Source organism: Acomys minous (assembly GCF_964271855.1).
Source record: "Acomys minous genome assembly, chromosome: 9".
NCBI lineage: Eukaryota > Metazoa > Chordata > Mammalia > Rodentia > Muridae > Acomys > Acomys minous.
In genome coordinates, this window is record NC_140490.1 from 84,976,042 (window position 1) to 85,104,715 (window position 128,674).

Genomic DNA, 128,674 nt, shown 5'->3' on the forward strand with positions numbered 1-128,674 from the left:
GTTTTGTCATGGACTATTTTGTTTTCTCCCTCAATGGTTATTGATAGTTTTGCTGGGTAAAGTAGTCTGGCCTGGCATCTGTGGTCTCTTAGGGTTTGCAGGATCTCTGTCCAGGCCCTTCTGGCTTTGATGGTCTCTTCTGAGAAGTCGGGTGTAATTCTGATAGGTTTGCCATTAAATGTTATTTGGCCCTTTTCCCTTGCAGCTTTTAATATTTTTTCTTTGTTCTGTATGTTTTGTGTTTTGATTATTATGTGATGGGCAGTTTTTCTTTTCTGGTCAATTCTATTTGGTGTTCTGTAGGCCTCTTGTATGTTTATAGGCATCTCTTTCTTTAGATTGGGGTAATTTTCTTCTATGATTTTGCTGAGAAGTGTTTCTGGGCCTTGGAATCTGATATCTTCTCTTTCTTCAATGCCTATTATCCTCAGATTTCTTCTTTTCATGGTGTCCTTAATTTCTTGGATGTTTTGTGTCAGGAGTTTTCCAGATTTGGCATTTTCTTTAATGGTTGCTTCAAGATCTGTTATTGTATCTTCTAGACTTGAGATTCGTTCTTCCATCTCTTGGATTCTGTTAGAAAAGCTCAGCACTGTGTCATTCGCCTTCTTCTCTGAGGCCTCACTTTCTCGTTTTTCTTCTTTCTGTGTGTTTATCATTGAATCCATTTTCATCTTCATATCTTGAATGGTTTTTTTTGATTTCTTTCATCTGGTTGTTTATATTTTCCTGAAAATTTTCCAGTTCCACTCTATGTGCTTCTTTTATGTCTCGCACCTGCTTGGCTGCGTCTTCCTGCATCTGATTTCGAATTTTATTTATTTCCTCCGTTATCATTCTCATTACCAAGGATTTGAGGTCATTTTCTTGTGTTTCCGTTGTATTTGAGTTCTCCGGGTTGTTTTCTTTGGGATAGTTGGGAACTGGAGATGCCATGTTGTTTTGGGGGTTTTTGCGTTTGCTTTTACGCTGTCCCTTAGACATCTTGCTGCCTCTGGTTTTGTTGGGTAACACCCAGAGTTGGGTGGAGGGAGTCTGATGATAGATTCACTTGTTTTCTCACAATTTCCATAGGCTGGAAGCCCTGATACTTCATGGTGTGGATATCAGGAGGTTAGCCCTGTCATTTTGGGCTCTCACAGCCAGTGATCCTCAGCTCCCCTTTGCTGCGGGTCCTGCAATTGTTCTGGGTCCCTGAATGAGCATTGGATCAGGCCAAGGTATCCACAGCCTTTTGGTTTTCCTGCCAAGTCCAGCCAGGGATACTGGGCCCGAACCACGCGTCGAGCTCAACTAGTTTCTCAGGGCCTGAACCGTCTGCCACAGCAGGGAAATTGCCACTGCACTGAGCAAGCACCTAGGTTGGAAGTGAGCGCTCACCCAGCTTGCGTCACAGCAGGGATACTGCGACTGTGCTGAGCAAGCACCTAGGGTAGATGTGAGCTCTCTGCCCAGCTTGCATCACAGCAGGAAAACTGCAGTTGCGCTGAGCTGTAGCCTAGGGTGGAAGTGAGCACTCTGCCCAGCCTGTGTCACAGCAGGGGAGCTGTGCCTCGGGCAGAATTGCTTGCTGAGCTGAGCCAGCTTCTCCACAGCACAGCTCACTGAGCAAACCCAGGACTCTGGGGCTGGACTGTCTGCTGAGTCCAGCTTTGGTCTCAAGGCACCACACGACCCAAATCCTGTCCAGGGTTCTGTCTTCCGCAGCAACTCCCACCGTCCACCACACCAATCACCTCCACTAGAAGGCTCTGAGCTGCAAACCTCAGCCACCACCGCTGGTTCCGCTGGAGCCGCTGGAGCAGCTGGTGGCACTGCTGTCTATGCCACTGCTGCTCTGATCCAAGAAAGTCCACGCTCCTCCCATGTGCAGGGGCAAGCACGTCCTCCGCACCCTGGTCCCTCCGAACCGTGGAGCACTTCTGCTGCTGTGGTGTGGGGACCTTGGTGTTCCTAGCTTAGAAATTTGTGCAATTCCCTGAATTGTTCACTGGAGCTTTCAAACACGGTCCACACTGCTCGCCGCCATCTTGGATCCCTTCTACATTACCACGCTTAAACATGCATTACCACTCTTATACACACACAGACAGGGGCACAAACATGTAAGTGCCACACTCAGACACAAAAGTAATTAAAAATTTATAATACATATGAGAATATGTATCCTACTGAAGAATAATTTGAATAGTGTATGGCTATGTGAGTATGTGTGTTTATTCCATTCTTGTGCAAGCAGTTATACGTCCTAAGAGTTCATGACTGCAACAACACTTCACATTGAGATGCCCATCTGCTAATGTACACTCCAAGTCCTCTTCTGATTCATTTTTTCCTTTCCATTTTCTGTCATGTTTCCAAGGGTGCCGATGCCGCTCCCGTCCAGCAGGAAAGACACCAACACCGGGAACTCTTCTTGTAGCAGTTTTTATTCAGGATCCTTGACTATCAGAGTCACCCTAGGAAAAGCTCCCACAGAACCTTTTATAGTGTGCCTGTCCTATCAGAAACTGCCACGTCACCACTCCTGGTTGGTGCATTCGGATCACACCACCTCACGCCATGCCTTGTCAGAATCACGCCACCTTACCTCATGCACATAAGGGGCTTGCTCACTGCGCATGCGCAAAGGGTTTTCTCACTGCGCATGCACAGAAGGGGGCGCATTGCGCCGGTGAAGCAGCAGGGGACTCTGCTATCTATGGCTCTCCATACAAGGGCCCCAGAAGAGAGGGTTTATTTTGGCATCCTGTTGAGAATTAACAGTTGGCATTCATTTATTAACATTACTCTAACCATATGTGTTTTGCCTGGTTCCTGTGGCTGAAATTCATTTCTGTGACTAGGGAAGAAACTACACTCATCTATAGTATGAATGTAAATATTAAATATTTAATGTCTAATATCCAAAATATATAAAGAACTCAAGAAATTAAACATCACCAAACCAAATAACCCAGTTGAGAAATGGGTCTCAGAACTAAACAGATAATTCACAACAGAGGAATATTGAATGGCTGAGCAATACATAAAGAAATGCTAAAAGTCTTTAGTCATCAGGGAAATGCAAATCAAAATGACTCTGAGACCCATCTTACACCCATCAAAATGGCTAAGATCAAAAATTCAAGTGACACCACATGCTGATTAGGATATGGAGAAAGAGGAATACTCCTCCATTGCTAGTGGGAATGCAAACTTGTACAACCACTTTGGAAATCTATCTGGCACTATCTCAGAACACTGGGAATAGGGCTTCCTCAAGACCCAGCTATTCCACTCCTTGGAATATACCCAGAAGATGCTGCAGCACACAACATGGACATATGCTAAATCATGTTCCTAGCAGCCTTATTCATAATAGCCAGAACCTGGAAACAGCCTAAATGTCCCTCAGTAGAACAATGGGTAAAGAAACTGTGGTACATTTACACTATGAAATAGTACTCAGCTATTAAAAACAAGGAATTCCTGAAATTTGTGGACAAATGGATGGGGCTAGACAGGATCATAATGAGTGAGTTAACCCAGTAACAGAAAGATTTAAATGGTATATACTTACTTATAATTGGGCACGAGCCCAAGGGGCATGTCCCATGAAAGTCTTTACTTACCAGGAAATTGGGATAGATGTGAAGACATCCTATTGAGACTCTTGATGAGAGAAGTATGAGATAATGGGGAAATAGAAGGAACCAGAGGGTCCTAGAAATCTACAAGAAGAACACTGTGACAGACAGATCTGCCCAAACTATGGCACCAACCAAGGACAATACATGCCGTAACCATCGAACTCAAGTCTAGCCAATAGATAGGACGTTCTCCACAGCTGAGTGGAGAGTGGGGACTGACTTTCTCACAAACTCTGGTGCTCCATATTTTACCATGTCCCCTTGATGGGGAGGCCTGGTGTCACTCAGAGGAAGGATAACAGGCTATCAAGAAGAGACTTGATACCATATGATCATATAGAGTGGGAGAATGTCCTTCTCAGTCACAGGCATAAAAGAGTGGAATAGGGTGAAAGCGGGAAGGAGGGAGGAATGAGAGGATACAAGGCATAACAATAGAGATGTATTATGAATAAATTGATAAAAATTTAATTACATACATGTCTTATTTAGGATCCCTATTGATGCAATGAAATATGATGACCAAAAAGCAAGTTGGAGAGCAAAGTATTTTTTGGCTTACATTTCAATAGCACTATCCATCGTCACAGAAAATTAGGAAAGGAATGCAAACAGGACAGGAAGCTGGAAACTAGCCAATGAAGAGAGGTGCTCCTTATTGTCTTGCACTACATAAATGAACAGCTGTATTTCTTATAGCACCTAGAACCACCACTGACCCTTGGATGATGCCATCCACAAAGGTCAGGGCCCTGCACCACTAATCACTAATTAAGAAAATGGCTTTCTAGGCCTGCCTATAATATTTTGGTGGTATTTTGTTAGCTGAAGTTCCCTCCTCTCAGATTACTTACTCTTCTGTAAAGTTAACACAGAACTATCCAGCACAATCTACCCTATGTCTACTTGACACACAAACTCATAATTCTTAAGCCACAACAATTTGTTTTCATTCATCCCCAGGATCTCAAATTAACTTTTGAATTCCCATTCTTTACAAATTCAACTGCGTTCAAATCATAGTCCCTTAAATCAATCAATACCTTTTAAAGTATAAAATCTTTTAACATTCAAAGTCTCTAAACTGTAGCCTCATGGAAAAAAATTAAAAATTGAATAAGTTTTTACTTCGAGAGAAAATAACCAGAACACAGTAACAATTTGAACAGAGCAAAACCAAACTTGAGCAGTGTAAATAACTCAGTGTACATTGGTCTAAGATTCACTCAGAAATTCTTGGCTCCCGAAAGTAACTTGGATTACTTATCCAGATCTGCCTTCTTCAGCAACAAATAGTTTGTCTTCTAAGCTCTTGTTGGTTCCACTCCATTCTTGCTATTGTTCTTTTGGAGATCTTATGGTCTGGTATATGCAAAACTGCTAGGGCCCCTTGCTGCAACTGGCTCCACTTTTACCAACAGCCTCTCCTGTGTGCTTTTCAGGGACTCTAGTCCTACCACACAGTGACTAGCTTCAGTCATTCTTCATGACATCTTCATACTTTCATGACCAACACCACCTAGTAAATTCTTATATTCCCAAGTTTAGTTCATAAATAAATATTCAAACTTGGACAAGTATAAAATACATGTTTTGTGGGATCACTCTCATGGAACACTGTACTGAAATTTTTACCTCAAAGATGTACATTTTCAAATTACGACTCATTTCTTGTCTCCAACTGAGAAGCATTGAATATACCAGCAAAAGAAAGGTTTCACTTCTGTAGCTATGGCAGCTTATTAGTCAATGCTTATTTTTCAGTCCCAGAAAACAAGAACTATAGATTATTCACACACACACACACACACACACACACACACACACACACACACAAACCACAACAGTCTTTGTTTCCCTATGAAATGTCAAGCCAGGCCTCCATTGTCTACACTCTTTTAAACATTTTTATCTCCCAAGATCCTATCGAACAGCTCACTGAGCTCTTGGGAATCAATGACTTTACTAGTCCAAAGTTCAAAACATTTCCCACCACCCTCCTCAAAAAACATTGTCAGGTCTCTCATAGCAATACCATACCATAAGGGTACCAACTTGTCAATAGGTTTCTATTGATGTGGGGAAAGACCATGACCAAAATACAGTTTATAGATAAGGTCATTTATTTGCCTTATACTACAATATCAACTTTCATCATCAATGAAATCAGGAAAGGAACACAAACAGGGAGGTGACTGGAACCAGGAGCTGATTCAAGGATGCTGCTCACTGTCTTTCTCCTGATGGCTTGCTTAGCCTGACTTCTTATAGAACTGAGGTCCAGAGACCCTGGAATAGCACATTCCATAATTAGCTGGGACCTTCTTAATTAGTCATTAATTAATAAATTATCTTACAGGTGTCCATCCACTCCAATTATGGATGCACTTTCTTAATTGACATTAATTGACACTACCTTTGTCAGGTTAACAGAAAACTACCTAGCACAGTATCCATATAGAAAGACTCAGTTGTGCATTCCACCACTAGGGTCTATGACCTCTTTAGTCACAACGTTTTGACCAGGTCCATAGTATCAGCCATATTCATATTTAGTTGAGAAGTGGTTGGGGATGCTTAGAAGAGTTGTGTCATTACTACATTTTGAATCTGGTGATCAGGAAATGGGAAGCTGCACCTGTGAAATATAGGGAGATATTAGTGGGAATTATGCTGAAACTCACGTGGCTCCATAGACCCTGCATATATGAGATGACCTTCAGTATCTTGGACACTATGGGGGAACTGTGATCTATGTATGTAGAGAAACCATTCTTGTATGGGTCTTTTGGATGTACAGTTAATTTGGCACCTGCAGAATCTATCAAATGACATCATGTTAAATGTTGTTTTTAACCAATGGCTTATGTACACTTTTCTCTGTTTGAGTTAGTCCTGTGCGTTTACTGTTTTTTGGACTGGGATGATGACTCAAGAATACCAGGAACTTAAGAATATGATCTTCAGATATATGTGTTTTTCACTTGGACAGAAAACCTCAGGTGTAAACCCTGAGGGTAGAAAGTGATGAAGGTTTCTCCAGGGGACTAAGCAAGATGACCTGGAATGAATAGGGAGTAGAGTGGCCTCCACTGTATAAACCCACAGACAGGCAGAACCATTCACCTACTGTAGCTTGGCACCGGGCATCAGTGCAAGTTCCATTTGTGCTCAAAGGAACACGCACAATGCCCACTTCCATTTCATTCTTCTTGACTCTTAAGCTTACTATGCTCCTGTGCAATTTAGTTATGCCAAAGTGTTTCATCTCTTTGGAAGACAATGTATACCAGGATGGAGACATGGTGATAAGTGTGTTCCTACCACTTTACACCTATCAAACCTCCCCACACACGGAAGGGTCAGAGGACACACACCTTCTCCCACAGTAAGTGTCTCCCTCTCTCTTTCTAGCCAAAATTTCCAGGGTGAACCCTTACTCTATCTCATCTTTTCATTCTCAGCAGTGCTCTTCCCTAATACTGGCAAGAGCTTTTCAGCTTCATCTATTGTCTTCAATATTTATGAGTGAAGTTTGAGCAGAAAACTCTCCAGCCAGTTTTAACACATACACAGCTCTCTGACATCTGACGTGCAGGAGACAAATGATGTAACTTGGAAACATAACTTGAGGCATATGTACAGTTAGTTCACTACTGAAATATGATAACACAGTGTATCTTCTACAGAATAGGGTCCTGGGAATGCTTCTTTTGTGCACTTCCTAATGTCTGTGGTGACTGGGTGCTACTGATTGTGCCGCATTCCTGGGAAGACCACTTACAGTATTTAGTTACACAAACTCTTTGAAGATCACTTTTACTGTGAGGTGTGCCTCTTCCCTTTTGGGCCACAAACCAGGCCAGGGACTCTATCTAAGCAGACTGCTGTGATGTTTCCCTTCTGTCAGATAACATGATTGATTCAGGTGCAGGAACATCCTTTTGACTATAAAAATGTTACCACAGTAATAACAAAACTGATTAATAAAAGGATGAGACAGACTTGTACAGAGCTTGACTAAGTGGTTTTTTTTCTGTGAACAGAGATGGTGCCATTGAAAGCAGATATTGTACCTCCTGTTAGACACTGATGTTATAGGTGTCTGCTGTACACAATGGAGAAAGGAGATAGCAGGAAGAAATGGCATTGTTCCTGCTTAGAAGCTACTTCATTTTCCTACAGCACCTAACTGTTAACTTACCTCTTTATAGCCTCTTTTGCTTTCTCCTGTTTGTCTCCATTTCACTTTCTGTAAGTCTGTCAGTCACTCGTGTATGCTTCTGTCATGCATTACCCTGCTGCTTTGACTCCCAAGGCTTCTGGTCCTTGACTTAGGGAGATACAATTACATCAAATTTTCACGTTGATTTTTGGAATTTTTGACACAAATGCCCTTGGTATCTTAATACAACACTCATTATTGGCACATGCTGAATTTGGTAATAATTTATCTTTCCAGTATGGAGGGAAAACTGATTACACAAAATCTGACATGTAATGAACTCAGGTGTAAAGTTTTAATCATTTGCCTAATTTTCCTTATGGACCAATCAAAATTTTATATTTTCATGGAGTTCAATGTGAATAATAGATATGACACCAAACTGCATAAAATTTATGACCTTTAGCAATAAGCCTTTTGGCAAACTCTACAATTGAAAAGTATATCAGCCATGCTTTTTCTATCTCCATGGAATACCCTTAGTGTAAGCATTATTAACCATGTAAGGCATTCTCCATACATAGTGTGTCTACAATAATTTTCATGATTTAAAGTGAGGACATGCCATGCTGACTATGCCTACAATTTTTATTGATGCTTTGAGTGATTATATATGTACATACTGTATTTAGAATATATTCGTTCATGAATTTCTATCTTTTCTACCTCTTTATCTCTCATTTTTAAATGACATATTACACATTTGTTTACATCTGTAAAAGGACTGTTTGTTTATTATGTGTTTTACAGACTTTTGAGCATGGTGTGTTTAAGCATGAAAAAGCATATGTAGTTAAATATTTTTTTGTCTTCAGTAAAATGATGGTTGTAGGCTCTCCTCTAAAACACATGGCTTCATTAAGATTGGGGCATTGACTCAGGTTCTATATCAGGATTTGCGTGTCAGTTGTTGAAAAGGTACTAAGTCCAATTAGATCTCTACCTGCTTTTATACAGCTTACCCAGGTGGCTCTTTAGCAAAGGATTGTGTTTTAATTTTGTCATTCCATCATAAATTAATTAGAAATGCTTGTATTTATTTTATGTGGAATGTTAGTATATACACTGAGCTTTATAAAAAGAGGTCATTCATTTTTAGCCTTAAGTCAGTAATGTTTTATCTTCTTCACTGTATTTTTAATATGTATGTGAGCATATGTGTGTGTCTTTGTGTGTCTGTGTGCAGATGTGTATGTTTTCTGTTTGTCTTGGTATCTGTGTCAGTATGGACACACATATGAGCACAATCATATACATTTCCTTTACCTGCACCTTCTTTAAGACATGTTTATTTTATATTCTGCTGTGTATGCCAGGCAATCTAGACAATGATGTTCTCGTGTATCCACCACCAATGTACAGTTGCAATGGTGGATTTCACAAGCCAGCTTCAGTATACAGGTTTTTGTTGGTTTTAGGGATTCAAACTCAGATTCTCACAGTTGTGCTGCAAGGATTTTACTGAGTTATGTCACCTTCCTTCTATTAATTTTAATTCATAGCAGTGTCTAATAACTTATATATACTATTCCCATTAAAATTTTAACTGATTATATATTAAAATTTTATCTATCTTTCTATATGTATTATGTGTCTATAACTATCTGTGTCTATGCATTAAAAAACAACCCACTCAGGTTATATAAATTTCCTTTCATGTATGTTTTCAGAGGTGACCCTTACATAAACAACTGATGTCCTCTCTCTTGTGTAAAGATATTTCTCTCACTCTCATCATTCCTTAGTTGCCTGCAGTTTTTAGTCTACAGTTGAGGCTTCATTACCTTTCCTCCTTACATACCAGCATGTCTACTAGTGTCCTCCTTTTATGTATCATGTTTAGGCAGCCATGACAATGAATCAGGTCTTGAGAAAGATGTTACCAACTGAGCCACCTCCTGGCATAAACTTATCTTTTGAATTTGAGTCATAAACTTATGTGAGCCCCTTAAATGATAAATGATATTTTTCTTTGTATTTCACTTTCCTTTATTTATTAATTTTATTTTGACAATAATATACTTGCTATAATATAATATGACCACATTCATCCCATTACACTCTCATTCTCCTTCCCACTTTCCCTCATTTCATCTTTCAGTGTCTTTCTCCTACACTGCTAACAACAGTTTTTTATTAGTCTGAATAAATATACTTAACTTTTAGAAATCAGTTATCTGTAATTCCATTCATTTTGCTTGAAATTAGAGAACTGATTTATAAAGATACATGTACTATTCCTGTATATTTTCAATTTTTCATTTCATTTTGCACCTCAATAATTATATTGGTTTGTAATTTTTTCCACTGAAATCAAAGGTAGAAATTTAAATTTATCTCTGCATCAACATTCAATGTATCTTTTAAAAAATTTAATGACATTAAATATTGATTTCCTAAAATAGATATATTTCAACATTTTTCTCTGAATAATTTGTAGTTTAGTGTTCTTTACAATAAACTGGATTTATTGTCTTTAAATATAATTATTTTTCTGTCTTTTATTTACCACTATGTTTAAAAGTCTTTTCACATATGTGTATATTTGAGGGGGGAGGGAGAAAGGGAGAGTGAAAGAGAGAGAGAGAGAGAGAGAGAGAGAGAGAGAGAGAGAGAGAGAGAGAGAGAGAAAGAAGAGAAGAGAAGAGAAAAGCGAGAGTCCACCTATATACATGTGATTTTAGAGAAATTTGATCCTTTAATCCCTCTTGCTGGAATACAGACATACCTTTACTTTACTATACACCTTTAATCCTAAACAATGAAGGTAAAGTTAGTTTGATGGAGAAAACAGGCAAGTTTGAAAGATATGTCTAATTCAGAAGCAGACAAAGTGATGAATAAAAGAAAGATCTGAATGAATGAGTCAGTTGTAGGATACTCGCAACATTCATGAGAATAGACAATAAAATGATGGCTAAGGAGAAGTGCAGAAAGAAGGTGGGGGAGGAAGTAATTTTACCAGGAAAGTTTTATAGAAGCATGGAGGATAAGCTAGGCACAGATGGAGACAGAATTAGCCAGAGAATGAGAAGAAGCAAGAAGATTAGAACAAATTGCCAGAGTTTGTTTGAGGCTCAGCAGAGTAATTCAGTGAGAAGGTGAGAGAAACCACGTTGAATCCGTTAGCTTGGAGAGGAGTTTGACCAAGAACAGCTGAGTTGAACCAGCCGTCCAGACAGTAGAAAGGACTAAAAAGGTAAGCTTATTCAGCAGTAAGGCTCTGAGGTGACAATTATATTACGCAAATAAAAGTTACATTTGCATGTAAGTCTTTGTTTGTGATGTATGCAGAAGTCTGTATATGCATACAAGTGAAGGATTGAAATATGTGTGTGACTATGAACGCTTGTCCGTGTGTGCATGTGTATGAATGTGTGCATGTGTGATGTGAGTGTATCAATATGTGTTTGAGAATACATGTGAGTGTGACTGTGTGCATACATGAATAGGTGTGTGTTTGGGCACCTCAATTTATAAATGGAGATCCTAGAAGAATGGTGTTGTTCTTTTTTCTACATCATTTGATACAAAGCCTTTTTGTTGTTCATTTCTGGCACACCAGGCTGGCAGGACCATGACATTCTTGAATTTTCCTCTCTGTCTTTCCCATCTTGGAGTAGAACTACCAAGACAGGGAACATTCACTACAATGCCCTCGGTACAAATTGACAGGTACTCAAGCATGTTTGTGGCCAGTATTTGCCCTGTCACTCACTTCCTCAGCTCATATCCAGTGTCCGGCAGCTCTGGTTCTGATTACTTACACTCAGTTGCTTTTTAACTTGGAAGATATAATTCCAGGAACATATGATCTATGTAATTAACATTCAAAGACTTCAGTGCTAGCCTATGGACAAGACATTCCCCATATTTGAATGGAGAGTGGGGACTGACTTGGATGTGAACTCTGGTATCCCATATTTAACCACCTTCCCATGGTGGGGAAGCCTGCTGTCACTCAGTGAAAGAATAATCAGGCTACCAAGATGAAACTTGATAGCCTATGACCATATAGTAGGGGAGGAGGTCTCCCTTGGTCACAGACATAGGAAGGGGAATAGGGTGAAAAAGAGAAGGAAGGAGGAAGAGGAGGTAACAAGGGATAGGAGAACAATTTAAACGTAATCTGAATAAATTAATTAAATTTGAAAAAAATAATTTTCTCTCATGTAAAAATGTCCTTTCATTCACCACTTTGTTTTTTCCTATATTTATTCTGGAACTTACATTTGAACTATGATCTAATTTCTGTTTTATCACGTATTAATAATTAACTGCATGTTTATTAACGTTTTCATAGCTTGACTTACATAAGCCATTTTTCCAATTACTGAAAGGTGTTTCTGTGACCTCACCAATTGATCTTGAAATTTATCTGAACACCTGACTAGCTAATAATTCAGAGTATCTGTAACTGAGCATAGAAGAGCTCTCCCTTGGTAATGTTGTGAGTTCCTCATCATGTAGAAGTTTCTCAGTAGAAGATGACACATTTATGTTTATTCATATATGTTTGTTTGCTAATTCTTTCCTATGGTCTGTGTTTGTTTAGACTGTCCTCCCATGGCCCAGATACACAGTGATGGCTGCTCTGCTTTGGTTCTAGAAGTTGTTGAAAATATATAAAAATTAGTCAGCAATTTTGGGACATCCAGGGCACACCCATAAAAAGGAGGGGGACACCCTTAATTTTTTCTCTTTCACCTACCACTCATGAGGAAAAAAATCTAGGTAACTTTTCATATACCCATGAGTTCCAGTGCCTTCAAATACCTAACAGATAATAGAACACTGAGCCATGGACTGAGTTTGCAAACCTGAATGCTGAAAATTTATTTTATTTTTTTAGCTTTTCAAGATAATTATATGCTTTAACAATAATTAAAAGTTGTTAATGTGACAAAATCTCTATATTTAATAGTAAATTATTAAAGTCATTGCTCTAAATGGTTCCACTAGAAATCTGCTCTGTTCACAAACTTCAGACTTTGCTTATTGCTCTTACCATAGCTGAGTCTGGTCTTTTTAGGTATGTATTGCTAAAACCTTTATTTTACATATGACACTATATTAATGCTGTTTTAACTTCTTCATTTTAATTTTCTTAAATCATTTGGCTTGATTTTCCTCCTCAATTCCACAATGTTCCTAAAGTCTTGGAAGAAAGACAGGGGTGACATGCTGGGGAAGTGACACTCACTTTACTTTGGATGTGGATTTTGGCAGGTTGGCTAAAATCTATTGGATGACCCTGTGTCCATGCAGAAATGGGCAATACTAAGTGGACTTAATTTTTTAAGTAAGAGATCTTAAAATTGTCAGGGAGATACTGTGGGGAACCTAGAGCTAGTAGGAAGGCAATACAGAAAAAGCACATGATATATTTGTTTTTTAATTAATTCCAAACATTAAAGAAAACATTTTTGGCCCAAGACATACCTATCTGCATAATCAGAGGAATATTTCATACTTATTAATTATGCCTAATTTTGTGAATATTTATGCACTCAAAAAAATACCATCTGATGTTAAGTTGACATGTGTATCCATGATCAATATTGCTTCATAAAGATACTTACATTCAAGTATGTCATTTATTTGACCATATGTTGTCGTTAGTTTGATGCCCTTTTGACACAAAGCTAGAATCATATGGAAAGATGCAGCTTCTTCTGATAAAATGTCACTTCTACATTAGCCTGTGAGCAAGTCTTTCCTGCACTTTTTTAAAAATTAATTTATTCATATTACATCTCAGTTGTTAGCTCATCCCATGTATCCTCCCATTCCTCCTTTCCTCCCACTTCCCCCCTACTCCCCTCCCCTCCCCTATGTCTGTGTCTGAGGGGGACCTCCTCCCCCTGTATATGCTCATAGGGTAGCAAGTCTCTCCTTGGTGACCTATTATCTTTCCTCTGAGTGTCACCAGGCATCTCCATCCAAGGGACATGTTCAAATATGGGGCACCAGAGTTTGTGTGAAAGTTAGATCTCCTTCTCCACTCACCAGTGGAGAATGTCCTGTCCATCGGCTAGTCTGGGTAGGGGTTCAAGGTTTACTGCCTATTTTTTCCTTGGCTGTTGCCATAGTTTGTGGAGGACCCCAGGGCCGAGACTCGCCTGTAGTTTTCCAGGACCCGCTGGATCCTTCTATTTCCTCTTTCTCCCAGGCTCCTGCACTTTTTAAATTGATGAGTAATATGGGGGGCAGTATTCAGTATGTGGTGTCATTCTGTGGCTGACTTTCTGTGTGAAAACATAAGCAGGTAGAATGAGGTGTTGGTAACAAGCCAAAGAAGTAAGCAACATTGCCCCATGGCCTCTGTTTTAAAATCTACTTGGGATTTCCTCAGAAGTAGTGTGTGACATAATCATGTTAATAAGGAGTAAACCCTTTCATCCCCAAGTTTATTTTGGTCATTGTGTTCATCACAGCAGTAGAAAAGTAGCACAGATCCCACTCTCATCCATTTATACTCTGCTCTCTTCCCCTACACAAAGCTCCTGTTCTATCCTTCTACCAATATTCACTCTTATATCCATTTTACTTTTACAAGTAGATAACATTATAAACAGTGGTGAACACATACAATTTGCTTGTTTGAGAAAATGTCATATTTGGTTTTTTTGTGTTCTCTGTGTTGTTGGTATGCCAATTAAACTGCATTGGTAGACTGCATTTTCTCTCTTGTTTCTTCTTCTTCTTCTTCTTCTTCTTCTTCTTCTTCTTCTTCTTCTTCTTCTTCTTCTTCTTCCTCACCATCAATTTTTCTTGGTATGATTTGCACAGTGTTGCTAAAAGAAGTTGGCAGCTTACATAAAGTAAGCCATAAGCCATCATGATGCTGCTGAGACTACACCATGTCCTCTGCAAGACTTGTGAGTGTTTTTAACTGCTGAACCATATTGGCAATATGAATATGAACTTTTTCTTCCAGAGGATTTCGCAGGCTCTTCCCTCACTAAGGTAGTTTGTAGTCTAAAGACTTTGTATACCACAGAGTAAAACTCTATACATATTGTGCTAGAAGTTTCCAAATTTTATATTAACTTCATCAATGCCATTACTTTTCTGAGACAATGGATTTAAAGTTGGCCATGTATTACTGGAGCCATGGCCACATCTAGAAGGGGCAGAGTAACTGCGATGCCCACACCCTGACTTTCTGATTTTGTTGAGCCTGTTTCATGCCATCGCTAGTTCCTACCACTTACATTTATCACTTTACAGATGTTTAGATTCCACAGGTTTTTATACATTAATATCTTCAGAGTTGAACATTTGGCTTTATAAAACCAACTGGTGTGCCCCTTACTTGGGATGACTATTTCACCTGGTCTCAGCATTCCTCACTTACCTCCATTTCTTTGTATACTGCTGGTGCATCTTGGGATTTTCCTTGTCTATGTTAGCATGTTTATTGTTTGCCTTGACAATATGCCACACATACATCAAGTCCTTAAAAGATTGGTGTAGGAAAGGAAAGGGGAATTTTTTGTCTTCATATTAAAATTCAAAATTAAAATAAAAAATAAAAATATTCCAGTACATAAGAAGTGAATACTAATATCTAAAATCTAGTAGAAAGAAAAGTAGAGATCTACAACATTAAGACTAGGACAGAATAAAGTGAAGATAAATAAAAAGGGGAGAACGAGAAACTTAAAATGACATATGAGAAGAAATTTAAATAAATCTTTGAGGGTAGATAGCATTTAAACAACTGTTAATTGTGTAACAGATTCTGTCATTTGTTCAGAGTGGCAGTGTGGTCTCATGTGCATGCCACAGTGCAACAGAAGCTTCACTAAGAGGGGCTTAGGGGGCAGGCTCTGTTTCTAACACCCCTTTTCCAGCTTGGGCTTGAGTGCAGATCCTCAGCACCTATGTAAAAGCTTGTTGCAGCTGAATATGCACCTGCAACTTCAGTATTGTGACATGGAGACAGGAGAATGCTAGGCTTTCTAGTTGTCGGAAGAGTTACAGATTCAGCGAGAGACCCTGTGTCAGGATAGTAAGTTGTAGAGTGAGACAGCGGAACATCCAACATCTTCCCCCAGCCTCTTCATGAACATACACAGGTGCACATCCAGTATATGTGTGGGCATGTGTTATATTGACCATGCACACATATAATAATAATATTCAATATAAAATGTATACAACACCTCAAAGTGAAATCTGACTGATAAAATTAAACAAGTACTTTCAAAAATCACAATTAATATAAATAAATCCCTTGGCTACCTATAGTCTCTAGAACTTCCTTGGCGCAAGTAAGATGATATTGTATGGATTATATAGAATAATCAGATAATATGTGATTCAAACAAATGAAACACATGTGGGTAAAAGCATACATGAATTTATAATATAGAGGTTTATAATTTTGAAACAAATGATTCACATTTAAAGCAAAGTAGAAATCTAATCACTTCCATCTTAAATACTATGCCATAACATAAATTAAAAACAGAAAATTTGAGAGACAAGAAGAAGAAGAAGAAGAAGAAGAAGAAGAAGAAGAAGAAGAAGAAAAAGAAAAATTGTATTTCCCTTTATTTTTATTATGAAAGACTTGTGATTCAGAACTCACTAAAATGACACTAATTTTATTGTTAGTTCACCCTTAAAAAGAACCCTGTCTTTGGCTTGGGAAGAGGGATCCATGGGGAATAACATTCTGGTACAAACATGAGGTCCTGAGCTAGAACCTACAATACCTACACTAAAACAGGATATAGCTGCATGAACCTGTAGTCTCAGTGTTCTACAACACAGAAAGTTGCCAGGTAATTACTAGTCAGCTGAGCTGAAAGTACATGCTTAAATTTCATTAAAAGTCCTTGTATTAAGGACTAAAACACTGACAAAAGAAGACATGTGGCGTCTTTCTCTGTCCCCTGTTTCTGCACACATATAGTTACACCACATACACATACACACACCAAAACCATACACACACACACACACACACACACACGTGTGTGTGTGTGTGTGTGTGTGTGTGTGTGTGTGTGTGTGTGTAGTAAACCTGTAACATGTAAACCTGTACACACCACATATACACCCGTATAGCAAAGGTGTACCACACAGATACATGGATATATATGTGTCTAGCTGTGTCTTGGTTAAATCTGGCTCTGTCCAACATAAATACAAAATAAATATAATACATTTAAACACATAATAAAAATACGTGCAAATTCTCAAAGTAAAACATGATTCATAAAAATTTAGAGTACAATATATAATTTATGTATGTACTATATAGTATAAAAACATATTTTCTCAAATACACACATACACACATGACATATTGTCCTACACAGCAGGAATAATGGTTCCAAATGTCAAGATGTCAAATAGGAAAAGAATGAGGACTAAAGATGACAAAAGTATTGTCTGGGACCAGAAAGTCTGGAATAAACTTATGACTTTCACCAACCAAATTTGTGAAGTACAGCATCCTACACACTATCTGCAGTGGGAAAATGGTAAAGGCTGTCAGATAGCTACGTGTGATAATATTGGCAGGGAGAATACACCTGCCATAAGACAGATAACCAGAACCCAAGGAGAAGAGTCAGGTCAGAAACATCAGCTTTGACTCCTCTTTATACTGGCTCCAGGGCCTAGAAATGCCATGAAAAGTGAGCAAGTACAAATAATTAAATTTCCCTTTTGTCCTTTCACTGGGGCCTCTTAGAGAGACTCAGCTCATTCTTGCTATCCACAACATACATACTCACCTATCAAAACCACACAAAATATCTTTTTTATTTTAATGAAGGATATGTATTTCACTTTGTGGTTTTATAAAGGACAATCCCCATATTTTTCAATTTTATCAATGGATACTCAAAAACCAGATGCTGGGGTGAAAACTTTCTATCATAGAGAGGCAGAGAAAGCATCCTTCCTGCTTTCTCTGACCTTCCTGCTCAGCTCACATCCCAGAAGAAAAGGCCAAACATCAAAAGGTACAAAGCTTGCTAGCTCAGTTCACAGCCCAGAAGGAACAGGTCTGCTAGCTCACCTAATAGGCCAGAGTAAAATAGTCAAATGCTAAAAGGAAAAGAGCTAAAGAGCTAATAGCTAAAGAGCTAAAAATCTCCTTCCTCTCTATGCTGTCTTAAGTACCCCTTTCCCAAAATCCCTCCTGTCTACTTGATCCCTGTCTGCTGGTTTCTTGCTCTGTCTCTTGACCTAGGATTAAATTTATTAATCCCGTGTAAAGAAAGATCTTGGATTATAGGTGTGTGCTAAGGCTGGCTGAGCCACACCATAATCTTCTGGAGTCCAGTTCTGGGGTGTGGACCAGGGCCGGAAGAAGGTGGATGCAAGAGCTTCAGTGGAGGAGAAAGAGGAATGATCTGGGCATGGGGATCAGGAGTAGGTTTGCATCCTGACTGACTGGCAGTCAGAGTGATTCTTTATCTATACAGAACTCATTAGGCAGGGATAGATGCATGATGTTCCAAAACACAGATCACATCTTTTTTTTTTGTGCCCAGACATGTGTTCTAATTTCTGCTTGGTCATAAGTCTAGTCATCATTGATAAACTAAGATAAAACAGAGTTCTTTTACAATAGTTGTTTTCTCATCAATCTCACCACCCAACTTTTAACAATATTGAAGTTTCAAGGGCATATTTTACCAAAGCATGTTAGCCTGTTCTCAGGATGTCAGCTCTTGAGGTTTCCAGGACACTGGACAGAATGAAAATCTTCAAGACAGCCTGGAAAGATTGTCATGCCCCAATTAGTATACAATCGACTTTCAATAGCTAATTGGCCTAGGACCCAAGAAACATTTTCAGGCCAAAGCTGCGGCAGTCATTATTCAAACATTACTCAATATTATAATGTTTATATCTTATATATTTGCAGAATTGATTTATGTATCTAATCTTAGTATTTTTGTTCCTTTGTCATATGACACCAGAGTGGTCCTGTATAAGTTAAACTTTTTCTAAAGGAGTTCTCAATATTTTATTCTTTTATCATTTAACCGTACCATTCTTTGTCCATCAGCCTATTTTGATCTGCTGTCAACTTCCTACCAAATATTGCTTACCTTTTTAAGTTTACTTTGTTTTGATTATTTTATTTCTGAGTAAGTAACATCCAGGGGCAGATGTCTCAGGAATATTTTTGAGCCAGAGCCTCATAAGAGGTTGCTGACATAATGATTTGAGTCACGACCTCCAGGACATAAAGAAGACCTTTGAGTAGGTCCGGATAAGGATATCTCCCTAAAAGTGGAGGAGCAGTATGATGAGGACATTCCTAGGGAAGCTAAGAAGAAGTGTGCATAAATGCTTTTTAAGAAAAATCAGTGCATGAATGATTCTTAAGAAAATTTCTGGTGCTGTGGCGTCGATCGCATACTGCATCTGATTCACAGAACAACAGTGGCCACCAAGCCACCAAAGGGCCATACTTAGAGTACCAAAGCACAGTGCTGGTGTTTCCCACAGAGAAGAAAATCCTGTCAGGTGGATCTTCCATGCCCTCCTGTGGCAGGACCATGGGAATATACTATGGTGAACTCCCAGGGGTCCTGTGTCACCGCTGCAGTCACTGCTGCTTTTTGGGTTGTTGCCCAGAGTGGTGTGGGTCAAGGAGATGGCATTCAAAGAGGGGGTGCTGTTTGAGTCGGGCCCGAGTGAGGACTGCACCACCCACACCACAAGCCCCATGGACCTCCTCTCACAGGCTGTGGCCATGATCAGTGCTGGATCATGCAGAGGTGCATACTAGGGGCAGCACCAAGGCGGGGTGCCCATCACAGATGGATCATGCAGTGGAATTAGAGACTTGGGAAGCATGAATCAACAGAGCCACAAGTTCCCCTGGACAAGAAGCTGAGCTGGGCCAACATCAATGGTTTCTGTAAGCAACTCAACAAAAACTTTGAGGGGCCTCCACTTGCCTCGTGCTTGATGGCCCACAAGATCCAGTACCCACAAGAGTAGGAGGCCATCCCGCCTTGACAGCCAGCAACAATCTGGCGAATTGAACAGTAGCAGGAAATCTGGCTCCGAGGACAGGGAAGCAGGAGAGCTGACCCTGAGGACACAAGAACAGGAGAGCCGGCCTGGGGGCCATGAGAGCCTTGAGAGTTGGCCCTGCTCTGAGGACACAGGAGCTGGAGAGCTGTCTCTAACCTGAGGACACAGGAGCTGCAGAGCATTTCTTGCCATGATGACAGAGGAGTGAGATAACAGGCACTGCCCTGAGGACATGGGAGCAGGAGAACTGATCCTGCCCCCAGGACATAGAAGAAGGAGAGCCAGCCCTGCCATGACGACACAGGAGCGGGAGAGTGGGTCCTAGGGTTAAGACAAAGGAGCAGGCCCTGATCCAGGGCTCTGAGCTGACCTCACATCAACTTCTACCCCATGTATGACCTTCTGGAACACATGAAGGGACCGCATCTGCAGATTCAAAGATTAAGAATCTCCTTGACACACGACAACAATGGGATATCTGACAGCAGTCCCAGTGAGAATCTGGTAATGATAGTGTAGGCCTCAAACCAGACCCATGACTCCAAACAATGAACATTTGAAAGTAAACATATGTGGGCAAAAGGCGTGATACACTACAGCTCCTGTAACAAGATTTTTTTGTTTATCTGTTCGTCTAATTTTACATGGAGTGGAGAGGGATTTTGGTGCATGACATGTAAATCATAAGCACTCAATAAAAGTAAAACTAAAAATAAAAAATAAATAAAAGAAAATTTCTGTCAGTCCAATAACCCCAAATTGTACAAATAATAGAAGCCCCCTAAGCATGTGACACAAAGGGATCAAGGCAAAACAGTGGATAAAAGGTATGTGTTAGGCCTGGATACAACAAACAGGAATTTCTTTGATTAAAGGTGTGTGGTAAGGGTGAGCCACATGAAACAATAAACAGGTTTTTACAGTTCACAATCAGAGGGTTCACAAGGGGAACAAAATATTCGGTAAAGACATGAGATGATTGTGTATTAACTACTAGCTTCCCGAATAGAAGATAGACTTCTTCCTATGTCCTCAGAAAGGAAATAAATGAAGGAAGTGGTGTAACTTTAAAGGCATTATTCAGTATATAATCTGTTAAACAGGAGCAAAAAGAGCCCTACTGACCTCCAAAAAAAAAAATCTCATGTTGTTACTCCATCAAATAACAAGGTATGATTTGAATATGGAAGTTGTGAGAGTAAGCTTTCACTTAGTGCATGACAGTTCTGTATTCAGATGTAAAACAGTGGTTATTGAAGATTGTTCTGCATTGATTCTCTTGTTCTCTATATAGGATCAGTCCCAACAACTACCAATTTGTCATTGCTCTAAAATTTGCCATTGAGGAGATCAACAGGAACCCCCTTCTTTTACCTAACATGTCTCTGGGATATCACATTTACACTGCTGGGCCAACACAAGACGAAACACTGTACGCTTTTTTTATTTGGCTCACGGGGAAGAGCAACATCCTCCCAAATTACAGCTGCAGAAGAGTGGAAAAATCTGTGGCTGCAATCACAGGAACCACATTTGAAATTTCTTCCCTAATTGGCACATTTCTGGAACTTTATAAATATCCACAGGTGAGATTATATGAACTGGAATTAATTAAAGTATGCCCCCTTTGACGTCAGCATCTGAATATGATAAACATTGACATTTGAAAAATGTTAAACTGAAAGTCTTTGTTCGTACAAGATTCAAATTACTTAGTTTTGGGCTGGATGATCATCCCATAGTCAAGAATAATTTTTGTGAAATCATAAAAATAGGAGTTTTCCTGCCAACACCACACATGTACTCACTATAACACAGCAGATACAGGATGATACCTGTGGCTTCCTGTATTCTACCCAGACCAGAAAGTCTTATGAATCAAGAGGTGTTAAGGACAGCTTGCCTCAAAATAAAGTGACAAAAAGTAGAGTGTTAAAGTTACTTTTATTTCACTGTGTTTATTTCTGTTTCTTTCTTAACCCAAAAACAATGGAGACTCCTTCATATTTGTTTAATAACAAGCTTTATAGCACAAGAACTGAGCAGTTATTACTCTAACCTTAACCCTATATACTAATCTAGTTTCCTCCTAGTGTAAATCCCAGAAATACTTATACTTTGTATCTTTTCCTGTTCCAGTTGAATCTTCCTCCTCTCTCATAATGTTACTGGGAATTCCCCCACAGCTGAATCTCCTACTTTCTCCTGTAACACCTCACCCCGCCCCCTGGCTGGCAGGAAGTTAGTTCTCTTCGCTACCCTTCTCAGAGATTGTTTGTAAGATCCTTTATTTGTCTATCAGTGGACAGCTGAGGAAGCAGTGTTTATACAACATTGAGACGGGAGATTCTTAAAACAAAGCTTGAAAGCAGATATGGAGGATACAAAAATTGAATTAGGCAATAACAATATGCCTACAGTAGAGGACACCCAAAACTCTCTTCTAGCCTTCATGGGCACATGGGTATGCACCTGTAGAAACATTGGTGCACACACTTGGATGTACATACAGCCACCCAAACGAATACCCAATCTTTTTAAATGCATAATTTTAAAGATTATATACTCTGAAATTGTCGGTATATCTGCATTTCTGTTGCTTGAAAGGCGCGCATGAGATTTAAGATAGAGGGGAGTATTTCAAATCGTTTTCTGAAACTGGGTCCCAAATTTGAAATTCCCTTTCAATACAAGCTTGAATTTCTATAATTTGAAGATCTTCTTTCAGCCTCATTGAACCTGTGATTTCTGGAACCTCCATCTTCATGTCACTCCCTATTCTCTTTTCTTAGCTGACCATTGGACCTTTTGAAATAAATATGCATGACTCTGCGAAGTTTTCTTCTCTGTATCAGATGGCCTCCAAGGAGTCTTCTCTGGCCTTAGGCATGGTCACGTTGATTGTCCATTTCAGATGGAATTGGGTGGGGCTCGTCATCTCAGATGATGAGAAAGGTGTTCACTTTGTCTCAGACTTGATACCAGAGATGGAAAGAAAGAGAGTCTGTTTAGCCTTCATGCAAACGATCCCAGTGAGTCATGTGTTCCACATGCGAAATGATGATGTCTACAATAGCCCAATTGTGAGCAACTCAGTAAAAGTTGTTATCATTTATGGTACCACCGACTCTACTGTAGGTGTGCTCTTTAGAAGATGGGAGCACATACTTCCGTGGAAAATCTGGGTTACCACATCAGAGTGGGAAGTCATTACTTCTATGAGGCATTTCATTCTTGACTCATTCCATGGAACTCTCATCTTTTCACAACGTCATGGTGAGATTTCTACTTTTAAAGAATTTGCAAAGACAGTGACCCCTTTCAAATACCCAGAAGACATTTTCCTGGCAAGATTGTGGGAGATTCATTTTAATTGTTCAATATCTAAGGCTTCTTGTAAATCATTAAAAAATTGTTCATCTAGAGGTTCCTTGGAATGGTTACCTTGGTATCACCATGACATGGCAATGAGTTATGGGAGTTACCATATGTACAATGCTGTGTATGCTGTAGCTCATACCCTTCACAAGATGGTTATGCATGAAGTAGACAAACAAGATTTTAAAAATGGAGGAAAAATGAAATTTCCCCCATGGCAGGTAATGGGCTTTCCTTTGGAACCTGCACAGTGTTACTCCAGGTGTAAAAGAACTTTTATGTACCTATTTCAATTGCTGTCTCAGAGACTTACTGCCTCTGTCTGTTAGCCTAAGCCTAGTCTTAGAAGCTTCTAGGCTCCATACAATAAAACCGAGTCCTAGAATGTTTCCAGACTCTGAGATTTACTGCTTCATCAGCTCATATTTTCTTCTTCTTTCTGAGCTCATCATAGCTGGTTGGTTCAATTCAGGCATTCTGGCACATTTTCCTCTTCCTAATAAATTACTAATTCTGGATTTCTCGCAGCCTTTGAATTACTTTGCTTGCCCTCAAACTACCTCCACCAACCTTTTCTAACATTCTATCTCCTTCTCATTGTCTAGCTTCTTCTGTCTTTACCCACATCTAGCTTGTTCTCTCTGCAAAACTCTCCCAGTATAACTGCCTCTTTTCTCTCTTGCTCTGTGTGGCTCCTACAAGTAGATTCCCTACCCCCTTTATTCTCAGGAGATTTGAGCATACCTTATTCATCACTTTTTCTGCCACTCAATTAAACAACAATTTCAAACATCATGCTTCCTTCTAGAAAACTATCTTTACCTGAATTGTTTAGAAATGAGCATATACCATCAGGCCTGGACCTAAACTTTTTTTTTTAATATGAAACTTGCTTTATACCAGGTAGTCTGTGAACTCAGATCTGATTGCCTCTGTCTCCTGGATTAAAGGTGAGGTTCAATTCCAGTAGAATCACACAGACATAGAAGGTCTTTGGATGTGATTTCCAGGCAGAGCAACCATTTTCTGAATTAAAATTCCTCTACATGAAGGTAACTTTTAAAAATGGACCTGAAGGTGCCCTAAACAAGTACCTTAGGATTCTCCTTCCAAAGAAAAGTTTCTAGACTGTTTTTAGTAGTCAAAATAAAAATATAGACATGGGTGGAACTTATAATCAAGACATCAATATTGTAGAAGGTAATATTAAGAAGCTAGGGCAAAGGATTATATTAAAGACCAATCATGATCCTGCTCCACTGAAATTCTCATCTTAAAAACCCTAATCTCTGTGCAGAAAGTTCTTAAACATGAACTAGGAGGCAATTGATATTTCACATTTCTAACTAGTATAGAGTGTCACCAAATAAAGTAATCCCTAAGCATCTAAAGAAAATGTGTATCTGCTTTGGGTGTTTATCCTTAACTTTGATTCCTCTTACTATGATGAAATATGTGGACAAAAACACTGAAGTAAAAAAAGGGGTTATTTTACTCACAATGCCAATTTACAGTCCCTCATTAGGAGGAACTCAAAGTGTCAGGAATTGGAAGCAGCTTGCCACATCAACATCCACCATCAAGAGCAAGGAGCAATGAGTATGTATTTGTTCAAGAATCTGCTTCCATTATGTTCAGTTCTTGGCCCAGCTCACAAAATGAGCCTACTAAAATTCAGAGTCATTCTTCATGCCTCAGTTCAACCAAGTTAGAAAATATTTCATATACCTGCCTAGAGTACAAATTAATCTATACAGTTCTCCACTGAGACCTCATGCCCTGGTAATTCAAGATTGTGTTTGGTTCATAATCAACACTAATCACAAACTATTTGGATCAATGTTGAAAACCATTAGCTTGCATAAAAGCCCAAGGTTTATCTCAGTAAACACCTATTCACCGACTGCTGGAGAATGATATTATTTCATTGTAAACACCATTTTGTTGTTTTATAACTGCAGTGATATTTCATTTTGAGATGGAAATTTAATGAAAATGTGAACGTGCATAGTTAAATATTTTATATGCACACTGAACATGCTTATAAATCATGCATCTCTCTTAGCTAAACCACATCCTGAAGAATATTCAATTCATGAATGCTGGTGGAGACTCAGTAACTTTGAAACCTTCAGAAAAAATGCATATAGATTATGACATTCTGAACTTCTGGAATTTTCCACAAGGTCTTGGATATAAAGTAAAAGTAGGAACGTTTTCCTCATATTTGCCACCTGGGCAACAACTGTCATTGTCTGAGGACAAGATAGAGTGGAACACAGGCATTAGACAAGTGAGTGGAATTTCAGTTTTACTGTGCCTCCTGCCTCCTCGTAATTTAAAACACAACAGCCCTACTGTGTTTACAAACTCACTTTCCACATTCAAATATTTTTTCATAAGTTTATTTTTTTAATTTTTAAAATGTTCACTTTACATTCTGATTATAGCGACCACCCTTGTAGCCTCCCGATCCCACCCTTCCTCCTTTAAAAGCCCTCTCTCTACTAGTCCTCAGAAAAGGGTGCCCTCCTCCCCTAACAACCAACTTAGTGTATAAACCTCATCCTGGCTACCAGTATCCTCTTCCTCGGTAGCCTGGCAAGACCACTCCACCAAGTGGAAGTGATCAATGTGTTGGACAAGAGTCCATTTCAGAAGTTTTCCTTACTCCCATATAATGGGACCCTCAAGGAGACTGTACTGCCTATCTACTGCATCTGAGAAGAGGGACTAGGTCCACACCATGCATTGTCCTTGGTTGTTGCATCAGACTCTGCAGTAACTTCCTCCTCCACCCAGATTTGTTGCCCCCATTGGTCTCCTTGTGTAGCTTCTGACCCCTTAAGGTCCTTCTGTTCCCAAACTCTTCTATGAGGCTCCATGTGCTCCATGCCAGAGTTTGTCTGTGTATCTCAGAATCTGCTTGGATCTCCTTCTGGGTGGACGCATTCAGAGGACCTCTATGGTAGGCTCACTTTCTGTTCCTTCTCTTCAACTGCTTCTGGTATCTATTCTGTTTGTCCTTCTGAATGAGAATTAAGCATTCTCCCTAGTGTCCTTCTTCTTATCTAGTTTCTTTAAGTCTGTGTATGGTAGTCTGGTTATCCTGTATTATGTGACTAATACCAGCTTATAAGTGAGTATATATCATTTATTCTGGGTCTGTGTTATTTCACTCAAGATTATCTTTCCACTTCCATCAATTTACCTGAAAATTTCAAGATTTCATTGTTTTTAATAGCTGAGTAGTAATGCATTTTGTAAATGCGCACAATTTCTTTATCCATTCTTTGTTGAGGGACATCTCGGTTGTTTCCATATTCTATTATGAATGAAGCTGCTATAAACATAGTTGAGCAAATATCCCTGTGTAGGGGAGCATCTTTTGGGTTTATGCCAAGGAGTGGTATGGCTGGGGATTTTTTATTGTTGTTGCCTAGCTTATACTCTTCTTTATTTTTACTTAATTCTTTATTTTTTAAAATAATTTATCAGATTACATCCCGATTGTTATATTCTCACTTGCATCTTCCCATTCTAACTTCCCTCCCACTTTCACCCTATTCCCCTCCCCTAGACCTATAACAGAAGAGGAACTCCTCCCACCACTGTATAATCACAGCCTACCAGGTCTCATCAGAATAGCCTGCTTTCCCTTCCTCTGAGTGCCACCAGGCCTCCTCACCAATGGGAAGTGGACAAATAGGGGGCACCAGAGTTCCTACCAGAGACAATCACGGCTCTTCTCACAACTGTGGAGAATTACCTTTTCACTGCCTCGATCAGAGCACAGGGGTCTAGGGTTACTGCATGCATTGTCCTTGGTTGGCAGAGCAGTTTGTGAAGGCCCCATGTGTGCAGATATGCCAGCTATGATGGTCTTTTTATAGTGCTCCTGCACCATCTGGGTCCTTTTCTCTCCCCGTTCTTCCACATGCCTCTTACCTGGATTTCAGTAGTAAGTACAAGCACCTGTCTTGATCCTCCATTGTGTGAAGACTCTCAGAGGACATCCATCTTGGGCTAGTATCCACTTATACATGAGTACATACCATGTGTGTCTATCTTGTTGGTTTTCTCAAAGAACCTGCTCTTGGCTTTGTTGATGTTTTGAATTGTTCTATTTGTTTCTAATTTATTGATTTCAGCACTGCCTTTGATTATTTCCAGCCATCTACTCTTCTTCAGTGTTTCTTCTTCTGTTTTTTTCTAGGGCTTCCAGATGTGTTGTTAAGTTGCCTATATGAGATGTTTCCAGTCTCTTTTTGAAGGCACTTAGTGCCTTCTCTTGGCACTGCTTTCAATGTGTCCCCTAAATTTGGGTGAGTAGAGAGTTGTTCAGTTTCCATGTGTGTATAGGCTTTTTGATATTTCTGTTGTTAAAGTCCAGCTTTAGTCCATGTTGGTGTGATAGGATAACAAGTATTATTTCAATCTCCTTCTGTCTGTTGAGGATCTATTGGTGACCCACTATATGGTCAATTTGGGGGAAGGTTTCATGAGGTGCTGAGAAGAAGGTATAATCTTTTGTGTTTGAGTGAAAAGTTCTATAGATGTGTGTTAGATCTATTTGATTCATGACTTTGGTTAGTGCCAATATTTCTCATTTTAGTTTCTGTTTCATTGACCTATCATTGGTGAAAGTGGGATGTTGAAATCTCCCACTATGCATGTGTTGGTATCAAAGTGTGGTTTAAGCTTTATAAATTTTTTTTCACAAATATGGGTGCCCTTGTATTTGGGGTGTAGATGTTCATAATTGTGATGTCATCTTGGTTGAATATTCCTTTGATAAGTATGAAGTGTCCTTCCTCATATCTTTTGATTAATGTTGGTTGAAAGTCTATTTTATTACATATTAGAATGGTTACACCAGCTTGCTTCTTCTGTTCATTTGCTTGGAAGACATTTTCCCTATGTAATATCAATCATTGTAGCTGAGATTTGTTTCTTCAATGCATCAGAATGTTGTACCTTGTTTATGCATCCAGTGATTTATTCATTTCCTCTCTATAGACTTCTACCATGACCTCTCTAGGGTCCTCTGTCTGTTTCCTTGTGTCTTCTTGTATTTGTTTACTGATTTTATTTTTTCCTCCATTATTGTCCTCATTACTAAGGATCTGAGGGAATTTTCTTGTGCTTAAGTTGTGTTTGAATTTCCAGGGCTGATTGCTTTGAGATAACTGAGTTCTGGAGATGCCATATTAATTTGGCTTTTGTTGTTTGTGTTTTTAGCCTGGCCTTTAGTCATCTTGCTGTTTCTGATGGTCCAAAGTAGTTTCTGGTGCCCTTCATTGGCTTTTGAGAGCAGGTTCATAGTTGTCTATAGGTCGAGATCCCTCCCTTGTGGGGATCAGAGAACCCTTACCTGGATCAGGCAGGTGATCTCGGTTCAGTTCTGGGGAATTTGTTCCACACATTTGGCTGCCCCCTGGGCCAGCAGACTCTGATACTGCTACTCTCGAGTCCAAGGCTCATTCTGAGAGAGAATGCAGGTACAGCCTGCTTGCCAGGCTAGGCCTTGGTGTCTTGGTTCAGTCCACTAGAGAGTGTCTGTATAGTGGGATATTGGTCATTTGGATGGACTTTGGTGCACATGCTTGTGCCCATCCAGGCCCTCGGGCCTTGGTTCGGACACAGAGAGAGTATTAGTGTACAGCATTCTAGCCTGTGTTTGACTGGCTCCTGGAGAATATGTTCACACCTGCTCAGGACCTGGAGACTTGGGTCATACTGAGAGAGAATGTAGGTACAGTCTGCTAGCCTGAGGCATTTTCTTAGGCTTTGGAGAAAGTGTCCAGACCCGCCTGGGTCCTGGGTCCCTCTGTCGACTGGTGGGGTGATCCAAAGTCCAATCTATCCCAGGTCCACACTTTGGCCTCCCCCTGGGACAACAGACACAGGTGCTTGTGCTTTGTAGCACAGAGTTCAGATGGGGGTAGGGGACAGATATGGCCCAATACCCTGAGTTTGGCTGGGCTTTGGTGAGCTTGCCTGCTCCAGTCTGAAAATCTGTGAATTTCTGTGGAGTGGTGGAGAAGTCTGAGGTCAGATCCATTCGTTCTACTGTGTTCTTCCCTTTGCCAGCAGAACTAGAACTAGACACCCCACCACCCACTAGTCAGTCCCAGATACAGATTCTGATATAAAGAGAGCACAAATGCAGCTCTTTGGTTGCTATATGTCCAGACTCTGGGGACTGAGCACCAGTCCTCATGGTCCAGTTAAATGGCCAGAGGCCAGACCCACCTGTGCTCTCCATAGTGTGGACCCCTCTCACCTTGGGCTCTTGTGTTCTGCACCTTGAAGCCTGGTTCTTAGGCTCAGTCCTGCTGATTAGACATAGTGTGTGATCATCACAACCATCTTGGATTTCTGTGGCTGGATCTTGAGGTAGACCTATTCCCAATTTTCTGAGAAAGTACCAGATTGATATCCAAATTGGTTGTACAAGTTTGCACTCCCACCAGCAAATGGAGGAGTGCTCCCCTTTGTCTACATCCTTGAGAGCATGTGCTGTAACTTGAGACACTTGAGTTTTTTGTCTCAGACATTTTACTAGGATAATATGGAATCTCAGAATTATTTTTGATTTGCATTTCCTGATGACTAGGGATGTTGAGCATTTCTTTAAGTGTCTCTCAGCCATGTCTCTTCCTTCATGAGAATTCTCTGTTTAGTTCTGTGCCTCATTTTTTAAATTGTAATATTTGGATTGGTGGTGTTTTCCCTTTGACCTCCTTTAGTTGCCTTATTGCTTTAACACATCAAGTGTCATATTGAAGAGATACAGGAAGAGTGGACAACATTGCTGTGTCCCTGATATCAGAGGAATTTATTTAAACATTTCTCTCCTTTTAGTTTGATATTGGCTATAGGCTTGCTGTATAATGCCTTTTCTATGTTTATGTTCCTGCCTTGTATCATCAATATCCATAAGACGTTTTTTAAAACAAGAATTGAAGTTGGATTTTGTCAAGTGCTTTTTTAGAATCTAAGGAGATGATAATTTGGGTTTTTCTTTCATTTGTTTCTATGATGGATTGCAAGGACTGATTTCTGTATACTGGAGTAACCCTGCATGCCTAGGAGGAGGCAGACTTGGTCATGATGAACGACATTTTTGATGTGTTCATGGATTCAGTATTTTATTGCATATTTTTGCATCAATGTTCATAAGGGAAATTGAACTGAAATTCACTTTCTTTGTTGGGACCTCCTGTGATTTAGGTGTCAAGGTAACTATGACCTCATAAAATAAGTTTGATAATATTTCTTCTGTTTTTATTTCATGGAATAGTTTGAAGAGAATTTATATAGGCTCTTCTTTGAAGGTCTGGTACAAAGCCCTGCACACCCCCCCCCCTTTTTTTTTTGGTTGGAAGACTTTTGATGACTACTTCTATTTCCTTGTGAGATATAGGACTCTTTAATTTGTTTACCTGCTTTTGATTCAATTTGGTAGTTAGTAGCTATCATTTCATTTAGGTTTTCAAATTTTGTGGTATATAGGCTTTTGAAATAAGGCCTAATGATTCTTTGCATTTTCTGTGTCAGTTGTTATGTCTCCCCTCTCATTTCTGATTTTGTTGATTTGAGTGCTCTCCTTCTGCCTTTTTGTTAGTTTGCCTAAGGGTTTGTCTATCTTGTTGATTTTCTCAAAGAACCAGTTGTGGTTTTATTGATTCTTTGAACTATTCTTTTGATTCTAATTTATTGATTTCAGTGCTGAGTTTGATCATTTTTAACCATCTACTCCTCTTGGCTGTGTCTGTTTCTCTTTGTTCTAGAGCTTTCAAATATGCTGTTAAATTTCTAGTATGGGATCTCTCCAATTTCTTCATAAAGGTTCTTAGAGCTATGAACTTTCCTCTTAGCACTGCTTTCATTGTGTCTGATAAGTTTTGATATGTTGTGATTTCATTTTCACTGAAATCTATGAAATTTTTAATTTCTTTATTTATTTTTGTTTGTTTGTTTCATCCCTGACTCAGAGGTCATTGAGTACAAAGTTAGTCAGTTTTCAAGACTGTGTAGACTTTCTGTTGTTTCTTTTGTTATTGAGTTCCAGCTTTAATGCATGTGGTCTTATAAGAAGGAAGATGTTAATTTGATCTTCTTGTATCTGTTGAGGTTTGCTTTGTGGGCAAGTATATAGTCAGCTTTGGAGCAGACTATGTGAGTTTTATCCACTACCCAGAAGTCATTGAGGAGGGAACTGTTCTGTTTCCATAAGTTTGTACATGTTCTGTTGTTGTTAATTCCAGTATTAATCAATGATGGTCCGATAAGACACAAGAGGTTATTTCAATCTTCTTGTATCTGTTGAAGTTTGCTTTGTGGCCAAGTATATGGTCAACTTTAGAGAAGGTTCTGGAAAGAAGATATTTTCTTTGTGTTTGAGTCATGTTCTGTAGATATATGTTAAGTCCATTTGATTCATGACATCTATTAATTTTATTATTTTTCCACATATTTACTGTCTTAATGAGTTATATTTTGGTGAGTGTGGGGTGTGGAAGTTTCCCACTAGTAATATGTGTGGTTTCATGTATGATTTAAGCATTAGAAATATTTCTCTTATGAATGTGGGTGCTCCTGCATTTTAGGAATAGATCGAGAATGAGGATTGAGACATCTTTTTTAATGTATTTTTCCTTTGGTAAATATGAAGTGTGTATCCTTCCCTATCTTTTTTCATATGTTTTGGTTGAAAGTCTATTTTATTAGATACAATAATGGCTACTCCAGCTTGCTTCCAGGGTCTGATTGATTGAAGTACCCTTTTCCAACCCTTTACGGTGAGGTAATGGCACCTTTATTGCTAAGGGTTTTGTTGTTGTTGTTGTTTTTTGTTTTTTGTTTTTTAATACAGCAGAATAGCAGGTCCTGTTTTCACATGCATTCTATTAGCGTTTGTTTATTTATTGGGGAGTTCTGGATATTTATCTTGGGATATATTAATGACTGGTGATAGTTAGTTCTTGTATTTTTGATGGTGGTGGTTGAGGAGTGAGTTTGTGTATTTCCTTTCTTTTTATTTTTTAAATGTGGCATTATTTATTTCTTGTGATTTCCTGGGTGTAATTAGCACCCTTTCAATGGAGTTTTTCTTCTTGTATCTCCAATAATGCTGGATTTGGGGCTAAAAACTGAACAAACTTGGTTTTTTGTTTTTGTTTTTGTTTTTGTTTGTAGATTATCTTGTTTTCTCCATCTATGGTGATTGAAGGTTTGTTGAGTATAGCATTCTGGGTTGACATCTGTGGTCTCTTAGGGTCTGCATGACATCCGTACAGGCCCTTCTGGCTTTCATAGTCTCTGTTGAGAAGTTAGGTGTAATCCTGATAGCTTTGCCTTTATATGCAACTTGGCCCTTTTCTCTTGCAGATTTTAGTATTCTTTCTTTGTTATGTACCTCTAACATATTTATTATTATGTGTCAGGAAGATTTTTGGAGGCTTCTTGTATGTTTATTGGTATTTCTGTCTTTAGATTGTGAAAGTTCTAATCTCTGATTTTGCTGAAAATGTTTTCTGGGCCATGGAGCTTGGAATCATCTCATTCTTCTATTCTTATTATTCTTAGGTGTGGTATCATCATAGTGTCCCCAATTTGTTGTATGTTTTGTGTCAAGATTTTTAATTTTAACAGTTTCTTTTACTGATGTATTGTTAACTTCAACTGTATCTTCTACACCTAAGATTCTGTCTTCCATCTCTGGTATTCTGTTGCTGTTGCTTGTTTCTGAAGTTTCTATTCTCTTCCATAGGTGTTCCAACTCCAGGACTGCCTCAGATTGTGTTTTCATTGTTGTTGCCAATTCCCTTTCTATGTCTTGAATGCTTTTATTCATTTCTTTCATTTCTTTCTCCTGTTTAACTGAATTTTCCTGTAATTATTTATAGACTTTTTCAATTCCTTCATCTGTTTGAATGTATTTTCTTGGAAAAACTTACTTTTTCCTTCAAGGCTTACATCACTTTCATCACTTCAAATTTAAAATCTTCTTCTTGCACTTTATGGATGTTCATATCTCCAGGGCTTGCTGTGCTTATATAATTACAGGTTTATAATGGTGTCATATGGCTCTGAGTTTTGTTGCTTGCTTCCTGAGCTGGCCTATAGCCATCTGGTTGTTTCTGGTGTTAGCAGGCCAGAGGATTACTGTCTATGTGTGTCCCACATGGACTAGACATCTCAGGAGCCAGTATCAGGAGCTCTGAGATGAAGCCTGTTTGCTAGGACCTCCCAGAGGCTTCCTCAGGATGATGGACAACGGGTTTTGTAGCCTGCACTCAGTTTAGCTCTACTGGATCCCCCGTTTGTGTTCCAGTTGTCTCAGGCAGAGGAGGAGAAGGCTGAGAGAGCTTCAGGCTGAAAGCTGCTTGGATGGCCCTCGAGCCTGCTTGGTATGTTTGATAATGTGTATTGTGGCTAGATCCCTACTTACTTCTGCTTGTTTACTTTATATGACCCAGATGGGCCAGGATGTTAAACAGTGTGTAAAGAGAGATCCAGACCTGGCTGCTTGAGTGTACCATAGGCCTTTTAATGATAGCAGCTAATATGGATTGTGGTCCATGCCTGACATACTTTTTGCCTGTTAGATCCCCATTTCCCAGACGAGCCAGGCCAATAAGCAGTGGGCATGCAGAGAGAGTTCCAAGCCCAAATTTGCTCATGTGTTTCACAGGACTCTTCAGGATAGCTTCTGATTTAGGTTGTGGCCTATGCCCAACACAACTCTCCAAACTTGGTTTCACTGCATTGATCCTCTGTTCTCCAGGGGACTTGCTCTCTGCCTCGACTATTTGGAGGAGTACAAAGTGATTGAAGGTTATAACTCCTGAACTGGGAGACATTTGACAGGGATGGTTGGTGGCTGTTACTGACCCTCCCCAACTCCTTCAATTCAGTCAGTTTTTCAGCCTCTGATCCTGTGCTACATAAACATGGTATATACTGGGAACCACTCCATTGGAATCCCTCTTAATAAGCTTATTATTGCCAAGAAGTAACACTCCTCACCAATGTATGTACATTATTCTAAGCATTTTATCATTATATATGTATATATGCTATTATAGGGTACATTTATAGTCTCTTCAATTAACTGATCACACATTTATAAAAATAAATACAACAATCACAATTCATAACATTTTATTCATGAAATTTAATTATCTGATTAATTTTTATATATCTTTGTCTCTCTGATTTCCCAGACCCCCATCTCTGTATGCAGTGAAAGTTGTGGTCCTGGATTCAGAAAATCTCTACAGGAAGGCAAGCCTTCCTGCTGTTTTATTTGCAGCTTCTGCCCAGAAAATGAAATTTCTAACAGTACAGGCAAGTGTGTGTACAAAATATCAGGATACTATCTCTGTTTTTAATCAATGTACTGAAGCATAAATTATAACCAAGATGATTGAATAGTGTATATTCTTAAGATTTTTGTGGGCATAATTAATAGTTATATTAGCAGCATAACTCTTTGAGAAACATCACATTTGTTGCCTTTACATGATTCTAAGCTGTCCTTTTTTTCAGATAATATATTTTGATAACATGAAAAAGTCTAAGATTCACTTCTTCCAGAAACTTTTCCATGTGGAGCCTTCATATATATATATCTACATAAAATTTTCTGGGAGCTGTATTAATATCACGTTGAAACTCTCTGTCACAGTGTCATCTTTTCAGAGCCCAGAATTCTTTTTGAAATAGATAGGATATTAATAGACAGTATATTTGACTTAAGAAATGTAGTAGCCAGAGAAATGGCTTTGTAGTTAAGAGTAATGCTGCCCTTTTAAAAAATGTGGGTTTGGCTCACAGCACCCACATGATTACTTGTAATTGTTTATAACTCCAGTCACTGGCATTCTGAAACCATATTCTGGCCATGTTTACAATACACACATGTGCTGCACATACTTACAGTCAGGCAATATTCTCAAAGGAAACACAGGAAGAATCAATAATTCATATGTTTCATGTCTAAAATATAGATTTTTTTCAATATGGAAATTATTATTGCTGATTTTTATAGTTCACAGAAGGTAGGGGAAGAAACACTGTGGGGATTTGCATTTAAGTTATGCCATGAAGCTAAATAATTGCATGCACAAAATCCTACTGGGTGATTTAAGTAATGCCACATACATTTTGAGAGCAAACTATGGGTGTTTAAATAGGGTTGTACTATAACATGAGATGACCAAAGAAGAGGGAAAATATTTTTTTAGGATTATTAGGAGTAGCTGAGCATGAGAAACTACAACATCATATAATATCCAGCGCATAATGAATTATAACATGATAATCTTACCACCAAAAAAGATATGTAGTAATATCATTTTGCTAAATGAACATAGTGATACATTTCTTCCTGATTTTACCTTTCTAAGCATAGTTAGCATAGTTAATATGAGGCCTGTAACAAGTCAGGAAACCAAGAATAATAACCAGTAGCACAACCCATAACCCCGTATCTCAGAGATCATTATTGAGGAGTAAGCAACTATGTTGTAGGAGCAAGAGACAGACAGACCATGAGTACTCAGGCCTACCCAAAGAAAGGTTGCCAAATGTGAAAATTGGTACCAGGAAAAATGGAAAAATGACCAAGATTTATCTACAGTTTCTATGTAACTGAAAATTTAAAATTAACATTTTCTGTGATGAAAGTTAAAACTTACGTGTAGGAAGATCAGGCTTCCCAAGAAAGTTTAGTTTACATCACCTGTATTTTTGATACCTTCCAAAAATTTTGATAACTACATGCTATACAATGAAACAAGAATAATATAGATTTAAAAGGTTTTATGTAGTGCAATACAAATGTACTTTGTATTCTCCTAAAATTGATGTTAGATTGTGTCTTACACAAAAAGGTAATGCATTAATTAGCTTTTCATTACTTTTATGAAGGCCTTTGATCAAGAGCAGCTTTGGAAGTAAAGTTTACAATCTATCATGAAGGGAGTTCCAGGATCATGGAGTAGCAAACTATTTAGCTTCCCAAGGCTCATTTACTTAATATGTTAACACTACTTAGGAATTATTTCCAAGGTTGGCACTGCTCACCAATGCCTAGATCTTCTTTTCAAATGCCCCCACAGACTTTTCCATTGGACAGTCTCGCAGAGGCCTTCTGTCACTTGATATTCCCTTTTCAAAGATGACATTAGTTTGTGTTAAGTTGAAAAACAAAATTAACAAAGATAATGTTTTTAAAGCATAATCATAGATGAATGTGAAATGGAGGTGCATTTGCACTCATTCGTGGGAGTCACACAGTTCTTAGCATATTTTCAGGCTTTAGTTTGTCTCTTCTGTCATGTGAAGAAAAGAAATAGTGTCCAACAGACACTAAACCTACTGTTTCTAAGAAACTATTAGCATTCAATTTTCTAGAACTAAGAGTATTAAATGTTTGTTTTGGGAAACTTCTCATCTAAATTATAATAGTATACAAAATATAAAATGAGAATTGGTATTTTGTGTTAATTTGGAGATGAGAAAGTGGGTTAATGAATATGCACAGGAAATGAAAATTACTCATGTATTCATTTGACTCTAACAAATGTATAACATTAACTTGCAAAATCATCAAAGCTAAACTTTTCTAATGAGCTACTTTGGGGTGTGGTGGTGTAGCAAGTAAGAAAAAAAAACACTGAAGTTGTGCTGACACCGCACTGTATTTCTTGCCAGATGTGGATCAGTGTGTGAAGTGTCCAGATGACCAGTATCCCAACACAGAGCGAACCTACTGCCTCCAAAAAGATGTGACATTTCTGGCTTATGAAAGTCCCTTGGGGATGACATTGGCTGGCATGGCCTTGTGGTTTTCTTCACTCACCACACTTGTTCTTGTGGTTTTTGTGAAGCACCGAAAGACTCCAGTTGTGAAGGCTAATAACAGTACTCTCAGCTATATCCTGCTCATCGCCCTCAACTTTTGTTTTCTTTGCTCCTTGCTCTTCATTGGTCACCCCAACACAGCCACCTGCATCCTGCAGCAGACTGCATTTGGAGTTGTTTTCACAGTGGCAGTATCTACTATCTTGGCCAAAACCATTACAGTGGTCTTGGCTTTCAAATCTACAGCTCCTGGAAGAAGCCTGAGAAGGTCACTTATATCGGGGACACCCAAATTTATCATTCCCATCTGTACACTCATACAATTTATCATCTGTGGAGTCTGGCTGGGAATATCTCCTCCCTTTGTTGAAACAGATGCACACACTGAACATGGTCAGATCATCATTGTGTGCAATAAAGGCTCAGTCACAGCCTTCTACTGTGTCTTGGGATACCTGGGGGCTCTGTCCACAGGGAGCTTCACAGTTGCTTTTTTGGCCAGGAACCTGCCTGACACCTTCAATGAAGCCAAGTTCCTGACATTCAGCATGCTGGTATTCTGCAGTGTCTGGATCACCTTCCTCCCTGTCTACCACAGTACTAAGGGGAAGGTCATGGTGGTTGTGGAAGTCTTCTCCATCTTAGCATCCAGCACAGGGCTGCTAAGTTGTATCTTTATCCCCAAGTGTTATATTATTCTTTTGAGACCTGATAAGAACTCATTGAAAGCCATAAGAAATAGAGATCAATGGAAATAGCTGTTTTGAGAATAACTCTTTTTTTTAATACATTTTTATTAATTTATACATATTACATCTCAGTTGTTAGCCCATCCCATGTATCCTCCCATTCCTCCCTTCCTCCCACTTCCCCCCTACTACTCCCCTCCCCTCCCCTAAGTCTGTGTCTGAGGGGGACCTCCTCCCCCTGAATATGCTCATATGGTATCAAGTCTCTCCTTGGTGACCTATTATCTTTCCTCTGAGTGCCACCAGGCATCTCCGTCCAAGGGACATGTTCAAATATGGGGCACCAGAGTTTGTGTGAAAGTTAGATCTCCTTCTCCACTCAACAGTGGAGAATGTCCATCGGCTAGTCCGGGTAGGGGTTCAAGGTTTTTACTGCCTATTTTTTCCTTGGCTGTCGCCACAGTTTGCAGAGGACCCCAGGGCCCAGACTCGCCTATAGTTTTCCAGGACCCACTGGATCCTTCCATTTCCTCTTTCTCCCAGGCTTCTCCCACCTAAAGTTTCAATAGGATGTCCTCCCCTCTTACCCACTATTCTGGTAGGTACAGTTTTTCATGGGGACATACACCTTGGACTAGTGTCTCGATATAAGTGAGTATATACCATTTAGCTCTTTTTGCTTCTGTGTGAACTCACTCATTATGACAATTTCTAGTTCAATCCATTTGTCCACAAATTTTGGAAATTCCTTGTTTTTAATAGCTGAGTAGTATTCCATAGTGTAAATGTACCACAGTTTCTTTATCCATTCTTCTATTGAGGGACACGTAGGTTGTTTCCAAGTACTGGCTATTATGAATAAGGCAGCTATGAACATGACTCTTGTTACATTTTTGGGTTTCAAATGTGTCAAAAAGTTCTTAGATGAAATTGTTACACAACATAACATATCCCACTATCCAGAATAATTAAATATTTGGTTTTGTAAGATTGAAATGTTGTGACCAGGATGAAATTATTGTGAGATAACTTATTCTTCTTGTCAGCCAGCTATAATTTATCTCTTTAGGTGACTTCCAGAAAAATACATTTACAATGTACAAAATGATCTTACCTTTCATCAAACCAATGGTCAAGATAGCATAAGATACTGTCCCACATAATCATAGACTAGAAATACCAGGTTAGCTGTAATTTGACCACATGAAGTTTACAGGAATTTATTCTGAGAATGTCTTGAATTTTGGATTAATGCTCTCTTACTATAAGAATTACATGAAAGCATCTTCAGATTGGAACACGATATTTGACATAACTTGTGCATTTAGGTCATGGTTACTTATATTTGGCCACATCATCAAATCTCACAATATTCAAGATAGTTACTTTTGCTTGTTTGTAACATCAGAAACTGAGGAAAAGTTATGTTTGTTTTCCATTCAATTCTTATGAATATAATCATAGGTGTCAGCAATTCCAGATTGTTAATTTGATGTGAATGCAGTATAAATATAAAAACACCACTCTGGTGTGTTTACAATGTTATTGAAAACAGCTTTAGCTAAAATGAAAAAGGTTCATCTTGTATTTGTGAGATAGATCCCATGGGCAAAATTCCAGAGATGAATATAAAAATAAAATAACCAAAGCACCAAATTCAGGAAATCTGTTTTGTCACTTAAAAGCAATGTGATCACCTACTTTGTACCTTTGCGGCCATGATTTCACTACTGTAATGAAATGTTCAGTTTATCATGATCCAATATAAAACTACTTTTTAAATTATTTATTTTAATTTTTGGGATTTTATTATAATCATGATGTACATCAAATCCTCATATTTTAAATCATTGACCTTAATTTTTCATTATTTGATGTAGTAAATAAATGTATGTATATACCTATATACATATGTATTATGTATAGACATAAGATATATACATTAATCCTGTACATACATATAATATATACATATTGTATATATTTATATAAATATATATTCTTATATACATGAATACAACTTGCTCACTGTCTACAATATTCTTTGTATGTATGTTACCATTACAGAAAACCACAACCAATCATAATTCAGATTTGGAGCCCAGTCTCAACAGATACATCTACAAACTGTTCCTGCACTTAAGGCTCAAGAAATGTTGCGGAAGTGGAAATGGAAATATTGACAGAACTAGAGGATTGGAATTTTTTAATTTATTAATATGTTTGTTTACTTTACCTCCTCATCATTCCATCCCTCTTCTCTTCCTGTTCCCACCCTCCCTCCTATTTCCTCAGTCCACCTTCCCTATTTTTTCATAAAATGGAAACCCTCCCCCCACCAACCCACCCAAGATCATAATGTCAAATCAATACTGAGCACAATCTCTCTCCCTGTGGCCTGGCAAGGCAGCATCAGATTTTTCACTCTAAATGTCGAAGGGTCAAGTTCCCACATGGATAGCTCAATCGGATTAGGATATTTTGGTAAGAATATATATACTCTAATAAAGGCAGAATTAAACCATCGATGCTTTGCCAATACAACCACCTAAACAAAAGATGAGCAAGAACAGGAGCAGTAAACATCCCAAATGGGTGGCATAAAGTTAAGGAGGCCTCTACCCTGTATAAGTAACTGCGGGCAACTGAGGAATTCTAAGAATGAGAGAAATATTCTCTTTCAGGAAAGAGCACATCAATTGGTTATTCAATACCAAATGATTTTCTTGAATCTACTTTTGCCACATATTTGCTCACAGGAAACAGAGCATGGAATCACAGAGAACACTAGGGCTTTATGAATGACATCTGTGGCAGCTGGATAGTCTATGGTGAGATACATACATCCACAGGCAGAAGTATGTATTCGACAGCCGTTCTATACTGGAAATACGGTTTAGTTTTAAATATTCTGTGGTGTCATGGATAAGAGGACATTTTGATTCTAAAAGAAATTTGACTGTAGATTTTGTAGAGTTCTGAGAATATTAAGGGACGTGGTGAGCGCATTTTGCATTATAATATAAAATTCAACTTCAGTATCCTGGAGTAGCGTGTTATGACTGAATGATGATGTGCTTGAATGTGGTATCAGCATGAGCTGGACTCATGGCTGTTTATTATGATTTCCAACATAATGGACTTCGTAAAGCCACATATATGTGTGTGTGCGTGCGTGTGCGTGTGTGTGTGTGCATGTGTGTGTGCGTGTGCATGTGTGTGTGTGTGCGTGTGCATGTGTGTGTGTGTGCGCGTGCGTGTGCGTGTGTGCATGTGTGTGTGCGTGTGTGTGTGTGTGTGATGTATCCATTCACATTTGAAAAGGGTGATTAGACCCTGTCAGGATGTGAGCAACGCAATCACATGTACTAATAATCTGAAGGGTAGAATATGATAACAGCCATCAGTAGTCTCTTTCTGCTTTATGACGTCAGATTCACCCTAAGGCTTACAATGCCTTTGTTTCCTTCCCTCATGATAGAATGCATGCTAACATTCTTCCTTCATTTAGTCTTAGCTGTGTTGTAATATCATAGGCACATGTGTGTGTGTGTGTGTGTGCGTGTGTGTACTTTTCATATACCCTTCAATGCCACTAATCTTTTTCTTGTCTCCTTGTTTTTACATCTCCCAATGCCCTCCATATTATAACTTATTTGCTACTTGACTTTATTTTAACCAATATATTAAAATCTGCCTTCTCTTTTTGACACAACTCACCCTACCTACTTTCCAAGTTAAATATATTAAAAATGTTCAAAGCTCAGTTCCACTTATTGGAGAGAAAAATGTGATAGCTTATCTTTCTAACTCTGAGTAACCTCATCACTGTATTTTATCAAGTTTCTTCCATTTGCCTACAATTTTCATGTTTTTGTTTTATGTTGTTGCTGAATATTGTTCTATTGTCTACAAATATCACTTTTATCACTTTTTCTGTATAGGGAAAAATGCTCAGTGGTGATGGAGATGCCTCACATGATAATTCTAAGTCCAGTTTCATTTTATAAACTTCAAGACTGAATTAAATTTCTTTATTTGGACATGTAATGATTCTACGCATAAAATATAATAAAAGTGACAGAAGATCTCAGCACATGAAAATCTGCAGATGTTCTTATATGTCAATGGTATACTTAAAAATAAAATATAATATTAAATTCACAAATATATGTGAATACACACACACACACACACACACACACAAACAAACACAAGGAAAATCTCACTAAAGACGCAACTTATATAATAAAATATTTCAGGAAACTACAAAAGTAGAAACTGACAAAGACACAAAGAGATGGAAGACCTTTGCATGCTCATGGTTTTGAAGAAAAATCTTAATTTTCTTAATAGTGGCCATTGTGTGTATGATAAGAGGAAATCTTTAGTTTTAATTTGTGTGTTTCTGATGTACAAGAACTGTGGAAACTTATTAATTTTCTTTTGATGTGGTGCACACAATTGCCAAATCATACTATGGAAAACAGGATTTATTTGGGAATTTGGCTTCACAGGGCTAGATACCTCTAACAACAGAGAAGGTATGATAACACATACAAGAAGTTGATAGATCATATTTCAATTGTACATGTGAAATAGAAAAATAGACAAACCTAAAGTGAGGCTATAATCCCTCTGAGGTCATCCACAGTATTGTGTTTCTTCCAGTTTCAATATTACTAACCAACCAAGGAACAAATATTAAAATACATGAGGCTATGAGAGAAAATTTTTCATTTAAACTGCTCTCAGCTCTTATCTGTCAAATGTTCATGGATACATTATAATGCAAAATGAAGTTAGTCCAACTTGAAATTTGCCCTGGCCTTAACAACCTCAGCATTGTTAAAAGTTCAAAGTCTCTTATGAATTTCAAAGTAACATCTTATTTTTAGCAGATTTTAAGAGAAAATGGGAACTAAACCCTCTTACCAAAAAAATGACACAAAATATATAGTGTCTTCCAAAAGGCAGAAATGAGATAAAAGTGAGAAAAGACTATGCTAAGACCTGCCAACACAAACACCAAATCCTTTAGCACCATATCTGGACTCTATGGCCTTAATATCAAAGGAACTAAATTGCTTGATCACTCCACCTTTGTATCCTGTAGTATTTTCTTTCCCTTGAGGTATTTCCACTCTCTGTGAGGTTTTTACCCAGGTATCTTGTGGATTTTGTATCTTTAAAGAAAGAGATCAAGGACTGTCTCTGACATGGACTCTGTTGCCTGCATTTTGCTCACTTTCCCCTGATGATAGTTCCTTGTCAGGTCACGTGGGAAGAGAACAAACTTGGTCCTCATGTGACTTGATGGGATGTGGCAGGTGGGTATGGGGACTCCTCTTTCTTTAGTAAGGGGGAGATGGGGATGGGCATGGGAAGAAGGGTGGGACTGAGAAGAAAGGAGATATGGGCCTATGAGTGGGATGTAAAGTGTATTAATTAACTAATTAATTAATTAATTATAAAAAGTACTTGGGTTTCCACTACAACCTAGACATCACTTTCATCGCTTCTAGAAATGGTCTGATAACTTTTCAAAGAACCCCCAACCATATGACATATTTCATGGTCTCACTAGATCTCTTAAACTGCAGGAGAGGAATCCATAGTCCTATCAGTCTTAACATTTTTATGCCTCCAAATTGAATACCATTTCAGAAGCACTGCGAACATGGGCCTCCCAATTTGTGTAGACCCTGTCCCACTTGGACCACCTATGCAGTAGTTTTGGGATGGTTTCTAAGAACATAGAACACTTTAGGGTTTCTGGTTTCACAGACTGTTAAGTAAAGGGTAGTGGTATCTTGCACACAGTGGGCATACCTATTGTTCAGTTACAGAGAAGATGGCTTTCCCTGATTTTGATGATCTCTTTATTAACTACAGACCTTTTTCAGCATGAGCCTTGTGGCAACAACTGTATTTCCATTGCTCTTTTCCTCTCCAAGCTACAGTATGTACATCTTTTTTCCCCACTTGCTCCTTTGGTGTAGAGCTGCATATGAGTAATGAGGAATATATTTCAGTCTCAATGTTTTACCGTCTTAAAACTTACTTTACCTGTAGGCTTCTAGAACCCTCTGGATCCTTCTACTTTGCCATTCTCCCATGATTCTCTCATCTAGAGTCCCAATAGAATGTCCTCCCCTCTGTCTCAGTTTCCTGGTAAGTGAAGGCTTTCGTGGGACATGCCCCTTGGGCTAATATGCAGATATAAGTGAGTATATACCATTTGAGTCTTTCTGCTTCTGGGTTAACTCACTCATTATGATCATTTCTAGCTCAATCCATTCATCCACAAATTTTGGGAATTCCTTGTTTTTAATAGCTGAATAGTATTCCATTGTGTATATGTACCACAGTTTCTTTATCCATTCTTCTATTGAGGGACACTTGGGCTGTTTCCATGTTCTGACTATTATGAATAAGGCTGCTATGAACATGGTTGAGCAAATGTTCTTGTTGTGTGCTGGAGCATCTTCTGGGTATATTCCAAGGAGTGGAATAGCTGGGTCTTGAGGAAGCCCTATTCCCATTTTTCTGAGATAGCACCAGATAGATTTCCAAAGTGGTTGTACTAGTTTGCATTCCCACCAGCAATGAAGGAGTGTTCCTCTCTCCCCACATCCTCGCCAGCATGTGGTGTCTCTTGAATTTTTGATCTTAGCCACTCAGTGGAAGGACAGCAGGTTACCAAGAAGAGACTTGATACCCTATGAACATATACAGGAGGAGGTAATCCCCCTCAGGAACAGTCATAGGGGAGGGGAATAAGGGGAAAATGGGAAGGAGGGAAGAATGGGAGGATACAAGGGATGGGATAACCATTGAGATGTAACAAGAATAAATTAATAAAGGAGAAAAAAATAAAATAAGAAACTTACTTTACCAAAGTAATTAGTCTTCCACTTTTAGATTCAGGAGGAGGTAAATTTTGAAGTCGGGGGAGAATTGGCCAAAATATCATATTCAGCCTCTAGTCTAGGTGCTAATAGAATACTTCTTTTTATTTTAATCACTACTGAGACAACACTTTATTTTCCTCATTACTTTCAGTACTACCATATCCAAGGCTGCTACAGTAACAGTTAAATTCTGTCTTCAGTAGCTTTTCAAATCCAAACAGTCAGGTCTGTTCATTTTACTAATAAAAAAAACCCAGAAAGGTCAGTTTCTTTGCATCAAAAATCCCAGTTTTCTAGAATCATTTTCTGTATATTTTTTCTTTTGCTGTGATAAATGCCATAATCTAAGCAACTTAAAGAAGAAAAGTGACTATTTTCATTTATGATTCCAGAGGCATAGTTTACTTCACAGTGGGTAAAGCATAGAGTACATCAGAGGAGGTATGGCAAGAGGAGCACATTGCAGGATGATCATATTTTCTCCAAATGCAAGAAACAGATAATTATTGGAAATTTGGAAAAAACTGTAAATCCTCAAATACTACGACCATTGATGAGCCCCCAGCAGCCAAGACCCACATTCTAATGCCTCACCATGTCCAAAACATGGCTACAAACTTAGAATTAATTGCTTAAGTGTGGCATGTTTCTTTTTCAATCACCTACATTTTCTACATTTATATTCATTGTACACCACTAGAAGATGCCTTTTAATTTTTGTTTCAAGTCTTTCCTGTCTTGGTGTCATGTATCAACCCCAAATTCTGCCATTTTCCTTAAGACAACATAACATATTTAAAAAAAAACATTTTATTGGATATATGTGTTGTACATAATAACAATTTTGATAAATATATTTTATTTTAAATATAGCATGTATAAATGTATAAATAATTCCTCTATCATCTCTTCCATGAAATCAAATTCTCTTATCCTATCTCAATATTGATTTTGTTTCCCAATGTCTTCTTTTGATTCCAGACTGTGTATGTAATTAAACACTTTTATGACTCTATAGAGAACTAAAATTCCAAAGATTAGATAAGGTATGTGATATGACTCTTTATTAGCTTCTTTAACTTAATATGGTAATCTCCAGGTACACTTATTTTTTTGGCAAACACAAAACTTTATTCTTTTATAGTTGAATGAAGCTACATTGTTCATAAAAGCTATGGGATATTTTTCTAGTCATCTATAAATTCACTTTACATTCACCAAACCAAGTTTTGGAACTGCTACACAGTTGAAAGATTATTTAATATTTAATGTTGATTTATTATTTTAATAAAGCAATGGTTACTCCTTAAACAGCTATATGCCCAGATCAGCACACAAAAAGGCTAGGGTATATTTAATTAGCTTAGAGCACAGTAGTGAGCAATCCTAAACCTCCAAGCTAGAATAGCTTCCTTCCATTCAGATTTCCCTCATTATACTTTCTTTTTACTCATCTCTTAGGTCCAGCTCATTTCTCTTTGTTTTTCCTGGTCCTCTCTGTTGGGTCCTTCCTTTCCTTCTTGCTCTTTTTCCTCCCCTCACTGGACCAGGATATCCCACCCCATTCTCTGTTATTGCTTACCATTGGCTAATTGGCTTTTAATGGTAGTACAAAGAAAAATTGGTGATGTATTTACCTATCTTGAGACAGGAGATCATTAGAATAAATGTCCTAATGCAATATCTGCATTGATAATGGGGTAGAGAAATCAGCATATGAATGAACAAGGGTAAATTGTCCACACAAAAAATTGTTAACATGACACAAAGTATATTAATCTCATACTATATTTTCTATGTGTTTGTTCTGTGTTTTAATCTTTTTAGTGTTTGCAACAAAGCACACTATCTGTCCAATAAAACAGAACACAGATGGTAGAGTAGAGAAATCAGCATTTGAATAAACACAGGTAACTGTACACAATAATATTGTGTCAACACCATACAAAATCTATTAATATCATATTTTCTATTCATTTATTCTGTGTCTTAATCTTCCCAGTGTTTACAACAATGCAAACCATCTGCCCAACAAAGCAGAACACAGATAGGTAGCATTAATGATAATGCTGCTTTCATCCTCAGCCCTGTAGGAGAACTCTTTCAGGGCCTTTGTATTTTTCTCCTTTCCTTGGAGACCCTGAACATATTCTAATTGGACCAGTCTTCCTAATTCAACAAATTTCTTTCTGTCACCTGCCAGTAAACTTCATCCCTGTATCTTGGAACCTGCTGGACACACTGGTCTCAGAATCAGTAAGGTTATGTTCACTCTATTTTCCACTCTCCATTTGTAAATCTCCTGTCATCACCTTCCTTTTAGTGAACACTTTTTTCTGGACCTGCCCTCCCTTAGTAACTCCACTCCCTGAGGAATCTGCCAAGCCTCATGGAAGAACACCTTTCCCCATTCATGTAGACCCTTTCATGCCCCTCTTCTTTCACATCTCTACTTCTCTGTGTCAGGCCACAATACAAAGGAACACATTCTACATAGGACCTCCAGTGGAAACACCACACAAGAACTCTTAAGCTCTCCTTACCAGGCAAAAAAGCCACCATATATCCCTAAACTCCAGAAAGCACAACAGAAATGAAATACCATAACATCTACCCAGTAAAGACAAGACAAAACACCCACACCTAGAATTACCATCATCTTAATGTAGACGCCTAGACATAATAACAAAAACAATATTCATTAACTCTTGAGCACAATATGCATCCAGCAGAGCACTAAAGGAGACATTGAGAAATTTAGTATAGCTGAAGCACAAGGAAAGGACATCAAATTAGCAATTTTAAATTCACTGCAGGACCTCAAAGTGGATATGAATAATTTCATTAATGAAGTATGTGAAAGTGGGAACAGATAATGAAATAAAGAAAACAGTCAAAATGTAAATGGGAAAATAAAATCACTAAGCAAAATCATAACTGGGGTCAAGTAAAAGAAAAAAAATAGAAATTCAAACAAAACTTCTAAGGTAAGCCTCACCAACAAATTACAAAAGATAGTAGAAACACCTTCAGGCGTTGAAGTTAGGATAGACTAAGTGGGTAGTCAAATAAAATATTATATTTTAGAATAAAACAAAAAACCCAAACCAACCAACCAACCAAATGTACACACACACTCTCTCTCTCTTTTCCTTTACCTCATTCTCTTTCTTACACACTCACACTCACAGGAAGCATAAAACCTCCTGGAAATCTGGAACACTATGAAAAAATCTATAAGCACTAGAAAAAAAGAAGAATTGAAGTTAAATCACATAAAATATTTTTAACAAAATCATAAAAGAATATTCCCCTAACCTATGGAAAGAGGTAACTGTCAAGGTACAAGAAACATACAACACCAAATAGACCAGACCAGCAAAGAAATTATTTATAATACACAATGATGAAAATGGTAAACCTACAGAAAAGAGTAAGAATATTAAAAACTACAAATAACATGTAAAGGCAGTATCAGTTAGAACACCTGACAACTCAATGAAGACTTTAAACACAGAAAGGCCTCAATAGATGTTCTACATACTCTGCTAGACTACAGACAGATGCCAGCCCAGACTGTACACCAGAAAATTTTCTATCAGAAAGGTATAAAAAATTCCATGGAAAAAACATATTAAGAAGATTCTATCTTTAAATCCAGACCTACAGATATAGCTGGACAGAAACATCATCCTGAAGATGTTAAATTCTTTCAAGAAAACAGGGCATAAATAGTTATAGACCAACAAATCAAGAGGGAACAAAAATCTACACAATCATAAGAAAAGAATCAACAAACATTGTTAACCCATAACCTTTAATATAAGTGGGCTGAGCTACCTAATAAAAGGCACAGAATGTGATTCAAAAACTGCATCCATTCCATCTCCTACATCAAAGATACATACCTTAAAGTCAAGCATATACATAATTTCAGGGTAAAAGTATAAAAAAAGATATTAAAAGATGGTACAGCAGTTTTTATATCTGGGAAAATAGAGTTCAAAGCAAAACTAACCAGAAGAAAAGTCCACCAAGAGATATTACAACTCTAAATATTTAGACACCAAACACAAAGACACTTAAGTTAATAATTGAAATATTACTGCAGCAAAAAGTGCATACTGATATCCACACACTGATAGTGTGTGATTTGGGAAGTCTTAATACCTTACTTACTCTGACCTATAGATATATCATCTAGGCAAAAACTATACAGAGAAATGTTGGAGATAATTGACATAAAAAATCAAGTGGACCTAGTAGATATTACTGAATGTGTCACCTGAACACAGAAAAACCAGAAAATGAATAGTAAATAATAAACATTATAGAACTAAATGAAAATATTTAAAAATATGCCAAAATCTGAAGTACAATAGAAACAGTAAATTGATGTGACTTAAAAATAGTCCATTGCCAGATAGATTCATCACATATTTCTTCCAAAATTTCAAAGACTTCACTATTAAACTTGTCAAATTATTCCACAAAAAGAAACAAAAGTAACATTGGCCAATTCCTTTTATGATCCCACAGTGACCCTGATACCTAAACCACTTACAAACCCAACAAAGAAAGAGAATTAGAAACCAATTTCCTTTATGATCAATGATGCAAATTTTTCACTAAAATGCTTAAAAATGTAATCAAGGACACATCAGAAAGATCATCCACCATGATCAAGAATTCATCATCAAAGAGATTCAGAGATGCTTGAATGTATGCAAATCAGTAAATGTAATCCACTATTAAACAGAATGAAAGACAAAAACACATGTTCATCTAATTAGATGTAGAAGAGGCTTTTGACAAAATAAAAAAGCCCTTTGTAATAAAATTATCTGAGATTTTGAGATTCTGAGATTCTGAGAATGTCAGAAATTTGGCTTCATTGAAGGTGTCAGGCAGGTTCCTGGCCAAAAATGCTACAATGAAGCTCCCTATGGACAGAGCCCCCAGGAAACCTAAGACACAGTAGAAAGCTGTGACTGAACCATTATTGCACACAATGATGAGCTTACCATGTTCAGTGTGTGCATCTGTTTCAACAAAGGGAGGAGATGTTCCCAGCCAGATTCCAGAGATGATAACTTGTATAAGTGTACAGAAGGGAATGATAAATTTGAGTCCTCCTGATATAAGCAGCCACCTCATCCTTCTTCCAGGAACTGTGGCCTTGAAAGCCATTACCACTGTAATGGTTTTGGCAAGTACAGTAGATACTGCCACTGTGAAAACAACTCCAAATATGGTCTGTTGCAGGATACAGGTTGCTGTGTTTGGTTTGCCAATGAAGAGCAAGGAGCAAAGAAAGCAGAAGGTGAGGGAGATGAGCAGGATATAGCTGAGAGTACTGTTATTAGCCTTCACAAAAAGAGTCATTTGGTGCTTCACAAAAACTACAAGGACAAGTGTGCTGAGTGAAGAAAAACACAGGGCCATGGTTGCCAGTGTCAATCCCAAGGGATTGTCATAAGCCAGAAAAGTCACAGCTTTTTGGATGCAGTAGGTTCTCTCTGGGTTGGCATACTGATCATCTGGACACTTCAAACATTGATCCATATCTGGCAGTAAATGCAATGAGGTATCAGCACAAAATCAGTGGTTTTCTATCACTTGTTACATACCACACCATTGAAAGTAGCCCATTGGCAAGCTTGGTTTTTTTCTTAACGTTGAATGTAGTGAGCAATAAGCTACTGGGTTGAAGATTTTTGCCCAGTTATTATTACTTAGTCTTTAGTATCAAATAAATAGAATGTTTTTCCATTTTCCATGTGCATTCAAGACATGACTTTACTTATCTCCAAATTAATATCACATATTGACTCATATTGTGTGTTTGGTATGCTATGGTAATTTAGGATGGAGATTTCACAAGTGGAAATATTTGATACTCTTTTGTCTAAAATATTAAATCTTCATGGTTTCTGAAAACAGGAGATTCTGTATCTGTTGGACAGTGTTTTTTTTTCACTTGGCACAAGAGATAAGCTCAAGCCCTCAAAATATGGTAAAGAACATATCACTCCAACCAATGAGTTTAAATGCACTAACATTTAACTAGCATGCAAGTTTATGCTTTTACAACATTATCTCTTTGATAATATTGTTTTTCAACTGAATACAAACTAAGTTATTCTGAGAAGGGATAATCATAGTTCTTATATTATGATATTTGGATATTTATCTGGTTGTCATTTGCTCTTGGACTGACCACCATCATACCAGATAATAAAAAGTTCATTACAAATACATATGTGGTCTTCCACTGAGAACAGCAAATAAATTATTTGTCCAGTGCCAAATGGATACCCCTGAAAACATACAAACAATTGACATTTTTTGACTAACCAAGTTATACTCAAAAATAAGAATGTATATACATATATATAAACAATAAATAACTAATGATAGAGGAGGCCTAGAATGAGAATGGTACAGTGTGATATATGTGGTACAGCCCATAGTGGGAAGAGTGCCTACATCAATTAGAAATTCATAAAATGCTTCACAAACATATATAAGCGATCTGAAGGAGGCCATTCCTCAATTAGGATCTCCTCTTACCAAATGTATCACCTTGAAAAATTATGTTAGCAGTAACCTTGGAAAAAGAGCAAAGGCAGATTTCATTAGCCAAATAACACTAAGGCTCTAGATAATTTCTTAGTAAATATAGCCAGACTCATAACATAAACTATTTCTTTTTTTCCTTTTCTTTACTCTTTCTTTCTTTCTTTCTTTCTTTCTTTCTTTCTTTCTTTCTTTCTTTCTTGGGTTTTTTGAGACAGGGTTTCTGTGGGTAGCCCTAGCTATCTTGGACTCCACTTTGTAGAGCAGGCTGGCCTTGAATTCACAGCAATCTGCTTGCCTCTGCCTCCAAAGTGCTGGAGAAAAAAGACATGTACCAACTCACTTGGCTCATAAACAATTTCTTAAAAGTGTAATAGGGAATACTGTTTCTGTGATTGTCTTATATTCCAAAGTGTTTTATTAAAGTTTTGAGAATTCGGTTCATGTCAACTACTCATGAGTATGGAGCCTTCTGTTGAGTGTGGTGTATATACTACGAGTCACACCATTGAAGAAAAGTGATTCAGTTCTTCCCAGTAGCTTGAAAATATTAACAGCTTCTTAAATAATGGTAGATGTATGTATCCTCTTTCTTTTCCACATCCATGCTGACACTTTTCCTGGCTGGGTATTATAGTGACATGTGTATCAGCCCTAATTTATTTCAAAGGAAAAAATAGTGTTGTTTCCTTGAAGTTATCCACCATCTCACAATCTTCTCACCTTCTTCTCGGTGAAGAATGCTGATCTCTTAAGGGAGAGGTCAGGCATAGGCATTTCATATAGGTGTGTGCCTTTCAATATATTCGTTAAATGACTATTCAAGAATTGCTGGCTTTTAATATGAGAGATGAGTAACCTAAACCAGATTGCAAACTTACACAATAACACATTTTCTCAAGAAAGTTATCTCTGTATTCCAAAGATAATTCAGTTTATTTATTCTTATTTAATTTCAGAAACACAATGTGTTTTCATCAACACTATTCCCTATTTCTTCCCATGCAATTCCTTACATATATTCCCTAAAACTTTTCCCCAACCACCTGTGTCTACATTGAGGGTACTTAATGCTGCCTGAATGTACTTGGATGTTGAAACAACTGTAACATTGATAGCCTCTCAGAAGCCACATGACACCCTCCCCCAAACTGACTCTAACTTCAACAACATTTACTCCTCCTGTAGACATGGGAATTCATGATTCAATACCCCATCTATGAAGGTAGTTTGCTTGCTGTTTCTTTCTCCAGGTCTTGTGCCTGCAATCAGAATTGTTTTGAGTCCATTTGTGCAGCACTACAGTAACAAGTGGAAAATAATTTTTGCTGCAACCTTCCCCTACTTCTGTACCTTACAATCAACTTGCTCACTCTTCTGTGATGATCTCTAAGATATGATGTTAGGGGAGTGTGTTTCGTATATCTTGACAGATTCTTCTTCTCTGTGCACTGACCTATTTTAGGTCTTTTTATTAACTTCCATTTTCTGAAAAACAAGCACTTCCATTGAGGGTTGAAAACTACACTAATATATGAGGATAAAGATAACAACTTATGAAAGTAACTTATTACTATGTCCATTGAGAAAAAAATATATATTTACATTTTCTCCTAGGGCCTAGCCAGATAGGCATTTTTGCTATGATAATGATACCAGATAAAAATTCCCCATTTGGTGTGGGATATAAATGTAATCAGATGCTGGTTAGCTACTCCAATAACTATTAAATAGCAGTGCGAATATATTCCCAGGCCAGTCATTCATCTCAGTGGTTTCAAAGATAGGTAAGGGAATGTGAAACTATTCTGGGACACTTGATTAGGCTACTTGCCCCAAATTAGGAACCTATAGCAGACCAAGATAAAGATAACACTAAAATCAATGTTGATGAACCAATGAGTTTTACTCAGGTCATTTATAGGAGTTATAACTCAGAGAAGAAATGAATTATGGTAGTTTGAATGAGAATGGCCTCAGTATGCTCATATATCTGAAAAATTAGTGTTCATCTGGTGAAAATATTTGGGTTCAGGGGATCGCACAGTGGTGCAGGAGATGCATCACTAGGGTGGTCTTCGACTTTTCAAAAGATGATCTCTCTCTCTGTGTCTCTCTCTCTGTGTCTCTCTGTTTCTGCCTCTGTCTCTCTGTCTCTGTCTCTCTCCCTGTCTCTGTGTAACTGTCTCTGTTTCTGTTTCTGAGGCTCTGTCTCTGTCTTTATTCTGTTTTTATCCCCCTTCTATTGTTCTCTTTCTATTTCTTTCCTGACTATACTTTATGGGGACAAAATGTAATTTCTCTACCCTGGCTAGAATACTGTGCCAGGAAATGTAATGCGTTACTTCCCATCATGATGGTGATGGTCTCTTCCACCCTCTGAAACCATGAGCCTTCAAATTAAATTCTATATTTTATAAGTTGTCTTGCAAAAGCAGAACTTGAAAAATGACTAAGAGTTCACTCAAAGACCTCCATTATTACAACCTACCCTAACAGGATGATGACTTACAAAACCTAGAAAGCTAGAGCTCATACCACAATGTACAGGAAGACTCTCAGGTTACATAGTGTCTCAGGCACCATCACAGGTTTGTTAATGTCTTAGGGATCTTGGCTTATATTTTCTTCTTCTAGGGAGCCTCAGTTGATTTAATTTTTCTCTGTGTTCCTTCCTGCTTATGTATATTTAATAGGGAGGGTTATAGCATATCTCATCAGTTTTATGAACTTCCTGGTGCCTTTGAGTACTTTTCACACTGAGGTTAAGGAAATTGAATGTGGGATTAAATGTTTTTACCACTTTTAAAACATCTTGTGTCTTAATGAGTTTCTTTGCATGTTGGAGTCTTCATCAAACAAGAAACTGGTACCCCATAGTATGATTTTTGATAAGTTATATCTCCAGAATTGTGCATAGAATCCTCTTATCCCTGTGTGTGCTAGTCATTAGTAGAAAGATTCCAGGCCTATTGCTGCTTACTTTCTCCATGCCTTTTTATTTAAAAATATTTATTCATCTTATGTATATGATACACTGTCTTCCTGCACACCAGAGGAGGGCATCGGATCCTAGTTCATATAGTTTTGAGCCACATGTGGCTGCTGAGAATTGAACTCAGTAGCTCTGAAAGAGCAGCCAGTGCTCTTACTTGCTGAGCAATCTCCCCAGCCCTAATTTCTCCATTTCTCATGAGTCATATGGTGTCTACAACAGCAATAGGATGGTACCATCAAGTTTGGAAGAATGACAAACAACAAGGGAAATTACATGTAATGTTGATGGGTTTCTATATGACTTCACTTAGCAACACAGTGACACAAGATATCACATAACAGGAGCTTGGCTTTTTATTTTGTATCCTGTAGTGAATCAGATAGGCAATGTCTCTCTGTACAAGGTGACTTAACAGAAAATCTCCCTAGGTCTGTAACACATGCTGTATGAAGCTTTTACAGGTGTATGTTTCCTCATGACTTTGTGAAAGGTTTTAGTATAATTTATCTCACCTCATAATCCTTACTACCCTTCTCATCAATTCTACTCCACTCACCCATTCCTTCTTTTTCCATTATTTTCTTTCTCAGCTTAATAGATGAGTATTTGTATTCATAGCATATTAATATATGCCATAGTAGTCTTAACTTTATTTCTTGAAATCTACCTCCTCATGGGCTCTCCCTAGTTTCCTCAGTTCTATGGCTATTACAAATCAAAAAACACAACTAGTTTCAAAGATCTCAAAATATGAGAGTGAGAAGCTGTGTCATTTTTATTTTTGGATCTGTAGTACTTCACTCAACCTTTATGTTCATTTCCATCCATTTACGTGGAAACTTCATAATTTCATTTCTACAGTTGAATTATTCTCTATTGTGCACATGTATGCAATTTCATTATGCATTTAACAGTTGAAGGACATGCAGGTTATTTTATTTGCCTGATTCTTGGGAGCAAAATAGCAATTAACAAAGGTGAGAATGTGTACTTGTAATAAGATATAAATTCTTTGGGTTGTATTGCCTTTGATGAGATAGCTATTTTGGATTGGTTTTTCTCAACTTGACGCAAATCTAGAAACATCTTAATTAAAGGGAAAAAACTCCATAACGTTGCCCTGTGGACAAGACTGTGATGCTTATTCTTGATTAGTGATTGACATGAGATACGGCAGGTCACTGTTAGTGGTGTCACCCCTAGGAAGTTCTAGACTGGTTCAAGAAATAATTCTCATAAAGATATGTGGAACAATTTTGTTATCAACATTGTTCTATGGCTTCTTCATAAGTTCCTGTCCTTAGTTTTCTGAATTCCATTTCTGCCCTTACTTCCCTAGGCAATGGAGGAGGTTATGCTCAGAGCTGAAACCTAAAACAAACCATTTCTCCTTTTAGTTACTATTTTAACGTTTTTATAGCAATATAACCTTACCCAATATAATAGCCATTTTCACAATGAATGGAGTAGTTCTTTATATCTTCAAGTATGTTTCTTACATTATTTCTTCAGGTTCTAAAAGTTTTTAGTGTATTAATGTTTCTACTCCATGACTTGATTTACTGTAAGTTTTTTTTAGGGTAATGGCATTGTTGTCCAGATTTGTTTCATTTGTTTGTTAGTGGTATATAAAAAGACTGGTTTTTTTGGGGTTAAAATTGTATTCTACTACATGCTGAATCTGGTTATCAGCTAAAAGAGTTTTCTTGTGGGAAACTTAGGGTCTTTTATGCACAGAACCCTGTCATATGTAAGTAAAAATACTTTGACTTCCTCTTTCCATTCCATATCCCCATTATTTATTTCATTCCCTTACTTCCTTACCTAAGACTGCAAATACTATGGAATAAAAATATAAATAACAGTGAATACATTTTTCTTGCTCTTAAGTTGATATGGCTTATATATAATAATTATGAGTGTAATGTTAGATGTGGGCTTGTATTTTGCCATTAATGCATTGATTTACTTCATCTATATGTCAAAAGCCTCCAGAAATTTTATCATGAATAAATGACAGCAGTGACTGCACAGCAACTGAAGGACCAAAGAGCTATTAAACACCAGTGCTGATGTTTCCCAGGTGAGAGCAGACTACATGGTGTGGATCACAGGTTGGTCTGGACTCAAGTCTTATGGCTAACCCACAGAAAAATGCCCAAGTTCCTGACAGTATGCATGCTGTCTCCAGAGTCTACCCATACAGCAGGGCACAGCAAACAGTGATCAGTGTCCTAGACTGATATGTAGGCATCAGAACACTAGGGTCTGAGTGTTTCTCCTGATAGAAGACAGCACAGAGTGCAACTGACCTCAATCACCCAGCTAATCCACAGAAATTTCCTGGGTCCACTCAGGTAGAAGTGTGGTTTCCATTGTCTGTCCACATACCTGCTTGTTTACAGTACCTACTCAGTGTGTCTCAGACTGCACTGTGGGTTACAAAACATGCCTGATGAAATAAGACACCAGAGAGTGGAACATAGGTGAATCTGACCTCCAGTCACCTGGGTGGTCCACAGAAGGGTTCCCTTATCCCCACAGGTAAAGGTTCTCAACCTATAGCCACTAGACTACAAGTTGCACTCAATGGCCTGGCATGGAAAACACAGGAAACAGATAACTAAACTTTAGCTAAACAAAAATTAGACAACCACGCAAACACATTATCTTAAGCAACATCAAATAAAAGAACTTAACAGACACTGGACATTAATTTCTCTCAATATCAGGGGTCTCAATTTTTCAAAAAAGAGACACAGACTAATAGAATGGATGCATAAACAGCACCTACAATTCTTTTGCATAAAAGAAATGCACCTCAACCTCAAAGATAGACATTACCTGGGAGTAAAGGGCTAGAAGAAATTCTTCCAAAAATGGACACAAGAAGCAAGCTGAAGTAGCCATTCTAATATATAATAAAATAGAATTTCAGTCAAAATTAATCAAAAGAGATGAGGAAAAATGCTTCATACTCATAAAAGAAACTCTACCAAGATGACATCACAATTTTAAACATCAACACTGCAAATACAAAAGTACTTATAGTTGTGAAAGAAACATCAATAAAGATTGAACCATAGATTGATCGACACACATTAATAGTGGGAGATGTCACCACCCCCTCTCACCAAAGGGTAGGTCAATGAAACAAAAGCTAAATTGAGAAATAATGACAGTAACAGATATCATGAATCAAATGGGCTAACCAGATATCTACAGAACTTTTCACCTAAACCACAACAAAAATATATACCTTCTTGGCACCTCATGGAACCTTCTCCAAAATTGATCATAAACTAGGTCACAAAGAAAGCCTCCACATATCCAAGAAGATTGAGATTATACCTTCTGTTTTATCAAACAACATGGATTAAAGCTGGACCTCAACAACAACAGAAAGAACAAAAGACCTACACACACATGGAAACTGAACAAATCTCTACTCAGTGACAACTTGATTATGGTAGAAATGAAGAGAGAAATTTGGGTCTTCCTTGAATTCCATGAAAATGAAGGAACAATCTCCCCAAACTTATGGGACACAATGAAATCAGTGGTAAGAGGAAAGTTCATACCACTAAAAGCCTTCAAAAAGAGATTGGACATATCTTACACAAACAACTTTAGTACACATTGAGAAGCCTAGATAAAAGAGTCAAATGCCCTAAGGAGGAGTAGATGGGAGGAAATAATCAAACTTGGGGCTGAAATAAAGAAATTATAAACAAAGAAAACAATTCAAAGAATCTATGGAAGAAAGAGAAAATCAACATCCTTAGATGCTGAAAACCTCCAACTCCCTTTCATGTTTAAAGTCTTGGCAAAATCAGGGACAGAAGGCACTTGCCTAAACATTATAAAAGCAATATACAGAAAGCCAATAGAGAACATGAAATTAAATGGAGATTAACACAAAGATTTCCCACAAGAATCAGGGACTGGAAAAGGCTGCCTATTCTCTCCATATCTCTTCAATACAGTACTTGAAATTCTAGCTAGAACAATAAGACAACAAAAGGAAACCAAGGGGATCCACATTGGAAAGGAGAAAGTCAAATTACTTCTATTTACATATTATATAATAGTGTACATAAGTGACCCCCAAATTAAACCACAGTACTCCCAAAGTTGATAAACACCTTCAGAAAAGTCGCTGGACAAAATATCAACCCAAAAAATCAGTCGTCCTCTTGTATACAAATGACAAATGAGCTGAGAAAGAAATTAGAGAAAGTACACCCTTCAGAATGGCCACAAATTATATATATATATATATATATATAGTATCTTGATGTAATTAAGCAAGCCAGTGAAAAACCTGTATCAAAAATCTTCATGTCTCTGAAGAAATGAAGAAGATAGTATAAAATGGAAAGATCTTCTATGCTCATGGATCAGGAGGATCAACAGTAAAATTGGCCATCTTACTAAAAGCCATCTACATACTCAATGCAACCCATATCAAAAATACTACACAATTCTATACAAATCTTGAAAGATAAACTCTAGTGACAGCACATGCTAGTGAGGATGTGGAGAAAGGGAACACTCCTCCATTGCTGGTGTAAGTGCAAACTTGTACAACCACGTTGAGCATTTTTGCCTGCATATAGGACCTCGCCACATGTACATACATTTTACACATTAGCAAGTGGGGTGTTACATCCTCTTGACCTAGTGTTACAGACCATCATAGTGCTGTGGCCAAAACCAGCTCCTGGAAAAGGATAACCAGTTCTCTTATTTACTAAGCCATCTCTCCAGTGCCTAAATTTCTTAAGACAAATCTACCTCTTCTATCAATATCTGATCTATTTCAAAAATAGTTCTGGACACTGAAAACCTAACCATGATCAATGGTTTCAATGTGATGTTAATACATCTCATAAGATACAGAACATAGATACGTGTGTGTAGGTTCTGGATCTAAAATTCTCTAGAAGAAATGAGTCTTACACTCCTTTTACATTATAAAAATGTATTACCTGGATATAATATGGATTGTAATCATTTAAAGCCATAAATATGGGCTATCACATGGAGTTATGTTGTTGATTATAACTATTAATTATGAAAGAAAGCCTGAAGAATATAGCCTGTGCAATTCTCTTGAGAATTATTTCTACTTCTTTAGATGGGTGAAAAACAGACATGGGTACCTTATGTGAGATGTAGATACTTGCCTGTTTCATTAGAAATTTCATTTTCTGGGCAAAGGCTGCTATCAACACAGCACACAGCCTTGCCTTCTTGAACAGTCTTTCTGAATCCAGGGCCACAACTTTCACTGCATACAGAGATGGGTGTCTGGGCAAATTAGGAAAAAAGGACATATAAGAATTTAGGAGGAGGCATGAATCACACCAAGGATTATTTTACATTTTTATGTCCTGTAAAGAGAAGTATTAGATTCTACTCACATGTTTCTCTCCTGTGCTCCACTGTATCCTGTCCTCAGACAATGACAATTGTCGACCAGGTGGAAAATATGGAGAAAATGTTCCTATTTTCACTTTATATCCAAGACCTTGTGGGAAATTCCAGAAGTTGAGAATGTCATAAGCTTCATGCAGTTTTTCAGAAGGATTCAATGTTATTGGGTCTCCACTGGGATTAATGAATTGAATGTTTTTCAGGATGTGGTTCAGCTAAGACAGATGCATGATTTATGATAGACTTGCTTTTTGTTAAGGTAAAACAATGAATAATCCCACCCTAAGATTGTCATTAATCCCAACCCCCAAATAAAATATTAGAGGTAAAATGGGGGGAAGTATGCTTATATTGATTTAACATCATAACTGCCAAATAGTATGTGAACAGAATATTCAATGAATTTCAGTTATTTTTTATTCAATCTAATGTTTTTAGTACTGATCACCAAACATTGTGAAGGTTAGTCTTAATTTTGAGCATGACACATTCTAGAATGACATGTGTTAAGGGGTCTCAGAGAATTGTCCGGATAAAATTGGACTATGAGCAACTTTATGAGAAAATTCATAACTTGGAGTGACTGAGACATAAGACCCAACCTGAATTTCAGCAGGGACTGGACTTAATATATTGGCATGAGCCAGTTAAACAATAGCACACTCATTGTTCCCTGCATGTTGACATGGCAAACTGCCTCAAAATCCTGCCATCTTAATTTCCTACTGCTGGTGGACTGTAACCTGCTATTGTGCATCAAATAATCCCTTTCTGACTTGTGTATTTTGTCCACATATTTATATTTTATCACAGCAAAAAGAAACAAATCTTAGACTGTGTCTGTAGTTGATGAGATGTTTAAGTTTATTTTATTGGATGGCACTGTACAGCCTTCGGGATCTTACCATGTCATAGTACTACTTGTTCATATTTTAAAACTTCATGGGTAGAAATTATGGTTTTATAGTTGACAACCTTAAAATAGTTACTGATGGCCTTTTAAACATAAGCCTATACCTTCGTTCTTAAGTGTTTACCTGCATTGCATTGGTATCTTGAGTATGACTTCAAGCCAGGTCTATGTTTTCCTTAGGGTCTATTTAGAAAATTCCTCTATGAAAAAATCCCAAAGTACTTGTTTAGATCACCCATGCAGCCATTTTCAAAAGTTACCTTGGAGAGTCACTAAAGGATCCAAAGAAAATTCTATTACCTTCCAGGGAGGAAGTTTCATTCTTTGTTCATTTTTTATTCCTTGCATGTCTACTTTTTGCATAAGCATCTTGTGGAGAGTGTGAGCCACAGCATACACAGAATTGTATATATGGTAACTTCCATCACTCATGGCTGTCTCAAAGTGGTACCAGGGTAGCAAATCCAAGGTATCTCTAGAGGAACAATTTTTTAATGGTTTACAGGAAACCATAGATGTTGAGCAATTAAAATAAATCTCCCACAATCTTGCAAGGAAAATGTCTTCTGCATATTTGGAAGGGGTCACTGTCTTTACAAAGTCTTTAAAAGCAGAAATCTCACCATGGTGTTGTGAAAAGATGAGGGTCCCATGGAATGAGTCAAGAATAAAATGTCTTTTAGCAGAACTGACTTCCCATTGTGAAGTGGTAACCCAGATTCTCCATGGAAGGATAAACTTCCATCTTCTAAAGAACACACCTAAAGAAGTGTCAGTATTACCAAAAATGATAATAACTTTTGCTGAGTTACTCACAATTTGTTCACTGTAGATATCATTGTTTATCACAATCAACATTGTGTTTACTGGGATAATTTTCAAGAAGGCTACACAGATTGTGTTTCTTTCCATCTCTGGTATCAAGTATGAGATAAAGTTAACACCTTTCTCATCATCTGAGATGACCAGCCCCACCCAATTCCACTGGAAATGGACAATCAACGTGACCATGCCTAAGGCCAGAGAAGAGTCCTTGGAAGCCATCTGATATAAAGAAGGAAACATCACAGGGTCATTCATATTTGGTTCAAAAGTTCCAAATGACAGCTAAAGGAAAAGAACAGAAAATGACATGAAGGAGGAGTTTCCAGAAATCATTGACTTAATGAGTATGAACAAAAAGCTTAAAATTTAGAATGTGTAATATTTGTTTAAATTCAGATCCAACATTTTGATTACATTCTCAGAAATTAATTGATACATTCACTTCTATCATAAACACTTGTAGGTTTCCCATGACTTTTATACATATTTCAAACAGAAGAAATGTGTATGTACCAATATATCTCAGACTAGGTAGCCTTAGAGAGTATCTATTTAAAAAGATTAGTTGGTTGGTTGGTTAGTCAGTTGAGCGTGTTTGTCTGTGTCCAAAAAAGCATGTGTGCTGATGCATGTACAATGCATATAAATATGTGTGCATGTGAAGACTAGAAGAGGACATCATAGATCCTTTACTTCCACATATTTTCCTTGAGGTAGGATATCTCTACATCCCTGGCATTTATGACTTTTTGGTCTGGGTAGAAGACAGGAAATCACAGTAGTCATGGTGATTCTGTTCTGTTATTGTGAAGTACACGTAATGCTGGCCTCCAAACTGCTGACCTTCTTATTACGCATAAGGTGTTCTTGACTCTTGGGCCATTATCCAGCCCAAGAGTACATTTTTGAATCATACACAAGTGACATGTTCTTCCTCCATGCTTTTCTGATACCCAAACTAGGGAATCAAAGAAATCTTTTCTTCCCTTCCATAAAATCTTACCTGTGGATATTTATAAAGACCCAGAAACATGCCTACCAGGGCAGAAACTTCCCATGTTGTTCCTGTGATTACAGCCACAGATTTTTTCTCTCTTCCACAGGTGTAGTTCGTGATCTCTTTATTCTGTCCTGTGAGCCAAGTGAGGATTCTCAACATTGTTGCCTGTTGACTTGGCCCAGCAGTGTAAATACCATTACCCAGAGTCATATTGGGTAACAGTAGGGGGTTCCTGTTTATCTCCTCAATGGCAAAAACCAAAGCCATCACAAATTGGTAGCTGTTGGGGTTGATGCTGTGTACAGGACAAAAGGATCATTACAATTATTCTTCAGTTGCCATTGTCTTCAATCAAATAGTGTCATGCACTCAGTGAACCCATCCCATAACAATGAGCATGTTCAAACTGTGCTTTCTTATTTGATAATATTACAACATGAGATATTTCAAATGTCAGTAGGACTTGTTGTGGTCATGTTTAATAGCTCCTATAGGTATTTATGCCTTTTATATATTAGAGCACTTCCTTTATCTATTTCTTGATAGAGTAGAAAGAGCATATTCCATTCATAAATCAGGCAGTGACTATATGATTATCACAGGCTTTTAACTTGGAATGTCTATTCATAAATTTGAAAATTATATTTTTGTGGTTCTGGAGAAGGGGTTATACTTTTTATGAACATCCAGGCATGAACAAGATGTAAAAAATAGGGATTAATTAAAAGACAAAGAGAAGTTTATTACTATAGCCTTGTAACTTTACTTATACTTTGTCATGGACATGAGCCCTACTGCCAGTCTGGATAAACTACAGTATCTGTAGCAGAGTTCATAGTTGATTAAACTTTGCCTCTCTATGACTGGCTTTGCTTTCCTGTCCCACATATAATTTCATATTTCTCATTCTCACCTCCTTATATAGCTTCACTTTAATGTGTTCCTAGTCCTAAAATTCTAGAGCTCCTTTTCATTTTCTATTATATTTAGGCATCTGTATTCTCATCTTGTATAGTATACATAACTGAAATATTTTAATTTTTTAAATTTTGAATGAAAATAAAATGACACCCTTTCTCGCTTTCCATTCTTTATCCAAAATATCCTGTGTATGTCTCCATGACCTCTGTTCTCTCTCTCTCTCTCTCTCTCTCTCTCTCTCTCTCTCTCTCTCTGTCTATGTATACATATTCATGTGTTATTAAGTGCATAAATGTAAGCTGTTCTGTTGTATAATGTTTTTGTGTGCATGTTTTCAGCAGAACATCAGTAATAGATATGCTTACATGGACAGGAAAATGCCCATGGTGACTCATAATTATACAAAACTACAGAGATAAATAAAGAATGCTGAGAAATGGAGGAATAGTATTCCCCAGGATAACTTTAGTTAGTTATCCAATACAAGATGCTCAAATTTGACCTATTAATATGTAGAAGTCTGTAGTGTTTTTAGGAAGCTTCTACCTTGATACTTCTGATGTAATTACATCTCCCTGAGAATATACTGTATATGGTAACTCTGTGTTCTGAATATGGTACATTGTATAGTTGACTTAGGGGATTTAATGTTATCATTTAAATTTATTGTGTTTTGTTTCATTGTACTGAACTATACTATATTTCTCTGTGTGTCAGCTTACTTTGGATAGTGAGAGTTTCCTTGAAATATTTGTTTAATGGGAAACATAAAAACTGGGTTATTTTCATGTTCCCCACAGACAAATTTTACTGGCTTCTGAATCCCATCCCTGTTTGATGAAGCCATGTTTAATGTTTTCTTTTCTATATTTATTAGTTAATATTGAACTCCCAAATTCAAGTGTTTCAAATTCATGATAATCAAATGACAAATCACTAATTATTAGAATTTTGTTGGACCTTTATACTGTTTACTTCACTATTTTTCACTTTATTCTAATTATTTGGTTGTGTTTTGTCAACCTTTATGCATTGAAATATATGCATTAATTTAAAATTATAAAATATAAGCTTCCAAAGCATTTATGAGCAGTTAATGAAAGCAAGGGAGTGGCATAGATGTTTCTCAGTGAAGCCATGGGCAATTTTTCTTGCTCTTGTAAAATTTTTTTAAGATTGAAGCTGATCAGTTGTACCATATGTATGTATTAAATATGATGACACCTAGTCCTGTCTATGAGTTCAAATACCAGTAAAGTCTAGAAGAAAAAAAATTCCTTTGAATTTTATAATTTAGCTTATATTTAATTTGACAAATATTTAATTTTCAAATGCAGACCCTAATACTGCATTTGCGTGAAAGAATTCTGAATTTTATCTGAATGATATGCAAGTGTCTTACATTTGTAAAATGATAAAAGGAAGTGCTTGGGTAAAATATCACCCAACATTGGCCCTATATACATATAAAGTCTGAGTGTGGGCTTCGTAAAAATTCTGACCTTTCCAGAAACACCTATGGCAATAACAATACATGTGAAATGTGAGGTTCATTGTTCCAGAGAACAGATGACATCAAAGAAATTAATATACCTTTCATAGAATTCTATGTCTAGAACTCATTCTGTTTTAGTTTGTGCTCACAAATTTTTATACAATGAACTTCCTTAAAGGGTGAACAAACATCTTAAATGCTATAGGACAAAACCTTTGTATTGTGGTTGTAAAGATGGTACAGCAGTTAAAACACTGGCTACCTTTACTGACTCCATTTAGTGCTGTCACTATGTTCATGGACATAGGGACCTATCACTGAGTCTTGACCAACCTCCAAGATCCCCATCTACATAAGGAAGCATCTTATACCAGTAGAAAATGAACTCCTGAAATAAGAAACACCATGGAAAGGAAGTTACAGAATAAATCTAAAATGTTTTAAAGAATATAACTGAAGAAGTTTAAAACAGCGTTAATATAGATTTATATGCCAACATTGTATAGTTGGGTCTTTGGAGAAATGTCCACACACAATACACGGCAAAATCTTAAAATCACAGAAGCATGAATGAATAAACAGAGGTCTGTCATCTGCTACTGAGGAACATTGACATGATGCAGAATTTACAACATTATCATGGGAGAGATTTCTTTGCTCAGTCACAGAGAGTCTATCTGAACATCTCATCAGTTCTTTACTCCACACCTTTTTTTTTTGTATAGAGCCTTTTTCAGACATGCTCGAAACTGAAATTTTTAAGTCACATGCAGGAACAATTTCATTAAGTGCAAAAATAAGTTTTATAAGTCAAGATGTACAGATAAATTATATTAGATTAACTTGGAAATTAGATCTGGGTAAGGGTTTAAGGTTTACCGCCTGTATTGTCCTTGGCTGGTGCCTTAGTTTGAGTGGGACCCCTGTGCCCAAATCTGCCTATCATAATGTTCTCCTTGTAGGCTTCTAGGACCCTCTGGATCCTTCTACTTTGCTATTCTCCCATGATTCTCTCATCTATAGCCCCACTAGAATGTCCTCCCCTCTGTCTCAAATCTAGACAATGGACAGAACACTCTCCACAGTAGAGTGGAGAGTGGGATATTACTTTCTCACATACTCTGGTGCCTCAACTTTGCCCATGTCCCCTGGAGGGGGAGACCTGGTGGCACTCAGAGGAAGGACAGCAGGTTACCAAGAAGAGACTTGATACCCTATGAACATATATAGGGGGAGGTAATCCCCCTCAGGAACAGTCATAGGGGAGGGGAATAAGGGGAACATGGGAGGGAGGGAAGAATGGGAGGATACAAGGGATGGGGTATCCACTGAGATGTAACAAGAATAAATTAATAAAGGAGAAAAAAAAGGAAATTAGATCAACGCTCACATGTAGTTACAAGGACTCCAGAGGAGAAATCTCTTGAGAAAAGTGTTGAAGAAAAGAATTGTCCTACATGACTTCTGAATGTCACGATGATGTATTGAATTCAAATGACAGAAAGACTAAGATCCTGTTATTATACCTTAGAGGTTAAAAAAGCAATAGACAATAAAGTAAATCTGAATCAGATCAAGCTGCCAGACTGTGGATGTGGACAGGGAAGGAGAGTGAGAGGGCAAATGGTGGCTACACACACGTGAGGACGTGAATACATGGCCCTAGGACATGATAGTAAAAAGTTGATATCGCAATCAAATTTTGAAATACTGGGCAGAGATATAAGGGAATTCCACAGGACCATGGGCCTACCAACTTGGAGTACATAGTGAACAAGGAAAAGGTTCTGTACCAAAAGAGATGTGGAGTAAGGAACAATACCCAAATTCCTCTTGGAACTTCACACATACATTCTGGTCCTCCACTCCTCATCACACACGCCTACTCACACTCACTCATGTGCATTCTCAAACACACACTGTCACACATGCTCACAAACATGTACACATAGATAGACACACACACACACACACACACACACACACACTTTCATCCATATTCATACACAATCACATGGAATTCAGAAATGTATTTTCAATCACACACTCACAGGCATACACACACTTCTTTATGCACTGACAAACAAACACCCTCAGTTGGATAAAAAAAAAACCCACACATACACACACACACACACACACACACACACACACACACACACACACACCACAGAGAGAGAGATACTAAAAATATAGTGTTAATTAAAGAAATTATATGAAATATTTTTAAAAAGGCAAAAAATAATAAATGTAATTTTTAGAAAGAGCAACAAAACACACATTATTAGAAGACATGAATGAATAAATTTATTTTATGAAAGCAATCTTTAATTTCATTAGGGTTAAAAATAGACACATTTTATGTGGTTGTAGAGATTAAATTTAAATATCTTCCTCTGCTTGCAATGAGAAATTTTTTATAATACAAATATAATTATCAAATGTAAAATGAAAAGGGAAAATTACAAAAGTATTGCGAGGGATTTTTTTTTTCACATGGGTCTTAAGGAGTGAAATGTCACATTTCAAACAGAACTGAATGGATTTAGAAATAAATGACTTATGAACATTATGAAATTTATTCAGAATAATAATAGGAGACATCAGCATATGAGGGGATAATTCTAGAAGGTGAAAAAGGTGGGAGTGATTTGAAAGACGATAGAGAAATGTCTCTGGAAGATGAATGGGATGATAGGGTGAACAGTGGTGAGAAAGGAATGATGCTCAACGCGAGTGGGAAGGCGGATGAGAGTGTAGTCGGTGTAAATGTGATCACAGTACATGGCAGCAAGTGCAGTATTGTAAAAAGTAATATTAATTAGTAAACAAATTAGCAATTAGTATAACAAAGAAACATTATTTATTATTTATGAAGCTCACGCCAGTCTGTGGCAATATTTAAAAGATAATTGTCATTGGGAGATGGCTCAGTTGGTAAAGTTCTAATCCTGGGCCAGAGTTTGAACTTTACAGCTGCTTCTACATGACCAAAGCTATGATGACAATACACATGCTAACATAGAAGGAGGGGTAAGTTCATAAAATTTCAACCTGTATATGTACTCATGTATGGCTATATGGGAAGCATTGGACATGGAAATGAATTAAAAATTAAAACAGGCTAGGGACACAGTTCAGTGAGTAAATGTTTGCAGCATGTGTACTAGGCCCTGAGTTTGAGTACCTGGAATCAACAAAGTGCTGGATATTATAGCTGGCTTTTGTATCCCAACATTTTTACAGTAGATGCAAGAGAGACACATGAGAAGCTGACTGGCCAGCTATCTAGCACACACAGTAGAGGAAAAGAAACCATGTCTCAAAGAAGGTAGAGATCAGGAAAACATGTAAGGTTGTCCTCATAACACACACACACACACACACACACACACACACACACACACACAAAGAGAGAGAGAGAGAGATTGAACACTGTTCACTGAAGGCTAAAAGTAAATGACTTACCCTTAAAAAGTTGAGGGTTTATAGACATATTTGGTACAAAATAAATACAAACCTTTCTAAATAGTTTATCAAAAAAAAAAATTGAGCACACAAATGTTTGCAAAACTATAGGCTCATTTGGATGCATAAAAAGCAGATAGAGATCTGATTGGACTCATAGATCTTAGGGGGAAACCTACAGCCACCATATACTAAGCCTGGAAAAGCTATAACTACATGCCTTTTTTGCTACCTAAGCACACCATACACAAAGTACTTAAAAGAAACAAACACAATTATTTTTACAACCATTAAAAACAAATGTGTAAAATATCACTTACAAATAAACATAAAGAAATAGAATGAACCAATCATGCAAGAATATATCCCTAATATAATATTTACATGTATAATCAATTGTAAAATGAATAAAATACTTTATACATAATCACCAAGAAGATATGGGCCTCTTCAAATCAGAAAATGTAAATACAACATGAAGGCAAGGTGCCATGCATATTTAGTAATGCTGTCACTAGGGGCATGCCATGGGTTTATAGAAAGTATGACTGATATAAATTGCAATTGCAAATTTTGTCAAATGGCTTATTGCTTAAAGTGGTAACTTCTATATAGTTTGATATTATCACATTATTGTTCGCACATCAGATCACCATACATTCCCTCAACATATAAATTTATTATTGACCCATGCACCAAATTAGATAAAATTTTTGTAACTTTACGCATGGGGTTAATACATCTCAACTTCAAAGTAAGCAGATTTGCTTTGTCCTCAACACTGGGAAGCTACATTATTACCAAATTCCACACATGTCACTTCTGATCAAATTATCAGTGGATTCACAGTAGAAAGTCCTAAAATAAAAGTCCTGGTGAACTGCATTCCCTTAAATCCTGGAAATGAGCAGGAACTGCTGTAGTGAGAGGAGCTGAGTAATACAGTGACAAGAGCATGCATATGCTACTGGCTGCATTTACAGATAGTGAAAAAGAGGCTAACATGAGAATGTTAAGAGAACACAAAATATCAGAAAATAGGTGTTGTGGGAAGAAGGGATAGAGTCTAAGCCTGACACTCATCTTTTCTTTCTTACATCTCTCTTTATGAGTCTGCATAGCAGACACAAGCAACACCTGTCACATCAGAGTCTTACAGGAGGTGCAATATCTGCTTCCAGTGTCATTTTTGTTGCTCACAGAAGCAGAATCAACCTGTGCAAACTTTGTGCAAGTCTGTATCTTCCCTTCTATTAATCAGTTATTTGATTTCAGTGGTGACATTGCTAGTAGTCAAAAGAATGTTACTGTACCTGTAACAGTCAGATCCTGGAGGGAATGTAAATATCACACCTGTTTGCTTAAGTCCACAGGATATCTTGTAAAACCAATGTAAAGGGACACACCTACAAGGAAATAGCCATCTCCAAAAAAAATTGAAATAACTAAATACAAGAGGTGGTCTCACAAGAAATGTGGCGCACACATACACAATATCAGTCATGCTGTACAGGTATTAGAAAGTTCAGAGATGAAGAATTCAGTGGACCTGTTTTGTAGACAGGACATTCTATTGTCACCTCTTTAGTGCTAAACTATGCACATGCCTCAAGTTATGTTTCTAAGTTACATCATTTGCACCACTGAATGGCACGTGTCAGGGAGACAGATGTGCTATAACTGGTTAGAGACAGCCTTTGAGCTCATCTGTAAAAATAGAGGACAATAGATGAAAATGAAAAACTGTTAAAACATTGGAAGGGAGTACTGCTGAGAAGGCAGAAATGAGATAGATTAGGGTTCATCCTGAAAAGCAGGGCTAGGAAGAATAGTCTAGAGACACGTACCTTAGACCCATGTATAGTGCATCTGTCCCTTCAGTGTGTGGGGAGGTTTGGAAGGTGTAAAGGGGTAAGAACACACTGATCACCATGTCTCCATCCTGGTATACATGGTCTGTGTAAGAGACCCAACATTGTGGGTTATCCGAATTGCAAAGGACCATATAAAGCTTTACTGTCAAGAAAAAAGAAGTCAACATGTTCATTGTAAATATTTCTTTGAGCACAAATGAAAAAATGCAAAGAGGTCAGGGTCACACATACAGTAGTTGAATGAGTGAGGTTTTTTGTGGGTTTATAAGTGTTGAAAAAAGAGGATTCCACAGCCTATTCATTCCAAGTCAGCTTCCTGGAATCCCCTAGAGAAATCGTCAAAATTTTTTACCCTTAAGCTGCACAGCTGAGGTCTCTATACAAATGATAAATATATGCTGGATAAATATGTTTGAGGACCATCCTCTATGTCTTTGGTACTATTATGTCATCCAAGTCCAAAAATAGGAAAGCCATAGGGACCAACAAAAATGGGTAATATTGTCAATAAGTCATTGGCACAGGCCTCTTTGATATTGTGCACGTAGACAGTTCCTGAGGGTCAAATTTAACTCTGAAAAGTCTCACTGTCAATGGTCTCCCCTCTGTACATAGAGCCCAATGCTCCACAGTGTACAATATAGTAAGGATCAGATCATATATAGTGTCCATTGGAGTCACGTGGAATTCACTGTGATGCCTCATTGATGAAGATTTACATTGCCTGATGACTTAAAAAAGGTAGTAATCTCATGAAATCATAAGAACATAACCAATCACTTTTTGATTGAATGTGATCCTACCACACATTAAGATTACTCTTCCTAGGACTCTGTATCTGACTGTACTCACCAGTGGTAGAATCCATTATTGAGTTTTGCTAAATAGCTATTTACTGGACCACTGCTATTATAAGTAGGTAATGAGAAAGTGAACCTTTACGTAACCCTGCAAGAGTATAGTTTAAAAAAACCAATTTTTTTAATTTTATTTTATTTTTGTTAATATCTTTTTCCTTTTTTTCTTCTTTATTAATTTATTCTTGTTACATCTCAATGGTTATCCCATCCCTTGTATCCTCCCATTCTTCCCTCCCTCCCATTTGCCCCTTATTCCCCTCCCCTATGACTGTTCCTGAGGGGGATTACCTCTCCCTGTATATGTTCATAGGGTATCAAGTCTCTTCTTGGTAACCTGCTGTCCTTCCTCTGAGTGCCACCAGGTCTCCCCCTCCAGGGGACATGGGCAAAGTTGAGGCACCAGAGTATGTGAGAAAGTAATATCCCACTTTCCACTTTACTGTGGAGAGTGTTCTGTCCATCGGCTAGATCTGGGTAGGGGTGTAAGGTTTACCACCTGTATTGTCCTTGGCTGGTGCCTTAGTTTGAGTGGGACCCCTGTGCCCAAATCTGCCTATAATAATGTTCTACTTGTAGGCTTCTAGGACCCTCTGGATCCTTCTACTTTACCTTTCTCCCATGATTCTCTCAACTACTGTCCCAGTAGAATGTCCTCCCCTCTGTCTCAGTTTCCTGGTAAGTGAAGGTTTTCGTGGGACATAGCCGTTGGGCTAATATGCAGATATAAGTGAGTATATACCACTTGAGTCTTTCTGCTTCTGGGTTAACTCACTCATTATGATCATTTCTAGCTCAATCCATTTATCCACAAATTTCGGGAATTCCTTGTTTTTAATAGCTGAATAGTATTCCATAGTATATATGTACCACAGTTTCTTTATCCATTCTTCTACTGAGGGACACTTAGGCTGTTTCCATATTCTGGCTATTATGAATAAGGCTGCTATGAACATGGTTGAGCAAATTTTCTTGTTGTGTGCTGGAGCATCTTCTGGGTATATTCCAAGGAGTGGAATAGCTGGGTCTTGAGGAAGCCCTATTCCCATTTTTCTGAGATAGCACCAGATAGATTTTCAAAGTGGTTGTACTAGTTTGCATTCCCACCAGCAATGAAGGAGTGTTCCTCTCTCCCCACATCCTCGCCAGCATGTGGTGTCGCTTGAATTTTTGATCTTAGCCATCCTGACGGGTTAAGATGGAATCTCAGCGTTGTTTGATTTGCAATTCCCTGATGATTAAGGAGGTTGAACATTTCTTTAAGTGTTTCTCAGCCATTTGATATTCCTCTGTTGAGAATTCTCTGTTTAGTTCCATGCCCCATTTCTCGATTGGGTTATTTGGTTTGGTGGTATTTAATTTCCTGAGTTCTTTATATATTTTGGATAGTAGACCTTTGTCAGATGTGGGGTTGGTGAAGATCTTTTCCCAGTCTGTAGACTGTCGCTTTGTTCTCTTTACCGTGTCATCTGCCTTACAGAAGCTTCTCAGCCTCATGAGGTCCCATTTATTAATTGTTGACATTAATGCCTGGGCTGTTGGTGTTCTGTTCAGGAAGTTGTCTCCTGTGCCAATATGTTCCAGGCTCTTTCCCATTTTTTCTTCTAAGTGATTTAGTGTCTCTGGTTTTATGTTGAGGTCTTTAATCCACTTGGATTGGAGTTTTGTACAAGGTGACAAATATGGGTCCAGTTGCATTTTTTTACACATAGACATCCAGTTAGGCCAGCACCATTTGTTGAAGATGCTATCCCTTTTCCATCGAATGGATTTGGCTTCTTTGTCAAAAATCAAATGACCATATGTGTGTGGATTCATATCTGGGTCTTCGATTCGATTGCACTGATCAACCGGCCTGTTGCTGTGCCAGTACCATGCTGTTTTAATTACTATTGCTTTATAGTACAGTTTGAGATCAGGTATGGAGACTCCTCCAGAGCACCTTTTATTGTACAAGATTGTTTTAGCTATTCTGGGTTTTTTGTTTTTCCATATGAAGTTCAGAATTGAACTTTCGATGTCTTTAAAAAATTGTGTAGGTATTTTGATAGGGATTGCATTGAATCTGTAGATTGCTTTTGGTAGGATGGCCATTTTTATTATGTTAATTCTCCCTATCCATGAGCAAGGTAGATCCTTCCATCTTCTCTTGTCATCTTCAATCTCTTTCTTTAGGGTTTTGAAATTTTTTTCAAACAGGTCCTTCACTTGCTTAGTAAGAGTAACTCCTAAGTACTTTATATTGCTTGTGGCTAATGTGAAGGGTGTAGTTTTCCTAATTTCTTCCTCTGCAAGCTTATCATTTGTGTATATGAAGGCTACAGACTTTTTTGAGTTAATTTTGTATCCAGCCAATTTGCTGAAGGTGTTTATCAGCTGTAGGAGTTCTCTGGTGGAATTTTGAGGGTCACTTATGTAGACTATCCTATCACCTGCAAATAGGGATAATTTGACTTCCTCCTTTCCCATTTGAATACCCTTGATCTCCTTATGTTGTCTTATTGCTCTGGCTAGAACTTCGAGTACTATATTGAAGAGATATGGAGAGAGTGGGCAGCCTTGCCTTGTTCCTGATTTTATAGGAATTTCCTTGAGTATCTCACCATTTACTTTGATTTTGGCTATTGGCTTCCTATATATAGACTTTATTAAGTTGCGGAAAATGACTTGTATTCCCGATCTCTCTAAAACTTTAAACATGAATGGGTGTTGGATTTTATCCAATGCTTTCTCTGCATCCAAAGAGATGATCATGTGGTTTTTTATTTTCATTTTTTTTATGTGGTGGATTACATTGATGGATTTCCGTATATTAAACCATCCCTGAATGCCTGGAATGAAGCCTACTTGGTCATGATGAATGATATCTTTGATGTGCTCTTGTATCGCTTTGCAAGTATTTTATTTAGTATTTTTGCATTGATGTTCATCAGAGAAATTGGTCTGAAATTCTCTTTCTTTGTTGAGTCTTTGTGAGGTTTAGGTATCAATGAGACTATGGCCTCATAAAATGAATTGGGTAATGTTCCATCCCTTTCTATCTTTTGGAGTAGCTTGAAGAGTTTCGGTATTAGCTCGCCCTTGAAAGTCTGGTAGAATTCTGCACTGAAACTATCTTGCCCTGGGCTTTTTTTGGTTGGGAGACTATCAATGATTACTTCAATTTCTGTAGGGGAAATAAACAAGACTATTTAGCTTGTTTATCTGTTCTTCACTCAACTTTGGCAAGTGAAATTGATCAAGAAAATCATCCATTTCCCTTAGCTTTTCAAATTTTGTGGCATATATGCCTTCAAAGTAGGATCTTATGATTCTTTGTATTTCTTCAGTGTCTGTTGTTATGTCTCTCTTTTCATTTCTGATTTTGTTGATTTCAATACTGTCTCTCTGCCTTTTAGTTAGTTTGGCTAATGGTCTGTCTATCTTGTTGACTTTCTCAAAGAACCAGCTCTTGGTTTTGTTGATTCTTTGGACTGTTTTCTTAGTTTCTAATTTGTTAATTTCACCCCTGAGTTTGATTATTTCCAGACGTCTACTCCTTTTGGGTGTTTCTGCTTCTTTTTTTTCTAGGGCTTCCAGTTGTGTCGTTAAGGTGTTTATGTGCGATGCTTCCAATTTCTTTTTAAACGCACTTAGTGCTATGAATTTTCCTCTTAGCACTGCTTTCAATGTATCCCACAAATTTGGGTATGTTGTTCCTTCATTTTCTTTGAATTTCAGAAACTCCTTGATTTCTTTCTTTCTTTCTTCCCTGACCCAGGTGTCATTTAGCAGAGAGTTGTTTAGTTTCCACATACATGTAGGCTTTTTGTTATTTCTGTTGTTGTTGAATTGCAGGCTAAGCCCATGATGATCTGATAGGATACAAGGTATTATTTCAATCCTCTTGTATCTGTTGAGGCTTTCTTTGTGAACTATGATGTGATCAATTTTGGAGAAGGTTCCATGGGGTGCAGAGAAGAAAGTATATTCTTTCTTCTTTAGGTGAAAGGTTCTATAGATATCTGTTAGATCCATTTGATCCATGGCATTGGTTAATGATGTTATTTCTCGGCTTAGTTTCTGTTTCAATGACTTGTCCTTCAGAGAGAGTGGGTGTTGAAGTCTCCCACTATTATTGTGTGGGGATTGATGTGTGGTTTAAGCCTTTTTAGAAGATCTTTTACAAATGTGGGTGCCCTTGTATTGGGAGCATAGATGTTTAAGACTCTGATGACTTCTTGGTTGACTTTAACTTTGATGAGTATGAAGTGTCCATCCTCATCCCTTTTGATTAATCTTGGTTGAAAGTCTATTTTTTTCAATATTAAAATGGCTACGCCTGCTTGCTCCTTGTGACCAAAATATTTTTTCCAACCTTTTATCCTGAGGTAATGCCTATCATTATGGGTGAGATGTGTTTCTTGAATGCAGAAGAATGTTGGATCCTGTTTATGCACCCATTCAGTTAGTCTGTGTCTTTTTATTGGAGAATTGAGACCATTGATGTTGAGAGATATTAATGACCAGTTACTATTAAGAGTCTTAATTTTGATGTTGGTTCCAGTCGAGCGTTTGTGAAGTTGTGTTTTTGCCATGGTCTAGTTATCTATTTCCTGAATAGTTTTGGTTGTAGCTTGCCCCTGTGGGATGGAGTTTTCCTTCTACTACCTTCTGTAAAGCTGGATTTGTGGATAGGTACTGTTTGAATTTGGTTTTGTCATGGACTATTTTGTTTTTCCCCTCAATGGTTATTGATAGTTTTGCTGGGTAAAGTAGTCTGGCCTGGCATCTGTGGTCTCTTAGGGTTTGCAGGATCTCTGTCCAGGCCCTTCTGGCTTTGATGGTCTGTTCTGAGAAGTCGGGTGTAATTCTGATAGGTTTGCCATTAAATGTTATTTGGCCCTTCCCTTGCAGCTTTTAATATTTTTTCTTTGTTCTGTATGTTTTGTGTTTTGATTATTATGTGACGGGCAGTTTTTCTTTTCTGGTCAATTCTATTTGGTGTTCTGTAGGCCTCTTGTATGTTTATAGGCATCTCTTTCTTTAGATTGGGGAAATTTTCTTCTATGATTTTGCTGAGAAGAGTTTCTGGGCCTTGGAATCTGATATCTTCTCTTTCTTCAATGCCTATTATCCTCAGATTTCTTCTTTTCATGGTGTCCTTAATTTCTTGGATGTTTTGTGTCAGGAGTTTTCCAGATTTGGCATTTTCTTTAATGGTTGCTTCAAGATCTGTTATTGTATCTTCTAGACTTGAGATTCGTTCTTCCATCTCTTGGATTCTGTTAGAAAAGCTCAGCACTGTGTCATTCGCCTTTTTCTCTGAGACCTCACGTTCTCGTTTTTCTTCTGTCTGTGTGTTTATCGTTGAATCCATTTTCATCTTCATATCTTGAACGGTTTTTTTTTTTATTTCTTTCATCTGGTTGTTTATATTTTCCTGAAAATTTTCCAGTTCCACTCTATGTGCTTCTTTTATGTCTTGCACCTGCTTGGCTGCGTCTTCCTGCATCTGATTTTGAATTTTATTTATTTCCTCCATTATCATTCTCATTACCAAGGATTTGAGGTCATTTTCTTGTGTTTCCGTTGTATTTGAGTTCTCCGGGTTGTTTTCTTTGTGATAGTTGGGAACTGGAGATGCCATGTTGTTTTGGGGGTTTTTGCGTTTGCTTTTATGCTGTCCCTTAGACATCTTGCTGCCTCTGTTTTTGTTGGGTAACACCCAGAGTTGGGTGGAGGGAGTCTGATGATAGATTCACTTGTTTTCTCACAATTTCCATAGGCTGGAAGACCTGATACTTCACTGGTGTGGATGGCAGGAGGTTAGCCCTGTCATTTTGGGCTCTCACAGCCAGTGATCCTCAGCTCCCCTTTGCTGCGGGTCCTGCAATTGTCCTGGGTCCCTGAATGAGCACTGGTATCAGGCCAAGGTATCCACAGCCTTTTGGTTTTCCTGCCAAGTCCAGCCAGGGATACTGGGCCCGAACCACGTGTCGAGCTCAACTAGTTTCTCAGGGCCTGAACCGTCTGCCACAGCAGGGAAATTGCCACTGCACTGAGCAAGCACCTAGGTTGGAAGTGAGCGCTCGCCCAGCTTGCGTCACAGCAGGGATACTGCGACTGTGCTGAGCAAGCACCTAGGGTAGATGTGAGCTCTCCGCCCAGCTTGCATCACTGCAGGAAAACTGCAGTTGCGCTGAGCTGTAGCCTAGGGTGGAAGTGAGCACTCTGCCCAGCCTGTGTCACAGCAGGGGAGCTGTGCCTCAGGCAGAATTGCTTGCTGAGCTGAGCCAGCTTCTCCACAGCACAGCTCACTGAGCAAACCCAGGACTCTGGGGCTGGACTGTCTGCTGAGTCCAGCTTTGGTCTCAAGGCACCACACGACCCAAATCCTGTCCAGGGTTCCCTCTTCTGCAGCAACTCCCACCGTCCACCACACCAATCGCCTCCACTAGAAGGCTCTGAGCTGCAAACCTCAGCCACCACCGCTGGTGCCGCTGGAGCCGCTGGAGCAGCTGGTGGCACTGCTGTCTATGCCGCTGCTGCTCTGATCCGAGAAAGTCCACGCTCCTCCCATGTGCAGGGGCAAGCACGTCCTCCGCACCCTGGTCCCTCCGAACCGTGGAGCACTTCTGCTGCTGTGGTGTGGAGACCTTGGTGTTCCTAGCTTAGAATCTGTGCAATTCCCTGAATTGTTCACTGGAGCTTTCAAACACGGTCCACACTGCTCGCCGCCATCTTGGATCCCTTCTACATTACCACGCTTAAACATGCATTACCACTCTTATACACACACAGACAGGGGCACAAACATGTAAGTGCCACACTCAGACACAAAAGTAATTAAAAATTTATAATACATATGAGAATATGTATCCTACTTAAAAATAATTTGAATAGTGTATGGCTATGTGAGTATGTGTGTTTATTCCATTCTTGTGCAAGCAGTTATACTTCCTAAGAGTTCATGACTGCAACAACACTTCACATTGAGATGCCCATCTGCTAATGTACACTCCAAGTCCTCTTCTGATTCATTTTTTCCTTTCCATTTTCTGTCATGTTTCCAAGGGTGCCGATGCCGCTCCCGTCCAGCAGGAAAGACACCAACACCGGGAACTCTTCTTGTAGCAGTTTTTATTCAGGATCCTTGACTATCAGAGTCACCCTAGGAAAACCTCCCACAGAACCTTTTATAGTGTGCCTGTCCTATCAGAAACTGCCACGTCACCACTCCTGGTTGGTGCATTCGGATCACACCACCTCACGCCATGCCTTGTCAGAATTACGCCACCTTACCTCATGCACATAAGGGGCTTGCTCACTGCGCATGCGCAAAGGGTTTTCTCACTGCACATGCGCAGAAGGTTTTCTCACTGCGTATGCGCAGAAGGGGGAGCATTGCGCCGGTGAAGCAGCAGGGGACGCTGCTATCTATGGCTCTCCACACAAGGGCCCCAGAAGAGAGGGTTTATTTTGGCATCCTGTTGGGAATTAACAGTTGGCATTCATTTATTAACATTACTCTAACCATTTGTGTTTTGCCTGGTTCCTGTGGCTGAAATTCATTTCTGTGACTAGGGAAGAAACTACACTCATCTATAGTATGAATGTAAATATTAAAAATTTAATGTCTAATATCCAAAATATATAAAGAACTCAAGAAATTAAACATCACCAAACCAAATAACCCAGTTGAGAAATGGGTCTCAGAACTAAACAGATAAATCACAACAGAGGAATATTGAATGGCTGACCAATACATAAAGAAATGCTAAAAGTCTTTAGTCATCAGGGAAACGCAAATCAAAATGACTCTGAGACCCATCTTACACCCATCAGAATGGCTAAGATCAAAAATTCAAGCGACACCACATGCTGATTACGATATGGAGAAAGAGGAATACTCCTCCATTGCTAGTGGGAATGCAAACTTGTACAACCACTTTGGAAATCTATCTGGCACTATCTCAGAACACTGGGAATAGGGCTTCCTCAAGACCCAGCTATTCCACTCCTTGGAATATACCCAGAAGATGCTGCAGCACACAACATGGACATATGCTAAATCATGTTCCTAGCAGCCTTATTTATAATAGCCAGAACCTGGAAACAGCCTAAATGTCCCTCAGTAGAACAATGGTTAAAGAAACTGTGGTACATTTACACTATGAAATAGTATTCAGCTATTAAAAACAAGGAATTCCTGAAATTTGTGGACAAATGGATGGGGCTAGACAGGATCATAATGAGTGAGTTAACCCAGTAACAGAAAGATTTAAATGGTATATACTTACTTATAATTGGGCACGAGCCCAAGGGGCATGTCCCATGAAAGTCTTCACTTACCAGAAAATTGGGATAGATGTGAAGACATCCTATTGAGACTCTTGATGAGAGAAGTATGAGATAATGGGGAAATAGAAGGAACCAGAGGGTCCTAGAAACCTACAAGAAGAACACTGTGACAGACAGATCTGCCCAAACTATGGCACCAACCAAGGACAATACATACCGTAACCATCGAACTCAAGTCTAGCCAATAGATAGGACGTTCTCCACAGCTGAGTGGAGAGTGGGGACTGACTTTCTCACAAACTCTGGTGCTCCATATTTTACCATGTCCCCTTGATGGGGAGGCCTGGTGTCACTCAGAGGAAGGATAACAGGCTATCAAGAAGAGACTTGATACCATATGATCATAAAGAGTGGGAGAATGTCCTTCTCAGTCACAGGCATAAAAGAGTGGAATAGGGTGAAAGCGGGAAGGAGGGAGGAATGAGAGGATACAAGGCATAACAATAGAGATGTATTATGAATAAACTGATAAAAATTTAATTACATACATGTCTTATTTAGGATCCCTATTGATGCAATGAAATATGATGACCAAAAAGCAAGTTGGAGAGCAAAGTATTTTTTGGCTTACATTTCAATAGCACTATCCATCGTCACAGAAAATTAGGAAAGGAATGCAAACAGGACAGGAAGCTGGAAACTAGAGCCAATGAAGAGAGGTGCTCCTTATTGTCTTGCACCACATAAATGAACAGCTGTATTTCTTATAGCACCTAGAACCACCACTGACCCTTGGATGGTGCCATCCACAAAGGTCAGGGCCCTGCACCACTAATCACTAATTAAGAAAACGGCTTTCTAGGCCTGCCTATAATATTCTGGTGGTATTTTGTTAGCTGAAGTTCCCTCCTCTCAGATTACTTACTCTTCTGTAAAGTTAACACAGAACTATCCAGCACAATCTACCCTATGTCTACTTGACACACAAACTCATAATTCTTAAGCCACAACAATTTGTTTTCATTCATCCCCAGGATCTCAAATTAACTTTTGAATTCCCGTTCTTTACAAATTCAACTGCGTTCAAAGCATAGTCCCTTAAATCAATCAATACCTTTTAAAGTATAAAATCTTTTAACATTCAAAGTCTCTAAACTGTAGCCTCATGGAAAAAAATTAAAAATTAAATAAGTTTTTACTTTGAGAGAAAATAACCAGAACACAGTAACAATTTGAACAGAGCAAAACCAAACTTGAGCAGTGTAAATAACTCAGTGTACATTGCTCTAGGATTCACTCAGAAATTCTTGGCTCCCGAAAGTAACTTGGATTACTTATCCAGATCTGCCTTCTTCAGCAACAAATAGTTTGTCTTCTAAGCTCTTGTTGGTTCCACTCCATTCTTGCTATTGTTCTTTTGGGGATCTTATGGTCTGGTATATGCAAAACTGCTAGGGCCCCTTGCTGCAACTGGCTCCACTTTTACCGACAGCCTCTCCTGTGTGCTTTTCAGGGACTCTAGTCCTACCACACAGTGACAAGCTTCAGTCATTCTTCATGACATCTTCATACTTTCATGACCAACACCACCTAGTAAATTCTTATATTCCCAAGTTTAGTTCATAAATAAATATTCAAACTTGGACAAGTATAAAATACATGTTTTGTGGGATCACTCTCATGGAACACTGTACTGAAATTTTTACCTCAAAGATGTACATTTTCAAATTACCACTCATTTCTTGTCTCCAACTGAGAAGCATTGAATATACCAGCAAAAGAAAGGTTTCACTTCTGTAGCTATGGCAGCTTATTAGTCAATGCTTATTTTTCAGTCCCAGAAAACAAGAACTATAGATTATTCACACACACACACACACACACACACACACACACACACACACACACACAAACCACAACAGTCTTTGTTTCCCTATGAAATGTCAAGCCAGGCCTCCATTGTCTACACTCTTTTAAACATTTTTATCTCCCAAGATCCTATCGAACAGCTCACTGAGCTCTTGGGAATCAATGACTTTACTAGTCCAAAGTTCAAAACATTTCCCACCACCCTCTTCAAAAAACATTGTCAGGTCTCTCATAGCAATACCATACCATAAGGGTACCAACTTGTCAATAGGTTTCTATTGATGTGGGGAAAGACCATGACCAAAATACAGTTTATAGATAAGGTCATTTATTTGCCTTATACTGCAATATCAACTTTCATCATCAATGAAATCAGGAAAGGAACACAAACAGGGAGGTGACTGGAACCAGGAGCTGATTCAAGGATGCTGCTCACTGTCTTTCTCCTGATGGCTTGCTTAGCCTGACTTCTTATAGAACTGAGGTCCAGAGACCCTGGAATAGCACATTCCATAATTAGCTGGGACCTTCTTAATTAGTCATTAATTAATAAATTATCTTACAGGTGTCCATCCACTCCAATTATGGATGCACTTTCTTAATTGACATTAATTGACACTACCTTTGTCAGGTTAACAGAAAACTACCTAGCACAGTATCCATATAGAAAGACTCAGTTGTGCATTCCACCACTAGGGTCTATGACCTCTTTAGTCACAACGTTTTGACCAGGTCCATAGTATCAGCCATATTCATATTTAGTTGAGAAGTGGTTGGGGATGCTTAGAAGAGTTGTGTCATTACTACATTTTGAATCTGGTGATCAGGAAATGGGAAGCTGCATCTGTGAAATATAGGGAGATATTAGTGGGAATTATGCTGAAACTCACGTGGCTCCATAGACCCTGCATATATGAGATGACCTTCAGTATCTTGGACACTATGGGGGAACTGTGATCTATGTATGTAGAGAAACCATTCTTGTATGGGTCTTTTGGATGTACAGTTAATTTGGCACCTGCAGAATCTATCAAATGACATCATGTTAAATGTTGTTTTTAACCAATGGCTTATGTACACTTTTCTCTGTTTGAGTTAGTCCTGTGCGTTTACTGTTTTTTGGACTGGGATGATGACTCAAGAATACCAGGAACTTAAGAATATGATCTTCAGATATATATGTTTTTCACTTGGACAGAAAACCTCAGGTGTAAACCCTGAGGGTAGAAAGTGATGAAGGTTTCTCCAGGGGACTAAGCAAGATGACCTGGAATGAATAGGGAGTAGAGTGGCCTCCACTGTCTGCAGTGATTATAAACCCACAGACAGGCAGAACCATTCACCTACTGTAGCTTGGCACCGGGCATCAGTGCAAGTTCCATTTGTGCTCAAAGGAACACGCACAATGCCCACTTCCATTTCATTCTTCTTGACTCTTAAGCTTACTATGCTCCTGTGCAATTTAGTTATGCCAAAGTGTTTCATCTCTTTGGAAGACAATGTATACCAGGATGGAGACATGGTGATAAGTGTGTTCCTACCACTTTACACCTATCAAACCTCCCCACACATGGAAGGGTCAGAGGACACACACCTTCTTCCACAGTAAGTGTCTCCCTCTCTCTTTCTAGCCAAAATTTCCAGGGTGAACCCTTACTCTATCTCATCTTTTCATTCTCAGCAGTGCTCTTCCCTAACACTGGCAAGAGCTTTTCAGCTTCATCTATTGTCTTCAATATTTATGAGTGAAGTTTGAGCAGAAAACTCTCCAGCCAGTTTTAACACATACACAGCTCTCTGACATCTGATGTGCAGGAGACAAATGATGTAACTTGGAAACATAACTTGAGGCATATGTACAGTTAGTTCACTACTGAAATATGATAACACAGTGTATCTTCTACAGAATAGGGTCCTGGGAATGCTTCTTTTGTGCACTTCCTAATGTCTGTGGTGACTGGGTGCTACTGATTGTGCCGCATTCCTGGGAAGACCACTTACAGTGTTTAGTTACACAAACTCTTTGGAGATCACTTTTACTGTGAGGTGTGCCTCTTCCCTTTTGGGCCACAAACCAGGCCAGGGACTCTATCTAAGCAGACTGCTGTGATGTTTCCCTTCTGTCAGATAACATGATTGATTCAGGTGCAGCGACATCCTTTTGACTATAAAAATGTCACCAAAGTAATAACAAAACTGATTAATAAAAGGATGAGACAGACTTGTACAGAGCTTGACTAAGTGGTTTTTTTTCTATGAACAGAGATGGTGCCATTGAAAGCAGATATTGTACCTCCTGTTAGACACTGATGTTATAGGTGTCTGCTGTACACAATGGAGAAAGGAGACAGCAGGAAGAAATGGCATTGTTCCTGCTTAGAAGCTACTTCATTTTCCTACAGCACCTAATTGTTAACTTACCTCTTTATAGCCTCTTTTGCTTTCTCCTGTTTGTCTCCATTTCACTTTCTGTAAGTCTGTCAGTCACTCGTGTATGCTTCTGGCATGCATTACCCTGCTGCTTTGACTCCCAAGGCTGCTGGTCCTTGACTTAGGGAGATACAATTACATCAAATTTTCACGTTGATTTTTGGAATTTTTGACACAAATGCCCTTGGTATCTTAATACAACACTCATTATTGGAACATGCTGAATTTGGTAATAATTTATCTTTCCAGTATGGAGGGAAAACTGATTACACAAAATCTGACATGTAATGAACTCAGGTGTAAAGTTTTAATCATTTGCCTAATTTTCCTTATGGACCAATCATAATTTTATATTTTCACGGAGTGCAATGTGATATGCTGTGTGAATAATAGATATGACACCAAACTGCATAAAATTTATGACCTTTAGCAATAAGCCTTTTGGCAAACTCTACAATTGAAAAGTATATCAGTCATGCTTTTTCTATCTCCATGGAATACCCTTAGGGTAAGCATTATTAACCATGTAAGGCATTCTCCATACATAGTGTGTCTACAATAATTTTCATGATTTAAAGTGAGGACATGCCATGCTGACTACGCCTACAATTTTTATTGATGCTTTGAGTGATTATATATGTACATACTGTATTTAGAATATATTCGTTCATGAATTTCTATCTTTTCTACCTCTTTATCTCTCATTTTTAAATGACATATTACACATTTGTTTACATCTGTAAGAGGACTGTTTGTTTATTATGTGTTTTACAGACTTTTGAGCATGGTGTGTTTAAGCATGAAAAAGCATATGTAGTTAAATATTTTTTGTCTTCAGTAAAATGATGGTTGTAGGCTCTCCTCTAAAACACATGGCTTCATTAAGATTGGGGCATTGACTCAGGTTCTGTATCAGGAATTGCATATCAGTTGTTGAAAAGGTACTAAGTCCAATTAGATCTCTACCTGCTTTTATACAGCTTACCCAGTTGGCTCTTTAGCAAAGGATTGTGTTTTAATTTTGTCATTCTATCATAAATTAATTAGAAATGCTTGTATTTATTTTATGTGGAATGTTAGTATATACACTGAGCTTTATAAAAAGAGGTCATTCATTTTTAGCCTTAAGTGAGTAATATTTTATCTTCTTCACTGTATTTTTAATATGTATGTGAGCATACGTGTGTGTCTTTGTGTGTCTGTGTGCAGATGTGTATGTTTTCTGTTTGTCTTGGTATCTGTGTCAGTATGGACACACATATGAGCACAATCATATGCATTTCCTTTACCTGCACCTTCTTTAATACATGTTTATTTTATATTCTGCTGTGTATGCTAGGCAATCTAGACAATGATGTTCTCGTGTATCCACCACCAATGTACAGTTGCAATGGTGGATTTCACAAGCCAGCTTCAGTATACAGGTTTTTGTTGGTTTTAGGGATTCAAACTCAGATTCTCACAGTTGTGCTGCAAGGATTTTACTGAGTTATGTCACCTTCCTTCTATTAATTTTAATTCATAGCAGTGTCTAATAACTTATATATACTATTCCCATTAAAATTTTAACTGATTATATATTAAAATTTTATCTATCTATCTATATATATTATGTGTCTATAACTATCTATGTCTATGCATTAAAAAACAACCCACTCAGGTTATATAAATTTCCTTTCATGTATGTTTTCAGAGGTGACCCTTACATAAACAACTGATGTCCTCTCCCTTGTGTAAAGATATTTCTCTCACTCTCATCATTCCTTAGTTGCCTGCAGTTTTTAGTCTACAGTTGAGGCTTCATTACCTTTCCTCCTTACATACCAGCATGTCTACTAGTGTCCTCCTTTTATGTATCATGTTTAGGCAGCCATGACAATTGAATCAGGTCTTGAGAAAGATGTTACCAACTGAGCCACCTCCTGGCATAAACTTATCTTTTGAATTTGAGTCATAAACTTATGTGAGCCCCTTAAATGATAAATGATATTTTTCTTTGTATTTCACTTTCCTTTATTTATTAATTTTATTTTGACAATAATATACTTGCTATAATATAATATGACCACATTCATCCCATTACACTCTCATTCTCCTTCCCACTTTCCCTCATTTCATCTTTCAGTGTCTTTCTCCTACACTGCTAACAACAGTTTTTTATTAGTCTGAATAAATATACTTAACTTTTAGAAATCAGTTATCTGTAATTCCATTCATTTTGCTTGAAATTAGAGAACTGATTTATAAAGATACATGTACTATTCCTGTATATTTTCAATTTTTCATTTCATTTTGCACCTCAATAATTATATTGGTTTGTAATTTTTTCCACTGAAATCAAAGGTAGAAATTTAAATTTATCTCTGCATCAACATTCAATGTATCTTTTAAAAAATTTAATGACATTAAATATTGATTTCCTAAAATAGATATATTTCAACATTTTTCTCTGAATAATTTGTAGTTTAGTGTTCTTTACAATAAACTGGATTTATTGTCTTTAAATATAATTATTTTTCTGTCTTTTATTTACCACTATGTTTAAAAGTCTTTTCACATATGTGTATATTTGAGGGGGGAGGGAGAAAGGGAGAGTGAAAGAGAGAGAGAGAGAGAGAGAGAGAGAGAGAGAGAGAGAGAGAGAGAGAGAGAGAAAGAAGAGAAGAGAAGAGAAGAGAAAAGCGAGAGTCCACCTATATACATGTGATTTTAGAGAAATTTGATCCTTTAATCCCTCTTGCTGGAATACAGACATACCTTTACTTTACTATACACCTTTAATCCTAAACAATGAAGGTAAAGTTAGTTTGGTGGAGAAAACAGGCAAGTTTGAAAGATATGTCTAATTCAGAAGCAGACAAAGTGATGAATAAAAGAAAGATCTGAATGAATGAGTCAGTTGTAGGATACTCGCAACATTCATGAGAATAGACAATAAAATGATGGCTAAGGAGAAGTGCAGAAAGAAGGTGGGGGAGGAAGTAATTTTACCAGGAAAGTTTTATAGAAGCATGGAGGATAAGCTAGGCACAGATGGAGACAGAATTAGCCAGAGAATGAGAAGAAGCAAGAAGATTAGAACAAATTGCCAGAGTTTGTTTGAGGCTCAGCAGAGTAATTCAGTGAGAAGGTGAGAGAAACCACGTTGAATCCGTTAGCTTGGAGAGGAGTTTGACCAAGAACAGCTGAGTTGAACCAGCCGTCCAGACAGTAGAAAGGACTAAAAAGGTAAGCTTATTCAGCAGTAAGGCTCTGAGGTGACAATTATATTACGCAAATAAAAGTTACATTTGCATGTAAGTCTTTGTTTGTGATGTATGCAGAAGTCTGTATATGCATACAAGTGAAGGATTGAAATATGTGTGTGACTATGAACGCTTGTCCGTGTGTGCATGTGTATGAATGTGTGCATGTGTGATGTGAGTGTATCAATATGTGTTTGAGAATACATGTGAGTGTGACTGTGTGCATACATGAATAGGTGTGTGTTTGGGCACCTCAATTTATAAATGGAGATCCTAGAAGAATGGTGTTGTTCTTTTTTCTACATCATTTGATACAAAGCCTTTTTGTTGTTCATTTCTGGCACACCAGGCTGGCAGGACCATGACATTCTTGAATTTTCCTCTCTGTCTTTCCCATCTTGGAGTAGAACTACCAAGACAGGGAACATTCACTACAATGCCCTCGGTACAAATTGACAGGTACTCAGGCATGTTTGTGGCCAGTATTTGCCCTGTCACTCACTTCCTCAGCTCATATCCGTGTCCGGCAGCTCTGGTTCTGATTACTTACACTCAGTTGCTTTTTAACTTGGAAGATATAATTCCAGGAACATATGATCTATGTAATTAACATTCAAAGACTTCAGTGCTAGCCTATGGACAAGACATTCCCCATATTTGAATGGAGAGTGGGGACTGACTTGGATGTGATCTTTGGTATCCCATATTTAACCACCTTCCCATGGTGGGGAAGCCTGCTGTCACTCAGTGAAAGAATAATCAGGCTACCAAGATGAAACTTGATAGCCTATGACCATATAGTGGGGGAGGAGGTCTCCCTTGGTCACAGACATAGGAAGGGGAATAGGGTGAAAAAGAGAAGGAAGGAGGAAGAGGAGGTTACAAGGGATAGGAGAACAATTTAAATGTAATCTGAATAAATTAATTAAATTTGAAAAAAATAATTTTCTCTCATGTAAAAATGTCCTTTCATTCACGACTTTGTTTTTTCCTATATTTATTCTGGAACTTACATTTGAACTATGATCTAATTTCTGTTTTATCACGTATTAATAATTAACTGCATGTTTATTAACGTTTTCATAGCTTGACTTACATAGGCCATTTTTCCAATTACTGAAAGGTGTTTCTGTGACCTCACCAATTGATCTTGAAATTTATCTGAACACCTGACTAGCTAATAATTCAGAGTATCTGTAACTGAGCATAGAAGAGCTCTCCCTTGGTAATGTTGTGAGTTCCTCATCATGTAGAAGTTTCTCAGTAGAAGATGACACATTTATGTTTATTCATATATGTTTGTTTGCTAATTCTTTCCTATGGTCTTTGTTTGTTTAGACTGTCCTCCCATGGCCCAGATACACAGTGATGGCTGCTCTGCTTTGGTTCTAGAAGTTGTTGAAAATATATAAAAATTAGTCAGCAATTTTGGGACATCCAGGGCACACCCATAAAAAGGAGGGGGACATCCTTAATTTTTTCTCTTTCACCTACCACTCATGAGGAAAAAAATCTAGGTAACTTTTCATATACCCATGAGTTCCAGTGCCTTCAAATACCTAACAGATAATAGAACCCTGAGCCATGGACTGAGTTTGCAAACCTGAATGCTGAAAAGTTATTTTATTTTTTTAGCTTTTCAAGATAATTATATGCTTTAACAATAATTAAAAGTTGTTAATGTGACAAAATCTCTATATTTAATAGTAAATTATTAAAGTCATTGCTCTAAATGGTTCCACTAGAAATCTGCTCTGTTCACAAACTTCAGACTTTGCTTATTGCTCTTACCATAGCTGAGTCTGGTCTTTTTAGGTATGTATTGCTAAAACCTTTATTTTACATATGACATTATACTGATGCTGTTTTAACTTCTTCATTTTGATTTTCTTAAATCATTTGGCTTGATTTTCCTCCTCAATTCCACAATGTTCCTAAAGTCTTGGAAGAAAGAAAGGGGTGACATGCTGGGGAAGTGACACTCACTTTACTTTGGATGTGGATTTTGGCAGGTTGGCTAAAATCTATTGGATGACCCTGTGTCCATGCACAAATGGGGAATACTAAGTGGACTTAATTTTTTTAAGTAAGAGATCTTAAAATTGTCAGGGAGATACTGTGGGGAACCTAGAGCTAGTAGGAAGGCAATACAGAAAAAGCACATGATATATTTGTTTTTATTTAATTCCAAACATTAAAAAAAACATTTTTGGCCCAAGACATACCTATCTGCATAATCAGAGGAATATTTCATACTTATTAATTATGCCTAATTTTGTGAATATTTATGCACTCAAAAAAATACCATCTGATGTTAAGTTGACATGTGTATCCATGATCAATATTGCTTCATAAAGATACTTACATTCAAGTATGTCATTTATTTGACCATATGTTGTCGTTAGTTTGATGCCCTTTTGACACAAAGCTAGAATCATATGGAAAGATGGAGCTTCTTCTGATAAAATGTCACTTCTACATTAGCCTGTGAGCAAGTCTTTCCTGCACTTTTTTAAAAATTAATTTATTCATATTACATCTCAGTTGTTAGCCCATCCCATGTATCCTCCCATTCCTCCTTTCCTCCCACTTCCCCCCTATTCCCCTCCCCTCCCCTATGTCTGTGTCTGAGGGGGACCTGTTCCCCTGTATATGCTCATAGGGTATCAAGTCTCTCCTTGGTGACCTATTATTTTTCCCCTGAGTGTCACCAGGCATCTCCATCCAAGGGACATGTTCAAATATGGGGCACCAGAGTTTGTGTGAAAGTTAGATCTCCTTCTCCACTCACCAGTGGAGAATGTCCTGTCCATCGGCTAGTCTGGGTAGGGGTTCAAGGTTTACTGCCTATTTTTTCCTTGGCTGTTGCCATAGTTTGTGGAGGACCCCAGGGCCGAGACTCGCCTGTAGTTTTCCAGGACCCGCTGGATCCTTCTATTTCCTCTTTCTCCCAGGCTCCTGCACTTTTTAAATTGATGAGTAATATGGGGGGCAGTATTCAGTATGTGGTGCCATTCTGTGGCTGACGTTCTGTGTGAAAACATGAGCAGGTAGAACGAGGTGTTGGTAACAAGCCAAAGAAGTAAGCAACATTGCCCCATGGCCTCTGTTTTAAAATCTACTTGGGATTTCCTCAGAAGTAGTGTGTGACATAATCATGTTAATAAGGAGTAAACCCTTTCATCCCCAAGTTTATTTTGGTCATTGTGTTCATCACAGCAGTAGAAAAGTAGCACAGATCCCACTCTCATCCATTTATACTCTGCTCTCTTCCCCTACACAAAGCTCCTGTTCTATCCTTCTACCAATATTCACTCTTATATCCATTTTACTTTTACAAGTAGATAACATTATAAACAGTGGTAAACACATACAATTTGCTTGTTTGAGAAAATGTCATATTTGGTTTTTTTGTGTTCTCTGTGTTGTTGGTATGCCAATTAAACTGCATTGGTAGACTGCATTTTCTCTCTTGTTTTTTTTTCTTCTTCTTCTCCCTCACCATCAATTTTTCTTGGTATGATTTGCACAGTGTTGCTAGAAGAAGTTGGTAGATTACATAAAGTAAGCCATAAGCCATCATGAGGCTGCTGAGACTACACCATGTCCTCTGCAAGACTTGTGAGTGTTTTTAACTGCTGAACCATATTGGCAATATGAATATGAACTTTTTCTTCCAGAGGATTTCCCAGGCTCTTCCCTCACTAAGGTAGTTTGTAGTCTAAAGACTTTGTATACCACAGAGTAAAACTCTATACATATTGGGCTAGTAGTTTTCAAATTTTATATTAACTTCATCAATGCCATTACTTTTCTGAGACAATGGATTTAAAGTTGGCCATGTATTACTGGAGCCATGGACACATCTAGAAGGGGCAGAGTAACTGCGATGCCCACACCCTGACTTTCTGATTTTGTTGAGCCTGTTTCATGCCATCACTAGTTCCTACCACTTACATTTATCACTTTACAGATGTTTAGATTCCACAGGTTTTTATACATTAATATCTTCAGAGTTGAACATTTGGCTTTATAAAACCAACTGGTGTGCCCTTTACTTGGGATGACTATTTCACCTGGTCTCAGCATTCCTCACTTACCTCCATTTCTTTGTATACTGCTGGTGCATCTTGGGATTTTCCTTGTCTATGTTAGCATGTTTATTGTTTGCCTTGACAATATGCCACACATACATCAAGTCCTTAAAAGATTGGTGTAGGAAAGGAAAGGGGAATTTGTTGTCGTCATATTAAAATTCAAAATTAAAATAAAAAATAAAAATATTCCAGTACATAAGAAGTGAATACTAATATCTAAAATCTAGTAGAAAGAAAAGTAGAGATCTACAACATTAAGACTAGGACAGAATAAAGTGAAGATAAATAAAAAGGGGAGAACGAGAAACTTAAAATGACATATGAGAAGAAATTTAAATAAATCTTTGAGGGTAGATAGCATTTAAACAACTGTTAATTGTGTAACAGATTCTGTCATTTGTTCAGAGTGGCAGTGTGGTCTCATGTGCATGCCACAGTGCAACAGAAGCTTCACTAAGAGGGGCTTAGGGGTCAGGCTCTGTTTCTAACACCCCTTTTCCAGCTTGGGCTTGAGTGCAGATCCTCAACACCTATGTAAAAGCTTGTTGCAGCTGAATATGCACCTGAAACTTCAGTATTGTGACATGGAGACAGGAGAATGCTAGGCTTTCTAGTTGTCAGAAGAGTTACAGATTCAGCGAGAGACCCTGTGTCAGGATAGTAAGTTGTAGAGTGAGACAGCGGAACATCCAACATCTTCCCCCAGCCTCTTCATGAACATACACAGGTGCACATCCAGTATATGTGTGGGCATGTGTTATATTGAACATGCACACATCTAATAATAATATTCAATATAAAATGTATACAACACCTCAAAGTGAAATCTGACTGATAAAATTAAACAAGTACTTTCAAAAATCACAATTAATATAAATAAATCCCTTGGCTACCTATAGTCTCTAGAACTTCCTTGGCGCAAGTAAGATGATATTGTATGGATTATATAGAATAATCAGATAATATGTGATTCAAACAAATGAAACGCATGTGCGTAAAAGCATACATGAATTTATAATATAGATAGAAGTTTATAATTATGAAACAAATGATTCACATTTTTAAAGCAAAGTAGAAATCTAATCACTTCCATCTTAAATACTATGCCATAACATAAATTAAAAACAGAAAAGTTGAGAGACAAGAAGAAGAAGAAGAAGAAGAAGAAGAAGAAGAAGAAGAAGAAGAAGAAGAAAAAGAAAAATTGTATTTCCCTTTATTTTTATTATGAAAGACTTGTGATTCAGAACTCACTAAAATGACACTAATTTTATTGTTAGTTCACCCTTAAAAAGAACCCTGTCTTTGGCTTGGGAAGAGGGATCCATGGGGAATAACATTCTGGTACAAACATGAGGTCCTGAGCTAGAACCTACAATACCTACACTAAAACAGGATATAGCTGCATGAACCTGTAGTCCCAGTGTTCTACAACACAGAAAGTCGCCAGGTAATTACTAGTCAGCTGAGCTGAAAGTACATGCTTAAATTTCATTAAAAGTCCTTGTATTAAGGACTAAAACACTGACAAAAGAAGACATGTGGCGTCTTTCTCTGTCCCGTTTCTGCACACATATAGTTACACCACATACACATACACACACCAAAACCATATATACACACACACATATGTGTGTGTGTGTGTGTGTGTGTGTGTGTGTGTGTAGTAAACCTGTAACATGTAAACCTGTACACACCACATATACACACGTATAGCAAAGGTGTACTACACAGATACATTGATATATATGTGTCTAGCTGTGTCTTGGTTAAATCTGGCTCTGTCCAACATAAATACAAAATAAATATAATACATTTAAACACATAATAAAAATATGTGCAAATTCTCAAAGTAAAACATGATTCATAAAAATTTAGAGTACAATATATAATTTATGTATGTACTATATAGTATAAAAACATATTTTCTCAAATACACACATACACACATGACATATTGTCCTACACAGCAGGAATAATGGTTCCAAATGTCAAGATGTCAAATAGGAAAAGAATGAGGACTAAAGATGACAAAAGTATTGTCTGGGACCAGAAAGTCTGGAATAAACTTATGACTTTCACCAACCAAATTTGTGAAGTACAGCATCCTACACACTATCTGCAGTGGGAAAATGGTAAAGGCTGTCAGATAGCTACGTGTGATAATATTGGCAGGGAGAATACAGCTGCCATAAGACAGATAACCAGAACCCAAGGAGAAGAGTCAGGTCAGAAACATCAGCTTTGACTCCTTTTTATACTGGCTCCAGGGCCTAGAAATGCCATGAAAAGTGAGCAAGTACAAATAATTAAATTTCCCTTTTGTCCTTTCATTGGGGCCTCTTAGAGAGACTCAGCTCATTCTTGCTATCCACAACATACATACTCACCTATCAAAACCACACAAAATATCTTTTTTATTTTAATGAAGGATATGTATTTCACTTTGTGGTTTTATAAAGGACAATCCCCATATTTTTCAATTTTATCAATGGATACTCAAAAACTAGATGCTGGGGTGAAAACTTTCTATCATAGAGAGGCATCCTTCCTGCTTTCTCTGACCTTCCTGCTCAGCTCACATCCCAGAAGAAAAGGCCAAACATCAAAAGGTACAAAGCTTGCTAGCTCAGTTCACAGCCCAGAAGGAACAGGTCTGCTAGTTCACCTAATAGGCCAGAGTAAAAAAGCCAAATGCTAAAAGGAAAAGAGCTAAAGAGCTAATAGCTAAAGAGCTAAAAATCTCCTTCCTCTCTATTCTGTCTTAAGTACCCCTTTCCCAAAATCCCTCCTGTCTACTTGATCCCTGTCTGCTGGTTTCTTGCTCTGTCTCTTGACCTAGGATTAAATTTATTAATCCCGTGTAAAGAAAGATCTTGGATTATAGGTGTGTGCTAAGGCTGGCTGAGCCACACCATAATCTTCTGGAGTCCAGTCCTGGGGTGTGGACCAGGGCCTGAAGAAGGTGGATGCAAGAGCTTCAGTGGAGGAGAAAGAGGAATGATCTGGGCATGGGGATCAGGATCAGGAGGAGGTTTGCATCCTGACTGACTGGCAGTCAGAGTGATTCTTTATCTATACAGAACTCATTAGGCAGGGATAGATGCATGATGTTCCAAAACACAGATCACATCTTTTTTTTTTGTGCCCAGACATGTGTTCTAATTTCTGCTTGGTCATAAGTCTAGTCATCATTGATAAACTAAGATAAAACAGAGTTCTTTTACAATAGTTGTTTTCTCATCAATCTCACCACCCAACTTTTAACAATATTGAAGTTTCAAGGGCATATTTTACCAAAGCACGTTAGCCTGTTCTCAGGATGTCAGCTCTTGAGGTTTCCAGGGCACTGGACAGAATGAAAATCTTCAAGACAGCCTGGAAAGATTGTCATGCCCCAATTAGTATACAATCGACTTTCAATAGCTAATTGGCCTCGGACCCAAGAAACATTTTCAGGCCAAAGCTGCGGCAGTCATTATTCAAACATTACTCAATATTATAATGTTTATATCTTATATATTTGTAGAATTGATTTATGTATCTAATCTTAGTATTTTTGTTCCTTTGTCATATGACATCAGAGTGGTCCTGTATAAGTTAAACTTTTTCTAAAGGAGTTCTCAATATTTTATTCTTTTATCATTTATCCGTACCATTCTTTGTCCATCAGCCTAATTTGATCTGCTGTCAACTTCCTACCAAATATTGCTTACCTTTTTAAGTTTACTTTGTTTTGATTATTTTATTTCTGAGTAAGTAACATCCAGGGGCAGATGTCTCAGGAATATTTTTGAGCCAGAGCCTCATAAGAGGTTGCTGACATAATGATTTGAGTCACGACCTCCAGGACATAAGGAAGACTTTTGAGTAGGTCCAGATAAGGATATCTCCCTAAAAGTGAAGGAGCAGTATGATGAGGACATTCCTAGGGAAGCTAAGAAGAAGTGTGCATAAATGCTTTTTAAGAAAAATCAGTGCATGAATGATTCTTAAGAAAATTTCTGGTGCTGTGGCGTGGGGCCGCGGGCTTCGAAAAATGAGGTCCTCAATGCATTCTGAGGAGAGAATGATTGCGTTCCAGAGCTACACAGAATTGTTCACCCCTGAGAGTGGCCTGACTGGGAGGAAACACTTAGTACAATGTATTAGAAATACCCAAGTAGAGATCATCCAAGATGGCGTCGATCGCATACTGCGTCTGATTCACAGAACAACAGTGGCCACCAAGCCACCAAAGGGCCATACTTAGAGTACCAAAACACGGTGCTGGTGTTTCCCACAGAGAAGAAAATCCTGTCAGGTGGATCTTCCATGCCCTCCTGTGGCAGGACCATGGGAATATACTCTGGTGAACTTCCAGGGGTCCTGTGTCACCGCTGCAGCCGCTGCTGCTTTTTGGGTTGTTGCCCAGAGTGGTGTGGGTCAAGGAGATGGCATTCAAAGAGGGGGTGCTGTTTGAGTCGGGCCCGAGTGAGGACTGCACCACCCACACCACAAGCCCCATGGACCTCCTCTCACAGGCTGTGGCCATGATCAGTGCTGGATCATGCAGAGGTGCATACTAGGGGCAGCACCAAGGCGCGGTGCCCATCACAGATGGATCATGCAGTGGAATTAGAGACTTGGGAAGCATGAATCAACAGAGCCACAAGTTCCCCTGGACAAGAAGCTGAGCTGGGCCAACATCAATGGTTTCTGTAAGCAACTCAACAAAAACTTTGAGGGGCCTCCACTTGCCTCGTGCTTGATGGCCCACAAGATCCAGTACCCACAAGAGTAGGAGGCCATCCCGCCTTGACAGCCAACAACAATCTGGCGAATTGAACAGTAGCAGGAAATCTGGCCCCGAGGACAGGGAAGCAGGAGAGCTGACCCTGAGGACACAAGAACAGGAGAGCCGGCCCGGGGGACATGAGAGCCTTGAGAGTTGGCCCTGCTCTGAGGACAGAGGAGCTGGAGAGCTGTCTCTAACCTGAGGACACAGGAGCTGCAGAGCTGTTCTTGCCATGATGACAGAGGAGTGAGATAACAGGCACTGCCCTGAGGACATGGGAGCAGGAGAACTGATCCTGCCCCCAGGACATAGGAGAAGGAGAGCCAGCCCTGCCATGACGACACAGGAGCGGGAGAGTGGGTCCTAGGGTTAAGACAAAGGAGCAGGCCCTGATCCAGGGCTCTGAGCTGACCTCACATCAACTTCTACCCCATGTATGACCTGCTGGAACACATGAAGGGACCGCATCTGCAGATTCAAAGATTAAGAATCTCCTTGACACACGGCAACAATGGGATATCTGACAGCAGTCCCAGTGAGAATCTGGTAATGATAGTGTAGGCCTCAAACCAGACCCATGACTCCTAACAATGAACATTTGAAAGTAAACATATGTGGGCAAAAGGCATGATACACTACAGCTCCTGTAACAAGATTTTTTTGTTTATCTGTTCGTCTAATTTTACACGGAGTGGAGAGGGATTTTGGTGCATGACATGTAAATCATAAGCACTCAATAAAAGTAAAACTAAAAATAAAAAATAAATAAAAGAAAATTTCTGTCAGTCCAATAACCCCAAATTGTACAAATAATAGAAGCCCCCTAAGCATGTGACACAAAGGGATCAAGGCAAAAAAGTGGATAAAAGGTATGTGTTAGGCCTGGATATAACAAACAGGAATTTCTTTGATTAAAGGTGTGTGGTAAGGGTGAGCCACATGAAACAATAAACAGGTTTTTACAGTTCACAATCAGAGGGTTCACAAGGGGAACAAAATATTCTGAACCACCAATGTAAAGACATGAGATGATTGTGTATTAACTACTAGCTTCCCGAATAGAAGATAGACTTCTTCCTATGTCCTCAGAAAGGAAATAAATGAAGGAAGTGGTGTAACTTTAAAGGCATTATTCAGTATATAATCTGTTAAACAGGAGCAAAAAGAGCCCTACTGACCTCCAAAAAAAAATCTCATGTTGTTACTCCATCAAATAACAAGGTATGATTTGAATATGGAAGTTGTGAGAGTAAGCTTTCACTTAGTGCATGACAGTTCTCTATTCAGATGTAAAACAGTGGTTATTGAAGATTGTTCTGCATTGATTCTCTTGTTCTCTATATAGGATCAGTCCCAACAACTACCAATTTGTCATTGCTCTAAAATTTGCCATTGAGGAGATCAACAGGAACCCCCTTCTTTTACCTAACATGTCTCTGGGATATCACATTTACACTGCTGGGCCAACACAAGACGAAACACTGTACGCTTTTTTTATTTGGCTCACGGGGAAGAGCAACATCCTCCCAAATTACAGCTGCAGAAGAGTGGAAAAATCTGTGGCTGCAATCACAGGAACCACATTTGAAATTTCTTCCCTAATTGGCACATTTCTGGAACTTTATAAATATCCACAGGTGAGATTATATGAACGGGAATTAATTAAAGTATTCCCCCTTTGATGTCAGCATCTGAATATGATAAACATCGACATTTGAAAAATGTTAAACTGAAAGTCTTTGTTCGTACAAGATTCAAATTACTTAGTTTTGGGCTGGATGATCATCCCATAGTCAAGAATAATTTTTGTGAAATCATAAAAATAGGAGTTTTCCTGCCAACACCACACATGTACTCACTATAACACAGCAGATACAGGATGATACCTGTGGCTTCCTGTATTCTACCCAGACCAGAAAGTCTTATGAATCAAGAGGTGTTAAGGACAGCTTGCCTCAAAATAAAGTGACAAAAAGTAGAGTGTTAAAGTTACTTTTATTTAACTGTGTTTGTTTCTGTTTCTTTCTTAACCCAAAAACAATTGAGACTCCTTCATATTTGTTTAATAACAAGCTTTATAGCACAAGAACTGAGCAGTTATTACTCTAACCTTAACCCTATATACTAATCTAGTTTCCTCCTAGTGTAAATCCCAGAAATACTTATACTTTGTATCTTTTCCTGCTCCAGTTGAATCTTCCTCCTCTCTCATAATGTTACTGGGAATTCCCCCACAGCTGAATCTCCTACTTTCTCCTGTAACACCTCACCCCCCCCCCCTGGCTGGCAGGAAGTTAGTTCTCTTTGCTACCCATCTCAGAGATTGTTTGTAAGATCCTTTATTTGTCTATCAGTGGACAGCTGAGGAAGCAGTGTTTATACAACATTAAGACAGGAGATTCTTAAAACAAAGTTTGAAAGCAGATATGGAGGATACAAAAATTGAATTATGCAAATAACAATATGCCTACAGTAGAGGACACCCAAAGCTCTCTTCTAGCCTTCATGGGCACATGGGTATGCACCTGTAGAAACATTGGTGCACACACTTGGATGTACATACAGCCACCCAAACGAATACCCAATCTTTTTAAATGCATAGTTTTAAAGATTATATACTTTGAAATTGTCGGTATATCTGCATTTCAATTGTTTGAAAGGCGCGCATGAGATTTAAGATAGAAGGGAATATTTCAAATCGTTTTCTGAAACTGGGTCCCAAATTTGAAATTGCCTTTAAACAAGTTGGAATTTCTATAATTTGAAGATCTTGTTTCAACCTCATGGAACCTGTGATTTCTGGAACCTCCATCTTCATGTCACTCCCTATTCTCTTTTCTTAGCTGACCATTGGACCTTTTGAAATAAATATGCATGACTCTGCGAAGTTTTCTTCTCTGTATCAGATGGCCTCCAAGGAGTCTTCTCTGGCCTTAGGCATGGTCACGTTGATTGTCCATTTCAGATGGAATTGGGTGGGGCTGGTCATCTCAGATGATGAGAAAGGTGTTCACTTTGTCTCAGACTTGATACCAGAGATGGAAAAAAAGACAGTCTGTTTAGCCTTCATGCAAACGATCCCAGTGAGCCATGTGTTCCACATGCTAAATGATGACGTCTACAATAGCCCAATTGTGAGCAACTCAGTAAAAGTTGTTATCATTTATGGTACCACCGACTCTACTGTAGGTGTGCTCTTTAGAAGATGGGAGCATATACTTCCGTGGAAAATCTGGGTTACCACATCAGAGTGGGAAGTCATTACTTCTATGAGGCATTTCATTCTTGACTCATTCCATGGAACTCTCATCTTTTCACAACGTCATGGTGAGATTTCTACTTTTAAAGAATTTGCAAAGACAGTGACCCCTTTCAAATACCCAGAAGACATTTTCCTGGCAAGATTGTGGGAGATTCATTTTAATTGTTCAATATCTAAGGCTTCTTGTAAATCATTAAACAATTGTTCATCTAGAGGTTCCTTGGAATGGTTACCTTGGTATCACCATGACATGGCAATGAGTTATGGGAGTTACCATATGTACAATGCTGTGTATGCTGTGGCTCATACCCTTCACAAGATGGTTATGCATGAAGTAGACAAACAAGATTTTAAAAATGAAGGAAAAATGAAATTTCCCCCATGGCAGGTAATGAGCTTTCCTTTGGAACCTGCACAGTGTTACTCCAGGTGTAAAAGAACTTTTATTTACCTATTTCAATTGCTGTCTCAGAGACTTACTGCCTCTGTCTGTTAGCCTAAGCCTAGTCTTAGAAGCTTCTAGGCTCCATACAATAAAACCTAGTCCTAGAATGTTTCCAGACTCTGAGATTTACTGCTTCATCAGCTCATACTTTCTTCTTCTTTCTGAGCTCATAGCTGGTTGGTTCAATTCAGGCATTCTGGCACAAATTCCTCTCCCTAATAAATTACTAATTCTGGACTTCTCACAGCCTTTGAATTACTTTGCTTGCCCTCAAACTACCTCCACCAACCTTTTCTAACATTCTATCTCCTTCTCATTGTCTAGCTTCTTCTGTCTTTACCCACATCTAGCTTGTTCTCTCTGCAAAACTCTCCCAGTATAACTGCCTCTTTTCTCTCTTGCTCTGTGTGGCTCTTACAAGTAGATTCCCTACCCCCTTTATTCTCAGGAGATTTGAGCGTACCTTATTCATCACTTTTTCTGCCACTCAATTAAACAACAATTTCAAACATCATGCTTCCTTCTAGAAAACTATCTTTACCTGGATTGTTTAGAAATGAGCATATACCATCAGGCCTGGACCTAAACTTTTTTTCTTAATATGAAACTTGCTTTATACCAGGTAGTCTGTGAACTCAGATCTGATTGCCTCTGTCTCCTGGATTAAAGGTGAGGTTCAATTCCAGTAGAATCACACAGACATAGAAGGTCTTTGGATGTGATTTCCAGGCAGAGCAACCATTTTCTGAATTAAAATTCCTCTACATGAAGGTAACTTTTAAAAATGGACCTGAAGGTGCCCTAAACAAGTACCTTAGGATTCTCCTTCCAAAGAAAAGTTTCTAGACTGTTTTTAGTAGTCAAAATAAAAATATAGACATGGGTGGAACTTATAATCAAGACATCAATATTGTAGAAGGTAATATTAAGAAGCTAGGGCAAAGGATTATATTAAAGACCAATCATGATCCTGCTCCACTGAAATTCTCATCTTAAAAACCCTAATCTCTGTGCAGAAAGTTCTTAAACATGAACTAGGAGGCAATTGATATTTCACATTTCTAACTAGTATAGAGTGTCACCAAATAAAGTAATCCCTAAGCATCTAAAGAAAATGTGTATCTGCTTTGGGTGTTTATCCTTAACTTTGATTCCTCTTACTATGATGAAATATGTGGACAAAAACACTGAAGTAAAAAAAGGGATTATTTTACTCACAATGCCAATTTACAGTCCCTTATTAGGAGGAACTCAAAGTGTCAGGAATTGGAAGCAGCTTGCCACATCAACATCCACCATCAAGAGCAAGGAGCAATGAGTATGTATTTGTTCAAGAATCTGCTTCCATTATGTTCAGTTTTTGGCCCAGCTCACAAAATGAGCCTACTAAAATTCAGAGTCATTCTTCATGCCTCAGTTCAACCAAGTTAGAAAATATTTCATATACCTGCCTAGAGTACAAATTAATCTATACAGTTCTCCACTGAGACCTCATGCCCTGGTAATTCAAGATTGTGTTTGGTTCATAATCAACACTAATCACAAACTATTTGGATCAATGTTGAAAACCATTAGCTTGCATAAAAGACCGAAGTTTATCTCAGTAAACACCTATTCACTGACTGCTGGAGTATGATATTATTTCATTGTAAACACCATTTTGTTGTTTTATAACTGCAGTGATATTTCATTTTGAGACGGAAATTTAATGAAAATGTGAACGTGCATAGTTAAATATTTTATATGCACACTGAGCATGCTTATAAATCATGCATCTCTCTTAGCTAAACCACATCCTGAAGAACATTCAATTCATGAATGCTGGTGGAGACTCAGTAACTTTGAAACCTTCAGGAAAAATGCATATAGATTATGACATTCTGAACTTCTGGAATTTTCCACAAGGTCTTGGATATAAAGTAAAAGTAGGAACGTTTTCCTCATATTTGCCACCTGGGCAACAACTGTCATTGTCTGAGGACAAGATAGAGTGGAACACAGGCATTAGACAAGTGAGTGGAATTTCAGTTTTACTGTGCCTCCTGCCTCCTCATAATTTAAAACACAACAGCCCTACTGTGTTTACAAACTCACTTTCCACATTCAAATATTTTTTCATAAGTTTATTTTTTTAATTTTTAAAATGTTCATTTTACATTCTGATTGTAGCGACCACCCTTGTAGCCTCCCGATCCCACCCTTCCTCCTTTAAAAGCCCTCTCTCTACTAGTCCTCAGAAAAGGGTGCCCTCCTCCCCTAACAACCAACCTAGTGTATAAATCTCATCCTGGCTACCAGTATCCTCTTCCTCTGTAGCCTGGCAAGACCACTCCACCAAGTGGAAGTGATCAATGTGTGGGACAAGAGTCCATTTCAGAAGTTTTCCTTACTCCCATATAATGGGACCCTCAAGGAGACTGTACTGCCTATCTACTGCATCTGAGAAGAGGGACTAGGTCCACACCATGCATTGTCCTTGGTTGTTGCATCAGACTCTGCAGTAACTTCCCCCTCCACCCAGATTTGTTGCCCCCATTGGTCTCCTTGTGTAGCTTCTGACCCCTTAAGGTCCTTCTGTTCCCAAACTCTTCTATGAGGCTCCATGTGCTCCATGCCAGAGTTTGTCTGTGTATCTCAGAATCTGCTTGGATCTCCTTCTGGGTGGACTCATTCAGAGGACCTCTACGGCAGGCTCACTTTCTGTTCCTTCTCTTCAACTGCTTCTGGTATCTATTCTGTTTGTCCTTCTGAATGAGAATTAAGCATTCTCCCTAGGGTCCTTCTTCTTATCTAGTTTCTTTAAGTCTGTGTATGGTAGCCTGGTTATCCTGTATTATGTGACTAATACCAGCTTATAAGTGAGTATATATCATTTATTCTGGGTCTGTGTTATTTCACTCAAGATTATCTTTCTACTTCCATCAATTTACCTGAAAATTTCAAGATTTCCTTGTTTTTAATAGCTGAGTAGTAATGCATTTTGTAAATGTGCACAATTTCTTTATCCATTCTTTGTTGAGGGACATCTCGGTTGTTTCCATATTCTGGCTATTATGAATGAAGCTGCTATAAACATAGTTGAGCAAATATCCCTGTGTGGTGGAGCATCTTTTGGGTTTATGCCAAGGAGTGGTATGGCTGGGGATTTTTTATTGTTGTTGCCTAGCTTATACTCTTCTTTATTTTTACTTAATTCTTTAATTTTTAAAATAATTTATCAGATTACATCCCGATTGTTATATTCTCACTTGCATCTTCCCATTCTAACTTCCCTCCCACTTTCACCCTATTCCCCTGCCCTAGACCTATAACAGAAGAGGAACTCCTCCCACCACTGTATAATCACAGCCTACCAGGTCTCATCAGAATAGCCTGCTTTCCCTTCCTCTGAGTGCCACCAGGCCTCCTCACCAATGGGAAGTGGACAAATAGGGGGCACCAGAGTTCCTACCAGAGACAATCACGGCTCTTCTCACAACTGTGGAGAATTACCTTTTCACTGCCTCGATCAGAGCACAGGGGTCTAGGGTTACTGCATGCATTGTCCTTGGTTGGCAGAGCAGTTTGTGAAGGCCCCATGTGTGCAGATATGCCAGCTATGATGGTCTTTTTATAGTGCTCCTGCACCATCTGGGTCCTTTTCTCTCCCTGTTCTTCCACATGCCTCTTACCTGGATTCCAGTAGTGAGTGCAAGCACCTGTCTTGATCCCCCACTGTGTGAAGACTCTCAGAGGACATCCATCTTGGGCTAGTATCCACTTATACATGAGTACATACCATGTGTGTCTATCTTGTTGATTTTTCTCAAAGAACCTGCTCTTGGCTTTGTTGATGTTTTGAATTGTTCTATTTGTTTCTAATTTATTGATTTCATCACTGACTTTGATTATTTCCAGCCATCTACTCTTCTTGGGTGTTTCTGCTTCTGTTTTTTTCTAGGGCTTCCAGATGTGTTGTTAAGTTGCCTATATGAGATGTTTCCAGTCTCTTTATGAAGGCACTTAGTGCCTTCTCTTGGCACTGCTTTCAATGTGTCCCCTAAATTTGGGTGAGTAGAGAGTTGTTCAGTTTCCATGTGTGTACAGGCTTTTTGATATTTCTGTTGTTGTTAAAGTCCAGCTTTAGTCCATGTTGGTGTGATAGGATAACAAGTATTATTTCAATCTCCTTCTGTCTGTTGAGGATCTATTGGTGACCCGGTATATGGTCAATTTGGGGGAAGGTTTCATGAGGTGCTGAGAAGAAGGTATAATCTTTTGTGTTTGAGTGAAAACTTCTATAGATGTGTGTTAGATCTATTTGATTCATGACGTTGGTTAGTGCCAATATTTCTCATTTTAGCTTCTGTTTCATTGACCTATCATTGGTGAAAGTGGGATGTTGAAATCTCCCACTATTCATGTGTTGGTATCAAAGTGTGGTTTAAGCTTTATTAATTTTTTTTCACAAATATGGGTGCCCTTGTATTTGGGGTGTAGATGTTCATAATTGTGATGTCATCTTGGTTGAATATTCCTTTGATAAGTATGAAGTGTCCTTCCTCATATCTTTTGATTAATGTTGGTTGAAAGTCTATTTTATTACATATTAGAATGGTTACACCAGCTTGCTTCTTCTGTTCATTTGCTTAGAAGACATTTTCCCTATGTAATATCAATCATTGTGGCTAAGATTTGTTTCTTCAATGCATCAGAATGTTGTACCTTGTTTATGCATCCAGTGATTTATTCGTTTCCTCTCTATAGACTTCTACCATGACCTCTCTAGGGTCCTCTATCTGTTTCCTTGTGTCTTCTTGTATTTGTTTACTGATTTTATTTTTTCCTCCGTTATTGTCCTCATTACTAAGGATCTGAGGGAATTTTCTTGTGCTTAAGTTGTGTTTGAATTTCCAGGGCTGATTGCTTTGAGATAACTGAGTTCTGGGGATGCTATATTAATTTGGCTTTTGTTGTTTGTGTTTTTAGCCTGGCCTTTAGTCATCTTGCTGTTTCTGATGTTCCAAAGTAATTTCTGGTGCCCTTCATTGGCTTTTGAGAGCAGGTTCATAGTTGTCTATAGGTCGAGACCCCTCCCTTGTGAGGATCAGGGAACCCTTACCTGGATCAGGCAGGTGATCTGGGTTCAGCTCTGGGGAATTTGCTCCACACATTTGGCTGCCCCCTGGGCCAGCAGACTCTGATGCTGCTACTCTTGAGTCCAAGGCTCATTCTGAGAGAGAATGCAGGTACAGCCTGCTTGCCAGGCTAGGCCTTGGTGTCTTGGTTCAGTCCACTAGAGAGTGTCTGTATAGTGGGATATTGGTCATTTGGGTGGACTTTGGTGCACATGCCTGTGCCCATCCAGGCCCTGGCGCCTTGGTTCGGACACAAAGAGAGTATTAGTGTACAGCATTCTAGCTTGTGTTTGACTGGCTCCTGGATAATACGTTCACGCCTGCTCAGGACCTGGAGACTTGGGTCATACTGAGAGAGAATGTGGGTACAGTCTGCTAGCCTGAGGCATTTTCTTAGGCTTTGGAGAAAGTGTCCAGATACGCCTGGGTCCTGGGTACCTCTGTGGACTGGTGGGGTGATCCAAAGTCCAATCTATCCCAGGTCCACACTTTGGCCTCCCCCTGGGACAACAGACACAGGTGCTTGTGCTTTGTAGCACACAGTTCAGATGGGGGTAGGGGACAGATATGGCCCAATAGCCTGAGTTTGGATGGGCTTTGGTGAGCTTGCCTGCTCCAGTCTGAAAATCTGTGACTTTCTGTGGGCTGGTGGAGAAGTCTGAGGTCAGATCCATCTGTTCTACTGTGTTCTTCCCTTTGCCAGCAGAACCAGACACTCCACCACCCACTAGTCAGTCCCAGATACAGATTCTGATATAAAGAGAGCACAAATGCAGCTCTTTGGTTGCTATATGTCCAGACTCTGGGGACTGAGCACCAGTCCTCATGGTCCAGTTAAATGGCCAGAGGCCAGACCCACCTGTGCTCTACATAGTGTGGACCCCTCTCACCTAGGGCTCTTGTGTTCTGCACCTTGAAGCCTGGTTCTTAGGCTCAGTCCTGCTGATTAGACATAGTGTGTGATCACAACCATCTTGTATTTCTGTGGCTGGATCTTGAGGTAGACCTATTCCCAATTTTCTGAGAAAGGACCAGATTGATTTCCAAATTGGTTGTATAAGTTTGCACTCCCGCCAGCAAATGGAGGAGTGCTCCCCTTTGTCTACATCCTTGAGAGCATGTGCTGTAACTTGAGACACTTGAGTTTTTTGTCTCAGTCATTTTACTAGGATAATATGGAATCTCAGAATTATTTTTGATTTGCATTTCCCTGATGACTAGGGATGTTGAGCATTTCTTTAAGTGTCTCTCAGCCATGTCTCTTCCTTCATGAGAATTCTCTGTTTAGTTCTGTGCCTCATTTTTTAAAATTGTAATATTTGGATTGGTGGTGTTTTCCCTTTGACCTCCTTTAGTTGCCTTATTGCTTTAACACATCGAGTGTTATATTGAAGAGATACAGGAAGAGTGGACAACATTGCTGTGTCCCTGATATCAGAGGAATTTATTTAAACATTTCTCTCCTTTTAGTTTGATATTGGCTATAGGCTTGCTGTATAATGCCTTTTCTATGTTTATGTTCCTGCCTTGTATCATCAATATCCATAAGACGTTTTTTAAAACAAGAATTGAAGTTGGATTTTGTCAAGTGCTTTTTTAGAATCTAAGGAGATGATGATTTGGGTTTTTCTTACATTTGTTTCTATGATGGATTGCAAGGACTGATTTCTGTATATTGGAGTAACCCTGCATGCCTAGGAGGAGGCAGACTTGGTCAGGATGAACGACATTTTTGATGTGTTCATGGATTCAGTATTTTATTGCGTATTTTTGCATCAATGTTCATAAGGGAAATTGAACTGAAATTCACTTTCTTTGTTGGGACCTCCTGTGATTTAGGTGTCAAGGTAACTATGACCTCATAAAATAAGTTTGATAATATTTCTTCTGTTTTTATTTCATGGAATAGTTTGAAGGGAATTTATATAGGCTCTTCTTTGAAGGTCTGGTACAAAGCTCTGCACCCCCCTTTTTTTTTTTGGTTGGAAGACTTTTGATGACTACTTCTATTTCCTTGTGAGATATAGGACTCTTTAATTTGTTTACCTGCTTTTGATTCAATTTGGTAATTAGTAGCTATCATTTCATTTAGGTTTTCAAATTTTGTGGTATATAGGCTTTTGAAATAAGGCCTAATGATTCTTTGCATTTTCTGTGTCAGTTGTTATGTCTCCCCTCTCATTTCTGATTTTGTTGATTTGAGTGCTCTCCTTCTGCCTTTTTGTTAGTTTGCCTAAGGGTTTGTCTATCTTGTTGATTTTCTCAAAGAACCAGTTGTGGTTTTATTGATTCTTTGAACTATTCTTTTGATTCTAATTTATTGATTTCAGCGCTGAGTTTGATCATTTTTAACCATCTATTTCTCTTGGCTGTGTCTGTTTCTCTTTGTTCTAGAGCTTTCAAATATGCTGATAAATTTCTAGTATGAGATCTCTCCAATTTCTTCATAAAGGTTCTTAGAGCTATGAACTTTCCTCTTAGCACTGCTTTCATTGTGTCTGATAAGTTTTGATAAGTTGTGCCTTCATTTTCACTGAAATCTATGAAATTTTTAATTTCTTTATTTTTTTTTTGTTTGTTTGTTTCATCCCTGACTCAGAGGTCATTGAGTACAAAGTTAGTCAGTTTTCAAGACTGTGTAGACTTTCTGTTGTTTCTTTTGTTATTGAGCTCCAGCTTTAATGCATGTGGTCTTATAAGAAGGAAGAGGTTAATTTGATCTTCTTGTATCTGTTGAGGTTTCTTTATGGGCAAGTATATAGTCAGCTTTGGAGCAGACTATGTGAGTTTTATCCACTACCGAGAAGTCATTGAGGAGGGAACTGTTCTGTTTCCATAAGTTTGTACATGTTCTGTTGTTGTTAATTCCAGTATTAATCAATGATGGTCCGATAAGACACAAGGGGTTATTTCAATCTTCTTGTATCTGTTGAAGTTTGCTTTGTGGCCAAGTATATGGTCAACTTTAGAGAAGGTTCTGTGAGGTGCTGGAAAGAAGATATTTTCTTTGTGTTTGAGTGATGTTCTGTAGATATATGTTAAGTCCATTTGATTCATGACATCTATTAGTTTTATTATTTTTCCACATATTTGCTGTCTTAATGAGTTATATTTTGGTGAGTGTGGGGTGTGGAAGTTTCCACTAGTAATATGTGTGGTTTCATGTATGATTTAAGCATTAGAAATATTTCTCTTATGAATGTGGGTGCTCCTGCATTTCAGGAATAGATCGAAAATGAGGATTGAGACATCTTTTTTAATGTATTTTTCCTTTGGTAAATATGAAGTGTGTATCCTTCCCTATCTTTTTTCATATGTTTTGGTTGAAAATCTATTTTATTAGATACAATAATGGCTACTCCAGCTTGCTTCCAGGGTCTGATTGATTGGAGTACCCTTTTCCAACCCTTTACGGTGAGGTAATGGCACCTTTATTGCTAAGGGTTTTGTTGTTGTTGTTGTTGTTGTTGTTGTTGTTGTTGCTTTTTGGTTTTTGTTTTTTAATACAGCAGAATAGCAGGTCTTGTTTTCATATGCATTCTATTAGCATTTGTCTATTTATTGGGGAGTTCTGGATATTTATCTTGGGATATGTTAATGACTGGTGATAGTTCTTGTATTTTTGATGGTGGTGGTTGAGGAGTGAGTTTGTGTATTTCCTTTCTTTTTATTTTGTAAATGTGGCATTATTTATTTCTTGTGTTTTCCTGGGTGTAATTAGCACCCTCTCAATGGAGTTTTTCTTCTTGTATCTCCAGTAGTGCTGGATTTGGGGCTAAAAACTGAACAAACTTGGGTTTTTTGTTTTTGTTTGTAGATTATCTTGTTTTCTCCATCTATGGTGATTGAAGGTTTGTTGAGTATAGCATTCTGGGTTGACATCTGTGGTATCTTAGGGACTGTATGACATCCGTACAGGCCCTTCTGGCTTTCATAGTCTCTGTTGAGAAACTAGGTGTAATCCTGATAGCTTTGCCTTTATATGCAACTTGGCCCTTTTCTCTTGCAGATTTTAGTATTCTTTCTTTGTTATGTACCTCTAACATTTTTATTATTATGTGTCAGGAAGATTTTTGTAGGCCTCTTGTAAGTTTATTGGTATTTCTGTCTTTAGATTGTGAAAGTTCTAATCTCTGATTTTGCTGAAAATGTTTTCTGGGCCATGGAGCTTGGAATCATTTCATTCTTCTATTCTTATTATTCTTAGGTGTGGTATCATCATAGTGTCCCCAATTTATTGTATGTTTTGTGTCAAGATTTTTAGTTTTAACAGTTTCTTTTACTGATGTATTGTTAACTTCAACTGTATCTTCTACACCTAAGATTCTGTCTTCCATCTCTGGTATTCTGTTGCCGTTGCTTGTTTCTGAAGTTTCTATTCTCTTCCATAGGTTTTCCAACTCCAAGATTGCCTCAGATTGTGTTTTCATTGTTGTTGCCAATTCCCTTTTTATGTCTTGAATGCTTTTATTCATTTCTTTCATTTCTTTCTCCTGTTTAACTGAATTTTCCTGTAATTATTTATAGACTTTTTCAATTCCTTCATCTGTTTGAATGTATTTTCTTGGAAAAACTTACTTTTTCCTTCAAGGCTTACATCACTTTCATCACTTCAAATTTAAAATCTTCTTATTGCACTTTATGGATGTTCATATATCCAGGGCTTGCTGTGCTTATCTAATTACAGGTTTATAATGGTGTCATATGGCTCTGAGTTTTGTTGCTTGCTTCCTGAGCTGGCCTATAGCCATCTGGTTGTTTCTGGTGTTAGCAGGCCAGGGGATTACTGTCTATGTGTGTCCCACATGGACTAGGCATCTCAGGAGCCAGTATCAGGAGCTCTGAGATGAAGCCTGTTTGCTAGAACCTCCCAGAGGCTTCCTCAGGATGATGGACAACGGGTTTTGTAGCCTGCACTCAGTTTAGCTCTACTGGATCCCCCATTTGTGTTCCAGTTGTCTCAGGCAGGGGAGGAGAAGGCTGAGAGAGCTTCAGGCTGAAAGCTGCTCAGGTGGCCCTCGAGCCTGCTTGGTATGTTTGATAATGTGTATTGTGGCTAGATCCCTACTTACTTCTGCTTGTTTACTTCATATGACCCAGATGGGCCAGGATGTTAAGCAGTGTGTAAAGAGAGATCCAGACCTGGCTGCTTGAGTGTACCATAGGCCTTTTAATGATAGCAGCTAATATGGATTGTGGTCCATGCCTGACATACTTTTTGCCTGTTAGATCCCCATTTCCCAGATGAGCCAGGCCAATAAGCAGTGAGCATGCAGAGAGAGTTCCAAGCCCAAATCTGCTCATGTGTTTCACAGGACTCTTCAGGATAGCTTCTGATTTAGGTTGTGGCCTATGCCCAACACAACTCTCCAAACTTGGTTTCACTGCATTGATCCTCTATTCCCTAGGGGACTTGCTCTCTGCCTCGACTATTTGGAGGAGTACAAAGTGATTGAAGGTTATAACTCCTGAACTGGGAGACATTTGACAGGGATGGTTGGGGGCTGTTACTGACCCTCCCCAACTCCTTCAATTCAGTCAGTTTTTCAGCCTCTGATCCTGTGCTCCATAAACATGGTATATACTGGGAACCACTCCATTGGAATCCCTCTTAATAAGTTTATTATTGCCAAGAAGTAACACTCCTCACCAATGTATGTACATTATTCTAAGCATTTTATCATTATATATGTATATATGCTATTATAGGGTACATTTATATTCTCTTCAATTAACTGATCACACATTTATAAAAATAAATACAACAATCACAATTCATAACATTTTATTCATGAAATTTAATTATCTGATTAATTTTTATATATCTTTGTCTCTCTGATTTCCCAGACCCCCATCTCTGTATGCAGTGAAAGTTGTGGTCCTGGATTCAGAAAATCTCTACAGGAAGGCAAGCCTTCCTGCTGTTTTATTTGCAGCTTCTGCCCAGAAAATGAAATTTCTAACAGTACAGGCAAGTGTGTGTACAAAATATCAGGATACTATCTCTGTTTTTAATCAATGTACTGAAGCATAAATTATAACCAAGATGATTGAATAGTGTATATTCTTAAGATTTTTGTGGGCATAATTAATAGTTATAATTAGCAGCATAACTCTTTGAGAAACATCACATTTGTTGCCTTTACATGATTCTAAGCTGTCCTTTTTTTCAGATAATATATTTTGATAACATGAAAAAGTCTAAGATTCACTTCTTCCAGAAACTTTTCCATGTGGAGCCTTCATAGATATATCTACATAAAATTTTCTGGGAGCTGTAATAATATCACGTTGAAACTCTCTGTCACAGTGTCATCTTTTCAGAGCCCAGAATTCTTTTTGAAATAGATAGGATATTAATAGACAGTATATTTGACCTAAGAAATATAGTAGCCAGAGAAATGGCTTTGTAGTTAAGAGTAATGCTGCCCTTTTAAAAAATGTGGGTTTGGCTCACAGCACCCACATGATTACTTGTAATTGTTTATAACTCCAGTCACTGGCATTCTGAAACCATATTCTGGCCATGTTTACAATACACACATGTGCTGCACATACTTACAGTCAGGCAATATTCTCAAAGGAAACACAGGAAGAATCAATAATTCATATGTTTCATGTCTAAAATATAAATTTTTTCAATATGGAAATTATTATTGCTGATTTTTATAGTTTACAGAAGAAAGGGGAAGAAAAACTGTGGGGATTTGCATTTAAGTTATGCTGAAAGCTGAATAATTGCATGCACAAAATCCTACTGGGTAATTTTTTTTTTACTTTTTTTTTCTCCTTTATTAATTTATTCTTGTTACATCTCAATGGTTATCCCATCCCTTGTATCCTGCCATTCTTCCCTCCCTCCCACTTTCCCCTTATTCCCCTCCTCTATGACTGTTCCTGAGGGGGATTACCTCCCCCTGTATATGCGCATAGGGTATCAAGTCTCTTCTTGGTAACCTGCTATCCTTCCTCTGACTGCCACCAGGTCTCCCCGTCCAGGGGACATGGTCAAAGGTGAGGCACCAGAGTATGTGAGAAACCTACTGGGTGATTTAAGTAATGCCACATACATTTTGAGAGCAAACTATGGGTGCTTAAATAGGGTTGTACTATAACATGATATGACCAAAGAAGAGGGAAAATATTTTTTTAGGATTATTAGGAGTAGCTGAGCATGAGAAACTACAACATCATATAATATCCAGTGCATAATGAATTATAACATGATAATCTTACCACCAAAAAAGATATGTAGTAATATCATTTTGCTAAATGGACAATAGTGATACATTTCTTCCTGATTTTACCTTTCTAAGCATAGTTAGCATAGTTAATATGAGGCCTATAACAAGTCAGAAAACCAAGAATAATAACCAGTAGCACAACCCATAACCCCGTATCTCAGAGATCATTATTGAGGAGTAAGCAACTATGTTGTAGGAGCAAGAGATAAGGGAAAGCTGCAGGAAAAACTATTTGCCCAAAAACAGATGTGACATTGCTATTGTATATGTAGTGACCCCCAATCACAAGGCCTATACAAAAATCAAGCCAAGCAAACACTCTGGAGGAATGAGTATTGGATCATGAAGACACAGTCCTACGTGAGTATTAAGGGGGTGGTCAGTTTTCTTTGTGAATATGGCTTCTGAGATACTAAAAATGTTCCAGGAAATGATGCTCCATACAGGTAAGTTCAGGTAGCCTTAAATAGGTAGACTCAGTGGACCTTATAAAACAACACATAAAGTTGGGAAGCCAAAGTTTTGGAGAACACAGGGAAAGAATCTGATGAGAGAAAATAAGTGGTAAGGTTGATCAAAGACATATGCGGGTTTATGAAATTCACCAATGAAAATAAATTATCAAACTAAATTATGTTGTGCTTGGGGAGATAACTATCATTGAGGAAACACTTTATTATGCAAGTTTGCAGCCTCGGTATGTTTCCCATCACCCACATTAAAAGCCAGGAATTTCTGGATAATGATTTTACAAAATATTGAAAGACATATCCACACACTCACAAACACAGGGACAAACACCTTTTTTCCCCAGTAGGTTGAACTGTAACTTTGCTTGTTTGTTCTACTGAGTACTTTGTGTATTGTAAGTATGAGCTTTTGTAAGATATACAAGAAAAGTTTGCCCACATTCTATAGGATGTCTCTTCACTAAATAGACTCTTCTCTTCCCTGTACACAATCTTTATAATTTTATGAAGTTCTGCTTGTTAGCCATTGGGATTATTTCCTGAGTAGTTACAGGTCTGATTGGAAATGCCTATTCATGTGTATTTGATTTTTCTATTGCCTCTAAAATTGGCCAAAAATATCCTTCCACTAATAGTACATCGGACAATAGGTTAGCACCTAGAATGTGTGAAAAACCAAAAAAAGAAGCAAGTAAAACAATTAAAAATTGCATCAAGGAGCTAACCACAGAGTTCTGAAAAGATGACACAAAGGTGCTTTACGAACATTAAATATTTGTTCAAATTACTTTAGACATCAGAGAAATACAGAGAAAAACTACTTTAAGAAGTCATCTCACCAAGACATAATTACCAAGATAAAACAAGAGTAAGTATAAATGACAGGAATTCCTGTCAGATAGGAAAGGAGGAACATTTATTCACTGCAAATGGGAATTAATACTGGTGCAACTATTATGCACCTTAGTAAGAACCTCTTTGCAGTATATACCCAAAGGACATTATATCTTACCAGAGAAATACTTGCTCATCCAACTTTATTGTTGCTATATTCACAATAGATAGAAAATAGGAATGGCTTTCCTAGGTTCTTGTCTGAAACCATAGCAGAGTAGCAATAATAGTGTCAGAGGTTAGTGCTTTCTCATGCAGGGTGAGGAGAGGGGATCCCAAGATGGACCAGACATTGGTTAGCCTTTCCCTCACTCTCTAGTCCACCTTTATCCTTTCACTTCTGGTAGGCAGGACAAATATTGGGTTGATGGTTTTATATGTGGGTTGGTGTCCCTCTCCTCCCAGTGACAATGCCACTTAGCTACAGAAAGTGGAGACTTCAGGCTTATATCACCAGCTGCTAGGAATCTCAGCTAGGGTCATCACTGTAGACTTACAAGACGCCCTCTTCACTGATTTCTCTTCACTCTTCCAGTCTTTCCCCTTCTCCTTGCATCCAAGACACACCCCAATTCTCCTGTCCACCCCATTTCCACACAGGTCCCTCTCTTCATCTACTTCTGTTGTCTATTTTATTTACCATTCTGATATTTCAGTAACTAATGGAAACAGGTACAGAGAAACACAGGAAATCAATAATTAGAGCTCTGGTAGTCTTGTGGAAGAGTGGAAGTAGGATTGAGGGGACTGAAGTGGCTCAAAGACACCAGAAAATGACCTATAGAGTAAATTAACCATGGAGGATACTCACAGACTGAACTACTGATCAAAGAGCTTGCATGGGCTGGACCTAGACCTCCTACACACATATAGTAGATGTGCAGTTTGTTCATTATGTGGTTCTACCAAAAAAATCAGAGTATAGACTGACTCTGATACCTTCCATTGGTTCCCTTTCACCTAGCTATACTTCTATTCCTGTCCTCAAAGATAGGGGACACACTTTAGACCTGCTGAAACTTGATGTGCCAGAGTGAGTTGATACCCATGGATCGTGAGACTGGGAAAAGAGGATGAACCAGGCTCCAATCAGGCTGTGAAGTGATTAAATAAATAACTTAATAAAAATGAAATAGAAATAGCTTAGATATTCTGCAACTGGTGGATGGATAGTGAAAATGGGATGCACTTACACGATGAAAAGTTATTCACCTCTTAAGAAAAATGAAATTATTTTACTCAAATGAATAGATGAGACTGGAAGCAGTCATCCTAAGTGAGGTGTCAGAGACCTATAAAATAGACACCACATATTCTCTCTTATATGCGGGTGCTAGCTTTTAAGCTTTAGGTATGTGGTCCAGTTGAAATACTCACAGACGTTAGGACAATATTAAGGAGTGGATGTTTAAAGTAATGGAAAATGGAATATAACTCTTTAAACAGAGAAAGGGGAAATAGAATAGGATATAACAAAATGGGATCACAAAGTATAGAAGAAATGAAAAGAAAGACAAAAAACATAAAGCTTTTTGAAAGACATATATTGCAACATAGTACAGTAAAACTTCCTAAATTATATACATTTAAAATTAAATAAGACTACATATATAGTTTCTCATCTAGTATAGTGGTGGTCCATTCAAGAGTCAAGGATCACCTAGTAAAAACACCAATACTAGACATGTGAAGCCTTCTTTTGACTTGTTGATCAGGGCTGCCCACAGAACAACCAAACTTTACAGCCTTTTATTGTTGTCTCTTGTTTTCCTCAAAAGGTGGAAGGTAAGCCACTATTGGAAAAGGTACCATGTACTTCAGAAACAGGTCCATGAGACAGCTGATCTGGAACTGACCTAAGTGTTGTATCTCAAAAGACTAGATTTCATAGTCCCATAAGGCATCATAAAAACTTCCATGGGAGCAAGTCAATTAACAGCCTTACCCATTAATGATACCTATAAAACACATTATTTACCAGCATGATATGATAACCCTAAGAGTGCAGTAATAGTACACATATCCTGGTGGAAATCAACATCTTGCTATCTGAACTGAATATCTGTTCAATAAGAAAGATAGTATGCCTGGTATCTGAAATACAGTTTACTACTCAGTGGTAGTAAAGCTATTTTTGTTGAATAAGAATATACAACCTCTAATTTATTAACCATTTTTTTAAAAAAACAATCTATAACATTTACACAAATATCCACATATAAGTGGATTCTTCACCCCTCATTAAGGAAAATTATCTTGCCAACAGATGGATTTCATTATAGAAAATCATAACCAATAAAAATACAGAGTCGTGGAACCCAATCTCAATGGTAGATATGTCTACAAAAACTCCAAAACTTGAGGCTCATGGAACATTGTGAAAGAAAAAGAAGAAAGATTCCTAGTGCCAGAGGAGAAAAAACATGCTATGATATAGGTCTTGTCATAATATCAGAAACTATACCCATAAAGACTCATCAACATGGCTACCCAAATGTAAACTAATATAAGATCTCACACACACACACACACACACACACACACACACACACACACACACAGACACACACATATATATATATATATATATTTAAAGTGCACAGAAGACAGACCATGAGTACTCAGGCCTACCCAAAGAAAGGTTGCCAAATGTGAAAATTGGTACCAGGAAAAATGGAAAAATGACCAAGATTTATCTACAGTTTCTATGTAACTGAAAATTTAAAATTAACATTTTCTGTGATGAAAGTTAAAACTTACGTGTAGAAAGATCAGGCTTCCCAAGAAATTTTAGTTTACATCACCTGTATTTTTGACACCTTCCAAAAATTTTGATAACTACATGCTATACAATGAAACAAGAATAATATAGATTTAAAAGGTTTTATGTAGTGCAATACAAATGTACTTTGTATTCTCCTAAAATTGATGTTAGATTGTGTCTTACACAAAAAGGTAATGCATTAATTAGCTTTTCATTACTTTTATGAAGGCCTTTGATCAAGAGCAGCTTTGGAAGTAAAGTTTACAATCTATCATGAAGGGAGTTCCAGGATCATGGAGAAGCAAACTATTTAGCTTCACAAGGCTCATTTACTTAATATGTTAACACTACTTAGGAATTATTTCCAAGGTTGGCACTGCTCACCAATGCCTAGATCTTCTTTTCAAATGCCCCCACAGACTTGTCCATTGGACAGTCTCGCAGAGGCCTTCTGTCACTTGATATTCCCTTTTCAAAGATGACATTAGTTTGTGTTAAGTTGAAAAACAAAATTAACAAAGATAATGTTTTTAAAGCATAATCATAGATGAATGTGAAATGGAGGTGCATATGCACTCATTCGTGGGAGTCACACAGTTCTTAGCATATTTTCAGGCTTTAGTTTGTCTCTTCTGTCATGTGAAGAAAAGAAATAGTGTCCAACAGACACTAAACCTACTGTTTCTAAGAAACTATTAGCATTCAATTTTCTAGAACTAAGAGTATTAAATGTTTGTTTTGGGAAACTTCTCATCTAAATTATAATAGTATACAAAATATAAAATGAGAATTGGTATTTTGTGTTAATTTGGAGATGAGAAAGTGGGTTAATGAATATGCACAGGAAATGAAAATTACTCATGTATTCATTTGACTCTAACAAATGTATAACATTAACTTGCAAAATCATCAAAGCTCAACTTTTCTAATGAGCTACTTTGGGGTGTGGTGGTGTAGCAAGTAAGAAAAAAAACACTGAAGTTGTGCTGACACCGCACTGTATTTCTTGCCAGATGTGGATCAGTGTGTGAAGTGTCCAGATGACCAGTATCCCAACACAGAGCGAACCCACTGCCTCCAAAAAGACGTGATATTTCTGGCTTATGAAAGTCCCTTGGGGATGACATTGGCTGGCATGGCCTTGTGGTTTTCTTCACTCACCACACTTGTTCTTGTGGTTTTTGTGAAGCACCGAAAGACTCCTGTTGTGAAGGCTAATAACAGTACTCTCAGCTATATCCTGCTCATCGCCCTCAACTTCTGTTTTCTTTGCTCCTTGCTCTTCATTGGTCACCCCAACACAGCCACCTGCATCCTGCAGCAGACTGCATTTGGAGTTGTTTTCACAGTGGCAGTATCTACTATCTTGGCCAAAACCATCACAGTGGTGTTGGCTTTCAAATCTACAGCTCCTGGAAGAAGCCTGAGAAGGTCACTTATATCGGGGACACCCAAATTTATCATTCCCATCTGTACACTCATACAATTTATCATCTGTGGAGTCTGGCTGGGAATATCTCCTCCCTTTGTTGAAACAGATGCACACACTGAACATGGTCAGATCATCATTGTGTGCAATAAAGGCTCAGTCACAGCCTTCTACTGTGTCTTGGGATACCTGGGGGCTCTGTCCACAGGGAGCTTCACAGTTGCTTTTTTGGCCAGGAACCTGCCTGACACCTTCAATGAAGCCAAGTTCCTGACATTCAGCATGCTGGTGTTCTGCAGTGTCTGGATCACCTTCCTCCCTGTCTACCACAGTACTAAGGGGAAGGTCATGGTGGTTGTGGAAGTCTTCTCCATCTTAGCATCCAGCACAGGGCTGCTAAGTTGTATCTTTATCCCCAAGTGTTATATTATTCTTTTGAGACCTGATAAGAACTCATTGAAAGCCATAAGAAATAGAGATCAATGGAAATAGCTGTTTTGAGAATAACTCATGTTACATTTTTGGGTTTCAAATGTGTCAAAAAGTTCTTAGATGAAATTGTTACACAACATAATATATCCCACTATCCAGAATAATTAAATATTTGGTGTTGTAAGATTGAAATGTTGTGACCAGGACGAAATTATTGTGAGATAACTTATTCTTCTTGTCAGCCAGCTATAATTTATCTCTTTATGTGACTTCTAGAAAAATACATTTACAATGTACAAAATGATCTTACCTTTCATCAAACCAATGGTCAAGATAGCATAAGATACTGTCCCACATAATCATAGACTAGAAATACCAGGTTAGCTGTAATTTGACCACATGAAGTTTACAGGAATTTATTCTGAGAATGTCTTGAATTTTGGATTAATGCTCTCTTACTATAAGAATTACATGAAAGCATCTTCAGATTGGAACACGATATTTGACATAACTTGTGCATTTAGGTCATGGTTACTTATATTTGGCCACATCATCAAATCTCACAATATTCAAGATAGTTACTTTTGCTTGTTTGTAACATCAGAGACTGAGGAAAAGTTATGTTTGTTTTCCATTCAATTCTTATGAATATAATCATAGATGTCAGCAATTCCAGATTGTTAATTTGATGTGAATGCAGTATAAATATAAAAACACCACTCTGGTGTGTTTACAATGTTATTGAAAACAGCTTTAGCTAAAATGAAAAAGGTTCATCTTGTATTTGTGAGATAGATCCCATGGGCAAAATTCCAGAGATGAATATAAAAATAAAATAACCAAAGCACCAAATTCAGGAAATCTGTTTTGTCACTTAAAAGCAATGTGATCACCTACTTTGTACCTTTGCTGCCATGATTTCACTACTGTAATGAAATGTTCAGTTTATCATGATCCAATATAAAACTACTTTTTAAATTATTTATTTTAATTTTTGGGATTTTATTATAATCATGATGTACATCAAATCCTCATATTTTAAATCATTGACCTTAATTTTTCATTATTTGATGTAGTAAATAAATGTATGTATATACCTATATACATATGTATTATGTATAGACATAAGATATATACATTAATCCTGTACATACATATAATATATACATATTGTATATATTTATATAAATATATATTCTTATATACATGAATACAACTTGCTCACTGTCTACAATATTCTTTGTATGTATGTTACCATTACAGAAAACCACAACCAATCATAATTCAGATTTGGAGCCCAGTCTCAACAGATACATCTACAAACTGTTCCTGCACTTAAGGCTCAAGAAATGTTGCGGAAGTGGAAATGGAAATATTGACAGAACTAGAGGATTGGAATTTTTTTAATTTATTAATTTGTTTGTTTACTTTACCTCCTCATCATACCATCCCTCTTCTCTTCCTGTTCCCACCCTCCCTCCTATTTCCTCATTCCACCTTCCCTATTTTTTCATAAAATGAAAACCCTCCCCCCACCAACCCACCCCAGATCATAATGTCAAATCAATACTGAGCACAATCTCTCTCCCTGTGGCCCGGCAAGGCAGCACCAGATTTTTCACTCTAAATGTCGAAGGGTCAAGTTCCCACATGGATAGCTCAATCGGATTAGGATATTTTGGTAAGAATATATATACTCTAATAAAGGCAGAATTAAACCATCGATGCTTTGCCAATACAACCACCTGAACAAAAGATGAGCAAGAACAGGAGCAGTAAACATCCCAAATGGGTGGCATAAAGTTAAGGAGGCCTCTACCCTGTATAAGTAACTGCAGGCAACTGAGGAATTCTAAGAATGAGAGAAATATTCTCTTTCAGGAAAGAGCACATCAATTGGTTATTCAATACCAAATAATTTTCTTGAATTTACTTTTGCCACATATTTGCTCACAGGAAACAGAGCATGGAATCACAGGGAACACTAGGGCTTTATGAATGACACCTGTGGCAGCTGGATAGTCTCTGGTGAGAGACATACATCCACAGGCAGAAGTATGTATTCAACAGCCGTTCTATACTGGAAATACGGTTTAGTTTTAAATATTCTGTGGTGTCACGGATAAGAGGACATTTTGATTCTAAAAGAAATTTGACTGTAGATTTTGTAGAGTTCTGAGAATATTAAGGGACGTGGTGAGCGCATTTTGCATTATAATATAAAATTCAACTTCAGTATCCTGGAGTAGCGTATTATGACTGAATGATGATGTGCTTGAATGTGGTATCAGCATGAGCTGGACTCATGGCTGTTTATTATGATTTCCAACATAATGGACTTCGTAAAGCCACATATATGTGTGTGTGCGTGCGTGTGCGTGTGTGTGTGCGCATGTGTGTGTGCATGTGCATGTGTGTGTGTGCGTGTGCATGTGTGTGTGTGCGTGCGTGCGTGTGTGTGTGTGCGTGTGCATGTGTGTGTGTGCGTGCGTGCGTGTGTGTGCGTGTGCGTGTGCGTGTGCGTGTGTGTGTGTGTGTGTGTGTGATGTATCCATTCACATTTGAAAAGGGTGATTAGACCCTGTCAGGATGTGAGCAACGCAATCACATGTACTAATAATCTGAAGGGTAGAATATGATAATAGCCATCAGTAGTCTCTTTCTGCTTTATGACGTCAGATTCACCCTAAGGCTTACACTGCCTTTGTTTCCTACCCCCATGATAGAATGCATGCTAACACTCTTCCTTCATTTAGTCTTAGCTGTGTTGTAATATCATAGGCACATGTGTGTGTGTGTGTTTGTGTGTGTGTGTGTGTACTTTTCATATACCTTTCAATGCCACTAATCTTTTTCTTGTCTCCTTGTTTTTACGTCTCCCAATGCCCTCCATATTATAACTTATTTGCTACTTGACTTTATTTTAACCAATATATTAAAATCTGCCTTCTCTTTTTGACACAACTCACCCTACCTACTTTCCAAGTTAAATATATTAAAAATGTTCAAAGCTCAGTTCCACTTATTGGAGAGAAAAATGTGATAGCTTATCTTTCTAACTCTGAGTAACCTCATCACTGTATTTTATCAAGTTTCTTCCATTTGCCTACAATTTTCATGTTTTTGTTTTATGTTGTTGCTGAATTTTGTTCTATTGTCTACAAATATCACTTTTATCACTTTTTCTGTATAGGGAAAAATGCTCAGTGGTGATGGAGATGCCCCACATGATAATTCTAAGTCCAGTTTCATTTTATAAACTTCAAGACTGAATTAAATTTCTTTATTTGGACATGTAATGATTCTACGCATAAAATATAATAAAGGTGACAGAAGATCTCAGCACATGAAAATCTGCAGATGTTCTTATATGTCAATGGTATACTTAAAAATAAAATATAATATTAAATTCACAAATATATGTGAATACACACACACACAAACAAACACAAGGAAAATCTCACTAAAGACACAACTTATATAATAAAATATTTCAGGAAACTACAAAAGTAGAAACTGACAAAGACACAAAGAGATGGAAGACCTTTGCATGCTCATGGTTTTGAAGAAAAATCTTAATTTTCTTAATAGTGGCCATTGTGTGTATGATAAGAGGAAATCTTTAGTTTTAATTTGTGTGTTTCTGATGTACAAGAACTGTGGAAACTTATTAATTTTCTTTTGATGTGGTGAACACGATTGCCAAATCATACTATGGAAAACAGGATTTATTTGGGAATTTGGCTTCACAGGGATAGATACCTCTAACAACAGAGAAGGTATCATAACACATACAAGAAGTTGATAGATCATATTTCAATTGTACATGTGAAATAGAAAAATAGACAAACCTAAAGTGAGGCTATAATCCCTCTGAGGTCATCCACAGTATTGTGTTTCTTCCAGTTTCAATATTACTAACCAACCAAGGAACAAATATTAAAATACATGAGGCTATGAGAGAAAATTTTTCATTTAAACTGCTCTCAGCTCTTATCTGTCAAATGTTCATGGATACATTATAATTAAAATGAAGTTAGTCCAACTTGAAATTTGCCCTGGCCTTAACAACCTCAGCATTGTTAAAAGTTCAAAGTCTCTTATGAATTTCAAAGTAACATCTTATTTTTAGCAGATTTTAAGAGAAAATGGGAACTAAACCCTCTTACCAAAAAAATGACACAAAATATATAGTGTCTTCCAAAAGGCAGAAATGAGATAAAAGTGAGAAAAGACTATGCTAAGACCTGCCAACACAAACACCAAATCCTTTAGCACCATATCTGGACTCTATGGCCTTAATATCAAAGGAACTAAATTGCTTGATCACTCCACCTTTGTATCCTGTAGTATTTTCTTTCCCTTGAGGTATTTCTGCTCTCTGTGAGGTTTTTACCCAGGTATCTTGTGGATTTCGTATCTTTAAAGAAGGAGATCAGGGACTGTCTCTGACATGGACTCTGTTGCCTGCATTTTGCTCACTTTCCCCTGATGATAGTTCCTTGTCAGGTCACATGGGAAGAGGACAAACTTGGTCCTCATGTGACTTGATGGGATGTGGCAGGTGGGTATGGGGGCTCCTCTTTCTTTAGTAATAGGGGTGGGAGATGGGGATGGGCATGGGAAGGAGGGTGGGACTGAGAAGAAAGGAGATATGGGCCTATGAGTGGGATGTAAAGTGTATTAATTAACTAATTAATTAATTAATTATAAAAAGTACTTGGGTTTCCACTACAACCTAGACATCACTTTCATCGCTTCTAGAAATGGTCTGATAACTTTTCAAAGAACCCCCAACCATATGACATATTTCATGGTCTCACTAGATCTCTTAAGCTGCAGGAGAAGAATCCATAGTCCTACCAGTCTTAACATTTTCTTTTTTTATGTATACATTTTTATTATTGCACACTTATAAAATAAACTACATACAGCAAGAGGAACCACAAGAGAATCAGGAATTATATAAATGTTACATTTGTTTTGGCTACTTCTATTTGGCAGCCTTGAAGAAAACATCTTTCCTATCTTGGTACATCTAAAATTCTGAATGTAAATCAATATCTATCATATTTCATCTCTTATCACCTTAAAACATCTATCTAGATCTAAAAACATCTTAAACCCTAACCAACTGAGCTTAATTGTAAAACTAAACTATCTGGTCTTCAATCCCCACAGCAAACTATTTCTATCATTTTCTCGTTTTGGAAGCTGCTAGCTTGCACTTCCTGTTTACTTGGGTAATTAGTTTTGATCCTTTGGAGGCTTCACTGTCACAGCTTCAGTTTCTAGGCCTTTGTTAAGGGACTCCCTTGTGCCATGCCTGGCCTCAGTAGCCTTTCTTGGTTGTGAAGGAAAATTCCAAAGCCCCTTACTCCTGCATCTTTTCTTTTTTTTTTTTTACCATTTTTTATTAATTTATTCATATTACATCTTGATTGTTAGCCCTTCCCCTGTTTCCTCCCATTCTTCCCTCCCTCCCACTTCCCCCCTTCTCCCCTCCCCTATGTCTGTGATTGAGGGAGACTTCCACCCCCTATGTATGCTCTAAGAGTATTGAGTCTCTTCTTGGTAACTTGCTATCCTTCCTCTGAGTGCTACCAGGCCTCCCCATGCAGGGGACATGGTCAGAAAAGGGGCACCAGAGTTCATGTGAGAATCAGATCTCACTCTCCACTCAACAGTGGAGAATATCATGTTCGTCGGCTAGGTCTTAGCTTCTGTAAGGCAGGAGACACTGTCAAGAGAACAAAGCGAGCCTACAGACTAGGAAAAGATCTTCACCAACCCTTCATCTGACAAAGGTTTAATATCCAAAATATACAAAGAACTCAAGAAATTAAACACCACAAAACCAAACAACCCAATTGCGAAATGGGGCTTAGAACTAAACAGAGAGTTCTCAACAGAGGAATATCAAATGGCTGAGAAACACTTAAAGAAATGCTCATCCTCGTTAGGCATCAGAGAAATGCAAATCAAAATGACACTGAGATTCCACCTTACACCCATCAGAATGGCTAAGATCAAAAACTCAAATGACACCACATGTTGGCGAGGATGTGGAGAGAGAGGAACACTCCTTCACTGCTGGTGGGAATGCAAACTAGTACAACCACTTTGGAAAGCTATCTGGCGTTTTCTCAGAAAAATGGGAAGACCCAGCTTCCTCAAGACCCAGCTTTCCCACTCCTTGGAATATACCCAGAAAATGCCCTAACACACAACAGGGACATATGCTCAACCATGTTCATAGCTGCTTTATACACAATAGCCAGAACATGGAAACAGCCTAAGTGTCCCTCAGTAGAAGAATGGACTAAGAAACTATGGTACATTTACACTATGGAGTATTACTCAGCTATTAAAAACAAGGAATTCTCGAAATTTGTGGAAAAATGGATTGACCTAGAAATTATCATAATGAGTGAGTTCACCCAGAAGCAAAAAGAGACAAACGGTATATACTCACTTATATCAAAACACTAGTCCAAGGGATACGTCCCATGAAAAACTTTACTTACTAAGAAAGTGGGTCAGAGGAGAGGACATCCTATTGAGACTTTAGGTGAGAGTAGCATGGAAGAATGGGGAAATAATAGGACCCACAGTGTCCTGGAAACCTACAAGAAGAACTTTATGACAGGCAGATCTGGGTCCTGGGGTCCTCCTCAAACTAAGGCACCAGCCAAGGAGAAATAGGCAGTAAACTTCGAACCCCTACCAAGACCTAGTCTTAACATTTTCATGCCTCCAAATTGAATACCATTTCAGAAGCACTGCGAACATGGACCTCCCAATTTGTGTAGACCCTGTCCGACTTGGATCACATATGCAGTAGTGTTGGAATGGTTTCTAAGAACATAGGACACTTTAGGGTTTCTGGTTTCACAAACTGTTAAGTAAAGGGTAGTGTTATCTTGCACACAGTGGGCATACCTATTGTTCAGTTACAGAGAAGATGGCTTTCCCTGATTTTGATGATCTCTTTATTAATTACAGCCCTTTTTCAGAATGAGCCTTGTGGCAACAACTGTATTTCCATTACTCTTTTCATCTCCAAAATACAGTATGTATATCTTTTTTTCCCACTTGCTCCTTTGGTGTAGAGCTGCATATGAGTAATGAGGAATATATTTCAGTCTCAATGTTTTACCATCTTAAAACTTACTTTACCTGTAGGCTTCTAGAACCCTCTGGATCCTTCTACTTTGCCATTCTCCCATGCTTCTCTCATCTAGAGCCCCACTAGAATGTCCTCCCCTCTGTCTCAGTTTCCTGGTAAGTGAAGGCTTTCGTGGGACATGCCCGTTGGGCTAATATGCAGATATAAGTGAGTATATACCATTTGAGTCTTTCTGCTTCTGGCTTAACTCACTCATTATGATCATTTCTAGCTCAATCCATTCATCCACAAATTTCGGGAATTCCTTGTTTTTAATAGCTGAATAGTATTCCATTGTGTATATGTACCACAGTTTCTTTATCCATTCTTCTATTGAGGGACACTTGGGCTGTTTCCATGTTCTGGCTATTATGAATAAGGCTGCTATGAACATGGTTGAGCAAATGTTCTTGTTGTGTGCTGGAGCATCTTCTGGGTATATTCCAAGGAGTGGAATAGCTGGGTCTTGAGGAAGCCCTATTCCCATTTTTCTGAGATAGCACCAGATAGATTTCCAAAGTGGTTGGATTAGTTTGCCTTCCCACCAGCAATGAAGGAGTGTTCCGCTCTCCCCACATCCTTGCCAGCATGTGGTGTCGCTTGAATTTTTGATCTTAGCCACTCAGCGGAAGGACAGCAGGTTACCAAGAAGAGACTTGATACCCTATGAACATATACAGGGAGAGGTAATCCCCCTCAGGAACAGTCATAGGGGAGGGGAATAAGGGGAAAATGGGAGGGAGGGAAGAATGGGAGGATACAAGGGATGGGATAACCATTGAGAGGTAACAAGAATAAATTAATAAAGGAGAAAAAATAAAATAAAAAACTTACTTTACCAAAGTAATTAGTCTTCAACTTTTAGATTCAGGAGGAGGTAAATTTTGAGGTCAGGGGGAGAATTGGGCAAAATATCATATTCAGCCTCTAGTCTAGGTGATAATAGAATACTTCTTTTTATTTTAATCACTACTGAGACAACACTTTATTTTCCTCATTACTTTCAGTACTACCATATCCAAGGCTGCTACAGTAACAGTTAAATTCTGTCTTCAGTAGCTTTTCAAATCCAAACAGTCAGGTCTGCTCATTTTACTAATAAAAAAAAAAAACCAGAAAGGTCAGTTTCTTTGCATCAAAAATCCCAGTTTTCTAGAATCATTTTCTGTATATTTTTTCTTTTGCTGTGATAAATGCCATAATCTAAGCAACTTAAAGAAGAAAAGTGACTATTTTCATTTATGATTCCAGAGGCATAGTTTACTTCACAGTGGGTAAAGCGTAGAGTACATCAGAGGAGGTATGGCAAGAGGAGCACATTGCAGGATGATCATATTTTCTCCAAATGCAAGAAACAGAGATAATTATTGGAAATTTGGGAAAAACTGTAAATCCTCAAATACTACGACTATTGATGAGCCCCCAGTAGCCAAGACCCACATTCTAATGCCTCACCATGTCCAAAACATGGCTACAAACTTAGAATTAATTGCTTAAGCGTGGCATGTTTCTTTTTCAATCACCTACACTTTCTACATTTATATTCATTGTACACCACTAGAAGACGCCTTTTAAATTTTGTTCCAAGTCTTTCCTGTCTTGGTGTCATGTATCAACCCCAAATTTTGCCATTTTCCTTAAGACAACATAACATATATTTAAAACATTTTATTGGATATATGTGTTGTACATAGTAATAATTTTGATAAATATATTTTATTTTAAATATAGTGTGTATAAATGTATAAATAATTCCTCTATCATCTCTTCCATGAAATCAAATTCTCTTATCCTATCTCAATATTGATTTTGTTTCCCAATGTCTTCTTTTGCTTCCAGACTGTGTATGTAATTAAACACTTTTATGACTCTATAGAGAACTAAAAATCCAAAGATTAGATAAGGTATGTGATATGACTCTTTATTAGCTTCTTTAACTTAATATGGTAATCTCCATGTACACTTATTTTTTGGCAAACACAAAACTTTATTCTTTTATGGTTGAATGAAGCTACATTGTTCATAAAAGCTATGGGATATTTATCTAGTCATCTATAAATTCACATTACATTCACCAAACCAAGTTTTGGAACTGCTACACAGTTGAAAGATTACTTAATATTTAATGTTGATTTATTCTTTTTATAAATCAATGGTTACTCCTTAAATAGCTATATGCCCAAATCAGCACACAAAGAGACTAGGGTATATTTAATTAGCTTAGAGCACAGTACTGAGCAATCCTAAACCTCCAAGCTAGAATAGCTTCCTTCCATTCAGATTTCCTTCGTTATACTTTCTTTTTACTCATCTCTTAGGTCCAGCTCATTTCTCTTTGTTTTTCCTGGTCCTCTCTGTTGGGTCCTTCCTTTCCTTCTTGCTCTTTTTCCTCCCCTCACTGGACCAGGATATCCCACCCCATTCTCTGTTATTGCTTAGCATTGGCTAATTGGCTTTTAATGGTAGTACAAAGAAAAATTGGTGATGTATTTACCTATCTTGAGACAGGAGATCGTTAGAATAAATGTGCTAATGCAATATCTGCATTGATAATGGGGTAGAGAAATCAGCATATGAATGAACAAGGGTAAATTGTCCACACAAAAAATTGTTAACATGACACAAAGTATATTAATCTCATACTATATTTTCTATGTGTTTGCTCTGTGTTTTAATCTTTTTAGTGTTTGCAACAAAACACACTATCTGTCCAATAAAACAGAACACAGATGGTGGAGTAGAGAAATCAGCATTTGAATAAACACAGGTAACTGTACATAATAATATTGTGTCAACACCATACAAAATCGATTAATATCATATTTTCTATTCATTTATTCTGTGTCTTAATCTTCCCAGTGTTTACAACAATGCAAACCATCTGCCCAACAAAGCAGAACACAGATAGGTAGCATTAATGATAATGCTGCTTTCATCCTCAGCCCTGTAGGAGAACTCTTTCAGAGCCTTTGTACTTTTCTCCTTTCCTTGGAGACCCTGAACATATTCTAATTGGACCAGTCTTCCTAATTCAACAAATTTCTTTCTGTCACCTGCCAGTAAACTGCATCCCTGTATCTTGGAACCTGCTGGACACACTGGTCTCAGAATCAGTAAGGTTATGTTCACTCTATTTTCCACTCTCCACTTGTAAATCTCCTGCCATCACCTTCCTTTTAGTGAACACTTTTTTCTGGACCTGCCCTCCCTTAGTAACTCCACTCCCTGAGGAATCTGCCAAACCTCATGGAAGAACACCTTTCCCCATTCATGTAGACCCTTTCATGCCCCTCTTCTTTCACATCTCTACTTCTCTGTGTCAGGCCACAATACAAAGGAACACATTCTACATAGGACCTCCAGTGGCAACACCACACAAGAACTCTTAAGCTCTCCTTACCAGGCAAAAAAGCCACCATACATCCCTAAACTCCAGAAAGCACAACAGAAATGAAATACCATAACATCTACCCAGTAAAGACAAGAAAAAACACCCACACCTAGAATTACCATCATCTTAATGTAGACGCCTAGACATAATAAAACAATATTCATTAACTCCTGAGCACAATATGCATCCAGCAGAGCACTAAAGGAGACATTGAGAAATTTAGTATAGCTGAAGCACAAGGAAAGGACATC

General features: G+C 38.1%; 3 protein-coding genes across 3 annotated transcripts; 2 read left to right on the top strand and 1 right to left on the bottom strand.

Moving 5' to 3' along the window:
• Positions 1 to 20,110: 20,110 nt before the first annotated feature.
• Positions 20,111 to 37,892, top strand: LOC311605911 (vomeronasal type-2 receptor 116-like; the record flags this gene model as incomplete). The annotated part of the gene is made up of 7 exons (XM_084796748.1): positions 20,111 to 20,192; positions 20,982 to 21,048; positions 21,173 to 21,464; positions 22,671 to 23,012; positions 25,322 to 25,549; positions 34,491 to 34,608; positions 36,985 to 37,892. The coding sequence occupies 7 exons, from the start codon at positions 20,111 to 20,113 to the stop codon at positions 37,890 to 37,892; spliced, it is 2,037 nt and encodes a 678-aa protein (XP_084652874.1).
• An 11,630-nt stretch (positions 37,893 to 49,522) lies between these two features.
• Positions 49,523 to 95,564, bottom strand: LOC311605912 (vomeronasal type-2 receptor 116-like; the record flags this gene model as incomplete). The annotated part of the gene is made up of 7 exons (XM_084796749.1): positions 49,523 to 50,304; positions 59,504 to 59,627; positions 59,741 to 59,968; positions 61,483 to 61,773; positions 62,495 to 62,786; positions 70,223 to 70,391; positions 95,378 to 95,564. The coding sequence occupies 7 exons, from the start codon at positions 95,562 to 95,564 to the stop codon at positions 49,523 to 49,525; spliced, it is 2,073 nt and encodes a 690-aa protein (XP_084652875.1).
• A 216-nt stretch (positions 95,565 to 95,780) lies between these two features.
• LOC311605913 (vomeronasal type-2 receptor 116-like) lies at positions 95,781 to 117,924 on the top strand (the record flags this gene model as incomplete). Its single annotated transcript, XM_084796750.1, has 6 exons — positions 95,781 to 95,809; positions 97,153 to 97,444; positions 98,651 to 98,992; positions 101,299 to 101,526; positions 110,479 to 110,596; positions 117,017 to 117,924. 6 exons carry the CDS (start codon positions 95,781 to 95,783, stop codon positions 117,922 to 117,924), a joined length of 1,917 nt encoding a protein of 638 aa, XP_084652876.1.
• Positions 117,925 to 128,674: the final 10,750 nt, after the last annotated feature.